This window comes from Sciurus carolinensis, chromosome 1 (genome assembly GCF_902686445.1).
Source record: "Sciurus carolinensis chromosome 1, mSciCar1.2, whole genome shotgun sequence".
Taxonomy (NCBI): Eukaryota; Metazoa; Chordata; class Mammalia; order Rodentia; family Sciuridae; genus Sciurus; species Sciurus carolinensis.
Window position 1 is genome coordinate 1,481,771 of NC_062213.1, and position 135,272 is coordinate 1,617,042.

The window sequence follows — 135,272 nt, forward strand, 5'->3', positions numbered from 1 at the left end:
AAAAAAACCAAAACAACAAAAAACAGATTCTGGAGCAAGGGCTGTAGCTCAGTAGTAGCACACTTGCCTAGCATGTTCAGTTCTCAGCACTGAAAACAAAACCTGTTTTTTTTTTTTTTTTCAGTTTGCATCATTTTATTTTTACTTATAAAATACCCTTTTAACAAGTAGAAAAATGCCTCAATTGTTTTCATGATTTTATGAGGCCCTGCCACATCTCTCCAACTGATGGAGCTAATTAAAACAAGCTCAGTGATGTGAATTGTCAAGATTTTAAAATCAACCTGAGTTATCAATACAAATCTTCACTCAAGTGTGATTGTACTAAACCCTGTTGCTCATAAACTTGCATTCCGAGGATCTTTGAATCTGCCCATTCCCAGGAAATTGGACAAACCTGAGCAGACCTTCCACTGCATGAGGCGGGACACAGGTGGTGGTACCAGCACACTCTCCCCAGGCTCTAAGGGGATGGGAAGCTGGGTGCTGGCAATTTCCCAGGGCTCCTCCAAGCACAGAAGCGCCCCTCACATTTTCTAGTTAAGATCGAATCAAGTAATGATGGTGTTTCCAGAGTCAATGGCAAACAGTGGAGCAGCCTAACCATCCCCAGTGTATCCTTTATACCTTCCAGGAAGGGAAGCTGAGGGGTGCAGACCCAGGAGATGAGTTTGTAGGTGCCCTGCGGTGGGTTTAGGACTCCCTGAGAGAAGCAGATTGGCCATCTGTCTACAGGGGACAGCATCTGAATGGACTAACACCTCCCGGTGGCCCCACTCCCATGCATGCGGGCCTCAAAGGCAAGGGTTCCCTGAGAGATGAAAAGCTGCTCTGTCCTGGAGGCAGAGAGGCCCAGGTGGGAAGAGCTTGCTCCAGGCTGCAGGGAGGGAACCTGGAGGAAGAGCCCAGTGGTGCACAGAGGCTGAAGTTCCTGGCACGTGCGGTGGGTCCTGAAGCCGAACTCCTGCCTGTCTAAACCTCTTCCACTTCTACTTCTATCCCTACCTCTGCTCCAGCCTCTGCTGGGCACAGGCTGTCACGCAGCGACTTAGGAGAGGGAGCTGCGGGGAATCAGAGTCCAGCTGTTGCCCAAGCAACGAGCGGGATGGGGAGGGCGGCTGAATTCTGTCTCCATAGAGATTGCCGGCTGAATATCAACATTACTAACGTTGGACCCACGCCCACAGACAACCAAGGACCGAGGGAGCCCACGAGTACCGGATGGCAATGCTGCTGTGACCCCGATTCTGCCTCCTCGAACTTCATGACCCTAGGAGGCATTCCATCCATGGACCAGGGGCCTAGAATTTTCCGGGTTGGGAAAGAGAGGGACTGAGCTGCGGGAGCGAGTACTGCCCTCAAGAGTCCTTCTGCTCCAGGCCCTAACCCATGGCGCCCAAGAAGAAGCGCGGGCTGAGCTTCGGGCGCCGGCAGGGTGCCGCAAGTGAGAGTGCAGAGCCGCAGCTGTCGGAACGCGCGCAGTACCTGCAACGCGAATACACTTTGCTCTCAGAACAGCTGGAGGCCTGTGAGGTGCGGGTCGACCAGGTGCTACAGGAAAACACCTTTCTGGACCGCGACGCAGGGCGCTTGCGCGAAGAGAACCGATTTTACGCCAGTTATGTGAACGCACGTGCTCAGCGCTGCGCCAACGCCGTGCTGCGGCTAGACCAACAGAACCGCGTGGATCTGGCGCAGATCCACTGGCAGCGGGCAGGGCTGGCGTCGCTCTACAGAGGGCGCGAGGATGGGGTGCGCGCGCAGCTGCTGGAGATGCAGGCGCGTGCAGCGCAGATGGCGCGGCAGGTGCAGGAGCTGCAGCCTTACAAGGCCAGTACGTGTGCGCCAGCGGACGGGACGTGGGGCGGGGCTACTGCTGGTCGGGGCGGGCGCGTTACGCGCCCCTGTTCTGACCTGCGCTCCTGCCACAGGAGCTGCAGCTGGAGCAGCTGGCACGGATCCGGATGCTGGAACGCGAGCTGCTGCATATGCGCGTGGAGCACACGCAGCTGCTCCACCGCGTGAAGCGGCGCTTTCTGGAGGACAAGGCAGCCTTTGAGCGTGAGGCTCGCCAACGTGTGCAGTCTCTGACGCGGCGCGCGGAGAGGGAGGCGGCGCGCGCGCTCATCACGCACACGCAGGCCATCAAAGCCGATAATGGGCGCCTGAGGCAGGAGCTGTTACGGCTTCTCAGCAGGGCCCAGCTGCTGCACGACATGCGGCACCAGCTGCTGCAGCAGCGTGAGCAGCTGCGTCGTGAGCACGAGGATACGCGGGACCTGGCACGCGTGCACGGCTGGCTGCGCAGGGGCGCCGCCGGCCCGCCGCTCTGGCAGCCGCCCATCTCATCCCAAACCACCCCGCGCCCGGAATCAAACGCCGTCACCCCCGTGGGCCCGGCGCGCGGGGCTTCCCGGACCTCCACGGTCCGGTCGCGCACTGCCTCCCAGGCCCCATCGGTGGGCTCGTCACGCGTAGCCTCCCGGCCGCAGTCTGTAACGTCTCGTGCGCCTTCCCGGGTACCTTCTGTGGTCCCTTCCCTGGCCACTTCGAAGGCGGGGTTAGGGGCCTTTTCCCTGACCCCGTCCCGCCCGGGCTCCCGGGCCCGGTCCCTGACCCCGTCCCGCCCGGGTTCCCGGGTCTCCTCTCTGATTCCGTCGCGACCCGGTTCCCGGGTCGCATCTCTGACCCTGTCGTCAGCGAGCTCCAGGACCTTGTCGCTGGCGAGGTCACGTGAGGGGTCTCGGATCTCTACGCACTCCTTGCCTGCGGCCTCACAGGACACTCTCCCCTCTGCAAAGTTCAACCCCAAGCTTCCCTCGAGTCCCTTTCGGGATCCCGCTCCTCTCACCCCACAGTCGGACGTGAACGCCGACGCTGCTGCAGAAGGCGCTGGGTGAGACTGACCCCCCCACCCCGAGAAAGGACATTGAGGTCCCAGGGAGGGGGAGGCACAGCAGGACGCCTACTCGCTGCGTGCAGGTATTAATAAACGTGTGACCCCCACACACTGGCATCTGCCTGTTCCACTGCTCTAGCGTTTGCGGCGGGCACAGGGGCTACTCATGCGTGTCTGATTTTCAAGCTACAAGGGAGCTTGATGCCTTCTCCCCCTGTGTGTCCACTGGAATTCAGAGTCCCTCTACAGACCGCGGACCTCCGCCAAGAACCCGAAAGGGTAGAGGACGTCAATGACCAGTAGCTCTGGCGTGGACAGTTGCTCAGGGGAAGCTGAGTAGTGGTGACTCGACTGGCCAGGTCTGTGGTGGGAGAGCCTGGGAAAGAGAAAGGGCTTTCTTCTCGACCCCCGGGGGAGGTTTTCGGGTCCCCCCACCATATAATTTCCAAGTTGGAGAAATTTGCAAGAATAGTACCAGGAACTCCCATATGCCATGCATTCAGACACAGCGTGCATTTCGCGGGGTTTTGTGTCTCTGTGCGCCTGTTTTTTTCAGAGCCATCTGGGATTAGGTTGGGGACATCGTGCCCCTGGACCCCTAAATACGTTACTGTGTTTCCTGGACATAAGGACACTCTTCTACCTTACTGCAGAACAATGATCAAAAGCAGGAAATTCTGGCGTGTTGGCTCTTGCCTGTAAACACAGCGACCCACCGGGGGGCTGAGCCAGCAGGACCTCAAGTTCGAGGCCAGCCTGAGCAAGTTAGGGAGATCCTGCCTCAAAATTAAGAAGGGCTGAGGATGTGATTCAGTGGTTGAGCACTTCTGAGTTCAGTTCCCGGTACCACAGCCTCACACCTCCCCCCCCACGGGCGGGGGAGGAAAAGCAAGTTCACTATGGAGAAAACACAATCGTCTAAGTCGTAGCTCGCAGATTTTGCCATTTGTCCCAACCGTGTCCCTCCCTAGCTATGCCTTTCTCCGCATGCATTTCGTTGTCATGTTTCAATGTGCAAGGCCAGTTACTAAAATGTCCCTTGCCTGAGGTTCGAGTTTGCCCATCCTGCCTCGGGGCGCCAGGGCTCCAGCGGCTCCCTGGCTCCAGCGACTCCCCGCAGGACTGGTCAGTGAGGGCAGGAGGCTAGAGCGGCCGCTGCGCTTCCGGGGTGGTGCGCGTTCCCGGCGGGCGGCACCGAGGCTCGTCCGTGCCTTCTCCAAACCTGGGCGGCTGGGCTGGCTGCTTCCGCCCCCTGGACGGGAGGAAGCCGGGGCACCGAGCCCCAGGCCGCTGAGGCCAGTCGGTGCACACCGACGCCACCGCAGACCCAGAGGGTGTGAGCCGCGGGGACGTTCATCACACTGGTGGGAATCCCAGTGGCGCGGCCAGCCCGAGCTCACAAGCTGTGGCCCGCTGCTGGGGAGACTGAGGCGGAAGGATCGCGAGTTCGAGGCCAGCCTGGGCAGCTTAGTGAGCCCCTGTCTGAAGATAAAAAAAAAAAAAAAAAAAAAAAAAAAAAAAGAGCAGAGCGGGGGATGTGGCTGGGGGTAGAGCATTTGCCTGGCTTGTGAGGACCCGGTTCCCTCCCCGGCGCCTCCCCGTATGGGTGGGGTGAATGGCCAGCCCTTTGGAAGACAGTGTGAGGGTTTTTCGCGGAAACCAGACGTGCATGCTTGTCTGCGGTGCTGGAGACCGAGCCCAGGGCGTCGTGCTGTAGGTGAATGTCCTACCACCGAGCCACATCCCTAGCCCACGGCTGAACACTGGCCAGAAGCTCTGGCACCAAAAGAGTGGAAAACTTATGTCCACACTGACACCCACAGAGATGTCTAGCAGCTCCACTCTTAATTCTCAGTGTCTACACCACCAGAATGTCCTCCATTCAGTGAATGGATAAACCCTGGACCATCCAGACCATGGACTGTTACCAGTGAAAAAAGAAAGGAGCTACTGAGCCATGAAAGGACACGGGAAAAGAAGCGATGTTGCCAAGTGAAAAAGCCAGTCAGAAGAGCTCAGGCTGATTCCAGCTCTGGCACTCAAGAAAGGCAGAACGACAGAGATGGCGGGAAGGTCGGGGTCGCCAGTGGGGCGGGATGGGTAAGCAGGCAGAGCATAGCCTCCTCCATGTAGCGCCGTGTGGACACGTGTGCGGGGTCCGCGTCCCCAGGCCACACACGGAGAGCCAGCCTGCGCACCCATGTGAGGAAGGCTTTAACAACACCGGGAAAGATGTACTTCCTGACCAGTTTTCCAGTTAACCTGAACTGCTGTAAAAGCATACGATGTATTACAAACATTGAAGTATTTAAAGTAAAAACGTCCAAGTATTAGAAGCAAGTGCAGAAGCCATCTATAATTTTGAAGAGTGGAAGGCATGTTTTAACAAGAAAACCAAAGGCATAAGAGATTTTCTGTGACGACAGAAAACAATGTGAAAAAATTTACACCATAAATTAGAAACATATGACAATCTTGGAGGAAAAAAAATATATATATACATATACATATATATGGTACCAGGGATTTCATCCAGGGGCACTTAACCACTAAGCCACATCCCACAGCCCTTTTTATTTTTTATTTTGACACAGGGTCTTGCTAAGTTGCTTAGGACCTCACAAAGTTGCTGAGGCTGGCTTTGAACTTGTGATCCTCCTGCCTCAGCCTCCTGAGCCATAGGAATTACAGGCATGCCCCCTGTGTCTGGAGCAAAAACATTTACAACAAATAAAACAGACAAAGGATAACTTTCCTGTGCTGGGCTGCAGCTCAGTGGTAGAGCACTTGCCTAGCATGTGTGAGGCACTGGGTTCGATCCCTAGCACCACATAAATAAATAAAATAAGGTCCATCAACAACTAAAAAATATTTTTTTTAGATTTAAGAAAGGATAACGTTTCTTAAAATGGGCTATAAAGAAAAATAGAGTCAACAGCTTGCCCAAAAAGGCAGGTAAACCTGTGAATGCAGAAGTTTGAATGTCCCTGCACACCTGAAAAGACCAGTGCTGCCTCAGCAGCAAGGAAAGCCCAGGATAAAGCAGGGCCACAGCAAGGAAGGCCTTGCCCCTAACTCTTGCTGGGCCTGGCCTAAGGTAGTGCCCACATTGCAGGCCGGCAGCTTCTCCTGAACCTGTTCCACCCCAGGAATCTGTGACATCTGTGTCCTGGGTGGAGTCACTGTGTTCAAGCCTCCGAATTTTGCCTCCGAATGTGCTTGTACTTGGGGGTTGTTAGAGTAGGCCCAATCCAGCGTGATTGGTGACCTTGTTACCGAACTCTGGTTCTTGGATCCAGAGCTGTAGAAACCAACACTGCATCCAGAAAGAATCTGGAGAGTTAAGACCTTACAGGGGCGGGGGGGGGGGGATCCCACCAAGCCAGAGGGACACACCACATGGGGGACCAGTATCCCACACTTTATGTCTTATTTTTTTAAGTTTACATTTTGAAATAATCTTCCTATTTTTTAAAATTTAGACAGAACTACTTTTTTCTCAGAATACTTCCTGCCTTTTTATAATTAAGAATAAAAACACAGGTGAGGGGTTGTGGCACAGTGGTGGCACGCTTGCCTCGCACGCACGTGTGAGGCACTGGGTTTGAGTCTCAGCACTGCGTATAAATAAGTAAGAACAAAGGTCCGTCGACAACTAAAAAGATTTTTTTAAAGTATGAGAACAATTCTTTTTAAAAAAGAATGAAAACACAGCTTACTTTCTTTGCATGTGTGATCACACATGAACTAGCCCCGACTCTCAGTAACCTAGTTAGGAAACCGGAGTTTGGAGAGGAGCCAGATTCTCCGCTCCTGCTGGCAGTTGGGGTCTGCAGGCTGCAGGCCTCACCAGTTTCCTTCTGGGATCTTGTCTTGTCAGTTTGAAGAATAAAATTCACAGGCATAACAAAAGGGAAGCGTGAATGAAGTAGGATTTACTTAAGTGAGGAGAGAGAACTCCCAATGTGGGCCGGGACCTTCTGGGAAATGGAGGCAGCATGAACCACCCTGTCAAACCCCGATTCTCACAATCAAGGATTTCAGAAGTGTCCTTCAGAGTAGCAGTCATCCCTTATTGAAGGGATCAGAAAGGGGAAAGGGGACACTCTCAGGGAGAGAGTGAGAGGAGAGGGATAGCATGCCTCTCCTGCACTCCAGTTTTATTGGGGTCCCAGGGAAGTTTCCAGAGTCCTGCTCAAGTCAGTCTCTTGACTGTTCACTGAGAGTAGGTGATAGACTTTCAAATCTTCACTGCCATGGCAACTCTAGGTCTCTTTGTCCCATGCTGACAGTTCTAACTGGATTCTTTTAACCAGATTCTTAGAGATTTTATGGTTAGGAGGAATTATCCTTATCTCCCCGAGTTTCTTTGGAATCTGGTCTGTGAGAAGGGTCACAAAGATCTCCCCCTTCAGAGTAACTTGGGTTCCTCTTAATATTCTTTTGGACCTGCATTTCTCCAGGAGATCACAGGTAGTTTGCTGAGGAATGTGACCTATCCTGTCCACGTAGGCCAGGCAAGGCTGCACGTAAATTGCTCCTTGGAAAGAGAGTGTGTGGGGTCAGCACAGTGCGCCCATGCTATGGAATCACCCCTGAACCTGTTCCCCCCACTCGCATCTGCCTGTCCCTATCAGTTACAGGTGTTAACTGACCTCTCCAAACTTAGTAACCTATTACAGGTGTTAACTAGCACCTCTGACTCTCAGTAACACTGTTTTTTAGTGAAGACCCAGGAAGAAAACTATCTTGAACTGTTTTTTTTTATATACCAACAATTTATGCAAACACATTTAATAGACCAGAATGTTATTTTTGTAAATTTTAAGAAGCCAAGAGTACATGGATGTATGTTTAGCAACTGATGTTTAGTATTTTAGACTACTTACAAATGAGTCAGATGTCTTATCTCTATCTTATAGTTTTTAGACTTAATATAGAGAGCATTCTTATAAGCATTTATCTTATTTACACTTACCTAATTTGTTTTAACAGTTAATTTTAGAATACCCATAAAAATCAAGATATCAGACAAATGTAGTCACCTTTTTAAGTTGTTTCTGTCAAAACCCATGCTGTGCCTGAAACCCAGCAAGAGATACTGCATCGTAGTGCAGGCCATATAGCCCACCTCGTAGAGTGCCTGCCTCTCATGCTGGAAGCCCGGGTTTGAGTCCCCAGCACTCTGGGATTGTGGAAATAACAAACAAACGAGATACTGCATCGTAAATACCTGACAGAGGCAAATATACTCCTGGCTGGCCAAACGCTGGGCAGAAAGGTGGCAGGCCATTCTGAGGACATCCTTAGCATCACTATTAGCAAACTGAAATTAACTTACTTGTATCAGATTTACTTGGATTGTGTGAACTTAAAGTTATCTAGGTCAATTTCACACTTTTGATTTATGCAAGTGCTCACCTATTTACCAGCCAATTTAAACAGAACTTATGAGGATTTTGTCACATAAACACATCATGTATGCCCATGTAGCACATGGAAACAGACACACACACCGGATCATATAATCTTTATGTCTAAATTTAACTCCTAAGACAGAGCAACACAGTAATATAGACCTATCAGATTTGTAAACTGCTAGTCTAAATCAGAGATTTTTACTTGTATGTCTTTAACCAAATACTTCAGGTGAAGAACTTTTAAAAGCCAGTCCCTGTTACTTTTTTTTTTAAATGTATTTTTTTTTAAATGTAGTTTCAAAATTTTTTAAAAAATGAGCTGGAGAGCTGATCTTGGAACACCTGCTTCTCCATTGGACTGGCTGGGTTAACCCTTGAGTAACTGCTTTTTGAGTGAAGATAATAAGGAAAAAACTGACAGTGGCCTCCAATTAGACTAAACAAAACAGACAAAAATGTGTCAACTTACGCATGTAAACCCAAAGCAGATTCACCAAAAAGCACGAGCTCAAAAGCCAGAGGTTTCTGACAAAAATGCAGTGGACATTATTCTAGAAGAGACACACAGGGCAGAGCCAGGTCAGCTTGACCAGGCAGACGGGTCCCAGAGCGAGGCCTTGAGGCCAGGCGGCGCCTTCAGCCCACACACCTACGGTGGGCTGGTCCACGATGGCCCCCAGACCACTCTCTCACTCCCCCTTCTTTAGAGAGCGGCTACGACAGAAGCCCTAGACTCTACCCGCTGGCTGCCCAGAGTGAGAGCAAACAGAAAAAGGCATTCCTAGCCCTCTGCCCAGGGTGAGAGGAAGAGTCTTCAGGCCAATCAAATGTGGCACTGCAGCTGTATGGGTGGGTGTGTAACTGGACAGGTGGATCAAGCCCAGACCCCAACCCTGGCACAGCTCCAGGAAGGGCCTGGAATCGCTGCTCCCAAGTCCCCACCAGGAACTCTCACCAGAACAGTGAGGGGGTAGTCAGGCTTGGCCAGGAGTCGACCACCAAAGGGAGCCCGCCCTTCTCCAGAGGAAGCAGAGGACAGAATGGAAGAGGAGAATGCAGGGGAGTTCAGGGGACTGAGGCTGCCAGCTTCTCCAGGCTCAGTCCTGCTTTCTCCTGGGCTGCTTCCAGGGTAGTCAGCCCTGGGGGGCCTCCTGTAAGTAAGTTACCCTAGAAAAGACAGAGAGGGGAGGGAGAGCAGGGCAGCAGAGTGGCCGCATGAGAACCACGTCACAGGTGTTCGCCAGCAACACCAAAACATGTTTTACCCCACTGCTGGAACCAAGCTTAGGTACCAGGGAGGAGCGAGAAGAGAGCAGCCCTGAAAGTCAGAGGAGCTGCCAAGCACACCCCTGTTTGTGTGGGTTTCGAGAACAGGATCCAAATCTGTGGACTGACGGTGAGACAGGTCAGGAGTGGGACATCTCAGACACGAGGAGCACGGTCTCCTACGAGTGAGCAGACAGCAGCTGTGAGGTCTCTGGGGCCCGAGGGCCAGCAGCAGGAGGGAAGGACCACCTAGCCAGAGGCTACTTCCAAACAGAGAGAAAGCAGCGAGACCTGGGACAAAAGGACAAAGGGAGAGACGAGCATTTTCCCCAGGACAGGACCACAGCCAGGACAGCCCAGCCCAGACCTGTGAAAACCAAGACTCCAGACAAGGGCTCAGGCCGCTCTCCTCCATCGCCTGGCAGGGCCACGAAAAGTGTCTGTAAGGTAGGAGCCCAGGGACACCAAGATGGTGGAGCAGGGTAGAAGAAAGATGTGGCTGGAGGGCAAGACAGGAAGACAAGTCATGTCACGTGGAGGATAAGTCCATCACCATGGCAACTCCCACCACTGAGGCCTTACCACCATGACAACTTCCACCACAGGTTCAGCATTTTAACATGACCAATGGGTGTAGAGTGGATCGTATTCTAATTGGGTATCTGATGGGGTGAAATTGGACAATATTCCAGTCAGATATCATTAGGTAATATGAGAAATAGAAGGAATGGTGGTCCATTTCCAGAACATAGCCTTAATTAGATCCAATCATAGGCATTTTATTTATGGCCCTTCCCATTTGCTGTCCCCAATTTTAAAATTAGCTAATTGCATAGATTGTATCACCAGCTCCTCAATCAGGGTGAAGGGCGGGCTGTGCTAGGGACAGAGGAGGTGACTGTCGCCCAGGTGTTTGCTAGCCGGGTTTTTGCTGCAGCTCGGTATTTCTAACAGGTAACCAGTGGGAGCCAGTGAGGTGAGGTCTTCGGTATGGTTCACACAGGAGAGAAAGTCTGATTTCCAGACATTGGGGCCTTAAGCCTCTCTCTCAACCCATTTTGCTCCGCCTAATGGGGTGCCACATCACCTCCATTTCAATAAAATCTGAACTTTGCCTGTTACTTGGTGTGTCTTGCTCAGTTCTTTGTTTGGAACACCAAGGACCTGGACCCTAACTGGCACCCCAACAATGACACTTCAACGAGCCAGCAGGAGGGCAGCCGCTTATCAGGGACTCCCCCCACTGCACCATCCTAAGGCTACTTCTCTTTTCTATCAGGCTCTTTGGCAGGACCAGGTGCAGACTGAAGAGCACCTGCAGTCCCCCACTCTGCTCAGAACACTGACAAGTCCATAGCCCGGAAGCGAGGAGGCCCTGAGAATTCACTGGACTCTGGTGATGCTCAGCCCCCGCCACTGCTCGACCTGGCTTGCTGGGATTTTTGGCTTCGATCTCCTCATGAGCCTGTGTGCTCTCCCCCCACTTCTCAACTTTACATGCTCATAATGTTCCATCAGAGCTCCTGGTTCTCTGCCACACTCTCAGCGTGCAAATTCAGGCAGTTGAGAAAGCCACTAGGGTGTCATGGGGTGAAGACTCCCATGGCAGGATGACCCAGTAGTGAGCCACAGTTAGACTGGTCTGTGCCAGACACAAGACAGGGCTCACCAACGCAGGCACAATGTACAGCCAGACAGCTACTCCAACCCTGTGGCTTCTCAAAAGGAGAGTAGTGGTCACAGCTCAACCTGGCGCTCTCTGCCTCTACTCCCTTTCAGCCTTCTTGTGCCTCCTGTGCACTCCGCTCCTTCTCTGTCAATCACTTCTCTCTGGTCGTGGTCATCACCTCCTCCAAAATACCTCTTCTCTTTTCTATAAATGTTTATCCTCAATTCCCCATGAGGGATGGGGGCTATTAGTTGTGGGTGTTACAGAGCAATCAGTTGTGGTTGATCTTTATCAAAAGAAAACAGGCAAGATAAAACTGTCTCTTTTTCTGGGCTTAATAAAACTACAAAGGTAAGATAGGGACAACAGGGATACTATTTAGTGACCCTGCATAAATAGGACCATGTGGGTTTTTTTGATCCTGTGAGTAGGGAGACTAAACACCACTGTTAAAAGAATAATAATTTTAAAAAGGAAAAGAAAAATCACAAAGATGCTAGGAGCAAAAGAAAACATCAGAGAGTTACATGGCCAAACCAAAAGATTGTCTGTATTCAAAAGGAAAAGAGGAAAATTGTGTCCCCAAATTGGTAAACAGGAAGCTCATGGTCCTGGTCGTAGGAACTCAAAGGGGGTGATGTTCACCTAACGTCAGGGCCAGAGACATCTGGCTGCAAAGGTTATTGTGGTATTTATATGGCGATGACTGGGAAACACCCAACCTCAAGGTCCCTGATTCCCCAGAGGGATGCCTTGGGTGGAATTCAGGGCCCTAGTTACAGGACCTGAAAACTAGGGACCACCTCCATTCCACAGTACTCCATGCCTGGATATATCCTCCATCTCTGGAAACATTGCAACCCTGACAATTTGGAAAAAAAAAAAAAAAAAAAAAAAAAACTAAACTTATTTTTTATTGTAATAATGCTTGGTCCCAATATGAGCTAGGATATTCAGAGAAATGACCTCTGAATGGAAGCCAAAATTATAATACCATCCTGCAACTAGACTTCTTCTGCAGGAGATAAAGTGGTCAGAAGTCTGCTATGTCCAAGCCTGCATGGCCCTTGTCCAAATCCCAGTCCCATGTGATGATAAGATCCCATGAGAGACCCCTATGAAAACTGCCCCAAATCCCAACATCCTGGATGACCCATTGTTACACTGCTCTCCTCTCAGGGGGAACAGCTATGGCAACCCCTCCATACGATCCTTCCAGGGAGGAACCCACAGGCTGCCTCCTTCCCCCGAGTTTCTGAGCCCTTCTCATACCAGCAGGGGGACTCACTGTGGTCCCCAGGGCCCTGCTGCCCTCATGCACCACTCAGGGAGGTGGCTGGAGCAGGAGGCACGGGAAGCAGCGAGTCCCCTTGAATGTGGTGGATATCCAACAGTGCAGGAAAGACTAGGTAAACGCCCTGAAGAACCAGGCAGACTTGCCGGGGGGCTTCAGACCCTACTCATGGCTTTTGGTTTGTGCTGGAGACACTTTCAGTTTATCCTGACAGCATGCTGCACCCACTGGCGAGGGAATGGATCACTGAGGCAGCCACAGGAAGCTGATGAAATCTTGGCCTGAACTCCAGAGGGAAACCACCCCAGGCAGAGACAGTCCCAACAAATGAGCCCCGCAGGAACGAGGAGGAGAACCCAGAGGACGGGCACCCTCTTGGCAGGGATAAGAAAGGGCATGCAAAACCAATGAACCATGATAGATCAAGAGCCACTACACAGGGAAACAAGGGAAACCTTGCCTCGTTCTGTGGCAGGCTAGAGCCTTCCGTGTACGTCCCAGGACCAGCCCCTCCTCCACAGAGGGCACTGTCCTCCTGGCAGCATTTTCTTAGCCACTCAGCCCCAGACATCAGGAGACAGTCACAGAAACTCCAGATGGGGCCACTGGCAAGCAAGACCGATTACTAGACTCTGCCTTCAGAGTGGTCCACAAGAGGGACGTGGAGAAAGTAGACAGGAGTGGGAATAGACAGACACGATGGCAGCACCCTGAGACCCAGCCACCAGCCAGAGGAAATGTCAGAGGACCTCAGGAAAAGACGTCCTACTTCCAATGCCAAAGCACAGGGCCCTGGGCAAGAGACTGCCAAAGGCCACCACTGGATCCCTTCAAATGGGGAGGGACCATTTGCCAGAGGACCCCTGGCACTGGGGAATTGACTGCCCCTGTTCCAAAGGAGGGGCTCGTCAGTCAAGACCATAGTGGCCAGGCACTCCTGGATGAGAAATGCAAAGGGTGCCCAGGGTGGCCCCAGAAGCCCCGTGACATCACCACCTCTCTTGAGGAGCCCTGGGTAGCCTGGGATGTTACGGGTAAGCAAATCCAGTTCCTGGTTGAAACAGGAGCTACTTGCTCTTTTCTGCCTGCTTATGTGGGAAGGCTTCTTCCAGGTCCGCTTTTGTGGTAGGCCTTGAAGGGAGAAACAAAAAGAGACTCTGCCCCTCTCATACCTTGCCAGTTTGATAATTTGCTTTTTACTCATGAATTTCTAATAATACCCTGCTCTCTTCTTCCACTGCTAGGACAAGACATAATGGCAAAACTAGGAGCATTCCTTCACTGGGATACAAACCCCAGACATGACACTCCTTGTGGCCATTTGTGATCCTGTACTTGAGGACATTAATTCTCAAGTATATCCTTTGGCTTGGTTTGCTGCAAGGCCAGGGAAAGCTATTTACACTCACCCAGTACATATGACCCTGAAGGATCCTGAGCATCACCCAAATAGAAAACGATATTCTTTAAAAGAAGAGGCAAAAGGAATTATAACCTGTTATAGATAAGCTAGTTCAATATGGACTTCTTAAATCTTGTCAGTCTCCCCTGTAATACCCCAATGTTCCGGTCCTAAAACCTGGCAGGGAATACTGCTAGTACAAGACCCAAACTTGTTAACTAAGTTGCAACCCCTGAACACCCAATAGGTGCAGACCCTTATATCTTGCTCTCCAAATGCCAGGAAGTGCTACTTGGTTTATGGTGCTGGATCTCAAGGATACATTCTTTCCAATCCCTCAGCATCTGTCCATCTTCCCAGTATCTCTGTTTGTGAATGGGAAAATTCTGTCCTCCCCCAGGGGTTTAGGGATAGACCTCATTTCTTTGCTTGGGCCCTGGCAAAGGACTTGAGGGATCTCAAACTCAAGTGGGAATGGAGCCTTCAACATATGGATTACCTGCTTATGTGTAGTCAACCAAGGAGGTCTCCAAGCAACACACCACACACTCAATTTCTTGGCAGAAAGAAGATACAAGGCACCTAAAAAGAAGGTCCAGATCTCCCAACAGAAGATGTAATGTTAGAGATATATACTGATTCTAGGTACCAAGGAAATCTCCCTGGACATGATAGGGCCTTTTTGTGAACTGGGTCCACTGTCTGTCTCATCAGCACAGCTCTGCTCCTTTTGGGGAATGGCAGGTGTTACAGTTTGGCTGTGAGGTGTCCCCCAAAAGCTCACATGTGAAACAATGCAAGAAGGTTTAGAGGAGAAATGAGTGGGTTATGAGACCTTAACCCAATCAGTGAATTAATCACCAGATGGGATTGAGTGGTGACTGAAGGCAGGTAGGGTGTGGCTGGAGGAGGGTCACTGGAGGCATGGCTTGGGGTACATATTTGTATCTGGCAAGTGGAGTTTCTCTGCCTCCTGATCATCACGTGAGCGACCTCTCCCTACCACACTATTCCTGTGTGGTGTTTTGCCTCACCTTGAGCCCTGAGGAATGGAGCCAGCCTTCTATGGACTGAGTCTGAAATGGTAAGCCCCTAAATAAACGTTTCCTCTACAATTGTGGTTGGGCCTAGATGCCCTTCAATTGACGAATGGATAAAGAAACTGTGGTATATATACATGATGGACTATTACTCAGCCGTAAAGAATAATAAAATTATGGCATTTGCTGGTAAATAGATGAAGTTGGAAAATATCATGCTAAGTGAAATAGGCTAAGTCCAAAAAACCAAAGGCCGAATGTTTTCTCTGATAAGTGCATGACAATATATAATGAGGGGGCGGTGGCAGGGGGAAGAGAAGAATGAAGGAACTTTGGATGGTATAGAGGAAAAAGGGGTGGGAGGGGGTGGGGTAGAAACACAGTAGAATGAAACAGTATTACCCTATATATACACGGATGATTGCATGAATGGTGTGAATCTATATTGTGCACAACCATAGAAATGAAAAGTTGTACCCCATTTGTGTACAATGAATCAAAATGTGTCTGTAAAAAAAAAAAACCAATTGTGCTGGTTGGGTCTTTTAGTCACAGTGGTGAAAAAGTTGACTAAAACAGCAGACTTCTGTATAATCTGGGTCTTCAACTGTGATCTTACTGCAAAACCCCTCTATGAGAGCCAGGAGGGCTAGACTCAAGAGCCTCCAGAATGGAGTGAAGAAAAAGAAGTGGACTTGTGGGTGTGAAAGCAGGCCCTCGGCCAGGCCCCAGCTCAGGGACACCCACCTAACCACACCACTCACCTGTTGTGTGGCATGAAAACAGCCACAGGGGTCCTAACCCAAGACCCGGGGGACAACCCAGGAAAACAGTCGGGGTAATTGCAGGGTGGCCAGGATGTGTGCGAGTGGTGGCAGCTGTAGCCCTGGTGGTGAGGTGACAGAGGCCACTAACATGACTTCAGACGACCTCCTGAGGTTCTCGCCCTCACCAGTGAAAGCCACGCTGAAAATGAAAGGGCGTTTATGGACGACGAGGCTCACAAATGCCAGGCAGTTCTCATGGATGATCCTGAAGTCAGTACCAGGACATGCGATACTCTCCATGAGCCTCTGATGCCCACTGACCTCCCAGCTGAACATTCATGTGAGGATGTGACCTTCCAGACCTGTGCCAGCTGCCCAGACCTATCTGCTCAACCCCTGCCTAACCTCGAGGAAGAGTGATTCAGACAGTAGTCGTGTCTGCCAGCGTCAGAGGACGGCTGGGCATGTAGTAGTTAGCCTAGGGAAAACGACAGCTCACCCTTGCCCTGGGGACTTCACCTCTGAAGGCTGAGCTAACCACTCTAATTAGAGCACTAATGAAAGGGCAAGGTCAAGTGCTCAGTATAGACAGACTCCAGGTGTGCGGGTGGAGCACAGGGCACCTCCTCCTCCAAACCGTGTCAAGGACACCTCCGGGTCTGACTATGGGACCTGGTAATCTCCATGCTGCCACTCATGGCAGACACCACCAGGACAAGCCTGTCAGAAAGCTCTCCTAAAATCCCAGTGCTGGGTCAGGCCTGAGCATGTGAGGAGGTTGGCTTGCTGACCTATGCTTGGACTGAGCTGTGGCGTTATCCTGTGTGCTGCAACTGAGGAAAGCATCACATCTAACAAGTGTGCACCTGGAAGGGGGCGTGGGGAGGAGGGGCTTGACAAGCTTAGGTATGGAGTGGCTCCAGCCTGCATGTCCCGAGTTGCAACCGACTGGATCCCCAGCTTCCGTGCCATCTCTGTTCTGACCAGGTGGCTGGCATGGTGAGAGAGATGGTTCCTCAAGTTTAAATCCAGTATGGCTCCACCATGGGGAGCTAGCTTTTTAATGTTGTTTTAAAAACCTACACATTTCAAATTCCCAAAGCATTTCATTTGGTGGGCCCACAATTCAGGTCCCAGATACAAACGCTGCAAAGCGAACAGTTGGGGCTAGACTCGCACTCAGAAAAGCAGCTGTCCACTCTTGCCGGGTTCCCATGGATTTGAGAACCCCTGGGACTGGCATGCGGCAGGCTCCCCGGCCCCCAGAACCACTGAGTTTAGGATGCACTGCAAGAGCAGTAAGCCTAGACACCAATCTACCTGCTTCCAACCCCCACAGCCTCGGAGCACACGGAGAGCCAGCAGTGGTGGGACGCAGTCCTCTCCCCACCTGAGTCACGGCCACCAGGGAATGCCACATGGTCCTTGCCACCCTGGAGCTCTTGGTGTACCTCAGGTGGGCACATGTGTGGAATGTGGCACGTAGACAGGTGAGCCAGAGTGGCCCATGGATAGGATGCCTGGCATGGTGGTCACAGGCATGGCTCTGCCACCTGTTGGCCCCACTGGGACATGATTCCTGGCCACAAAGTGGCCTCACACATTCCCCATTCCCAGTAAATGAAAAGACACGGAAGGCTGCGGGGATGTGTGCTGGCCAGGGATTCCTGCCTGGAGGCCAGCACGCCACCCAGGATGCCCAGCCTGTGGGAGTGGGTTGAGATCCAAGACAGACCACCCCACCGAACTGTTCGCCACTTCGCAGCCACCAGTCTACCCAGGGCTGCCTGCCCAAGCAACTGGACAGCTCCAGAAACATCTCATGGCAGTGACCTTAAGTCAGTTGGGGATAGTGTTCCTCAACCATCTGCCATTACTGTACAGGAGAAGTGCTAGAAGGAAACAGCGGCCTGCACGGGAGCCTGCCAGGCAGGACAGAAGACGCTGTCGTGGCACACTGCCCGCCAACTAGACTGTCAGCAAGTGCCCAAGTGGCCTCAGAGGGAATGCAGCTCTCTGCCAAGCCCTCCACTGCTCGCATGTAACCCTCGCAACTGCATCACACTACTTTGGCACCTGGCAGTGACCTGAACACAGCCAGCGGGCCCCATAGGACAACGGAACCCACGGATCAGGGTCAGTCTCAGCGTCCACTGCCTGCCCACAGACAAGTCTCTCCACTCCTGAACAGACCTTCACCTACTCACCATCCCAAGGCCTTCAACTCAGGAGGGAGCAGCCAGGGTGCCTGCCTAGCAGCCCTCAAGGGGCAAAGCCTTTTTTACCAGCGTGCCCCTTGGGATGTGCTCACACCCCAAGGGGTGGGCTCTAACCCCTTCTGCACACTGAGCTGTGCCTCCCCCCACATTTGCCCCTTGGGGCTCTAGGCCCACAGCTTTGTTAGGAGGTAGGGTCTTGGGAGGGAGGCAACTGAGTTGAGCTGAGGCTGTCTGAGTGGTCCTCACCAGGGTCACTGGGGTTGTGCCTATGTGAGGAGACACCTGGGTCTCTGGCTCCTTCTCCATGTGTGCACACACTCTGCAGGGAGGAGGCCACCAGGCAGGGTCACCCCTTATTTTCTGTGGTCTGCACTGTTTTCTCCTGGCCCACGGTACAAAGAGTCAGCAGGTTCACGGCTGTTTAAAACAAGATCCAGTGTGCATTAATGAACTTAAACTTTCAAACACACCTCCTAGCTTCAACTCACCAACATTTACCAGGTTTTCCCCCTTTATTAGAACTTTAAGGCAAATCCTTGACACCAAGTCATTTCTCCCACCAGTGTCAGAATTCATCTCCACACCATGTCATCACAGCAAATTCCTTTTAATACCACCAAATGCCCAGCCTGTTCATTCCACGATTGTCTCAAAAGCAGCTTCTTATAACTGTTTTGTTCCAGCACTCCAGCCGCACCGCTGCTGTGCCCCTGGCTGCTTGGTGAAGGCGCCATCTGACAGCAACCCTCAGGGGTCTGGTGCCGTGCTTCCTCCCGGTGGGCTGTGCTGGTCCTCTTCACCCTGCTCCCTGTGACCTCATTTCCAAGTCCAGGAGCAACTGTTACCTGGGAATTTTTTTAGGGTACCAGGGATCAGGCACAAGAGCTCCACCATTAAGGTGCACCCCCTGCCTTTTAATTTTTTCAGACTCGGACTCACCAAGTTGCTGAGGTTAGGATGTGCACCACTGCACCTGGCTGTTAACTGGAATCTTAAAAAGCAAAACCCCTCATCAGACATTAGGATAACCTGAGATACAGCAGGGACAAGTGCTTGGTCCCCACTCAGCCCTGGCAGTAGGGAGCTGCCCAGACTGTTTCTGCCTAAGTAAGCAGAGGCACCCCAAGCTGAGGACCAACTGAGAAGACGGTCTGCAGCAAGCATGGCCACCACATGCTGCTCTTAAAACAGCCACACTTGCCAGCTCCAGGGGCATGACCAGCTCCAAGCCACTGGCCAACGGAGAGGGTATGGGCAGAGGGACCTCCTGTTGCCCACCAGGCAGGCAGCCCCAACACAGCCAGCTCCTGGGCACCTGCACAGAGCTGCCAACAGCCAAAGCCCATGACACAGGGCAGTGCAGTCAGGTCATTAAGGAGCCTGAAAGCCAAGGGCCAGAGCTGAGCAGCACAGTCCAGGTTGGCAGCATCTCTGTGACTTGTGGTCCCAACATGTGGATGCAGGGCTGGGGAGATATGTCCAGTTCTCCTTCACATGCCCAGGGCAGAGGCCCCCACGTGACCCTGGGAATGGCCTTCCTGGTCACATCCTATGAACTCAAATAAATAGAAGCAAGACAGTGCTACTCTGCCCAAACCCCAACGTCCAAGTAAAGAAGCCACAAAAGGGGAAGAGTTGAGGATGTGGCTCTGACTGACGCAGGACGGCCCACCAGTCCTGTGCTGCCACTGGGCAGACAGCCCCACATGTGCTCTGCCAACCACACCCTGGCTTTGAATACAGGTCTGGCCTTTTAACTGTCTCCCACTGCAACAAAGGTGCTCATTTCTACGTCACGTGGTGAGGTTGCAAAAGAGGCTTCGCTTCTCTATAAAATGTAAAACTGTCTTGCAGAGATGGAAGACAGTTGAGCAAATAGTAAAGGAGAGAAAGGTTAAAGTGCACATGAGTGACAGTGGGGGCAGGGATTGAATTCCCAGGCTGAGAGCCGTGGGTGCCTCTCCAGGGTCTGGATATGGGGTGCTCCGTGGTGTACTCTGGAGCCCCTTCTTCCAATGGCATTTCCTGGTGGTACTTCTCGGGGGCTCTGTGGAGCCCCAAACAGTTGTTTGGAGAATCAAGAAGGCTTCCTTCCAGGCTCAAGAGTGCCTGAAAGAGTACAGGTCTTCCCCAGCAAAGGTGGAGCATCCAGGCCAGGGCCTCTACACCTGGCCCCGCCGGTGAGTCCTCTGATGCCGAGTGAAGAAGCCCAGGTGGCGGAAGCCCTTCCCACAGCGGTCACACTCATAGGACCTCTTGGTCAGGTGCAGCTTCTGGTGGATGCTGAACCCCTTGGGCCACCGGAAGGCCTTCCCACACTCAGCACAGGTGTACGGCTTCTCCCCACTGTGAATGCGCTGGTGGTGGCTAAGGTTCTCCTTGGTCCGGAAGGCCTTGCCACAGTCGGTGCAGAAGAAAGGCCTCTCCCCAGTGTGCACCAGCTGGTGCCGGAGGAGGTTGGACTTCTGTTTGAAGGCCTTCCCGCAGTCACCACACACATAGGGCCGGTGCTCTGTGTGGACTTTGCGATGCTGCGCCAGACGGTCCTTCAAGCTAAAGGCCTGTCCACACAGCTCGCAGCTGAAGGGCTTCTCACTTGTGTGGTTCCTCTGGTGGCGCAGGAGGTTGGAACACCACCGGAAGGTCTGGCCACACTGGAAGCACTCAAAGGACCTGGTTCCTGTGTGTACTGTCTGGTGAGCAGCCAGCCGGCTGTGACAGCTCAGCGCCTTCCCGCATGTACCACAGATGAATGCAGATTCCTCCGTGCGGCTCCTGTGTGGCTCCCCAAGGCCTGGCCACTGCCCGCAGGCCTTCCCACAGGTGGGGCCGTGGAGAGTGGCAGGCTTGTCAGCTTTCCTCCCTGGAGAAGTCCTGGGAAGCCGCACATCACCCGCCCCCGGGAGGAAGCTCTTCCCCAAGCCAGCCCCTTTCTGGAGTCTTCCCCGCAGGCGGGTTTTCTCATGAGCCCAGGCTGGCTGATCACAGGGTCTCTTGTGGTCAACAGGCTTCCTTGACCCTATGGAGGAAGACCAACACATTTACAGGACTGGTGGCTCCAGGGAGAGGTCAGGTCATGCAGTGGCCATCCCTTTTTTTTTTTTAAGTTTATTTTCATTGTGAACAAATGGGATACTTGTTGTTTCTGTTTGTACATGGACTAATGGCATACCATTTGCGTAATCATACATTCACATAGGGTAATGAGGCTTGATTCATTCTGTTATTTCCCCTCCACCCCTCCCACCCTCTTTTCCCTCTGTACAGTCCCTCCTTCCTCCATTATTGCCCCCCTCCCAACCCCCATTACGTGTCATCATCCGCTTATCGGTGAGACCATTCGTCTTTTGGATTTTTGAGATTGGCTTGTCTCACTTAGCATGATATTTGGCCATCCTTTAAGTGTGAAGGAAAGCTACCAAATGTGTCAAGTCTACTAATTTCAAGCAAAACAGGGAGGCACTCCTAAAAAGTCACTCCTTGCAGCACAAGCTATAAAGAAAACATGCCAAAAGCACCGAGCTGAGCTAAACCCACTGACACTGGCCTACATAAAGTGAACTCAGCTCACCCCAACCCCGTGGTGGGCAGGTGAAGCCCGGCATCACGGCCCTGTGAGCTGTCTGAGCAGCACAACGATGCACACTGGCACTGGTGTCCCCAAGCCAGGAGGGGCTCAGTGGGGCACCACCATTGCCCTGCTGAGGTACCACTGGGGCCTGGGCAGAGGCTAGGGACTCCACATATTCAGGATCTCCCACCTTCCCCAGCCTATGGCTCCAACAGATCCAGAAGCCTCCCAGGCTGCCTCGGGTTTGCACGACTGCTCAATCTGAATTGAACAACAACCCCAGGGCTGGGATGTGGTCGGTGGTAAAGCGCTTGCCTAGCACATGTGAGAGACCTTGGTCCATCCCCAGCACCACCACAGGGAGAAACAAGATACCCCCATGACCACCGCCAAGGCCACCACTCCTTTAAGGAAAGGAGGTGGTGCTGTTGACCAGCTTTACAAATGGGCAGACAGAATAAAAAGCTACCTAAGGTCACCCAGAGACCGTGACCCGCAGTAGGCCCAGTGGCAGGAGTGCGGCTGCCACCGGTGCCCCACTCAGAAGCAGCTTTGTGCCCATCTCCCCTGGAAGGGAAGGTGCTGGAGGGTGCTGTGTGCCGGGCACTCAACCGGGAGCTCTGAGACAGAGGAAGAGGCCAACTGGGCCCAGTCCAGAGTGCTGCGCTCACCTGGGTGGGAACCCCGCCGTGCTTCCCGAAACTCAGATCTCTTCCAATTGTCAACCCACGGCTCATCCCACTGTTCCAGGTGAGAGACAAGATCTGGTCTGGGGCCGCAAAATCCTTCTCAAAAGGGAAAAAAGTTGTTTTATTTGTGCAGAGGACAGTGAGGGTCAGGGCTCAGGTCAGTTTTGGATCAGTACAAGGTGACCCAGCAGCCGGGACAGCCCTTAAGGACCCCCTGGAGAATCTGCCTGAAGCAGAGATGAAAGAGGAGACATCCCCAATCCCACTGACCCACACAGGGTCCTGGAGGCCTGAGCACACAAGACAAGCTGCCTCCAGGGAAGTCAAGAGAGCCCCTGGACCAGAACGTCAGAGGGTGGGCTGGGCCCTCTGTCCACACAGGCTGAGAACTCTACTTTCAAGTCCTTGGCTGGAACCAATGTGGCCCTTACCCAAAGCAACCAAGCTCCTGAAGTTGTCCAGCATGACATCCCAATACAAGGCCCTCTGCCCAGGGCCCAGACACTCCCACTCCTCCCTGGAGAAGCACACTGCCACGTCCTCAAAGGTCACTGGCACCTGACACACGCAGGGCTCCAGGACTCGCTGCTCCTGAAAAAGAATGAGAGAGAGAGGGCAGTAAGTCCCACAACTGCAGGAAGGGGTGAGGCCTCCGACAGGAGGAACCCCGAGAGGCCCACAGCCACGCCCAGGAAGGTACCTGTGTGGATGCGACTCTTATGCTAGACCCTGACCCCCATGTGGCTGCACTTGGAGATGGGGGCCTCTGAAAAGCAAGTAAGGTTAAATGAGGTCAACGGGTAGGATCCTGAACAACAGGACTGGGGTTCTGATAAAAAAGGCAGAAAGCCAGGCATGGTGGTGCATGCCTGTAATCCCAGAGACTTGGGAGACTGAAAGTCAGGAGAATCACAAGCTTGAGGCCAGCCTCAACAACTCAGTGAGGCCCTAAGCAACTTAACAAGACCCTGTCTCAAAAAAATGGGCTAGGGATGTGGTTCAGTGGTAAAGCACCCTGGGTTTAGTCCCCAGGATGGGGAAAAAAAGGAAAAAGGAAAAAAGGCAGAGAGCTCCCTGGCTCTCCCTGACAGGAGGCCATTCACAAAGGCAGCGTCTACAGCCAGGAAGAAGCCCAGGCCAGGACTGCACATGCCAGCACCGATGCTGGACTCCGCAGGACAGAGAAGTTGATGGCTATAGCTTAAACTGCCCACCTGGTATTTTGCTTGCAACTGCACTGGACTAAGCACCTAAAAGAACCAAGCACATTTTCCAAGTTGGTTATGACATCTACTAGGCTCTTATGTAAGTGAACTGGGCTCTTTTCTTTTTCCCAGGCCCAAGAAAGAACCAGCAGAAAGGCAAGCCTGGCAGGTAGCCTCCCTGCTGAGGCCACGCCTGGGGGCCGTAGCCAACAACAGAGCTCACCTGGGGCACATCCATGGGAACCGCAGTGGCCATGCTCTGGGGAAACACAGGTATAACGGAGCAGACAGTCTGGGGAGACAAAGCGGGGTGAGCAGGAGCAGCTGGCACGAAGCCCCACCTGACTCCAAGAGCCAACCCCCACCCTTGCAAGCCCAGGGAGCCCAGGAAAAGCCAGCAGTGCCCATGCCCTGGCACTGAGAGACCAGGGAGAGCAGTGCTGTATCCCCTCTCAAGTGACAGAACTCCAGAACACCAGGAAGCAGGCAGATCTGTCTCCATAGGAGGTTGTGACCAGCCAATTGTGGCTGAACGTCACCAGCCTGACGGCAGATGTGGCACTGGAGAGTGAGACTACAACCCCAACCAAGGCCCCTGGATCCGGCGAGGCCAGGCCATTCCATAGGGCAGAGCACACAAACTGTCCTCATGTGCTTTCCCACGAACATACAGGCCACATCCCAGCCACCTCCCCCTAATTCAGAATGTGAGCTGGCCCCAGGAAACCCCACTGGCCTTCACTGCCAGGTGCTCCCCACAGTAAGCTGCATCTGTGGCTTCTGCCATGGGCCTGCCAAGAACCACCCTCCCCAGGATCCGGAAGCCTCTGCTGTGAAGCCCAGCCTCAGACACTGTGGGAGAAGACATCCCAGGGGCAGGAAGAGAGAACACGTCTCCTTCCCCTGCCAGCGAGAAGGGGGCCTCGCTGCAGACCCTACCTCAGGAGTGCCCTTTGGACCATCATGAGCCCCGTTACACCAAATCCAGCAACTTACAGAAAGTGAACAAATTCCCTGAAAAAGACTGGAACTGAGCCAGCCAAGTGGAGGCCCAGCCTGCTGAACTAATGAAACCAGGATGGCGCACTCCATGGGAGGGACAACAGGTTGGTGAGACTGGCGCGAACTCACCCGCCCCATAGAGGGACCACACAAACTCACAAGTTTTTATGAGAAGACCAGTTTCTCTTAATTAGGCAACATGACCCTTAAACCCAAACCATATAACACACTGTCAGAGGAAAATTACAGGCCAATCTCTCATTACCAGACACGGACGTTTTTTAAATCGTAGGAGGCCAAATCCAGCATTTACAAACAGAAGCCTGTCATGACTGAGGGCGTGCATCCCAAGGACACAGTCACTGTGGTCTGACCTCCTGGGGACAGGAGGGCGCTGTCTTTGCATCACCTCTGCCTCACAGTCCTTCCCCAATTCTTCTGACATCATTCAGTATGTCTCAGCTCTAAATGGATGTCAGTCACGTGTAACTCAGCTTTTGTGTTTTCCAACTTGAGACTTGCAGAGACCAAGCCTGTCATGACCACAGCCCATTTTGGCCGTAACTGCCCGACCGCCCACCAGGTAACCCTGACACAGTCTCAAGTCCTACAGGGCAGAGTCAGGCTATGTGTGTTGTGCTGGTCATCGATGCCCAACTGCTTCTTAATGGACATTTGACATGTTAATCACCTTTTTCAAAATATTTTTTTTAGTTGCAGATGGACACAATACCCTTATTTTATTTATTTACTTTTATGTGGTGCTGAGGATCAAATCCTATGCCTCATAGACAAATGCTCTACCACTGAGCCACAACCCCAGCTCTGTTAACCATTTTTGAGAAAGGCCAGGTCTGCTCTGGCTGGCCAGAGCCCAACTATGTCCAGATGGCCACATGAACCTCCCCGAGCCCTGTGCAGAGTCCTGTGCGGCTTCTTCTGGTAAGTGACTGGCCTGCTACGTTGCAGAGCCCTGGATCTGCCTGCCTTCTCTGGTTTCAGTCCCTTCCACCTTCTGCAGACATCTCTCACAAACGGGGGCCCAGGTTTTTCCATAACGAGATCACCTCTTCCCTTTTTTTTCTTTAAATATATATTTTCAGGGCTGGGTTGTGGTTCAGTGATAGAGCGCTTGCCTTAGCATGTGGGAGGCACTGGGTTAAATTCTTAGCACCTCATATAAATAAATAAAATAAAGGTCAATCAACAACTAAAGCAAAAAAATCTTTTAAATATGTATTTTCAATGACTTTATTTATTTATTTTTGGTGTTAAGGATTGAACCCAGTGCCCCACGCATGCTAGGCAAGCACGCTATCATGATACAACCCCGGTTCCTCACCTCTTCCTTTTATTTATTTATTTATTTTAAAAATTTTTTTTAGTTGTACAGGAGCACAATACCTTTATTTATTTTATGAGGTGCTGAGGATGGAACCCAGTGCCTCACGTGTGCTAGGCAAGCGCTCACCACTGAGCCACAACACTGGCCCAACACCTCTTCCTTATAAAGCATGGCAGCAACTTTAGTCACAATGACTTTCCTAAATTTTCCTTTATCATTTGGAAATGAACCAACATAATTAATCACATTAACAACACAAAGGAGAAAATGCAGTGCCAAGTCCATGATTATCTCAAAAGATTTAGTGATATGATTTAAATGTCCTTTCCAAAACTCATGCTAAAATCTGTCTCCATGCAAGTAGGGGGACCAATACCACTGTTAGGACATTGTGTGGTATTTCCATGACGGGTTCTGGGTGCTCTGCCCCACTGTGACACAGCGGGAAGGGCCCTGCCAGACAGTGCTGCTGCACTCATGGACTTCCTGGCCTCCAGCTGTACAAAATAACTTTTCTCTATAAATTGCCAGTCTGTGGTATTCCATTATACAATCAGAAAAGGCACTGTTAAAATCCAGCACCCAGCAAGCACGGGCAGATAGAACCCCACAACCACAGGCCTGCAGTGCACACCTCATGAAGGAGCCCATACTGCCTCTCCTGCTGGGCCCAGGACCAGGTGAGGCTGTCTGCTCTAACTGCTTCTCCTTACCATCTTATCGGTGGCCCAAGTCCATGCAAGGAGGCAGAAAAAGAAAGAGAGCCATAAAAATTAGGAAGAAGCAAAACTATCATTATTCAAGGATGACAAGCTTATGCTTGAGGAAAGTCAGGAGGAATTTTCAAAAAGCAGCTAGTAAGTCCACAGGATATAGAAATCAACTGATTCTACTGGCTATGAATACAGGGGATAGGAAACAACATTAAGGGCAACTTTTACAGTAACATGAAAAAAATCAAACACCTAGTAATACATTTAGGATACTCCAGCCCTAAAAGCTACAAAACACTGGGGAAAACTGAAGACAAAGATAAACTGGGAGAAATCCTATGTGGGAAACATGCAAACTCAGGTCTCCTGAACTCAATCAGTCTCTGACACCAGGTCACCAGGTGTGTGGGACCTCCCCAACCTGCACAGTAAGCAAGCAATCCTGCAGCGCACAGGCCTCCTCAACCCCACCCAATCCAATCCTGACACCACCCACACCTGGAGACAGTGTCAATTCCTCAGACTCGGGGCTCAGCCCCAAGACAGCCCCACCGATGGTGCCAATCCCAAACCCCTGGCTGTCCCACCTGCACTTCTGACAAATACTTATAAACCAAGGTTCCCAAAAGTCCCTCCTGAGGTCGGGTCATTTTGCTCGAGTGGCTCCTAGAACTCAGAAAGCCTACTCGTACCTCCTGCCTTACAGAGGTCACAGATGAAGAGATGCACAGGGTGAGGCATGTGGGAAGGGCTGAGCAGTCCACTGGGTTATTCCAAGGTTCCCCCAGCTCTGAGTCCTTTGGGGTTTTAGGGAGGTTTCATTATTAGGTTTGGATCTTATCACTGGCCACCGGTGATCAACTCAACCTTCTTCAGCCTCCCTTCCCTAGAGTATCAGGTGGGGCTGCAAGAACTGTCCCATCTATCCAGAAGTTCCTATAGTGACCATTAGCATACAAAGGCACCTTCACTACAAAGATCCCAATAACTCAGGAGTCAGGAAATGTGTTGAAGATCATGTTCAGTTCAGTTTTCCCTAAACTGCCCCACGGATTCTACACAACTCCTCCCTAAATACCAGCAGGTTTTCTGAAGAAATTAAGATGCTGATTATAAAATTTATGTGAGAATACAAAAGCCCTTGAACAATTATCCTGCAGAACAAATTAGAAGATTCTGCCACCTGGTCCTAAGACTGTGTGTAACTAGGCTTGGCAGAATTACTCCTTTGGCCACTTGCAAGGCTCTCACCCTTCTCTAATCCTTTTATGACCTCTCTCTAAATTCTGGAGAAAAACCCCATCTAAATGGTTGTTTTCTATTAATCTGTCTTTAGATTTACAGAACACAGAACATCTAATGACTTTTGCAATGCCCTCCTTAATCTTTAGATCAGAATATCATCTGACACAAAGTGTATAAAAGGATTTTTTTTTTTTTTTTTTTTGGTACTGGCGATTGAGCCCAGGGGCGCTCTACTACTGAGCTACATCCTCAGCCCTTTTTATTTTCTAATTTTGAGACAGGGTCATGTTACTGTTCATGATAGCCTTGAACTTGTGATTCTCCTGCCTCAGCCTCGTGAATTGCTGGGATTACAGGAGTGTGCCACCAAGCCTGGATGATGTGAGGTTTAACTTGCATTACATTAAAAGTAATGTCTAAAAAGCCCCACCGGTGCTAACCCTAGTGTAGGAAAACAGACTGGCAAGAAATCAAGCAGCAGCTGGAGAAATAGGAGAGCTTGGGTTTATTTATGCTGGCGAACCCAGACAAGCTCACACTCAAAATTCTGGGCCCCAAGCCGTGGGGTTACAGGGGTTTTATAGTGCAGTGCAGGAGACCAGGTTACAAGGGCAGTACTGGCTACTAATAGGTGGGTTTGAAATGGGGGCTGCTCAAGCAGGAACAGAGTCAAGACAGGGTGGAAAGCCTGTGGCAGGAAGCCTGGTTACAGAAGCAGAACCAGCCAGTTATCTCTGGGTGGGGACTTCCACATCTCTGGGGATGTAGGCCCACTTCTGGCTTAACTAATAACTTGTCTTCTCCTGTTACCTATTGGCCTGAATCTGTTTTAGGTCATTTTCCTGTTCACTAGGAGGTCCAGGTCCATCAGGATGTTCTGGAGAAGAAAGGGAGATCTAACCCTGGACCACTAATGAAGACAGTTCAGCAGAAGCCTTCCTGCCTGATCCTCTTTTCCCTACCTGCAAAAAACCCATCTGCATTCCTGAGCCCCACGAGGTGGACCTTTGAGGAGATGTGCCTCCACACCATCTTCTTCAGGGCCTGTCCTGAATAAACCAAACTCTTCCCGAGGACTCATCTCCTGAGTGGTGGCCTTTGCACTCCAAACAGCCCTGACTCAATCCTGGTAACCTAATGCTCTGTGATCAAGAGTGTGAAGCTGACATGAAGATAAACACACAGATCAAGAAAAACAGGACAGTCCAAACAGGACCACATATGCAGTTACATGCACCAATACAAGTCCAAGATTTTAAAAAGGCACCTTTTCAATTAATCAAGCTGAAACTGGGAAAAATTAACCTTTAAGCCCTGTACCTCACAGGCCCTAAATAACTCAAGAAGGACCACAGACCTAAGGCAAAAGTTGAAACTAAGAGTTTCTACAAGAAAAACAAAAAGACATTTACATTTACCTTTATAATCTTGAGGGAGGCAAAGATACTAAAAGTACTCACCTTAAAAAAATTATAAATGGGACTGTACCAGAATTTTAAACTTCTGCTTCTAAGTGGACAGTTAGTTAAGAGCCAGGTGCAATGGCACAGGCATGTGACTCCAGTGATTTAGGAAGCTGAGGGAGGAAGACTGCAAGTTCAAGACCAGTCTGGGCAACTTAGCAAAACCCTATCTCAAAATAAATAAAAAAGGGTTGGGGGTGTAGCTCAGCGGTAGAGTGCCCCTGGGTTCGATCCTCAGCACAAAAAAAGGAAGAGAGAAAAGTTCAAAGAAAATGAAAGGGCAAGCCACAGACTGAGAGAAAATAGACTCATTCAGAACTGTAACTTCTACAAGTCGATGATGAAAAGAAAAAAGCTTAAAACAAGCAAAATGTCTGAATGGCCACTCTAGAAAAGTCATAGAATGGTCCATGAAAAGGCGCACTGAGCACAGGGTTTACTGTAATGACAAAATGTGACAGCTCCCCTCCTCTGAGCACCGCCGCTGGCCCAAGGGCTGGACTTCGACGGGAGAGCCAAGCTGCAGTGCATCCAGGGGCGGGACGGAGCCCAGGGGAGCAGGAGGGGCACCGCGGCAGCCGCCACGCAGGAACACGGGGAGAGCCACTGTCTGCCAAGCCCCCGGGAAGGTCCCGGCGAGGGTGGGGACAGGCGGGCTCACTCCGCCGTCGCAGGTGGGGACCCGGCGGGGCGGCTCACCTGGGGGCCTTGCGGCGGACGGCGGCGCGGGCGCGGCGTCCCCTCTGCAGCCGGGCTCGCGCGGCGGCCCTCCGGGCCTGGGCTCCGGCGTGTCTGAAGGCGCAGGGGGTTCGGAGCGCGGCTCGGGAAGATCGGACCGCGTCACACAAGCCTGGAGCGCGGGTGGCGGCGAGCAACCAAGACCGCAGGACCGCCGCGCCACACTGACTTCAACTTCCCAGCGGAAGTGCGCTGCGACCGGAGCAGCTTCCGGCCCTTCTAGGAACCGAATCTCGGTGTATCTCAGGAGGACTGAGGCGATCCCGGAGCCTGCGCGTGGCGGAGCCCATCTGCCGAGGCCCCGCCTTCGGGGGGGGGGCCCGTCCGGGCGCGCGCCCCGCCCCGCCCCAGAACTTGAGCAGGCCTTTCGGCCAGGCCCCGCCCCCAGAGGCCCCGCCCCGGCGCGCATACTTCCGGTCCTGGAGCGGGTCCCTACAGTTGGGAGCATGCCCGGCCTCAGGACGTCTTTCCTCTGGACAGTGAGGTGCCAGGCGGCGTGCACCTGCCCGCGGACCCCTTCTACCCGCCGTGTGGACTGGCTGTGGCGCTCCCCTGAGCCTGCCGGGAGATTTTTTTTTCCTCCTACGGCAAAATAAGTGAAGTGCGGTAGTGTTCAGTACCTTCACACTGTAGTCTGTTAAGTCTTAAAACTTCCTCCTGCAAAACAGAAGGCCTGGGCCGCACGGTGTGCAGAAGGGTCGCAAGTTTGAGGCCTGCCTAGACAACTTAACAAGACCCTGTCTCAAAATAAAAAGGGCTGGGGATGTAGCGCAGTCGTACGTAGAGTACCTTTGGGTTCAATCCCCAGTACCCCACAAGAGAGGGACCCTGTGAATGCAACAATGGGTGTTCAGAGGACCTGCGCAGAAGCGGATGGGAACACACACAATGGGAACACCGCAGTCAGAGCTGGACCTCAGAGGCCATCCAGATGGAAACCAGGGGGATGTAGTCACAGTGGGAAGTGGGTTTGTGTTTTGTTTTGCTCTGATTGTTTTGGTATTGGTGATTTTAATTCAGGGACAATTCACCACTGAGCTACAACCCCAGCCCTTTGTATTTTATTTTCGGACAGAGTCTTGGCTTGCTAAGGGCCTTGCTAAATTGCTGAGGCTAACCTTGAAATTGTGATCCTCCTATCAGCCTCCTGAGTCCCTGGATTTACAGGTGTGTGCCAGCCTGCCAGACTGCAAAATGCTTTGACAGATTTCAGACCTTATACAGCACTAGAGAATTCATGCAGGAGACTCTACCTGTGTAATGAATGTGGGAAAGCCATAATTCTATCTCCGTCATTACCAGATAGATGTGAATCTTTGCTGGTAAGAAACCACAGGAATGTGCTGACTGGGGCTGCTGTACCAGGGCTCCAGGTTCCCCAGTGCCAGAGGACAGGCTCGGACTGTGGCCTCCTTTGCAGACCACACCTTGGTGAGCATGGAGTTCACAAGGGACAGGAGCTGTACATGCAGTGCTGCAGGCAGAGCCCTGGCCACATTCCCACAGGAGAATTTGTGGGTGGAGGCCCCACGTGGCAGTGCTTGCACACTCTGGCTGTGGATAGCAGCCATCAGCAAGCATGTGATACCTCACACCAAAGAGAAATTCAGTTCCACTGACAGTTCAAAGAAGAGCAAATTCAAACTGAAGAAATAAGAAGGCGATAAACAGAAATCAATCTTCAGACAGGATTCATAGCTATTGGGCCGAGAGTTCCTGCTAGAGAAAATTGCCTTAGATAATAAATTTATAAAAACAGTTGTCAACTAACACCTTCTATGTTGATGCTGCCTGTGGACACAAGAAGGCTGGCACATTGAGCACACTTGTAATTCCAGCAGCTCAGGAAACATAGGAAGGAGGACTGCAAGTTCAAGGTCAGCCTCAGCAACTTAGCAAGACCCTAAGCAATTTAGTGAGACCCTGTCTCAAAATAAAAAAAAAAAAAAAAATTTAAAGGCTGGGGACATGGCTTAGTGGTAAAGCACCCCTGGGGTTCAATCCCTAGTGCAAAAAAAAAAGAAAAAGAAAAAAAAAAAAAAAAGAAAAAAGAAAAGAAAGAAGAAAAAGAAGAAATGAAGAAGTTGAAACCTGTAGAAGTATTAACTGTTTATGTGAGAAGTGTACGCATTTAATTTATAGAGATGTTTCAGCACAACGGTGGTTCTGCCTCTTGTTTGCATGTCAGGTTAACCATTAAACATCTCTTGAGGCTGGGGATGACTGGTGGAATATAATCTCACCTCACATCTGGCATGCACAAGGGCCTGGGCTCAATCCCGAGTACCAAAATAAGCAAGCAGATGGAAGAACTAGTTGAACTTTACAGAGCTTTTTATTACCTTCCAGTTGAAAGTTGTAGGTGAGGATGTGTGTTTGTATGATACAGGCATGTATTTGTATGCATGTGTGTACATGTGCATGTACATACATCAGAGTTTAACTGAGGAAATGAACCACTAAAGCAGCATGTTAAAGAATATTCAACTGCGGGGATAATTTTTTTATTAAAATGCCCAATTATATTGCACAACTAACACATTACTAAAATATAAATTGTTGAAACAGGAAAGTCTCCCTGTACTGGTGCCCCTGTGGGTGCTGATGCAGGATGGGTGACTCTGTAGGCCAGGCCTCGTCCTGGCTGGGGGACGAGGGCTGAAGTGGTGCTGCTGGGAAGTGCCCACAGCAAGCCACTCCATGCAGAACGACAGGAGGTCGTGTCGGCAGATGTACAGAATGCTGTGACCGGCAGAGACTCAACAGGTGACATTTACGCTCCAGAAGATAAGCCAGCCCAGTGGCATACACCTGTCATCTCCGCTACTCAGGAGGCTGAGGCAGGAGAAGCACTTGAGGCTCTTACAGGAATTAGAGGTCAGTGTGGGCAACACAGCAAGATCCCATTTTTTTTTTTTTTTTTGATGGTACTGAGGATTGACCCCAGGGCCTTGTGCTTATGAGGCAAGCACTCTACCAACTGAGCTATCTCCCCAGCCCAAGACCCCATCTTGATCAAGTAAAAGAATAAAAATAAACTTCTAGAAGATACAAGAAGATACTTTTCAGGTTACTAAGATGATGGCTTTTAATTGTGAGATTGAGAATGGTATTTAAACAGAGTGGGATTTAATGCTTGCAAACTTGTTAGAATGACTGGAGAATGCAGGAGGCTAACACTAGAACTGAGTTCAAAAGCCTAGTGCCACACTGTGACCCAAGGTAAAACATGGTATTAGGAAGCCCCAGCTGAACACCACTACTGAAACTGCATCCTGATGTCCCTGAAGCTGGGGCCTAGAACACATGGGGTCTCATCCCAGTGAACCTGTGTTCCAGGAGAAGCAGCACAGGGGTTGGCCATGCCTCACGTAGAAAACAGGTGTCCGTGGGAAAGACCCCTATTCTCTCCAAGGCCCTGGTTGCTACAGTCTCATGGTTTTGTGTGCAGGTCCAATCGGGAGACAGAAATAAGAAGGAAAGCCTAACATAATAATTATCAGCTCTAATGTAATTGTAGAGTTCAAGAAAATCACAAAGGCACAAGGGCTGAGAATTGTGAGGAAGGACATGTGGAAGTCAAACAGGGTCAGGCTCAGATGCCAGCCAGAATAGGTGGCTACAAGTTGTGCTGCTCAGTAGATGCAGAGATTGCTTGCTGGGCTGGCCCAGTGAGGGTCGGTCAGCAGTTGATGAGCAATGCCCCAGGTGCAGGTGGGTCATGGAAGGTGGGTAGGGATCCATGCCGGGACTGGCAAGCAGGAAGCACCCTCTGGGGTGCCGGCAGATGGGGCGCCGGCAGCTGGGGCTGGCACTGAGGGAGTGCCTGTGGTGGCACAGCTGAGATTCAGGCATGAGGCCTGCTGGCTGCCCTCCACAGCTGCAAGGTCAGGGAGCAGACAGAAGGAAGCACAGAACCAGGGAGAGAGGAGGCTTCCCCTGCCGTGGTGCGGTGGCCCTCCCGTGCCTCTGCTGGCCACGGTTAGCATTGTCCAGATCCAAAGGAGCAACACAGGGGCAGAAAGAAGGGGCAGGCCAGGCAGAAGGCGTCGGGCTGAGGCTCCAGCACCCTCAGCAGCACCGTGCCTGGCCCCTGTCGCTGTGCTGGTGCTCTACGTAGCTCTCAGCACTCCTCAAACGCTCGACACCATCTTCCCTCTCGCTCAGAAGATCACGTGAGTCTCTTACTTTACACAGAATATAGATGACAACTGGTGCTTGAATAAAACTGAATGACACAGACTTTGGGAGACCTGCCCGTCACAGGCTGAACTGTATTCCTTCCTAACCGTGTTGAGGTCTGCACCTCAGCTGTCTCAGCGCAATTTGTGTTTGTAATTGGAGATGAAGAATTGACAGAGGTGACGAGTAAAATGGCTGTTAGGATGGGCCCTAAGCAGTGTGGTTATGACCTGGCACAAGGGAGGTGTGGGTGCAGAGAGGAATGCCTGTGTAGACACAGCAGGTGCCGCCTGCAAGCCAGGAGATGGGCCTCAGGAGAAAACAAGCCTGCTGCCATTCGACCTCAGGCTACTGGCTTCCAGAACTGCAAGAAGATGTCTGTTGTTTGTCCCTGCAGTCTGTGGTGTTATTTATGGCATCCTGAGCTGATGCAGTGCCAGTACTGGGCTGCCGAGTGACTGTGGAGTCCTGGAAACAGATACAGCTGTGACCTGGTGGGTTCTCCCTAAAGGAACGTCACCACCCAGTCACAGGAGAAAAGCTCATCCTAGAGCAAGAAGAGGCAGCCAAGGATTGAAAGGAAATGGGAATAGCGTCCTCCCCTCTGAGGCTGGAGAGGGGTGAACAGATACTCAGGGTAGCGTGAGGCTGGTCATCACAGCCACAGTGGACCAAGGTTTTGCTGGCAGCACATGACCAGGGCCCAGTGTGGGTCTGAGTAGCTGCAAGCAAGCACTGATTGCTGTACCAGGTCCAACAGAGGCCACCAAATCAGACTGGGAGTAGATCCCAGAGCCAGTAAATGCGACATGAACTCTGCCTGTTGGCCGCAGCAGAAAGTGTAGGGGTAGTGGCAGTAGCACGGGGGTGTTCCTGGAGGTGTCGGCCCTGGGCCTCAGTGAAGCCCATGGCTTGTACTGCAGCCCTCCTGGGAGCAGTGCAGGCCACCAGACTGACCATACAAAGGGAAGTCCCACGTCTTCCATGAGCTGGAGGGCTGCCTTGGGAAGGAATACCCTCCCGCCCATCTGAAGGACAGTAGGACTGCTGGCTGAGGGTGCCGGGAGAAGGGGCTTTGCTTCCTCTACATTTGGACCACCTCCCACCACAGCATCCTGCCCCACACTGTCTGGAACCTGCCTGGGCCAGGTGATCACCACTCTCACTGATCAAGAGGCCAGGGTGAGACTGGGGCTGTAGCTCAGTGGTAGAGCATTTGCCTAGCATGTGTGAGGCACTGGGTTCGATCCTCAGCACCACGTAAAGATATACAAATAAAAAAAAAAGGAAGAAGCCAGAGCAATGGCCACTCTTCTGTGTAGAGCCACCTGGCAGCTTTCAAAGCCTTCCTCCCACTGCCACTGTGGCCTCTGGGGCCACAGCCCTCCTGTAATCAGCCCATCAGCCCTGGGAGCTCCCGCCTCCGCCTTTCCTGCCTCTGCTGTCCTGTCTGCCAGGTGCCCTCCTCCCGACCTCTGGGCTGCCTTTCAGCTTCTCCAGGTCTGCACAACAGAGTTCCGCTTGCCGTTGGCATGTTTAGTAGTAAAAGTACAGGCTGCCCAACTGAACTTGGAAATCGGGGAAACCACCTATTGTTTAAGTTTGTGCCAGGCGGCATTTTCTCACTCCACCCGATGTCCCCCCACCTCTTGCTCCCCTCGCATGTAGAAGAGACCACCAGTGTCCTGTGGAGCCTCCCACACTCACGCTCTCTGGGGGGCAGTGGCCCAGTGGAAGCCACGGTCGTCAGGCTTGGACCTGGTGTGGCCCACTCGGTTCCAAGAGGATGAGAGTAGGAGTGTCCTGTGTCCTCTAGGCTAGGACACAGCACAGCAGTGGGCTGGTCATATGCCCGTCTTCCCACAGGCCGAGAAAGCAGCCAGTGGTGCAGACTTGCCCATGACTCTCATAAGAGACATGAACGCTAAAAGCAACTGTACGCCAGGGGCTGCTTTTATTTTGTTGTTGGATAACTGGGTCCTCCTATGTCCAGGTTGGCCTTGAACCCCTGGGCTCTGCACACTAACAGGGTTAGCAGTTTCTGCCATCAGCAGGAAGCTGGGGACAGATATCTGGTGGCCTGATATCACTGTTTGTATAACACAGACTTGCAGGAAGACTGAAGTATTTTTGAACCTGAAATTTTAATTTTTTTTTTTTTTGGCAGTGCTGGGGATTGAACCCAGGACCTTGCCATTGACAGGCAAGCACTCTTCGAATTGAGCTATATCCCCAGCTCTGAAATTCCAATTTATTTGGGTTCCTTTTGACATGTGTTCTACTCACCTGAGCCTCCTGAGTAGCTGGGGTTACTGTATTCCCCATCAGCTGGGAGGGGATTTTTTTTCTTTTTTTGGTAACAGGGATTGAACCCAGAGGTGCTTAACCACTGAGCCATATTCCCAATCCTTTTTTTTTGTAGATGGACACAATACTTTTATTTTCTTTATTTATTTATGTGGTGCTGAGGATTGAACCCAGTGCCTCACACATGCCAGGCAAGTGCTCTACCGCTGAGCCACAACCCCAGCCCCCCATTCTTTTTTATTTTTAAATTTGAGATAGTGTATCACTAAATTGCTTAGGGTCTTGCTAAATTGCTAAGGCTGGCCTCGAACTTGCAACCCTCCTGCCTTAGCCTCCCAAGCAGGTATGCACCATCACACCCAGCAGCTGAGAGAAAACTTTTAAATGAGAAAAGCGTCATCAAGAAAGCTGGGGTTGTGGCTCAGTGGTAGAAAGCTTGCCTAGCATGTGAGACGCACTGGGTTCAATTCTCAGCACCTCATGTAAATAAAGGTCCACTGACAACTAAAAAAAAGAAAAGAAAACAAAACAATCTGCCAGATGCGAATAATCCCAGAAACTCAGGAGGCTGAGACAGGAATATCAGAAATGTAAGGCCTGTTTCAGGAACTTAGTGAGACCCTGTCTCAAAATAAAAATAAAAGAGATGGGGATGTGGCTCAGTGGTAGAGCACACCAGATGCAATCCTGAGGGAGGGAGGAAACAAGGAATCGATGATTCCAAGAGTTCACACACCCAGAATCAGAGCTGGAAAACATGAAGTGAAAGCTGACAAAACCAAGTCATAACCGATGAAGCCAGCTCTCATACTGTTGCTGGGAGGAGTGCCAAGTTGAGTGGCCACAGCGGGCTGGGAAGAAAATGCGAAAGGACACAGGAAACCTGAATTAGACTAGCAAACGTGACCTGACCAACATTTATAAAATACCAGCAGGCAAACAACAGCAGAATGCATATGCCATCAAAGGTACATCCACGTAAACCATGTTCCTGGCCATAAAAGAAGCCTCAAACCTAAAAGAAATGAGCTGGGTACAGTGGTGCACACCTGTAATCCCCGTGACTTGGAAGGCTGAGGCAGGAGGATCTCAAGTAGGAGGCCAGCCTCAGCAACTCACCAAGACCCTGTCTCAAAATTAAAAAGTGCTGGAGATGTAGCTCAGTGGCACAGTGCCCCTGGGAGGGACATAATGGGAGAACTTTGGTCTACATAGCTCAAAAACTGGAAAAGTTAGGGTTGTTAAAACGCCAGTTATCCCTGCCTTGACCTATACAACACAGAAATCGACAGACTGACACGGAATTTCATAGGAAAACACAAAGCACCTAGAATAGACACAACAGTTCTTGGAAAAGAATGAAACTGAAGCACTTTCAATACCTGACTTCAATACATATTTTAAAACTACATTGAGGGCTGGGGAGATAGCTCAGCTGGTAGAGTGCTTGCCTTGCAAGCACAAGGCCCTGAGTTCGATCCCCAGTACTGCAAAAAAAAAAAAAAAACAAAACTACATTAAGTCAGTACCACATTGAAGTAAAGCAGCAGCCACTCACACATGACACTAAAGCTTTGCAAAGGTACAGAAGTTCATTCACTGGAAAAGAACAATCTCCCAACAAACAGTACAGACACAACAAGCCACCCATGTGGGCAAAAAGCCTAGCACACTGAAAATGAAAATGACTCCAAGAGGGTCATGACATAACTGCAAAAACCAAAATGATCAAAGTTCCACATAAAAAATCAGAAAAAGCCAGGGCCTTAAGTAAGCAAACATTTTTCTTTTTTTGGTCCTAGGAATTAAACCCGGGGTGCTGTATCACTGACTTGTCCAACACCCCCAGTCCTTTTTATTTTTTCTTTAAATATTTTTTAGTTGTCAATGGACCTTTACTGTGTTTGCTCATATGCGGTGCTGAGGATCAAACCCAGGACCTCACACGTCAGGCAAGCACTCTACCACTAAGCCACAATACCAGCCCCTTATTTTTATTTTGGACCAGGATTTCACTAAGGTGCCAAGGCTGGCCTTGAATTTGTGATTCTCCAGCCTCAGCCACCATGTCCAACAGCAAATATTTCTTAAAACTTAAAAATCATTAGCTAGCAAAGATTCTGATAGGGCTGGGCCGTATCTCAGTGGTAGAGTGCTTGCCTAGCATGTGTGAGGCACTGGGTTCACTTCCCAGCACTGCATATAAATAAATAAAGGTCCATCCACAACTTAAAAAATATTTTTAAAAAAGATTCTGATAAATTAGGTTTAATACAATTTTTTTTTTTTTTTTTAAATCTGGCCAGGCATAGTGGTGCACACCTGTAATCCCTGCTACTTGGGAGTTTGAGGCAGGAGAAGTATAAAGTTCAAGGCCAGCCTCAGCAACTTAGGAGACCCTGTCTCAAAACAAAATATAAAAAGAGGTGGAGGTGCAGCTCCGTGGTGAAGCACCCTGGGTTCAATCCCCAGAGACAATCCAACTTAAAAATGAGCAAAAACATGGAGACACATCACGGAAGATGATGCGGAATGGCAGTGATCACATGACAAGATGCTGGGCAAACACAAACTGGAAACCCAGAGTAGCACGGCAACGGCACCCAGTGCTGGGCCATCTCCCATCAAGAACACTGTCATGGCAACAGACTGGATGCTTACACACACCCCAAATCCGCGCTGGAATCCTGACCCAAGGTGGGGGTGTGAGGTGAGGTCTTTGAGGTGATTATATCTCCAGGGCAGAGCCTTCATGAATGAACTTACGCCCCTATATAAGGCCAGAGGAAGTGTCCTGTTCCTTCTACCACAGGGGGTTACATGGCATCCATCTACAGAGGAGGACCCTCAACAGACACCAAATCTGCCTGCACCTTGACCTTGTACTTCCCAGTGTCCAGAGCCCCAAGAAATGAATTCCTATTGTTTACAAGCCTCCCAGTTCAGGTTGTTACAGCTGCCTGAATGGACTAAGATTATCTTAAAACTCAGCAATAGAAGCTGTAGGTAGTCACCCAAAAGAAAACCCCATGTGCAGATAAATACACTTACACAAATGTTCACAGCAGTTTTATTCTCCCTCTGGCTGCCCTGGTACTAGGATGATCCCAGGGCCTTGAGCATGCTAGGCAAGCACTCTACCATCAAGCTACATTCCCACATTCATACCAATTTTATTCTTAAGAGTCCAAAGAGGAAACTCAAATTTCCAGAAATAGACAGATGAATAAACAAATGACAAACTTCCCATACATCACTTGGCAAACAGCACTACTAAAACACAAACAACGTGTTGAGTCTAAGACACAAGAGTATGTACTTAGAAGTGAAGATGTCACTCACTGCACTTATGTAGGTGGGGCTCTATGACAAGCAGCCCTCGTCCTCACTGACAGGAAGAGGTCAGCGGGGCTGGGGTTGAGCTGATTGGGGGTGTGATTGGGAACTTCGTGGATGAATGTTACTTTGAATTGTGGGTGGTTACACGTGTGGGGATTTCCCAAAACTCTGTACACTTAAAGTAGGTGTCCTGGCTAAAGTGGCCGGGAATGCCTCCTTCTCGACCATTTGCAACCCAGGTGATGGCGTCTCCCAGGAAGCGGACTCCACATGTCTGCTGAGAATGATCTGCCCCTTATAGGCTTCCAGGGCTGCTGAACACGTTAAGAACTCAAAACACGTCCTTAAGGGCAGACGTTGTTTTGTACCATCTCAAAGCTAGCTGTTCACCACATACTGAACTTGCCAGCTTTGACAGCTCAACTACAAGGCAATTCATCTGTCTGCCTGTCCGCTGGATTCTCTTTCCCGGGTCACTCTTTCTCCGCTAGCTGACAAGCACCCCCTGCCCTCTTTGGAGCAGCTAAAACGCCCCCTTCCGTGAAGGCTTCTCAGATCCCAATGGCACTGGCCGTCCCCTCCTCACTAATGTCCTACAAGACCTAGAACACACTTACTTCAGCACACCACTCACTGCACCAGGAGGTCCTCCCCACCGCACTCAACAGCTTCAGGATGCACGGGGCCTTACTCTTTTTCCAGTATTTAGAATCATTCTCTACAGACCTCAACATGTTTTCAAACAAATGACAATGTGAGCAAGAAAATGACAAAAGTGGAGTTAATCATGGAGCTGCTAAAATAGAAAAAGGTTGCAGGGTGCACTGGGGTTGTGTGCTCTGGAACGTCTGAGACCAAGTGAGGGACAACTCCAAGGTGAGGCTGCAGAAGGCAGCAGGACACCAAGTAGACAGAGTGACTGCGGGCAAGTCTTAAGGAGGAGCAGCAGGTGGTGCAGGGCTAGTGACAAGAGAAGACACCTCCGGCAGAACAGACCACACTGCTGCAAAGTGAACAAAGAACACCCTAACATTCAGAAGTAGCAATGAGATAATGGCTATTACACCCAGATTTGGGGGTGCTTTTTATTGCCATGTGCTAGACGCTGGGGACACATGAAGAAACAGCACAAGGGAAGATAATTCGTAATGCTGCTGTCAGAGCAAGCACAGTAGCAGAGGGAGCACTGAGCAACAGAAGATGGAGCCTGCCTTCCTAAGCCCCGGGGAAACCTTCCCAGATGCGACGCTGAGAGGAGCCTTTGCAGCGAGCGGGAATCGGCATGCCAGGGAAGACCCTTCAAAGAGGCAGAAACAACCTGGAGAATGTGGGAAGTAGAATGTGCCACCCGCCTGGCCAGGAGCTGAGGGGTCAATGAAGCAAAAGCTCTAGGACAGAGGCAGGGGCTCTGCCCAGGACCACAGGGAACCAACTCTTGGTTCTGCACGAGCCTCTCTCTTCAGTCTTTCTGGTAGGTAACCCTCTCGAGTAACAGGATTAAGCACTCCGTTCTACACTTAGAGGATTTAACTCAAGTGTGGGTTGACTGTGAAGACCTTCCCACCCCTATCCCCAGTCCAGCCCAAGGCCAGCCAGCCTCCAGGTCCTTCATTCTTCTGCCCTGGTGGCAGTCCACTCCAAAAGCAGGCTGTCTGGATTAAGGGAACTGACATGTCCAAACCTCATAAGTCACATGAATGTTAATTCCACCCACTGCCAAACACCACTCCCAGAGCCAGAGTGATCTTCTACACATTATCTGCACAGTCCCCCTGTCCTGTGGCCCTCCTAGCCAAGTGCGTGGGGGCCTCACCCAGGGAAAGGCCCTCTGGGTGCACAAAGCCTGGGGGTGGGGCGCAGCCCTTGCCATGCTGACTGTACTGGTAGAGCCTCTCTTCAGTGTGCATCTTCTGGTGCTGAAGGAAGTTGGACCTCTGGATGAAGCCTTTCCCACAGAAGCTGCACACATAGGGCTTCTCTCCAGTGTGGACAATCTGGTGCAGCAGCAGCTTGGAGCTCTGGATGAAGGCCTTCCCACAGTCTTTGCACTCAAAAGGTCTGTCCCCAGTGTGGATCTTCTGATGTTCAGTGAGGTGGGCTTTCTGCAGAAAAGCCTTCCCGCACTCTTTACATTCATATACCCGCTCACCAGTGTGGATTTTCTGGTGTCGAATAAGGTATGAACTCAGAAAAAAGGCCTTCCCACATTCATTACACTCATAGAGTTTCTCCCCTGTATGGATTCTCTGATGCTGAGTAAAGTTGGATGTCTGGCTGAAGCGCTTCCCACACTCATTGCATACATACGGCCGTTCTCCAGTATGAATTCTCTGATGCTGAATAAGCTTCGAACTCCGAATAAAGGCTTTCCCACACTCATTACACTCAAAGGGTCTCTCTCCAGTGTGGATCCTCTGATGCTCAATGAGGTCCGAGCGATGGCGGAAGGCCTTCCCACAGTCTTTGCACTCGTACTGTTTCACCTCAGTGTGGACCTGGTAATGCCGAATAAGGCTCGAGCTCCTGATGAAGGACTTCCCACACTCATTGCACTCATAGGGTCTCTCTCCTGTGTGGATTCTCTGGTGGCGAATGAGTAAGGAGCTCTGACTGAAGCCTTTCCCACACTCTTTGCATTCAAAGGGCCTCTCTCTGGTGTGGACCCTTTGGTGTCGAAGTAGGTCTGAGCTGTGACAGAAGGCTTTCCCACACTGAGCACATTTGAATGGCTTTTCTCCCACATGTACTTGCTGATGCTCAATTAGGTTTGCATAGTGGATGAAGTCTTTCCCACACACGTTGCACACACAGAGTCTATCTCCAGTGTGGACTTTCTGATGCTCAGTGAGGTGTGAGGTCTGACCAAAGCCTTTCCCATGATGATCACATGTGTAAGACTTCTCTCCAGTATGAGAAATCTGATGTCTAAGTAGGTCTGAATCAAAAGGGAAGCTTTTGCCACAAATACCACAAGGATGTGCCTCCCCTTCTATGAGCTCCCTCTGAAGTATAAGAAGGTTTGAGTTCAGTACAGTGTCTCTTCCTGACTTACTGCACACCTGGGCTGTCTCTCCTGTTTGGATTTTCCAGTGGGTCACTGTCACCTGCCTGAAGTCCCCCTCTTGAGAGGGAGGACTCTCCAGGCTCTGCCCTTCTGGGTTTCTCAACAGCTGCCCTAATCTGGCTTCATGGACTTCCCCAGACTTGGGGGCAGGGGGTTCCATCAGTATGAGTTTGTCTGACATCATATTATGTGAATTTTCATCCTCAGGAATTCCAGTTTCAAAGTCAGCTTCTTGTTACCAGCTCCTATGGAGAATCTGAAATGAGAAAAAAAAAAGATCATCTTTCCTATTGGTTAATAGGAAACTGCTGAAGCAGGTGTAAAACTCAGCTCAGATGCTCCAAGTAGGAAAGGAAGCGTTTCCTCTGCCCACACTCCCAGCCCTTCTCTGCTACAGGCTCTCCTCTCACCCCACCAGCCATCTCCATGTAGAAGGGCTTCTTTGTGGCTCCCCCTCTGACACATCCAACTCCAGAACAGGGGGTTGTCTGTGGTACAGATCCCTACTGACCCTTGGTGTGCTCTGGGTGGATGGCAGAGGGGTAGGGATATGGCTGGAACTCCAGTCAGAAGTCAAGATGGATATTCCCTTGGGCTGGGGCTCAGTGGTAGAGCGCTTGCCTGAATGTGTGAGGCACTGGGTTTGATTCTCAGCACCACATACAAACAAACAAAACAAACAAACAAAAAGGCACATCAACAACAACAAAAAAGATGTATATTCCTGAATCATTAAATTTATCAATCCTATCATCTCTTCACTGTCCCTCAGTCCTTCATGTCCTGTCTTCTGTCCTCACCTAGTAAGAATCCAAAGTTCATGGTACTGCATCCACTTGAGGCTCCACCCTAACACAGTGACTGTATTAGCAACCACTGCAGCTCCTCTGATCTGTGGTGACTGACTTTAAAGTCAGGAGTCCAGTTAGGATCTCCTCACTTCCAGTCCTGCACCTGCGGTGATTTCATCACCTAGGTCTGTAGCGTTGAATCCGTGGCAGCTGAAACAGTTTCTGCTTCCTGCCCTGATCTACCTGACCGTCCTCATCACTCCACACAGTGTCCTCAGCATCCTTAGATGTGCATCCACCGCATGTCAAATATACCAAATATACTTGGAAAGTAAAACTGCATGTTCTAAACATGTGCAGACATTCTTCTTACATTATTCCTTCAAAAGATTTGGCATAACAACTATTTACATGTATTAGGTATAAGTAACCTGAGATAATTCAAACGATTTGGAGCTTGTGCACAGGCTACAAGCAAATAAGACATAATTTTCTCCCACATGTACTCGCTGATGCTCAATTAGGTTTGCATAGTGGATGAAGTCTTTCCCACACGTTGCACACAGAGTCTGCCTCCAGCATGGACTTTCTGATGCTCGGTGAGGTGTGAGGTCTGACCAAAGCCTTTCCCAGGGTGATCACATGTGCAAGACTTCTTCCCAGGACTTAAGTATATCCTCCCATCTGGCATCTGCAGAACCTTGGGATACCTGCATAATCCTCCTCTTCATATGATCCCAAACCCCTGCTCTTCTAAACCTGCCAGCTTGTGTGGAACCCAGCTTGGTTACATTTAGCTTGCCCTGCTGATCTGTCTGTGCTCTTGCTGACTGAGGGCTCCATGTCTACAGCCCACCTGGCAGCCTGAGAGCTGCCAAAATGCTCTATACTCCCTTAACTCTCCTGAGTTTCCTCTTTTTAAATATCCCTCACTCCCTTCTGCCCTTCAGCTGAAAACCTTGCTTCTCATTTCCAATCAGAAAGGAGAAGCAGTGAGACAGAATGTCCACTCTCCCCACCTACCTCTTGCTCTGTGAAGTTGTCCTTGATCCCACTAAAGTTCCCCCAGTCTCCTCAAGCCATAATTCAAGCTGTAACTCTCTACAATCCTAAGCCCCCCTGATGCTCCCAGCCCACCATTCCCACCAGCAACACCAGTGTTTCCACCCATCTAAAAACCTTGGTCATGAGCCTATAGTCTCACCCACTGGGAAGGCTGAGGCAGGAGGATCACTTGAGCCCAGGAGTCTGAGACCAGCCTGGGCAGCACAGTAAGACCCTGAATCAAAAGAATGAAAACAAGTGAGATGTGGTGGTACACAGCTATAATCCTAGCTACTCAGGAGTTTGAGACAAGAGGGTCTCAAGTTTGAGGTCACCCCAGGTCACTCAGTGAGACCCTGTCACAAAATAAAAAGTAAAACATGTCTGGGATGTAGCTCAGTGGTGAAGGACATATGGGTTCCATCCACAGTACACAAAAACAACCACCAAGAAGCCCCCCAACTTCCTAAGCCCCACTCCCCTCCAGCTACTACCCCATTACTCTCCCTTCAGCAGCACTAGAAGGGTCACTGTGTCCATTTCTCCACGTCTTCTTCTTCACTGAACTCGCCCCTACAGACTCTCACCCTGAGTCCATCATGTCAATAAAGTGGCCCAGTCATGGCTGCTCACCCAACTCAACCACTGGCAGTGGCTGACAGCCAGTGCCTTGCCCCCTTGGAGGCCACCCTGTCAGTGGGCTTCTGGACAACCCCTCCTGGCTGTCCCACTTTCTTACCACCACTCCTTCCTGGTGTCCTGACGATCCCCAACCCCCATACACCAAGCTCAGCGCGCAGGCCTCCTCTCCACCTCCCCTCACTCCAGAGGCCAGCATAGAACCTGAGAAGATGCCGTCCCCTGAGTGACAGGCACTTCCGCCTGCAGCTGGCTTTCCACCGGACTGACAGGCTCTCAACCCGATGCCTGTGCCTGGATGTCCTCAGCTCTTCAAACTCACGCGTCAATTTAAGTAGAGACGTTGCTCTTTCCGTCTGTAGTGAGGGCACATCACTTCATTTTCTCAGGCCACAGTCTGCAACACGGGCTCCCTGTTCTTTTGTGGACATCCCAAGTCCAATCCATCAGCAGACCTGCAGGCCAGGTCTTCACCTGACCATGTCTCCATGTCAGACACCATCCCCCATCACCATTTCTCCACACAAGTGTAACAGCCTCCTAACTCCATATTCCCCTTTCCTGTCGCTTCTACATAGCAGAATGACCCCTTAAAGCAGGAATCAGCTGTCATTCTACTCAAAAGCTTTCAAAGCCCTCTACCCTCCGCTATGTCAAAGCCGCATTCTTCCCCAGTAGGCAAGATAAGCTCGCAAAATGAAATGGGGGCTGGGCTGTAGCCCAGTGGCGGAGCGCTCGCCTAGTGTGTGAGGCACTGGGTCCCATTCTCAGCACACCTATAAACAGGTAAAATAAAGGTCCCTTGACTAAAAAAATATTTTAAAAAAATGAAAAAGGGACAATAACCAGGCATTCAAGCTCACCCTTTTCCACCCTTCTTGTGCCAGCTGTTTCCAGGGCATGTGTTCTGCTCCTTCATGTCACAAGTTTAAAGCAGGAAGTCTGGCAACAGATCTAACTGGCATTCAGTCTAGAGAAAGCCAATGTCACTCCAACCTTGCCACTGTCCAGTAAGGTGACCTCCTGTGCGTTGTGTGCCTCACTCTTGTGCCTCAGCTGCTTCAGGACCCAGGGAAGGCAGGCTGTATGCACTGTGCCCTCATGCCCTAGCTGCGCAGTGCTGAGCACTGGACTGGCATCAGCTCATGCACTCCCCGGGGCAGACATTTACTCTACTATTTACAGAGGAAACAGACTAAGAACAAAGTAAACGACCCAAGGTACTAAGCCAGTAAAGGCAGAGCTAAGGTTCAAATTCCAGTCTGTCTGCCTTCAGCACCCATTTCCTCAGGAAGACTTTTTTCCTTCCCAAGCATGATGTCACTTTTACAGATATTTTGCTGAGTGACCAGCTAGGATTAGTATTACCAAAGTAAATGTATATTTTAACATTGTTAAATTTTCTTAATTAGAAAAAGGGGTTGAGGCAGGAAGTGGTGGCACATGCCTGTAATCCCTGTGACTCCAGAGGCCGAAGCAGAAGGTGCTGTGAGGCTATCCTCATCAATGTAGCAAGACTCTGTCTCAAAAGATAAAATAAATAGGGGCTGAGGGTATAGTTGAGTGGTGGAGCACCCCTGGGTTCTGTCCCCCATATCACAAAAATAAGTGAATGAATTAATTACATTTTGAAGGGGGGTGAGAGTAGGAATGTGGTTTCTTGACTGTTTTAGCCAATAATACATTCCAATTATTTTCCTGGCACTGGGGATTGAAGACAGGGCACTCTACCACTGAGCTACATCCCCAACCTTTTTTGTTTGCTTAATTTTAATTTTGAGACAGGGTCTTGCTAAGCTGGCTGAGGCTGGCCTCAAATTTATGATCCTCCTGCCTCTGCGTCCTGAGTTGTTGAAATTATAGACATGCTGCCATTACGCCTGGTATTTTAAAATAACATCTGGAAACAAGTGTGTGTGTCTACAAGAATACACCATGTGCATGACACTTAAATATTTTCATGATTTTCTTAACTTCATAGGAAGTTCTTAAATAGATTATACCTTGTTTTCAACATACATTTAAAAATCAATGATCTTAAATTTCTACTTAGCTCCTTTTTCTTCTGTGAATATAAGTAAAATTAAATCAATATGTTTTCTTTAAAGGAAACTTGAATGAAATAATAGTAAAACTATGCCAGGTTTCTGGGCCAACAGCACCACCTTTTCCTATTACAAAACATGGAATCTACTGGAAGAAGCACCACATAGACTAAATGCATACTGGTGTTGTGTACCAGAAGCAGTGACAGTGACGCTGGGGTGTGCTGGGGTGCCCCTGACGGCACTAGAAGCTCAGCTTTCACATCTGCACTGGTAAAGGGACATTCGGGCTTTGGTTCAGTCATTTATTGCTCCAGGCCCACAGAAAAAGAACAGAAAGACTTGCTAAGCTCCAGCCCTGGCAGTAACAAGGGCAGAGCCTGAGGGTCCTGAGGGACCAGGGGCCTGTGTACAAGATGCAGCAATTCAGGAGGGAGCAGAGTGTGTGCCAGTCGCAGGCAAGGGGCATTTGTTTTCTCATGTTCTCCTCACAACCTTCCAAGGAGTTCCAGGAGCTGACTTGTTCAAGGTCAAAGAGAAGAGGAAGCAGCCGCTAGCTGCTCTCTACAGCTCTTCTTCTCCCTCTGCACCCTAAGGTCCCTGGGCTTCTGTCCACAGCAGGTGCTCTCAGGGTTTTCCCAAGGAAACAGACAAGAGTCTCCCTTTCCTGACAAGCCTAGTGTCCTTTCACCAGCATGGTCCACCAGCCTAGGCAGCACTCAGTCCCCTGAATTGCTTCAATGGCACCACCCTGTTCTGTGTCTGCTACGTCCCTGACCTCCCTGTCTTCTTATTCCATTGGGCTAAGTGTCCTAGGGATTTCCCAGCTCAGCCCTCTCTCTTTATCACCTGCCAGGTTGTTCCAGAACCAGAAATCCATCCCAAAACTCCAGGGGAGGCCAACCACAGGTGAAGACTTGTGAAATCTCTCCCGGTACCTTCTATTATTTGGATGCCCTGGTTATGACAAGTGTGAAAGCACTGATGTAATGTCGCATGTATGACAGGGACAAAGGCCCCTCTCTGTGAATAGGGAGGGCACGGTATTGCCTGAAGACTCATTTCTCAAGTCCTAGGTGGGCAGAAGACATTAACACTCTGGGAAACCGCTGGCACACACCCAGGTCCTTCGAACCCCTTGATCATGGTGCAGCCAGTATGTAAAGGGGATAAAATGTCCCTGGCATCAGCAGAGACGCCACTGGGGCTCACAGACTTCTAGAGAAAAAGAAGTTTCAGGAAAATGGGGACAGCATAGCCGACCACCTGTCCCCATGTGGGATTTCTCCTTCAGGTCCAGCCGTGCAGCTGACTCTGGTCACGCTTTCATCTCCGCCTCTAACCCAAGCAGCACAGAGGTGCTGGCGCTGCATCTCCTGCGGAGGCCGCAAGACCGCAGAGAGCAGATAGGGTCAGAGCCACAAAGCAGCGACGCTCGCACCTGCGCCCCCAACGCCTGAGCAACCAACCTCGGAGCGGCTCAGAAGCGGGGAGCGCAACCCGGGCGGGCCCCGTGGAGCGCGGGGAACGCGCCCGGCATTTACGCAGGAAGCTTGGTGGGGACAAGACGGCAGGCTCGGGCCCCGCCGCCGCGGCCCCGGGAGACCGGCTCGCCGCGGCTGGGCCGGACCCCGCCCGGCCGCGAGCCCGCAACACGCCACTCACCCGGCGCCCGGCGGCGAGAGGACCGCGCGCGCCCGACGCCGCAGCCAGGCCGCCCGGCGCTGGACCCCGCAAGCCACCGACAAAGCCCGCACAGCAGCCCGCACGCCGCGGCCGGAAGTCGCCCGAGGCCCCGCCCTGAGGACTTCCGAGGCCGCTCTAGGAGCGCCAGGAGCCGGCTCCCTCTCGGTGGTGCGGACTTCCGGCCGGTGGGCCGGGCGGGGTCTTGGATCGCGTCGCAGCGCAGGGCGACGAGAGGCGGGAGGCAGGCCGGCGCGGGAGGCAAGCCTGCCCGCCCCCTGCAAGTCACAGGCGGTGTGGCCTTCAGACTTCGGTCGTCGGCCCCCTGAGGAAAGGGGGAGCGGCATGCTCCAGCGAGCGGCTCCCCGAAGGTCCAGTGACTGCAGGTCGGCTCGCAGGGCCCCGTGGGCTGCCCGGCCCTGGAGGTGACCGACACCAGGCCCAGGACAACCCTGGACATTTAGTTCCAGCCGAAAAGGCCCCTGAGCTCTCTTTTCTAGAGCATTTTCTAAAAAGGGCTTGCCGTTGTGAATGGGCTCTTTTACAGCCCAGCAGGGTCTCTGAGAGCCGTTCCTTTGAAATATAATCAACAAAATCCTACCTTCATGATTGCCGGCCAGGGACAGAGGCCCACCGCATTTACACTGACCAACCCTTTGTGGCTTTACATTTCCTTCTCCCCATCTTCCCTTTAAAAAGCCAATCACCGCTGCACAAATCAGAATGGAGCTCAAGCTCTTTCCCCTCCAGCCAGTAATTGTAAAACCTGCTTTCACAGCTTGAATGAAGTTCAGCTGTAGCTGTGACACTCCTTAAAATGTATCAGATGGGGGCTTGGGAGATAGCTCAGTCGGGCAAGCACAAGGCCCTGGGTTCGATCCCCAGCACCAAAAAAAAAAAATGTATCAGATGGGACTGGGGAGAGCTCAGTGGCAAAGCACTTGCCTAGCCTGCTTAAGGCCCTGGGTTCAGTCCCCATCACCACATAAAAAAGCAACAGCAAATGCTTCCATTAATGGAAAAAAAAAAAAAAAAAAAAAAAACCGAATCAGATGGAATCTAAATGCCTTTGAAAATAAAGGATTATTAGGGACAGGGGTGCACACCTATAGTCCCAGTCACTGAGGTGGGAAGATTGCAAGCTCAAGGCCAGTCTCAAACTTAGCAAGACCCTGTTTCAAAATAAAAAATAAAAAGGGCTGGGGTTAGCTCCGTAGTTTCCAGTACCAGATGCCCTGTTTGTGTGGATGTGAGGTATAGGCTGTTTCCTCCACTCTGTGTTTTGACTTGTTCACCACAGTATCCCTCTCCCCAAAACAGCGCCTTACTCTGTGAACAGGGATGACCACTATTTTCTAACTAGGCTCCACCTCCTGCCCTGGCCTCTCTCCTTCCCAGTGCATCTCTTCTCCTCCAGGTTTGCGGGGGTGACCATCCCCCAAAGCATGCTGGTGACTCTGCTCCACATTCCTTCCTGTGGCTGGCAGAATAGTATACAAAGTCTGCCTTTTGGAGTTTCCATTTTGTGTTCCCTGGTATTATAGCTCATGGCTCCTGCCTTCCCACCCTGTCCTGCTAGACTGAGCCCTGCAATTCTATGAGCATCTTGCTCCCTCTTGGTTACAGGTTGTGAGATATGCTGTGCCTTCCCTTCTGCCTGACCAACTCCCACAAGAAAAAATTATTGTCTTTAGTTTGGGGATAAGCAAACATGGGTCTCCATTCCTTAATGACTACTGTAGACTAGAGTCTCCAGAACTGTAAGCTAAATATACCTTTTCTCTTACAAATCAACTGTCTCTAGTATTTCATTATAGTAACAGAAAACTGACTAACAAAATTCCTATTGAGAAATAGGACTTAAATTGTAACTACACCTGATGATGTGGAGTTGGTTGGTAGGAGGAATTTGGGAGAGATTGGGGGACAGGCTAGAAGAAGCCTGGAAATGCTATAAGCAGTGTTTAAGGGGCAATTCTGGTGGGGGCTCAGAAGATCAGAATGCTGATAGAAATGTGGACAGCAATGCCATGCCAAAGAGGTTTCAGGGAAGTGAGCACTCCATTGGCATTGGACTAGAGGCTACCCTTGTCAGAAAATCAGGAAGCACCTTCTCCATGCTCTGATGCTTTGTGGGAGGCCAAGCATAAAGGCCATGGATTGGTTTATCTGGTGGAGGACATTTCAAGGTCACATAGCATTCAGGCTGTGGCATGGATATGACTCACTTCTTTTAGCCAAATTTACAGTGAGAATGAGGAGCGAAGGAGATCAGGGCTGAAAGATAAGAAAAAGAAATTTCCACTGGGCCATAAAAGAAGCATATGTAAAGGTGCAACCAAAGAGGGTAACAGTCATCAGAGCAGACCAAAGGAGCCAAGTTCTTTGTACCAGGACAACAGGAGCCTTGACGGTATCTCAGAAATCAGTAGGGTCATCCCACCCACAATAGGCTCAAAGGTGTAGAAATGCAAATTTGTTTGATTAAGTTTCTAGGACAGAAGTTTCAGAAAAGAGTCTTGGGGACTGGGGTTGTGGCTCAGTGGTGGAGGGCTTGCCTAGCATGTGTGAGACACTGGGTTATAAATGAGTGAATAAAATAAAAGTCCATTAGCAACTGAAATATATAAAAATAATTTTAAAAAAAGAAAGAAAAGAGTCTTGGGCACCTGCATCCAGGGGATCATCTGTATTCAGTCTGCACAATAAAAGACCACTGCAGCCATGCATACTGGCAACAGACCTTGACATCCACCCTGCAATGCTGGGTCTATAGGCAGACAGAATGCAAGAGTCATAGGTCGACCAGGCTCCATGGCCCACACCTGTGATCCCAGTAACTCAGGAGACTGAGGGAGGAGGGTTGCAAGTTCAAGGCCAGCACTCAGCAACTTAGTGAGGTAGGGGTCATAGCAACTTTCATGAGATTTCTGAGGAAAGCCGGGAGGCCAGGCAGTGTGCTGCAGCCCTTGTAAGCAGCCCCTGACAGGGCAGTGGGTGATGCTGAGGGTGATGCCAAAGTTGCCGTGGAAATCCCAGAAGTTGAGGTGCCAGGAAAAGGAAATAGCTGCTGAGGGAAGCTGCCACCCTGTGCACTTTTCATATTCTCTACAAAGTTAAAAAAGAAAAGCCTGCTGGGCATGGTGGCACACGCCTGTAATCCCAGCATCAGTGGCTTGGGAGGCTGAGTCAGGAGGGTGCAAGTTCAAGGCCAACCTCAGCAACTTAGCAAGGCCCTGTTTCAAAATAAAAAAGGATGGGGATGTAGCTCAGTGGTTGAGCCCCTCTGGGTTCAGGCTTAAGTACCAAAAAAAAAAAAGCCTGAGACCCACACCTCACTCTCACGTGACCACACTCTGTCCCTTTGAGTATGTACTGCTTGCTTTCCCGAATAAACCTCCGTGCCCCTTTCTGACACACCCTGGAATCCCCTTTCTGCAGTGTACATCAGGGACCTGCAAGGTTGTATTGAGGTCCCTTGTCTCTGCAGGGGACCTCCTGGGACCTGCAGCCAGCAAAGCTTGGGAGCCCACATCCTGCCACAGAGTTTTAGGGTTGAATGTTTGCCCTGCAGGGTTTCAATGTTACTTTAGTCCAATTCTTTCTATTTTCTTGATCCTCCCTTTTGGAATATGAATAATCACCCTATGCCTGTCTCACCATTGTGTCTTGGAAGTATATATTTTTTTATTTTTACAGGGACTTACAGTTGAGTTTACCTTGAGGGTTTTTTTTTTGTTTTATTTTGTTTTGTTTTTGCGGTGCTGGGGATTGAACCCAGGGCCTTGTGCTTGCGAGGCAAGCACTCTACCAACTGAGCTATCTCCCCTGCCTTGAGTCTTAGAGGAGATATTGGACCTGAATGTCTGAGCAGTGCTGAAGCAGTTAAGACTTTCAAGACTTCTGGGGAAAGACTGATGCCTTTTGCACTGTGAGAGGGCCATGAGCCTTTGGAAGGCTGTAGTTTGGATGAATGTCCCCCAAAGTTCCACGTGTTAAGACTTTGTCCCCATTATTTGGCATTATTTGAAGGCAGGGAGACCTTTGAAAGATACAGCCGAGTGCAAGGTCCTTAGTCACCGAGGCATGCTCCTGAAAGGAATCTCGGGGTCCTGGCCCCTTCCTCTTGCTCTCTTTTGCTTTCTGGTCATGAGGTAAGCAGTTTGCTCTACTTTTCACTTCTACCTTGATATCTGCCTCATCAGAGGCCCAAAGCATACCCCCATCTTGAACAGAAACCTTCAAAATGGTAAACCAAAATAAATGTCTAATACTTTTTGTTATTGTAACATAAACTGAGTGATACAACAAATTCTCTCACAACCACTGGACAACCCAGGTGCTATGCAGGGGCACAGGGAGTGCAAGGGCTTTTAAAGCATGTTTGCTCCTGGTGGGACCCAATACCCAGAGCCTTGCCTGGTTTGGATGAGTGCCCAGAAAGTCCAGGACCTCCCAAGAACTTCCGAATGGGAGACTCAGGGAGTCACCCTAACTCCTAGAGTGCCAACTTTCTAAACATTCCAATGAAAAGGAGTACTTGACTAGATAGATATAAAAACATGCCCCAACTATAGGTAGTTTAAAAGACGTTTGCTCAAGTTGCTGAGGCTGACCTCAAAGCTGCCATCTTCCTGCTTCAGCCTCCCAAGCTGCTGTGATTAGAGGCTTGTAGGCTCATTCCCAGCCATGTTTAAACTACATAAGGCCGAGGGGAAGCATTGCTGGAGATCTATGATGTCGCCTGTTAACTAGACAGTGCCAGGTAGAGCAGAAGGGTGGTGCCAGGCATTCCAGTTCTGCTGCGCTGTAGTATCCATGGCACATGCTGCCATTTTTGCTTTAGTCAGTTACCTTTTAAAGATTCTGGAGGGCTGGGATTGTAGCTCAGTGGTAGAGCGCTTGCCTAGCATGTGTGAGGCACTGGGTTTGATTCTTGGCACTGCATACATATAAATAAGTCTCATCATCAACTAACAAAAATATTTTTAAAAAATTCTTGACAATGAACTGAGCGTGGTGGTGCACACCGGTAATCCCAGTGACTTGGGAGGCGGAAGCAGGAGGATTTTAAGTTCGAGGCCAGCCTCCGCAACTTAGTGAGACCCTAAGAAATTCAGCAAGACTCTACCTCAAAAATCAAGGGGGGAGGGTGGAGAGAAAAACCCGAGCACAGCCACTTTCGGCCCCTGCGAGGCGACCTTGACCTCCGCCGGGGGAGCCCACCCTGAGGCGTGCCCGACTGGGGAGCAGGCTTCGAGGGGTCCCCAGCCCGCTGGTGGCCCGGGTGTCCGAGCCGGACGTGGGGGTGGGGGGCTCCCGCTGAAATGTTCGCACTGCCAGGAGGCCGGCGCCAATTGCTACGACAAAGGCTGCTCCTTCCGAGAGCATGACCGTGTGCCCTCGATGCAGACTGTTGCAGGAGGAGGACCTCTCGGTGAGGTGGCCCAGCACAGGCTGGACTGCGGAGTCGACAGGTGGTGGACACCGGGTGGATGGGAAGCTCCCCACCGTGCCTGCCCGCTCCTCCTTCCCAAGTTCTGTCCTCGCCCAAACCAGTGACTCCACAGGAAAGAAAGACCCGAGGTGTTGGAATGACTGTTTCCATGGACACAAGCTCCATGGTGACAATGGGGGGGGGGGGGGGGCTGATGGGGAAAGGGGGACAATAAAGGGGAGGGATAAAAAATATATACATAAGAATTTATGTTTAGTCTGGACTGTTTAAACCAAAGGTGCGCTGTCCCTTATGATTCTATTTTTAAATTATCTAGTTAACTCCAAATTTGTTCCAATGACAGTGAAATTTAAATGTGAAATTGAACTGAACAAACTCATCTCATAAAGGACAGGGGTGTGGCTTTGATCTTTAGCTGTCTCACACCAGTTCAGAGAACACTGGACCCCAGGCAAACAGAAAGAGCTGGAGCCACAGCCAAACCGCCCTTTTGTCCCTAGTCAAAGTGGGAAGGTTTGGGGTGGGAGGTGGGGATGGTCCCTGTTTCCAAGAGTGGGGGAATGATGTCTGAACACAAATACATTTATTTCTCCTTTCCAGAAATAAAAATTTAAAAAATAAAAAGGGCTGATGGTGCCACACACTCAATCCCAGCATCTTGGGAGGCTGAGGCAGGAGGATCACAAATTCAAAGTCAGCCTCAGCAACTTAGCAAGGCCCTGTCCCAAAATAAAAAATAAAAAGGTTTTAGGATGTGGTTCAATGGTTTAGCACCCTTCGGTTCAATACCTGGTATCCCTCCCTCCAAAAAAAATCTTAAAAATGAGAAAAAAAAATTCTTTTCACTCCTGCATTTGTCATTTCCAGTGTTTGTCACCTCTTTCTTTCTACATGTTGATCTCAGTTGTTGTCTGGTATCATTTCCATTCAGACTAAAAAACACCCTTGAAGATTTCTTATAGTGCAGTTCTGCTGGGGACAATTTCTCTTGGGTTTGTTTACCTGAGGACGTCTTTATGTTGCCTTTGAGTATTATTTTCATTAGGTTTTTCACTGTTTTGTTTTGTTGGTGGTGATGGGCATTGGACTCAGGCCTTGTCCATGCTGGGCCCTCTTCCCTGATCACACCCCAGCCTCTGTGGCAACATTACCCTCTGCCCCACTGTGAGCAGGCTGGCATGAAAGCCAGGTACTCCATCTCTGTCCCTGCCTTGAGGTGGGCCCTCGACTTGGTACACCCCTGCCACAGCCAAACCCGAACCAGTGTCCTCTCCCTGCCCCCGAACCCCTGCCAGAGATCTCCCTTGCTGTCCACAGTGTGAGTACTAGACCTTTTGAAACCCTCTTGGGGTGCTTGTGGTTACTTGCGGGGGGGTGGGGAGGGTCTAACCTGTCCCTGCAGGATAATCAAAAAAGGAAAGAAGCAAGAAGCAGGGCATAGTGCCACACACCTGTAATCCCAGCGACCTGGGACGCTGAGACAGGAGGATTCCAACCTGAGCGACTTAGACCCTGTCTCAAAATAAAAAATAAAAAGGGACGGGGGTTTAACTCAAACCCAGTATGGGGTCGGGGTGAGGGAGAAGCAAGAAAATGCTACTGGGTGAACGGGTTGCACTGAGAGGAGCTGACCTCCTCCTGTTGGCCTCCTATTGGCAGATGCCACATCAGCTGTGAACACCGCAAACCTTCCAGACATCTGGACCCGTTGCCTCTCTCTTTTTTCTTTCCTCCCTCCTTCCCTTTCTTTTCCTCTCGTTCTTCTCTCTCCCCCTCTTCTTTCTTTTGGCAGAGCTATGACAGCGCCAGACCCAGGTGCTTGTTTGTTCTTTAGAGGAGCACGTGACTCGCAGGCCCTCTGAAGTAACAAGAACGTGTTCAATAGAGTCCCGAGAAGGATTTACTAAAATTGATTCCTGAGTTCACTGCAGACCCACTGAACCCAGATCCCCACGGAATAGGGTCTCTATTTGTGCCTTTGATGAGCATCCCAAGTGATCGAGGGCCAGTAACCGAGGGAGGTGGACCGAGGGAGTGCAGGGCGGAACCTAGGGCACTGCGGGTGGGCCTGAGAGCGCACAAGGAGGCGGGGCCTGAGAGCGCGCACTGGGAGGGGGCGGGGCCGACGCGCTGCGGGGGCGACCCGGGGAGCCGGCCCAGGGAAGGGCGGGGCGCCAGCGAAGGGGCGGAGTCTCGGGGACGGAGGCGGGGCAGGCCTGGGCCCTGCCCACCGCGCCGCCGGCTGGGCCCTGCCAGAGGCTCCTGGGCTGCGTTGTGCACCGCCTCCTGGGTCTGTGCTCCTCCGCCCCACAGGGCTGCAGGGCAGCCAAGTAGGTGGGGCCGAGCCTGGGGATCCCGCCGCGCGTCCTGCCCCGCCGTCGCCCCTTACTGCAGTCGCCAGCTTAGTCCGCCACCTGCGGGCAGCCGGGATAGGCCGGCGCAGCCAGCCCAGCACCAGCTCCTTGCATTATTATTTATGGGTTCGTGCAGCTGGCGGGAGGCCAGTCCCCGCCACGCCGCTCCTGCCGTGGAAGGGCGGGCCGCGTCCGGGGCACCAAGGGTTCAGAGTCGCACGCGGGCGCGCTTTCTGTACACAGCCCGCCTTTTCGCGCGTCGTTGTCCTCACTTAGGAGAACTGGAGCCGGGAATCGGGACCAGCCACCCCTCTCCCTGAGACCAAGAGAGCGCTCCTGCCCAGGACTGGAGCTGTGCCATTGGATCCCTTACCCACAAAGGGACTTTTGATTCTGGCCTGACCCTCCCGGGGCCCTGTGTTCCAGGTCCTCTCCAAGGCGAGGGAACTCACAGGGCGAGGGAACTGTTCTCCTTCCTGAAGGATTCTCAGATTCCCCAACTGGAACCATGGCTGGTTGGAGCGTGGAGTGACAAGGTCAGCTGGACATGTTGGGTGGAGTGCAGACTCCTCTTCTCGGAGGTCCTCTGGCCGTTAAGGTATCTGGGACAGCCTCCAGAGGTCCCACTACCCCACAGCCCCCCCCACACCTGCTGACAAGTCTGCTGTGAGCCCCATGAGTCATGTGCTCCCCCTCCTCTCCTGAGTGTGTTGTTTCAGGACCTGCCGACCTTCGGGGATGTGGCAGTGCACTTCATCCAGGAAGAGGGGCATGGCTGTACCCTTGGCAGAGAGTCCTGTGTAGGAACCTGGCTTCGCTGGATGAGGGCCTTAGGCCACATCTTTCCTCTTCCCCACCTCCACCCCCATTCAGAGTTCACTCAAGCCGCTGTTCTCTTTGCCCTGGTTCTGCACCCTGCCCTGGTCCGCAGTGCCTCAACTCCTGGAGAGATGATTTCTGAGCCTCTGTTCTGGGCCTGATACCCTCCTAGTCCTGGGTAGGCAGGAGCCGCGGTATGCCATAGCCCCTCAGTGCACCCACTTCCTCTTAAGCAGGATTATCAGGATCCAGACCAGTTCTGATCTCCTCACTGGAGCAAAGAAAGGAGTCGTGGGGCTTGGACACGCTGGGGGCTGAGAGACTGCAGTCGAGCTCAGTGTGTGAGTGAGGGAGCCTGGGGACGTCCAGTGTGTGCAGCCAGCCAGAATGGGCATGAGGAACAGCGCAATGGCACAGAGCCACAGGTGAGCTCTTGTTGACGTGCACCTCAGGGTCTTGACCCAGGCATGTGGATGCCTATCAAAACGAAAATCAGACAGACATAGTGGCGCGCACCTGTAGTCCCAGCTACTTAGGAGGCTAAGTTTCAAGCTCAGCCTGAACAACTGAGATTCTGTCCAAAATAAAAAAATAAAAAGGAGCAGGGATGTAGCTCAGTAGTAGAGCACTCCCCTGGCATGCATGAGGCCCTGGGTTCGATCTCCAGCTTGGCAGACAAAATGAAAACCTGAAAAGTCAGTCAGTAAGTAGGCAGGGGGTGAAGTCTCAGGTTGCTGTTGCCCTCCCCTCCTGTGTGACTGGTTCAGGTTGTGGAAAACTTTGAGAAGCTCAGCTCTGGGCCAGGTGTTTTAGAAATCATCCTCACCTCCTCACCTCCCCACCAACCCCACAGGACAATCTGTCAGTTAGAGCCCTCAGTTTTAAGGATCAGAAAACCCAAACCAAGTTGGTCAAATCAAGATAAGACAACTCTTGGGCAAGTCATGAAATGTTGGAGGTAGGGCTGCTTCCCAGCTCTGCAGGGTCCCAGACTCCAGTGATGTCATCAGCACTGGGATGATGACATATTCAACCCTAGTCTGTCCCTGGCATGCAGCTCACTGGCCATACATGCTGTGTCCCACTGGCTGACCATCATCCAACAAGTATGTCCCCTCTTTGCTGTTCTCTCTGTCACCCTAGGGAGCTCCTGCTTGGGTGAAGTTGGCAGCTCTGGGCTCAGATCCAGTTCTGCCACTTCCTTACTAGCTGGGTGGCTGAGCATATTTCTTAGCCCCTGTGCCTCAGTTTCCCATCCTAAATGCATCCCCAGGGCTGCTATGAGGACCAACCACGTTATCTGCTGAAGAGCCTGGCCCCAGTGTCTGCTTCCACCCATCACAGCGCGTCTAGGGAAGACAGAGGCCTCCTGTGCCAGCACTGCGTGCTTGTCCCAAGTCAGTTTCCTGAATAGGCTTCCTGCTTGTGTAAAACTAGAAGGGTGGCATGTGTCCATTGCTAAGTCTCCCAAGTTGGGGGCCATTACCAAAAGACAGGGATATGGAAGCTGAGCAAGAAAATTCATAGCTGTCTAGCTAGTGGGGTTTGGACTTGGGCAGCCGAGAACTGAGCTAACCCCTGGGCCTTTCTGGTCCTTCTAGTGACTGTGGGCACACAGCAGTGGTCAGTGTCAAATGCTCATGAGGCAAGGAGCCTGGGGACAGGTGGTAGGCCAGCATCCACACTGCTGCCTGGTAGGCCTCCTGCCTGCCTGTGGCCCTCAGTGCTGAGGGTGTGATGGCTGCCCTTGCTCTGGGACTGGTCTGCAAAGCAGAACTTCACGATGTCAGGCCTTCCCCAGAGCATGTGTGTCCACTGGTCACACACCCCCAGAGCTGTTTTCTCTCATGGTACTGAAGTCTCTGCTCCAGCCTCTCCACCCACAGTGTGCTGACACACTTGCCATTCTCCTTTCCAAGGGCCTGTGGCACAGAAGAAGGGACCCAGGAGGTCTACAGGCTGCAGGAGCTGTCGTTTCCCTTACCAGAGCCACTGGCCACTTGGGGCTATGTACATCAAGTCCATCAAGTGAAACTGAAGTTCCCCTCTGGGCTTACCCCAGCCATGTGGCGCCCTGCTATTGCTTCAGCCACAGGTTCTGAACGTTTGTTCAGCACCAGAAGTCCTATTGGACAGTACCCATCTTCAGATCCCCACAATATGGCAGACCCCTGACCCTGCTAGGGCTTATACTCCCCGTCCCCCTGTGCCTATAGCAGCTGCCACTGCATTTGTCAGAAGAGCCAATTAGCATGAAGTCATCAATAGAGTTTCAGCCACATCCTGCGTGAATGAGGAAAGGGTACCTGCCATGGCTCCTGCAGTCGGGCTCTGAGCTGTCCCTCTGAGCTGTGCCATCATAGAACCTGCCTCTGGTGGTTGAGCACCTGTCTTGCCCTGCAGCTTTGCCATTCAAAACCCCTGTCATTCCCTTTGACAGCAGGAAAGCCTGTGCCACGACAGTAGTGCACCTGCGTCCTGGCACTCAGGGGCCTCTGGGAGATGCCGTGCCGTATAACCTGTGCACACCCTGGCACCATCTGACCTCACATCGTAGCACTCTCAATCCCTCCCTCCCTGAAACATCTACCTTTTCCTCAGTATTCCACACATTATTGACCATGTCCGTATGCAGACTTCAAAATGTCAGCCCAGTGCTGTGTTGGGACCAGTACAGGGGTCCAGGCCTCAGGTGGTTCTCCTGTTCTGTCTCCCTCCTTCTGGGGTAACTCCCACTGAACATTCCTGGGCCTCTCCCCAGGTCCCCAGTCCTTGCTGGAGACATGTTCAGCCCTGCCATCTTTCAGTGCCCCTTTTGGCTGAGACAGGGCTTTCCCCAATCAGGCTGAGCTTAGGTACAGTGCGCAGGCTGTCAGGGAAGGCAAAGGTGTATTTGAGGACAAGCCTCACCTGGCTAGGCACCTGCACCAGGCAGTCTTTAGTCTTCAGGTGAGGGGAAGCGGCTCTGCCACATGGAGAGTTTGGGACAGTGACAGGGCTCAGGGTTTCAAGCACATGGACCCCAGGTCCCACCCCAGCTCTGAAGTCCTACCCTTCCCTGTCAGCATCGGGACCTGAGCGGAGGCGACTCCAGCCTGTTTCACAGAGCCCTTGCTTACAGGCTTGCTTACAGTTCAGCCGGAGACATCTGGGTAAGCCCACTATGGACAAAGGGTGTCCATGGCAGGAGCTCACAGTTCTAATGCAGTTGTGGAGTCCTCTCCTGGGGACAGCTGGATGTCCTGTCTCTCCAGCAGTGACGTACAGGACATTTACAGGGGCCCGCCAACCCGTGGCCCTAAAGACTGTCCTGCACAGGCTGAGCACGGTGGGTGCAGATGGTGAATTTGGAAGGTGGCATGTTAGGGCGGGGAAAGCAGGAAACCAGGTAAGTATGGCGGCTGCCAGAGGGAGTGGCAGAGGCTTGCTGAGGGGCGCACTGTCGCCAGGAGGAGGGCGTTCACAAAGAAAGGGAGGCTGAGGTGCTTATCCTCTACTCATGCCCCGTGACTGATGGCACAGGCCCCTGGAGGAGGCCCAGGGACAAGGCAGAGGGGCTTTTATGTGCTCCTGGGGATGCAGGCAGCAGGAGTGTTTTAGTCAGCTTTTTTGCTGCTGTGACCAAAAGACCTGACAAGAACAATTATAGGAGGAAAATTTTATTTGGGAGCTCAGTTTCAGAGGTCTAAGTCCATAGATGACTGACATCATTGCTGGAAGATCAAGGCAGAAGGGTGTGGTGGAGGAAAGCAGCTCAGAACATGGCATCAGGAAGCAGAGAGAGATCCCCTCACCATGGACAAAACATGAACCCCAAAGGAGCGCCCCCAGTGACCACCTCTTCCAGCCACACCCTACCTGCTTGTAGTTACCACCTATCAGGGAACTAGCACACTGATTAGGTTAAGCCTCTCTTAACCCATTCGTGACAGGGCCCACTTTTGGCTTGGAACACAGCCCTGGCTGCTCGCCACTGCCACTCATTTTTAGATGGACATGCTTCTTTCTCTTCCTCTCCCCCTGCTCCTCCCTAATCTCTCCCCCTCCCTAACCTCAGGGGAACAGGCTTACCTTTCTTCCCCGTGGAGGCAGATTTATCTGTCCCTGAATGCACACCCACCATAGGAAGGAAGGAATCCAGCCTTTGAGGATGGCAGCAGAAGACCTTAGAAATGCCTGTCTCCTGAGTTAACGAGTGAATACTACTCCAACAGAGAGCACGGGAATGTGGCCTTTGATAGCCCCTATTTCCACTGATGGGCAGAATCACAGCCTTTGGGACAGGAAGCCCCTGAGTTTCTTCTTATTAGCAAAGCAATAAAACTTCTTTTTCCTTTTTCTCATAACCATGCCCTTGTTATTTGTCATCAGGGACAAGGACCACTGAGCTTTCAGCACCACAATTTCTGATAGAGTCCTCCTTCTACTCTGAGACCTCGTGACCCCATTTAGTGTTTATGGTCCTATTGCCATTCTGGTCTTCTGAACTCCCACCAGTATCACCCATTAATTTCCTCTTACAATAATCTAAAGCTTTCCCAGCTTGCATCTCTAAATGTTTCAAAATTCTTCCCACAAATTCCAAAAAGCTCCAAAAGCCTTTACACCACATGATCAGGTTAGTCACAGCAATGACCCTACTTCTTGCTACCAATTTCTGTTTTAGTCACCTTTTTCACTGCTATGACTGAAAAACCAGACATGAACAATTAGAGGAAGAACGTTTATTTCAGGGTCATGGTTCAGAGGTTTAAGTCTAAAGATAGCTGACTGCGTTGCTGTGGGCCTGAGGTATGGCATCATAGTGGAAGGGTGTGTCAAAGGAGAGCAGCTCAGGACATGGCACCAGGAACAAAGAGAGACTTTGCTCAACACATACAAAATATGAACCCCAAAGGCACACCCTCAGTGACCCATCTCCTCCGGCCACACCCCACCTGCCTACAGTTACCCCCAGTTAGTTCCTATCAGGGATCAATGTACTGATTAGGTTAAGGCTCTCATAACCCAATCACTTTACATCTAAGCTTTCTTGCATTGTATCACACAAGAGCTTTTGGGAGACACTTCATATCTAACCATAACAGGGGGATTTGTACTCACAACTTTCTTTTTAATCCATTCTGCCAGTCTATGTCTTTTGATTGATGAGCTTAGGCCATTAACATTCAGGGTTATTATTGACATATGATTTGTATTCCCAGTCATTTGGGTTTATTTTTGGTTTTCAACTTGACTTGGTTTCTCCTTTGATTGGTTTTTCCTTGAAGGTAGTTCCTCCCTTTGCTGACCTCCATTGTTGTTTTTCATTTCCTCCTCATGGGATATTTTGTTGGGAACATTCTGTAGTGCAGGCTTTCTATTTGTAAATTCTTTTAACTTTTGTTTATCATGGAAGGATTTTATTCGTCTTCAAATCTGAAGGTTAATTTTGCTGGGTGTAGGATCTTGGTTGGCAAACATGTTCTTTCAGAGCTTGAAATACATTGTTCCAGGCCCTCCTGGCTTTTAGGGTCTGGACTGAGAAATCTGCTGATATCTGTATTGGTTTCCCCCTATATATAATCTGATGCTTTTCTCTTGCAGCCTTCAAAATTCTATCTTTAATTTGTATGTTAGGCATTTTCATTGTAATGTGCCTTGGTGGTGGGGACCATTTCTGCAATGCTGCTTGACAAGGTCTGAGCATGGGCACGGGCTTGGCGAGGCCACCATTCCAGGAAACTGCCGCCATCATCTCTCCTAGGAGTTGGGTGACTTCTTGTAAATATCATAGTTATAACTATGCAACTGCAAATCACAGTCCCTGGATGGTTGTGATAAGAATTTAACCTCAATGAGTGTGCGGAGCTTGGGGAAGGATGAGGAATGCTTTAAAAATATGCACCAATATCACACATGTCTGAAGGTACCAAGTGTGAGGCGTTCTTCAGAAAACTACAGTTACAGGAATCGCTTGCTCCTATGCTGACCACACCTGCCCTGACAAAACAGGAGCCTTCTTGTCCCCACAGTGCAAGGACCGCCCTACTTAGCTTACAGGATTGGGGGACATGTGTGGAATCCACCTAGAGGGAAACAAGCAAACAAGGATAGGGACCCACCTCCCACAGATCCACCTCTTCCCTAAACAGGAGTGCACAATGAAAATGGTGAATGAATAATTAATATTAATGGTAAATAGACAAATGTCCAATATTTGTCCTTCCTTCAAGGGCTTGGATGTCAAGGGCCACCCTGGAAATGTAGGACTAAAGAACAAAGAAACAGCATAGGCAAACAACTAGAAAAATATTATCTTGAGATCAAATGCCCTCATTGCATGTTAACTGGTTATGAGTAGTTTATGCTGGTTGAGGCCTCACATGTGTACTACAATAGGAAGAGGACAAATCAATAACATGAAGAAAATTAGGATAAAAATTAAGTACTCACACTGATTGTTTGACAGTAAATAACCTGACTTAGTTTTAACTGAGCTTCTTTAGGTAACAGAGTAGACCTTTAAGGTTAAATTTAAAACATAATCATATGAGCTAAAGATTAAGTGCATATTTTGCTTAGCAGTTCAGTAAAATTAGCTTAAAATAGAGTCACTCTGCTGACAAAGGCCAGTAGGATGAAAAGAGGAAAAAATCTTTCACTGTAATTTGCTTATGTGAGTAACTTAAGTGAATATAGAAAGTTGGCCTTAATGTACCCGCTCCATGTTAGACACCCGCTGGAGAGTGTGGTTAATGACAAATCTTGTGGTGATTTCTCTACAACTTGTATCGTGTTTAATCCTGCTTTACTTAATACTATAAAAGAAGAGCTAAAATAAATCTGAGCAGCACTTGCCTTAAATTGTTCCAGGGGTTCCTGTCGTTCCTCTGTACTGACTCCACCCATCCTTCAGGGAAGCCACGAGATGCTGGGGCTGCTCCCAGCAACTTTGTGGGGATCTGTTGTGATTTTGTGCATTTGGTGTTCTGTAAGCCTCTTGTATTTGGTTTTCCATTTCATTCTTCAGGTTTGGGAAATTTTCTGATATTATTTCATTGAATAGGTTGTTCATTCCTTTGGTTTGTATCTCTGTGCCTTCCTCAATCCCAATAATTCTTAAATTTTGTCTTTTCATGATGTCCCATAGTTCTTGGAGGTTCTGTTCATGATTTCTTACCATCTTCTCTGTTTGGGCAACTTTATTTTCAAGATTAAATATTTTGTCTTCATTGTCTGAGGTTCTTTCTTACAAGTGATCTAGTCTGTTGGTGATTATTTCCATTGAGTTTTTTATTTGGTTTATTGTTTCCTTCATTTCAAGGATTTCCATTTGTTTTTTTATGAGAATCTCTATCTCTTTGTTGAAATGATCTTTTGCTTCCTGCAGTTGCGCTTTCACCTGCTTATTAGAGTGATCATTCATTGCCTGCATGTGCTCTCTTACCTCATCCTTTGCTTCACAAATCATTTTAATTATGTATATTCTCAACTCCTTTTCTGACATTTCTTCTACCATGCTGTCACTGGCTTCTATTAGTATAGACTCTAGGTTTGTTTGGATCACTTTCTTCCCTTGTTTTTTCATGTTGCTCGCGTATTTTCACCTCTAGCAGTGCAGATCTGGAGTATTGCAGTTTCCCCCTATAGGCTTATAGTGGCCCTATAGGTTTCCAAAACCTTTTATGTAAGGGGGAGATCAATATTAGTAGTACCCAGTACAGACAATATGTAGCCCTAAACCAACTAGTCCCTATGTGGACATTAACAATATTGTCATAATAAACAGAATGAGTTCAATTATTATCTACAGTATAACAAATAGATTTGCAATAAGGTCTGCAGTTTTTAATGGAGGACAAAGAGGATAAGGAAAGAGTATATAGAAGTTCTAGATCATAGAACGTGTGAAAGTGTAATCAAAAGAAATTGGTTTTTAGTCTGAGAAAAGGGAGAAAGAGACTCTGAGGAAACAGGTAAACAAAAGAAAAATAGAGCAAGAAAAGTAAAGAAATAAAGACTTAAAAATTTTCAAAAAGGAGAAAAAAAAAGAAAAAAGAAAAAAAAATCTAGACTATAACAGTCATATAGTATTCAAATCTCCCAGTCTTTTTTTTTTTTTTTTTTGCGGTACTGGGGATCGAACTCAGGGCCTTGTGCTTACGAGGTAAGCACTCTACCAGCTGAGCTATCTCCCCAGCCCCCTCAAATCTCCCAGTCTTCAGTAGCCTGATTCATGAGAGGCACCTGACAATGAGCTTCCAGTCTCCAGCAGGTGTCTCAGGATGGGATTTGCCCCACCTAAAAATGGGAGATACGGCTTCCAGGATTATCCAAGATGGCCGCTCTGGCTTCCAAAGTGTTGGCAAATGGGGAGCTGCAGCTCGGGGTGGGGGCGTGGTCGACCTGGGGTCCTGGAGGTGGGGTGTGGTTAGTCTGGCTGAGGGGTCCTGGAGGCAGAGTATGGTCAGTCCAACCCGGTGTCCTACAGGTCCTGGTTGTTGTCTCAACCTGGCAGCAGCCACATGTAACCAAACCTGCAGGTACTATGACAGTGGACTTCCAGGCAATAGTAGGCAGCTGGTGATCCACTGGCGGTCTTCACTGTGCTGGCTACTGGTAGACGATCACCAGGTGAAAGGTAGGCGATGGACAGGCAAGAGGCAGGCAAATGGTGGATGGTAGGCGCCAGACAGTGAGCAATCTGCACTCAAAAAGTAGTCAATAAGGGCTGGGGATATAGCTCAGTTGGTAGAGGGCTTGCCTTGCATGCACAAGGCCCTGGGTTCAATCCCCAGTACCGCCAAAAAAAAAAAAAAAAAAGTAGTCAATATGCTGGCAGACTGCAGGTGATTGCAGTGAACAATGGGGTAAACAGCAAGGGATGGATAAGCAGCAAATGGGGTAAACAGCAAGGGATGGATAAGTAGCAAAATCTGCCTCACCAAGAAACAGATATCCTCTGCTTGAAACCGGAGTTACCAAGTTACGGCGTTTCAAGGAACACAGTCTCCCGCTCATCTGCCATCTTGAATCTCTGGTTTTTTTCTTTATTTAAAAATATTTTGAAACTGATCGCCGACCACCACTGGAGCACCAGCTGCCTGCTGTCGCCTGGAAGTTCACTGTCACAGTACCTGCAGGTTTGATTACACGTGGCTGCCACCATTTTGAGACAACAGCCAGGCCCCGTAGGACCCCTAGTCAGATTGACTGAGCCCCATCTCCAGGATCCCTCAGCCTGACCTATCACTCCCTGCCTCCGGGGCCCTCACATCGACTGACTGCTCCCTGCCACCAGGACCCCCAGACCAACTGACTGCACCCTATCACCGGGACCCCAGACTGACTGATTGCACCCGGCCTCCAGGATCCCACAACCACACCAAACACACCTGACCTCCAGGACCCCTGCCGGATCAACTGCATCCCGTCTCCAGGACCTCCAGCTGACCACATCCACCCCTGAACTGCAGCTCCCCATTTGCCAACACATTTAGAAGTCAGAGCAGCCATCTTGGATAATCCTGGAAGCCATAGCTCCGATCTTTGGGTGGGGCAAATCCCATCCTGCAACGCCTGCTGGAGGCTTGAAGCTCATTGTCAGGTGCCTCTCATGCATCAGGCTATTGAACACTGGGAGGTTTCATTACTATATGACTGTTATACTGTAGATTTTCTTTTTTCTCCTTTTTAAAAAATTTAGGTTTTTATTTCTTTACTTTTCTTGCTCTCTTTTCCTTTTGTTTACCTGTTCCCTCAGAGTCTCTTTTTCCCTTTTTTGCATGCTAACATTCAATTTCTTTTGATTACACACTCACCCTTTCTATTTTCTAGAACTTCTATATATTCTTTTCTTATCCCATTAATGGCCACATTCTACATCCCTCTGCATCCTCTTCATCCTCCATTAGAAACTGCAGACCTTATTGCAAATCTGTTTGTTTTACCGAAGATAATATTGAAGCCAGAATTAAGGACAGGTAGTTAGTGTAGAAATAGGAAATCGGGTCAATTCAAGGAAATGAAGCCATGAAGCCATCTGCCTTTGGAAGTTGGAGACTGCCCCTGGAAGAATGGTATATCAAGGATCTCTGGAGCCCATTGATTACCAAATTTACCTCCCTTTATCAAGGACTGCAAGCATGCAGCTGCTAATTAATGCCCCCTGGGCCCTTGCCTGCCTGAATCACCTTGGCCCTCCCCCTGCCCATGTCTTCTCACTTAATGCAAAATCAGGCCTAGTCACATAGGCAGGAAGGAGAGAGAGATAAGGGGGGAGAAAACTGGAGAACAAAAGAGACTTTAACCTATAAAAGATGTAGGGTGCACTCACTTCTTGGGACTTTTAGAACATCAGCCATGGCCCCCTTCTTCCTGCCAGGGAGAAGTCTGTATTATTACCTTTAAATAAAACCCGCTTAATATGCTTGCCTTGGCTGCTTCTCTAGTGTTCAATCTTCAACATTAGAAGGAGCAGAACTCGTTACCGGTAAACGGCGGTATCAGATTTGGAGGTCCCACCGAGATTTACGCCAAGGTAAGTAAGCTTCTCTCTCCACACACCCCACATCTGTTTGAGGTGCATCTTTCTTTCTGTCTCTTTATTTTTGGAGGGCAAAATGGGCACCCATCGGCTACTTAAATGCAGTTAGTGCAGCCGCCATTCTTAAGACTCGGGTGAGAGGTTTCCCGGCCCAGGCAAGTTTCCAATCACCTGCTCTGTAGGCATGTTGGACTGTGCTGAAGCCGTTTCCTACTTTTCTGTCCAGGCCCGGAGCGCAATTGCCGCAAGTACACAGTGTCCCTAGTCCTGGATGCTCCCCTTCCCTTGCCGGTCAGACATTAGGAATTCAAGCTGTAGGATTAAGGCCTGGGATGATTAGTATGAAAATGCCCAGGTTCCCTTTGTTCGCACAGTTAGCCTTCACTAGTCTAGACACTAGAGTCTCTCCATTACTGTTCCCGTGCTTAAATGTGTTCACGGTGTTCTCTTTAAGCTGCAAGAGGGAAGCATTTAAGAACCCCTCCCGTGAGACCCTCCAAGCAAAGGGCGTTATACGCCTAACAACCAATAGATGTCCCCTCACCCTCCGGAGATTCCTTTAGTCTACAGGGCAAAAAGATAGGCAAAAGGCACACTTTTTACTTTTGTCATCGCTTTTCATAATTAGGGGTTTATAGTGGCAGGAGGAAAGCAGTAATGCCCTTAAGTCTGAATCCTCCCAGGGTCTCTAGCACAGGGCAAACTAGGACCCTAGCACTTTGCTGAAGAAGGCCAGAAAAAACTTTGGCAAAGCCAGGTAGTGAGAGACAGGTTTTTCTGGACTGTAAGGAAGCTCAAAGTTAGGGAGACATCCCTAAAACTTCTAACTCAGAAGGGAGCTTCTCTCTCAACAGTATTGCCAGGTTCACCACTAGCCTGCATACTGCTAAATTGCAAATGAAAAGTGCCTTTCATATGTTACCATGCTTGACAGCAATAATTTCTACCATGAGAGGAGAAAAGCCTTGAGGAATTGCCCACTAGGGGAGGAAAATCGAGGGAACCCTCCCAACTTAAGACAGACAAAAATAAATTTAAGGAGGCTTTTGGAGGATCCTAATAAATATTGAGAAGTTTCAAAACTTATGCCAGGTATTTGACTTCACCTGGAAAATTATGCTATTAACCACCTAGAGAACAGGCAGTTCCCAGAAACCATCCTAACTGGTATTTGAATAATGAGTAGGATGCCTAAAAAAAACTATTATGCAGCCTTCAGGAAAGTCCTGCTATTTTCATGAAGAGACTTAGGAAAGCAATAAGAAAACACACCACTCTGAATCCTGAATCCATAAAGGGCCACCTACTTTTAAAGTATAAATTTATCATTTAGTCAGCCCCATATATTTAGAAGAAATTACAAAATTGGCACGTGGCCCTGATCAATCCTCAGATGAACTTCTCCAGCTTGCATCTTCTGTTTTTAATAGACATCAAAAAGAAAGAAAAGGGAACATATAGGCAAGAAAAGGGACTTATTAAAGATCATTCAAACTGATAGAAACTTTTAATGCCTTGCAATAGTCCATGTGATTTGCCCATTTTAGGAGTTAAAAAGCAAACTGCCTAGTCCAAGACCTTAGAATAATGAAGCAGTAATTTCCCCCACCCTGTAGTTCTTCTTCTTCTTTTTTTTTTTTTGGGTGCTGGGGATCGAACTCAGGGCCTTGTGCTTGCAAGGCAAGCCCTCTACCAACTGAGCTATCTCCCCAGCCCCCACCCTGTAGTTCTTAATCCATACACTTTTATCTTGGATTCCAACTGCTGCTTGATTTACTAAGTTAGATTTAAAAGATGACTTTTCCTGTTTATGCTAGACTCTGAATAGCAATTTCTGTTTGCCTTTGAGGAACCAGATACTGTATCTCAACTTACCTAGACAGTATTGCCTCAGGATTTAGATGGCCCTCACCTGTTCTGGACAAACCTTAGCTAAGGACTTAACAAAATTCAGAGATAAAACATCTGCGATTGTTCAGTAAGTAAATGACATCGTTTATGTGCCTCCACCCAGGAGGAAAATCAAAAGGCCATTGCAGAACTCCTAAACTTCTTAGCTAATAGGAATTATAAGATCTCAAAAAATAAAGCTTAATTATGTCATCAACAGGTTCAATACTACAGGAAATAGTCACCATAGGACAATATTCTGCCCCAGGAAGGGGCCTTACTTCAAGCTCCTGTCCTCAGCTTACCTATGAAGCAAGATTTAACCTGTTTGTCACAAAGGGGAAAATAAATCCTGGATAAGCAGCCATAGGCAGCTCAATAACCAATGGCATATCTCAGTGAGGAACTTAGCAAAGTGGCTTCATTCTCAAAAGAAATGGAAAATAAGGTCTCATAATTTTCTTTGACATCCAACCTGTCCTGATGAGATGGCTAAAGTGCCTTAGGCACAAGGTTTCTATTAAAACCTGTTAGATCCTTCCAGATCTCAGTCAAGGCTTACATTGAAATGTAAATAGGAAGCCTAAAGGCTCTGTAGGAGACCGGTCTCAAACCCAAGGAAAAAAAAAGGTAAAAAAGAGCTTTACCTAAACTCCAGCAAAAGTGAATTTTATGGTGCTTTACTGAAGTAATTAACGGCCGTATCATTTTTCCAGGACTTTTGTTTTCTTTTAATTCTATATATATTTTTTGAGCTCATGATTTTTTTGATCAGTTCTATTTTTTATTCAACTAGAGATTTTGAACATCTGTTACATTGCAATGGAGATTCACCTATAAAGTTACAAGGCCTTTGATTTTGTGTTATTTGTATGTCGTGCTGTCTGATGTCATGTTTTGTCTGTATCAAAACTGAGCGCTCCTAAAATTAAAATTTAAAAATGGATCCAGATACTTTTAATTCACGTGATTTAAAGGTTCAATTCAAATTGGGTAAACTAATGAAAGTAAAATGACTTTGAAAATAACTCACAAGTCTCTAGGTGGTCAAGCTAATAAAATATTGATGTTAATAAAATGTCTAATATCATCGCTGGCCATATAGCCCAACTTGCAGAGTGCCTGCCTTGCATGCTCCAGACCTGGGTTCGAGTCCCCAGCACTTTGGAATTGCGGAAGTAAAATGTCTAATATCAATTGTTTCTAAGACTTTTCTTCAACAGGAAAGAGACAGCAGATACTGTTCAGGACACTTGTCTTATTTCTTGGTTTTTACAGAATAAGTGAATTAGAGTTAACATGTATGGGATTACTCAAATGTGTTTGTAGAGACATCTGATTAATTTACAAAGTAAAATGCTAATTGTTAAATAACATCGAGTATTTTTAACTCCTTAAATTACATGGGGTAACATACTTAACATTATTGGTGTTTTCATAGATTGGTAAATAAAAAGTGTTTACAATTACTTTGTGTCCTCACTAAACTAAAAACAAGGTTACTAAGAGTTATGTCCTAACAAGTGGAATTCTATATACAAAGGGTCCCAAAAGTTTCAACTGTGTTTCAATTAGAGTACTATAAACAACAAAATATTTATTAAAATATTTATTAAAATATTTATTAAAATCTTATTAAAATAGAGTAATTTATCTAAATTCAGAAATTTCATAAGAGTTGTTTCAGAATGTGAACAAAAAGGGGTCAACAGATAGGAAAGAGAAAATAAAAGGTTCTGGGTATGGAAATATATTTAGTAAAAGGGAAAAGGAAATGTTTCTGGGTAAGAAAGTGCTTGTGTGATGAAATACATGAGGGTCTAAGTAAGTGCTAAGAAAGTCTATGTGTAAGTAAAGGGGAAGTTTCAACAAGCTTGTGTGTAACTAAGTCGGTTGTATGTATGTGAGACAGCTAAAGCTATTTAAGGTTTTCCCTAAGGTGAAATACTAATGTTCTGATATAAACTAAAGTTTAATCTATATGGTAAAATGACATGGTAAAATGACAAGGATTTAAAACACTAATTTACTCTTAACTTTGTGTCTATTAAGTTTTATTCTTTAGAACAATTAGTCTTAAAAATTGGGGTTTATACAATTATGGTTAAACAACTGTTAGAGTATTGTTCTATGTTACAGAGTCTACATTTTTCTTTAAAAACTAAATTTGGTAAGATAAAAGTGTCAAGGTAATTGTGAAATGGTCACTAGTTATATATTAAATGTGTTCATATTTTCCAGGTATACAAGTTTTTAAAGCAGGGAATTTATCAAGCTCTGCTATTCTCCAGATTAAACTTGCCTGTAATGGTAATCTTAAACTTATAAAGAGTAAATTTTAATTGGGGATTTATTTCTATCATTTAATGTTCTATTATAGGATCTGCTATCAATAGGGTATATGTAAAATTTGTTACTTTATACACTGAGATAAAGAATTTCAAATATAAATGTATTTATAAAAGTTAGAACCTGACTTGTTTAAAGGTTAATACTGTGAAACATGAAAACATTTTGCCACTTTGACATACAAAAGGAAAGTTAAAAGCTCTTTCAGTCTTTCTTTGATTCATGTTTTAGATACAATGTTAAATTGTGTTAATTATAAAGTTTATATAGACTCAGGAAACAGTATATGTAAACTACTTAATGATATTTAAGGAAGAAGCAAAGATCAATATCAGAATTAGAACACTTAAGATCTGTAAGGAGCCACGCCTTACCTGAGATAAGGCTCTGCCTCCCACCTTACTGCATGTTAGAGTGACTCCAAAATAAGTCAGACTTCAGCTTATTTAAAGTTATAATCAAAAGATTGGTTTTTTGTTGTAAAATTACTATGATCTCAAATAGGGAATATAATGTGGTTCTCAGTCAAAATTCAAGATAGCTATTATACAAGCAGAATATATTTTTACTCTTGCTAATTTCATTTTGTAAAACTGTTACCTGTTAATGTTTTGCAGAAGTAGCTGCTTCAAGAACACACAACCTAGGTAACTTGTGATAATAAGCCATCACCTAACAGTGGTAACAGATACCAGAACAGATAGTGGTAACTTCCAGTACTAATGCAGACTCCAGTTAGATAAAAGGGTAAATAACTGTAAAGTTATGGATATTGAAGTTAAAGCCCAGGACTCTTACTTTATGACTGGTGAGACTGGCTTGCTGGATGATTAAGATCAAACTTAGAGATTGGAATTAAATACAGAAGGCAAGATAGACCAGTATTTGGAACTTTTGCCCTCAGTCAGCCTGAACCCACGAACAAGAGAACTTCTCTAAGGAGCTTTGCAACTCCGGGTCACACAACCTCCTGATCAAGGAAATTGTTGAGACTAGAGTATGAAAAATCACTCAGTGCATCTGCTGCAGAGGAGGGTCATGGAAAAAGGGAGACATCCCTTAATGCTTCCAAAGGAAGTCACCTCATCAAGGAGACCCTGCCTAACCAATGGCACTGGTGGAGCTAAGAAGCTGCTCTTAAGTTCTCTATGAGTGACCCCTGTGGGAACTCAGCTGACTCTTTAACAAGAAAGGAACCAGGTCAATTTGACCAGCTTGACCTTAGACACCCAGCAAAACAGTTAAAACCAAAATATAGCCATTCTTGGGCATTTAAAAGAAATAATAGTTAAATGTAACTCAAGATGTACACTTGTATTAGCCCACTAGAATAAAGACTGGAAGTTACAAATGAAAGAAAGATTCTTCAGCAAATGTGCCTGATAACTATCAAGAGAAACTGCCAGAGTCAGAAGTTTTTAGTCAGTTTAAGGCCTGCAGACCTTCCTAAGCTACACAGGTAGACTTAACCTATGTTTGCTCGTATGATTATCTAGCCGTAAGTAACAGAAGTATAGAGATCTCTACTAAACACAGGTTACACCAATAAAGGGATATTTTACAAAAATCAGATGACATTAAGTAGCTTAACTATAGTTTTTTGGGACATCTATGACATTAAGAGTTAAATGTTGTGTTTACATTCCTGATAACCTGGACAATGTTAAAGTCCCCAAATAAAGGCCTTGTCCTCTCCAGCCTTTGCTAGGCCTAGTTATGGGAACAATTTCTCAGTTCTTCCACCACCTGGTGAGAGATTGAATTCTGTCATTTTCATGATACTCAGTGGCATGTTCCAGATGCTGCAACATTTACTTTGTACTAATCTCATTTCAGTACTCATGTCTTTTTGTTCTTCTCTCATAGAAGCACCCACCCCCAGATGACTTTACAACCTGCTCTTCCCCAACCAGACTTCTACCTTGGACCCCTCGATTGACCCGATTTTTAAAAAAAGGAACTCCAAACTGCTTGCCCCTCGCTGCCCCCTTTCAGCTTCGAAGCAGCCAGAACGATCGATGCCTCCTTTCTTTTCTTTACAGCAGTTAGGAGTTCCTAAAGATAAAGGGGGAATGAAGCCAGAATTAAGGACAGGTAGTTAGTGTAGAAATAGGAAATCGGGTCAATTCAAGAAAATGAAGCCATGAAGCCATCTGTCTTTGGAAGTTGGAGACTGCCCCTGGAAGAATGGAATGTCAAGGATCTCTGGAGCCTATTGATGACCAAATTTACCTGCCTTTATCAAGGACTGCAAACAAGGAGCTGCTAATTAATGCCCCCTGGGCCCTTATCTGCCTGAATCACCTTGGCCCTCCCCCTGCCCATGTCTTCTCACTTAATGCAAAACCAGGCCTAGTCACATAGGCAGGAAGGAGAGAGAGATAAGGGGGGAGAAAACTGGAGAACAAAAGAGACTTTAACCTATAAAAGATGTAGGGTGCACTCACTTCTTGGGACTTTAGGACATCAGCCATGGCCCCCTTCTTCCTGCCAGGGAGAAGTCTGTATTATTACCTTTAAATAAAACCCGCTTAATATGCTTGCCTTGGCGTGCTTCTCTAGTGTTCAATCTTCAACATTAGAAGGAGCAGAACTCGTTACCGGTAAACGGCAGTATCAATATTTGAACTCATTTTGTTTACTATGACAATTTTGTTACTGTTCCCATAGGGGCTATTTGGTCTAGGATTGCATAGTGTCTGATTTGGGCACTGCTAATATTGATCTCCCCTTAAAGAAACGGTTTTGGAAACCTATAGGGCCACTATAAGCCTATAGGGGGAAATCTGCAATACCCCAGATCTGCACTGCTAGAGGGGAAGATACATGAACAACATGAAAAAAACATGGGAAGAAAATGATCCAAACAAATCTAGATTCTATATTAATAGAATGTGAGAAGAAATGTCAGAAAAGGACTTCAAATTATACATGATTAAGATGATTCGCGAAGCAAAGGATGAGATAAGAGAGCAAATGCAGGCAATGAATGATAATACCAATAAGCTGAAAGAGCACCTGAAGGAAGCAAAAGATCATTTCAACAAAGAGATAGAGATTCTCAAAAAAAACCAAACGGAAATCCTTGAAATGAAGGAAACAATAAACCAAATAAAAAACTCAATGGAAAGCATCACCAAAAGACTAGACCACTTGGAAGACATAACCTCAGACAATGAAGACAAAATATTTAATCTTGAAAATAAAGTTGCTCAAACAGAGAAGATGGTAAGAAATCATGAACAGAACCTCCAAGAACTATGGGACATCATGAAAAAACCAAATTTAAGAATTATTGGGATTGAGGAAGGCACAGAGATACAAATCAAAGGAATGAACAACCTATTCAATGAAATAATATCTGAAAATTTCCCAAACCTGAAAAATGAAATGGAAAATCAAATACAAGAGGCTTGCAGAACACCAAATGCACAGAATCACAACAGATCCACACCAAGGCACATTATAATGAAAATGGCTAACATTCAAAATAAAGATAGCATTTTGAAGGCTGCGAGAGAAAAGCATCAGATTACATATAGGGGGAGACCAATATGCATAGCAGCTGACTTCTCAACCCAGACTCTAAAAGCTAGAAGGGCCTGGAACAACATATTTCAAGCTCTGAAAGAACATGGTTGCCGACCAAGAATCCTATACCCAGCAAAACTAACTTTCAGATTTGAAGATGAAATAAAATCCTTCCACAATAAACAAAAGTTAAAAGAATTTACAAATAGAAAGCCTGCGCTACAGAATATTCTCAACAAAATATTCCATGAGGAGGAAATGAAAACCAACAATGTAGGTCAGCAAAGGGAGGAACTACCTTAGAGAAAAACCACTCAAAGGAGAAATCAAACCAACTTAAAAACCAAAAATAAGCCAAATGACTGGGAATACAATCATATCTCAATAATAACCCTGAACATTAATGGCCTAAACTCATCAATCAAAAGACATAGACTGGCAGAATGGATTGAAAAGAAAGACCCAACAATATGCTGCCTGCAAGAGAATCATCTCATAGAAAAAGACATCCACAGACTAAAGGTGAAAGGATGGGAAAAAACCTACCACGCACATGGACTCAGTAAAAAAGTGGGGGTTTCCATCCTTATTTCAGATAAAGTGGACTTCAAGCCAAAGTTAGTCAGAAGGGATAAAGAAGGACATTTCATACTGCTTAAGGGAACCATAAATCAGGAAGACATAATGATAGTAATATGCCCCAAACAATGGTGCATCCCTGTACATCAAAAAAATCCTTCTCAATTCCAGGAATCACATAGACCACAACACAAAAATTCTGGGTGACTTTAACGCACCGCTGTCACCACTAGATAGATCTTCCAAACAAAATCCAACCAAAGAAACCATAGAACTCAATAACACAATCAATAACCTAGACTTAATAGACATATATAGAATATTCCATCCATCAACGAGCAGATTCACTTTCTTCTCAGGAGCACATCGAAACTTCTCGAAAATAGACCATATGTTATGCCACAAAGCAGCCCTTAGGAAATGCAAAAAAACAGAGATACTACCTTGTGTTCTATCAGATCATAATGGACTGAGAGTAGAAATCAATCACAAAATAAAAAAGAGAAATTACTCCAACACCTGGGGACTAAATAATATGCTATTGAATGAAACATGGATAACAAAAAACATCAGGGAGGAGATTAAAAAATTCTTAGAGGTCAATGAGAATGACGATACAACATATCAAAATTATGGGACACCATGAAAGTGGTACTAAGAGGAAAATTCATTGCATGGAGTGCATTCAAAAAAAGAATAAAAATGACAGACACCACTGAGATACAGAACATAATGAGAAGCTACTTTGAAAATCTGTATTCCAACAAAATAGAAACTACTGAAGACATTGACAAATTTCTAGAGACATATGCTCCTCCTAAACTGAACCAGGAGGACATACGCAATTTAAACAGATCAATATCAAGCAATGAAATAGAAGAAGCCATTAAAAATCTACCATCCAAGAAAAGCCCAGGACCATACGGATTCTCGGCCAAGTTCGACAAGACCTTCAAAGAGAACTCATTCCAATACTTCTCAAAGTATTCCAGGAAATAGAAAAGGAGTGTACCCTACCGAACTCATTCTATGAAGCTAATATCACCCTCATACCCAAACCAGGAAAAGACACATCAAGGAAAGAAAATTTTAGACCGATATCCTTGATGAATATAGATGCAAAGATCCTTAACAAAATATTGACAAATCATATCCAAAAACATATTAAGAAAACTGTGCACCATGATCAAGTGGGGTTCATCCCTGGAATGCAAGGATGGTTCAACATTCGTAAATCAATAAACGTAATCCATCATGTCAATAGACTTAAGGATAAGAATCATATGGTTATTTCAATTGATGCAGAAAAAAGCGTTCGACAAAATACAACACCCCTTCATGCTCAAAACGCTAGAAAAAATATGAATAATAGGAACATACCTGAACATTGTAAAGGCTATTTATGCTAAGCCCATGGCCAATATCATTCTTAATAGAGAAAAACTAAAAGCATTCCCTTTAAAAATGGGAACAAGACAGGGATGTCCTCTTTCACCACTTCTATTCAACATTGTCCTAGAAACTCTAGTCAGAGCAATTAGGCAGACTGAAGAAATTAAAGGGATAGGAATAGGAAATGAGGAACTTAAGCTGTCACTATTTGCTGATTCTATATTTAGAGGATCCAAAAACCTCCTCCAGAAAACTTCTAGACCTCATCAATGAATTCAGCAAAATAGCAGGCTATAAAATCAACACGCATAAATCTAAAGCATTTTTATACACAAGTGACGAAACAACTGAAAGGGAAATGAGGAAAACAACCCATTTGCAATAGCCTCAAAAAAAATAAAATACTTGGGAATCAATCTAACCAAAGAGGTAAAAGATCCCTACAATGAAAACTACAAAACATTGAAGAAAGAAATTGAGGAAGACCTTAGAAGATGGAAAGATCTCCCATGTTCTTGGATAGGCAGAATTAATATTGTCAAAATGGCCATACTAACAAAAGTGCTATACACATTCAATGCAATTCCAATTAAAATCCCAATGATGTACCTTACAGAAATAGAGCAAGCAATCATGAAATTCATCTGGAAGAATAAGAAACCCAGAATAGCTAAAGCAATCCTTAGCAGGAAGAATGAAACAGGGGGTATCACAATACCAGAACTTCAACTATACTACAAAGCAATAGTAACAAAAACAGCATGGTATTGGCACCAAAATAGAAAGGTAGATCAATGGTACAGAATAGAGGACACGGACACAAACCCAAATAAATACAATTTTCTCATATTAGACAAAGGTGCCAAAAATATGCAAGGGAGAAAAGATAGCCTCTTCAACAAATGGTGCTGGGAAAACTGCAAATCCATATGCAACAGAATGAAACTAAACCCCTATCTCTCACCCTGCACAAAACTCAACTCACAATGGATCAAGGACCTTGAAATCAGACCAGAGACCCTGCATCTTATAGAAGAAAAAGTAGGTTCAAATCTTCAACTTGTTGGCTTAGGATCAGACTTCCTTAACAGGACTCCCATAGCACAAGAAATAAAAGCAAGAATCAATAACTGGGATAGATTCAAACTAAATAGCTTTCTCTCAGCAAAGGAAACTATCAGCAATGTGAAGAGAGAGCCTGCAGAGTGGGAGAATATCTTTGCCACTCATACTTCAGATAGAGCACTAATTTCCAGAATCTATAAAGAACTCAAAAACTACACGAAGAATACAAATAACCCAATCAACAAATGGGCTAGGGATATGAACAGACACTTCACAGAAGAAGATCTATAAGCAATCAACAAACATATGAAAAAATGTTCACCATCTTATTTATAAGAGAAATGCAAATCAAAACTACCCTAAGATTCCATCTCACCCCAATTAGAGTGGTGATTATCAAGAATACAAGCAACAATAGGTGTTGGAGAGGATGTGGGGAAAAAGGTACACTCATACATTGCTGGTGGGGCTGCAAATTAGTGCAGCCACTCTGGAAAGCAGTGTGGAGATTCCTTAGAAAACTTGGAATGGACCTACCATTTGACCCAGCTGTCCCACTCCTCGGCCTATACCCAAAAGACTTAAAGTCAGCATACTACAGAAATACAGCCACATCAATGTTCACAGCTGCTCAATTCACAATAGCCAGACTGTGGAACCAACCTAGATGCTCTTCAATTGATGAATGGATAAAGAAACCATGGTATATATATACAATGGAATATTACTCAGCCATAAAGAATAATAAAAGTATGACATTTGCAGGCAAATGGATGAAATGGGAGAATATCATGTTAAGTGAGATAAGCCAATCTCAAAAATCCAAAAGACAAATGATCTCACTGATAAATGGATGATGACACGTAATGGAGGGTGGGAGCAGGGCAAGAATGGAGGAAGGAGGAACTGTTAGAGGGAAAAGAGAGGTGGGAAGGGTGGGGGGGGAAGGAAAAAAATAACGGAATGAATCAAACATCATTATCCTATGTAAATGTATGAATATGCAAATGGTATGCTGTTACTCCATGTACAAACAGAAACAACATGTATCCCATTTGTTTACAATAAAAATAAATTTAAAAAAGTATTTTTATTAGTCACTCATGGACCTTTATTTTACTTATTTATTTACATGTCGTGCTGAGAATTGAACCCACACATGCTGGGCAAGTGCTCTGCCACTGAGGCACATCCCCAGTCCTGGGTCAAGCTTTTTATTTTCTGATGTTAAAATTTGTTGGAACTGAGTGTGAATTGTGTCTTCTTGACAGGCTCAGCCCCCACTGTTTTTAGACTCCAGAGTCTTTAGCTGCTTATACTGCCTTTCACGAATGCTGCCCTTTGGCTGGAGTCAGATGGTGTGAAAACTCTGGTTGTACATTTCTCTTAAGTCTTTTATTGGCAGTTGTTCCATGAAGTTTGCAGAGTGTGAATGTTTTCCACAAGGTAATGTGAAAACTCTTGTACGACATGATGAAATACCAGCAAGGTGTATGAGACAAGCCAGAGACCAGGAAAAATACCCAATGACCATGAGAGTCAGTTTCTTGGCAAAGTTAGTTGCCTGCATGTCCAAGAGCAGAGGGGATGGCCATACCTTTGCGGGCTGATCCGGAAGCGTTCATATTATCACTCAAAGGATTACCGCCTATGGTGAAACCTGGGGCAGATGTGCTCAGCCTTCCGCACTTCATCGCAGCACTTAATCTCAGAAGCAGTAGGTGCCCCCTGGGGGACTGCAGGAAAGGAGAGATGCGCCTCTGAGCTGAAGGTCCCTCTCTGCAGGAAGCCTCACCCTCCCCTCCCCACACAGCCCACCTCCTGCCCCTCTTTCCCTCGGGAGGCTCTCCAATCTAACCCTCCTCTCTGATGCTGTTCCCGTGCTCAGCTGGCCTTTTGTTCCCTCAGGCCATGAACCTGACACCAGGCTCAGGGCGCCCGTTCCTCAGGCTGTGCAACACCACCACCACCAGTCCCTAACCACTTGTGTGCCCATCCGGCAGTCGCTCCAGTCTGCTGCCGCCCCCCAGCCCTGGTAGCCGCCCATCTACTTCCTGTCCCTGCAGGTTTGCCCACCTGGACAGCTCAGGTAAGTGCACTCCGCGACCGGGGTCGATGGCTTCACCACTTTGTGTGACATGCTGTGCACCCACGCTGCAGCATGTGCCAGGGCTTTGCTCCTGTGACCAGGAGAGGCCATCGGCTGAGTGCCACGTTTTGAGCTCCGTCCACCCATCCCTGTGGGCTCCACCTTTGGGCATGATGCGTGATGCTGCTGGAAACAGTCGTGTGAACGTGACTCTGCATGGACGAGCCTCATTTCTCCAGGCACACGCTGGGCCAGTTCTGGGTTGTGTGACAGTTCTGCACCTACCTGTCTGAGGAGCCACCAACTGTTTTCCACCGCAGCTACCCTGGTTCACATTACACAGCCATGCGCAGAGCCGGGGTTCTAACTTTATAGCTCAGCATTTGCGATTTCCTTTGCTGTTATTACAGCCAGCCTAGTGGGTGTGCAGTGGTATTTCACTGTAGTTGTGATCTATGTTGCCCTAATGACTAATGATGTCAACATCTTTGGTCATTTATCTATCTTCTCTGGTGTGTGTGTGTGTGTGTGTGTGTGTGTGTGTGCGCGCGCACAAGGAACTGAACCCAGGGACGCTCTACCACTGAGCTACATCCTTAGCCCTTTTTATGTTTTATTTTGAGACAGGGTCTAAGTAGCCCAGCTGACCTGGAACTTGCAAATTTCCCTACTTCAGGCTCCTAAGGAGCTGGGATGATAGGCATGTACCATGTTTGTCCAATTTCTTATTTGGTGTGTTTGTTTGTGACTGTTGGGGTGCGAGAGGCCTTTATGTGTTCTGGATATGGGTGCTTACCACCCATCATGCTTATTTCTGCACCTTCAGTTCTATTTCATTGTCCCCGCACCTATCCTCAGGCAGTGCTGCATTGTCTTGATTACTGAAGCTTTATCTTGTGTTTTGAAATCTGAGACAGGTGATTATCCATGTTTCTTCCTAAGTGATTCGTTTATGCTGTAAATTCAGATGAACTTGGGCGTGGGCTTTTTCAACAGAGGGCCATTGGCATTTTGATGTGGGTCATATTTAATCCATAGGTTGCTTTGAATAGCGTTGCCATCTGGAGAAACTATTCCTCTACTCACAATACCTGTGACTCCCACCAGTTCCCAGTGATACCAGCTGTGTCCAATGATGTCATTCCATTTTGACACCTCCAGTGCTAGTGCAGCCCCACAGGCCAAGGGGTCGGTTGCACAACTGCAGGCTTCCTGTGCTTTACTCTTTAGCCATAGGTTAGGGTCCTCTTGACACCTTCCTGGGTTTCTACACTTTGCTACAATGACTCACAGAATTCGGTGCTAATGGCTCAGGTAAATGTCTCCAAAAGGCCCAGGTCTTAAAGGGTGGGTGTGGGGCGTTACCCAGGGCCTGCAAATAAAACCAGGCTTGGTTGAGCCATTAGACAGGGAAATCTGGCTCTCAGGGACTGACAATTACCAAACACTGTTCCAGATCGCCTGCAGTATGTGCTTTCCCTTCAGGTGCGTTCGCTGCTGGAGTTTGCAGGCCATGGATGTGGAAATGACGGCTAGAGTCAAATGGCTTGCTTAACTCCACCCCATCCTGGTCTCCAACTGGTCCCCCTTTGATCTGCACCGCTATGAATACACCAAGCGCTGGTGTCTCCATTTTGTCCTTTTTGGATGGCTCAATGGGTCATGTCCCTGATTCAAAAGATGATTGTATCCTTTTTTTTTATTTTAAAATTTTAAAAATAGGAGTTTTATTGAATTCCTCAAATTTCTACTCCATGTTTTACTTCCTGGTGGAAGTTTTTAAACAATCATTTGTAATTTGACCCAAAAAAGATATTTTGGAAATGTGTCAAAAACACATGGGAAAGAACCCTACTTTTTGTAGAGGACTTAAATCTGAGGAAAGTCATGAGTTTTTCAGTAAATCTCCACTGGGTTTTCTGGTGAGTTTACAAAAATAAGCCCATCAATGTCCGTGAAAAATAGGTCAGATAGAGAGATGGTTTTTCGGTTTACCCAGGATCACACTCATCGGCCGTCTGGAATCATGGCGCACCATCACCGCCCGCCTCCCAGGCACCGCTGCCCACCTGCGCCGGGTGTTGGACTTTGGACTGCCTTCTCACAGAAAACCGCCTCCTCTGCGTTTGCAAACACTGGTTTGTCCTTCTGGTCGCTCTATCTCCTTTTGGAATTGGCTTTTCCTGCTGCACAAATGTCTTGCTCTCCCCACACGGCTTGTTAGTTTTGTGTTCCATCCGCAGCAGCTGGTGCGTGGACAGAGCAATCCGAGGAGGGACGTTGGTGAATCCTTCACTCAGAGAAAGCCCAGAGGCTTGGTGGTGTCATTTAAAAGCTTGTCCGCTGTCCCACCACACTCTTCTCACAGTTCTTCTCACAGAAGCTTAGAACCAACTCTTTAACTTGGTCAGCACCCTGGGTACCCTTTCTTTCAGTTAAATTAAAAGGCTTATGAAACCAAAAATTTCATCATCATCCACATCATCATCACTGTCTTCTGAGACATTTGTTTGCTTAATCACACTCCCAATGTGGTTCTGTTCAATTAAGAGATCTGTTAGATCTGCAGTCTCCACAGGAGCCTTTAGACAAAGCTGCTGCAGTGATTTCTTAATCCCATCGTGAACATTATCTGGTTGGACTGAGCTTCAAATTCACTTCCTCATCAATGACCAGGTCATCTCTGTCCTCTTCTTTGTCACTATCCTCATTGTCTTCATCTTCATCCTCGACTTCGTTTTCCTCTTCTTCCTTGTGCCCAACAGGGTCTTTGGGAGGCCACGGGGCCCAGCTCCCCACCGCCCACCATTTGACCAGGGACCTCTCCTGTCTTTCTTTATGGTGAATAATTCAGCTCTTATTCCACAGCCAGCCCATCCCTCCCACCTCGCCCATGCAGAATGTGCAGCGAGAGGTGGGTCCCCATCTGGCACTATTGGGAGGTAGGTCCTGGCAAGAGTCAGGGCCATCAGGGATATGTCCTTGAAGGGGTTGTTGGGACTCCTACCCCTTCCTTTTTCTCTCTGCTTCCTAGCTGCCATGATACCAGCAGATTGCTCCACTGCGTGCTCCCGCCATGACACACTGCTTCCTCACAGGCCGAAAGCAAGAGGGTCAACTGATCATGGACTGGAAGCTCTGAAAATGTGAGACAAAATATACCTCTTCTCTTTTTAAATTGATCATCTCAGGTATTTGTTGTAGTAATGGAAAGTTGGCTAACACTTTCAGGAAGGCATTTTACTGACACTCACTGGTTTATTGTAAAGGATACAACTCAAGAACAACTGAGTTGAAGAGATGCATAGGGCAGGATGGTGGTGAGTGATGCAGGTGGCGGTGCACGAAGTTCCGTGCCCTCTCCAGGGATCCACCCTCCCAAGCATTTGACGTGTTCACCAACCTCGAAAACCCAGTGTTTCTTGTTCAAGAGTTTTTATACAGCTTCATCTCCAGTCCCCTGCCACCAGCTTCCTGGAGGTCCCTGGGTGGTGCCGAAAGTGCAGACCTCTAAGACAGCCTCATCCTGGGCTGTCCACGGGGCCTGAGCCTGTCCTAAGTTGCCTCATTAGCATGAACTCAGGTGTGATCCAAAGGGAACTTTTTATGACTAGCAAAGGAGATTTTTGGCAGTCAGGGAACTTCAAGGGCTGTGGGGAACTTGTGCCAGGAACCTGGGAGAAATATCCATCCTATTATACCATTCCATGTTAGCAAGGTTAAGTCTTCCAATCCATGAACACAGAATAGCTTTCCACTTAAATGTCTTTCAACAATGTTTATGGTTTTCGGTGTACAAAAATTGCACCTCCTTGATTAAAGTTATCCTTTTTGATGCTATCGTAAATTGTTTTCTAATTTCCTTTTTAAAGATTGTTCTTGCCAGTATGTAGGAATACACTGATTTAAAAAAAAAAAATTGTACTAATGTTATGCATGACAGAATGCACTTGTGCACTTTGACACATCATATATAAATGGAGTGTCATTTCTCACCGTTCTGGTTGTACATGATGTAGAATCCCACTGGTCTTGCAACAACTGATTTTCATGTATTATCTTGTACCCTGCAACTTTGATGAATTTGTTGTTTAGCTGTGATAATCTTTTGTGAATCCTGGGGTTTTCTACTTGTTATATGTCATCTGTGAATAGAGATGGCTTTACTTCTTCCTTTCCAATTTGGAGGCTTTTCAACACTTTTTCTTGCTAAGTTTCTCTGGCTAGAACTTCTAGAACAGTGTTGAACAGATGTGGGAAAGGTGGGAATCCTTATTCCCAGTCTTTTTAAAAAAAATACCTTTATTTTTACTTATTTGTTTGTGGTGCTAAGGATCAAACCCAGTGCCTCACACATGTGAGGCAAGTGCTCCACCACTGAGCCACAACGCCAGCCCCTTAGTCCCAGTCTTTGGGGAAGGTTTTGGTCTTCCTCCATTAGGTATAATGTTCACTGTGGGCTTTTCATAAGGCTGAGAGGGTTTCCTCTATTTCTAACTTGTTGATTGTCCTTATCCTGAAAATGTGTTGGAGTTTGCCTTTTCTGCATCAGTCAAAATGATCATATATTGCTATAAGAGATGGTGCTTGGTCTGAATATTTGTGTCCTTCATTTCTATACTGAATTCCTAACCCCAAAGGTGCTGATGGTGAAGCCAGAATTAAGGACAGGTAGTTAGTGTAGAAATAGGAAATCGGGTCAATTCGAGGAAATGAAGCTATGAAGCCATCTGCCTCTGGAAGTTGGAGACTGCCCCTGGAATAATGGAATGTCAAGGATCTCCGGAGCCCATTGATGACCAAATTTACCTGCCTTTATCAAGGACTGCAAGCAAGGAGCTGCTAATTAATGCCCCCTGGGCCCTTATCTGCCTGAATCACCTTGGCCCTCCCCCTGCCCATGGTTTCTCACTTAATGCAAAACCAGGCCTAGTCACGTAGGCAGGAAGGAGAGATAAAGGAGGAGAGAACTGGAGAACAAAAGGGACTTTAACCTATAAAAGATGTAGGGTGCGCTCACTTCTTGGGACTTTTAGAACATCAGCCATGGCCCCCTTCTTCCTGCCGGGAGAAGTCTGTATTATTCCCTTTAAATAAACCTGCTTAATCTGCTTGCCTTGGCTGCTTCTCTAGTGTTCAATCTTCAACATTAGAAGGAGCAGAACTCGTCACCGGTAAACGGTGGTATCAATAGGAGGTGGAGCCTTTGGCAGGTCATTAAGGGCTCTGCCCTTATGAAGGTGAGGGTAGGACCCCTATAATGGAGATCTGAGAAACTGGGCAGGCTTGTGTTACCCTAGCTACTTGGGAGCCTGAGCATTTGAGACCAGTCTGGGCAACGTAGGAGTCTGTCTTTAAAAGTTTTAAAATGGAAAAGAGCGAGAGAGAGAGAGAGAGAGAGAGAGAGAGAGAGAGAGAGAATGTGTTGAGGGATACCCCATAGTCCCTTTCACTATATGAGGACACAGTGAGAAGGTGCCATTTATGAACTCAGAATTGAATCTGCTGGCCCCTTGTTCTTGGACTTGCCAACCTCCAGAACTGTGAGAAATTTCTGTTGCTTTTAAGCCAGCCAGTCTATGGTATTTTTGTTAATAGCAGCCCAAACAGACTAAGGTGGATGGCGTTTATTTTTACAGACACATTTTGATTCATTGTCCACAAATGGGGTACAACTTTTCATTTCTATGGTTGTACACAACATAGATTCACACCATTCATGTAATCATACATAAACAAAGAGTAATACTGTCTCATTCTACTATCTTTTCCTCCTCCACCCCCTCCCTCCCCATTTTCCTCTACACCATCCCAAGTTCCTTCATTCTTCCCTCCCACCTCATTATATATCATCATCCACTTATCAGAGAAAACATCCGGTCATTGGTTTTTGGGGCTTGGCCTATTTCACTTAGTAAGATATTTCACAACTTTATCCATTTACCAGCAAATGCCATACTTTTATTCTTCTTTATGGCTGACTAATATTCCATTGTGCATATATACCACAGTTTCTTTATCCACTCATCAATTGAAGGGCATCTTGGTTAGTTCTACAATCTAGCTATTGTGAATTCAGCTGCTATGAACATTGATGTGGCTGCATCACTGTAGTATGCTGATTTTAAGTCCTTCGGGTATAAACCGAAGAGTGGGATAGCTGGGTCAAATGGTGGGTCCATTCCAAGTTTTCTGAGGAATCTCCATACTGCTTTCCAGAGTGGTTGCACCAATTTGCAACTCCACCAGTAATGTACAAGTATGCCTTTTTCCCCACATCCACACCAACACTTATTATTGCTTGTGTTCTTGGTAATAGCCATTCTAATCGGAGTTAGATGAAATCTTAGGGTGGTTTTAATTTGCATTTCTCTAATTATTAGGGATGATGAGAGCACTTTTTCCTGTATTTATTGATCACCTGTATATCTTCTGTGAAGTGTCTGCCTAGTTACTTAGCCCATTTATCGATTGGGGTCTTTGTATTTTGGGTGTAAAGTTTTTTAAGTTCTTTATAAACTTTGGAGATGGGTGCTGTCTGAAGTGTGTGTGGAAAAGATTTTTTCCTACTCTGTAGGCTCTCTTTTCACATTATTGTTTCCTGTGCTGAGAAAAAAAAAACTTTTTAGTTTGAATCTATCCCATTTATTGATTCTTGCTTTTATTTCTTGTGCTATGGGGGTCTTGTTAAGGAAGTCTGGTCCTAAGTCAACGTGGTGGAGATTTGGGCCTACTTTTTCTTCTGTTTGGTGGAGGGTCTCGGGCCTAATTCCTAGGTCCTTGATTCATTTTGAGTTGAGTTTTGTACAGGGGTTTAATTTCATTTTACTACATATGGATTTCCAGTTTTGCCAGCACTATTTATTGAAGAGACTATATTTTCTCTATTGTAAGTTTTTGGCACCTTTGTCTAGTGTGAGATAACTACTTCTGTGGGTTTGTCTCTGTGTCTTCTATCCTGTACCATTGGTCTGTCTATTTTGGTGCCAATACCATGCCATTTTTGTTTTAAAGGTCTGGTATTGCGATACCTCCTGTAGGAAGCAGTGATTTTTAATAGAAATGGAAATGTTTGGTATGGCTTCTGCAATCCTGATAAATGATCATATGTGAACTATTACAATCTGAGAATATGATATATATAAATCAATGGCACCTTTCAAAATCAAAGTACTTTATGGATTTTATTGACAATTCCAAATGATACTGCCTCGATAGAGCAAACTTCTACAAACTGAACCAAATTTTTAAAATAAAAAAAAAGAAAAAGAAGTACAGTGACTTAAGAAAGACTGTCTAGCCTGGCACAGTGGTGCATGCCTGAAATTCCAGCAACTTGGGAGGCTGAGGCAGGAGGATTGCAAATTTGAGGCCAGCCTGGGCAACTTAGGAGACCCTGTTTTGAGAACTAGAAAGTCCAGTGGTCCATTTTCAGAATATAGTGTTTAGCCTTAATGATTGGGACATAAAATCCAATTGTAGCCATTGTAACTACAGCCCTTCCCCTTGCAGGCCCCAAATTTAAAATAAGCCAACGCAAGGGGCAGTGCTCTGTTAGGACTAAGAAGAGGGGGTCTGCCCCCACCCTCAAGTGCGCTTTCCTGCCAGACTTTGCACATTCTTCTGCAGAAGTAGTTTGCCCTCCTGAGCTACTTCAGAGCACCATTTGATTCCTTGTGGCACCTTAGTATTTCAAACACTGTCCCAAAACAATAAATAAAAGGGCTGAGGATGATCCTCAGTAGTGGAACACCCCTGGGTTCAATCCCCAGTACCAGAAAGAAAAAACAACAGCAAAAACTAACTATTGTTTTGTTCAGAATATAAATGATGTGACTTTTTACTATAACAACAATTAGTAATTTTGCCGAAACATAGACTAAAACACTAAAATTTTCTGGACTGGATACAAATCAAGATGTCTTTATTTTCCTTCAACTATAAAGGACAAGTTCTCCACTTCGCTTGAGGCTGACAGCAGTCTCCAGAACCCCCGGAAGTTTGGATGGGCTGGGACCTGCCAGGGCCTCAGCGACTTCTGTATTAACCAGCACTGCCAACCTCTCACTAGGGCACCCTGACATGTCAGTGCAAACAAAACTCTACCACCTCTGCTGTTCGGTGGGCCTCCAGTCAAATGGAAACCTCATTTGAGGGTTGTCATTAGGAAACACACTTTCATAATAAGATGTCAGGGTAGGAGGGCAGGGTGCATTTTATTTACCGGTTGGCTCCACTGGTTGCTTTCAACTCCTGTGAGCTCCTGCCCAGGAACGTGGGGGACAGGCCTGTCACCAGCACCCCAGGTTAGGGCAACGCTGTGGCACAGCCAAGGCTGCTGGCCCAGTCGCGCGAAGACGCGTGGCCCTTCGCAGAAGGGGCGATCGGAAACGGTCCGCACGGAAGGCGCAGGCCGCAGCGAAGGGCGCGCTGTCCTTTCGCAGACAACCAGGGGCTCCCGGCGCGGCCGCATCGGGACGCGGGGCAGGCGCGCGCCGAGGTCGGGCTGGCGGCGGGGCGGCGGGGAGCCCAGGGAGGGCCGGGCCGGCAGCGCGGCTGGGGTCGGGGCCGGGCACCGCCAGGGCCCCTCCGCGCGGGCGGGCGCAGCCCCAGCCGAGCCGGCGGGACCCGGGCCCGGCGGACGCGCCCGGGACTCGCACTCCCGCGCGGCGCGCGCCCGACCCGCTTCCCGGAAGCGCCCGAAGGCGCCGGCGCAGCCGGACGGGGCTCCCCGCGCGCCGGAAGCGGCCTGCGGCGGGGGGCCGGGCGCAGGTGAGACGGCGCGGGCGGCCAGCCGGGTGAGGGCCGCCGGCTGTGCGGCGGGGTGGCCGTGGGGCCCCGCGGCCGGAGCAGATTTCCAGCTCCGGGTTTGGGTCCTCCAGGGCGGCAGCGCCATCCAGCCGGCGGCCTGCGGGGAGGAACCCGACTCCCGAGGGCCTCCAGGGACCAGGCGGCGTGGTGGGCACGGGGCTGCAGACAGTGACACGCCCTTCGCCTGACTGGCCTGCGGGCTTTGGCTGAGAGCAGCCCCACGGTTTGCCCCAGGAGCCCCAGCTCCGAGGTTGTCGGCCCAGACTCTGGTCGTCGAGTAGGTACAATGTGTCCTTTCTCGGCCCAGCTGCTGTGGTTTGAATGGTAGCCTGCAGGTCTCCATGGACCCTAGGCAGGGCCATGAGGTGGTCTGATTCAGTCCAGCAGGGCCTGTCAGACCGCCTGTGGCCGCTCTCTGGGAATCTGCCCCTGTGTCCATTGCCCAGGAGAGGACCCAAGGGGAGAGGACATGGAAGGATTGGAGTGGGAGGGCCTTGGCCTCACCCCATTCGGCCCTCCAGGTACAACCAACATGGGTGAGCCCCAGAGGTCCATGCGGATCCTGGTGACAGGGGGCTCTGGACTGGTGGGCAGAGCCATCCAAAAGGTGGTGGAAGATGGGGCTGCCCTGCCTGGAGAGGAATGGGTGTTTGTCTCCTCCAAAGATGCCGATCTCACGTGAGTGGAGCCCATCCCAGAAGCACGCCCCTCCTCCCACCCCCTCTCCAGATGGAAAAGCCTGGGGCTGAGTCTGCCCCTGAACGTGGCAGGAGCCACAAGTCTGGCCTCTTTGCCGGCGCCTGGCCTGGGTGTGCTGGCTCTGAGCAGACATCCTCCATTCCTTCCTGGAAGCCATTCCTTCAAGCTAGGCACGGAACTTGCCACTGTTCTTTTGGCTGCTCCTCCTGCGACGGTCCCACCCATCTCCTGCCCCCATTCCCCAACACTGGGTTGCTAGTTCCCTCAGGCCTCCAGGGGTCCCCTGACAACCTGGCTTCCTCCAGGGACGCAGCCCAGACCCAAGCCCTGTTCCAGAAGGTCCAGCCCACACACGTCATCCATCTTGCTGCAATGGTAGGGGGCCTGTTCCGGAATATCAAATACAATTTGGACTTCTGGGTAAGTTGGGGGAGAGACAGCAAGTACTGGAAGGCAGGGTCCAGGTTCTGAGAACTTTCTGGAGGGCTTCCACTCTCAGGTTCCTCTTCCCACCCCATGGAGTCCCTGAGATTGGGGCTTGGCATAGTCTGATGGGGGTGGCTCCTGAGGCACTCCCAGTGAACCACATTTGGTGCTGCAGGAAGAGGGCATGGAGGTGGGCCTGGGGGCATTTGTATCAGTAAAAAAGTCAGTCTGCAGTGTTGGGGATCTGAAAGAAGCCATCATTCACTATGTGTCTTGAGACTGGGTCCTGCTTCCTGAACCAGGCCCATCATGCTCTCTGGGGTACAGGGGTGTCTGTGCCCTGGGAGGAGGGGGCATAATGTAAGGGCTCTACCCCTGCTGATTGGCCCATCTGCCTGTGGGCAGCAGCCTTGACCTGGCTGGCCTGTGCCAGCACTGAGATCAGAGGTTCCCACCAGATACTGCCCAGGACCACTGTCACCCAGGGCCCTCCTTGTCTATCTCAGCCTCCCCAACAGGTTGCCTGGCCACCAACCTCTTCCCTGTTCTGAGACCAGTCTGAATGCTGTGGCCGTCTCATGTCAACTTAGGAAAAGAAATTGGGAGCCATGGGGGGCCAGGGGGCCACAGGGAAGGAGAGTTGGATGTGAGCTCCTCTGAGAGTGGAGGGACTTTCCACCAGGCTGGGTTAGGCTTCCTGAGCTCCTTCCCCTTCTACCACCTCCCCGGCCTTCAGCAACCCCAGGCAGGCAGAACAGAACCAGACCCTTCTGTGGCTATGGTGGGGATAGTGGCTTCAGTAAGGTCTGTGCTGAGAGGCTTGGTCTTGTCCCAGGAGGAGTTAGGAGGAACAGGCACAGGTACTGTCTTGAGGGGCCAGAATATGTCCCCACCTCTGTCCCTGAAGGAGTGGAAAGGGACTGGGTTCCTGCCTGGGCAGCCTGACCTGCCCTGCTCCACCCCTGCAGAGGAGGAACGTGCACATCAACGACAATGTCCTGCATTCTGCCTTTGAGGTGGGCGCCTGCAAGGTGGTCTCCTGCCTGTCCACCTGTATCTTCCCTGACAAGACCACCTACCCTATTGATGAGACCATGGTGAGGGGGCCCTTGGGGGCGGAACTTGGTGTGTGGGTGGAGCCTGGAAGTGGGAACCTCAGTGCATCTTCTGCTCCCACAGATCCACAATGGGCCACCCCACAACAGCAATTTTGGGTACTCCTACGCCAAGAGGATGATTGACGTGCAGAACAGGTCCTCCTCGCTGTCTTGGCCAGGGCTTCCTGGGAGAGGGGAAAGAGGGCTCAAGCTCTGGTGGGTGGGATAGCTGGGTGGGCTGCCTTCTTGAGTCTGGTGTTTTCATCTGTAAGAGGCCCACTGTGGGTGGGGTGGGGTTTGTCCTGGGATGAGGCAGGAGACACTGGGCCTCTGCAGGGCCTATTTTCAGCAGCATGGCTGCACGTTCACTGCTGTCATCCCCACCAACGTCTTTGGACCCCACGACAACTTCAACATTGAGGATGGCCACGTGCTGCCCGGCCTCATCCACAAGGTGCACCTGGCAAAGAGTGAGTGCAGCTGCCCAGCACGTGTCCTCCTAGGGTTCCGGCCTGATGGGTCCCTGGCTCATCTAGAGAGGAGCTCACGGTGGCTGGAGTGCTTATGACAGTTGCTCTTGCCCCGCATCTGCAGGCAGCGGCTCCGCCCTGACGGTGTGGGGTACAGGGAAGCCACGGAGGCAGTTCATATACTCACTGGTGTGTATAAGGAGGAGCAGCACCCCAAGGCTGGCCCGCTGGACTGATGGGGAGGCAGTGGTGTGAGGGGCCTGGGAAGGAAGGGGAGGGGAGTAGTTCCTAGTTTTGGCAGAGTCCCCGTGGGCGCCTGGGAGTCCCTGGTCCAGCTGTGCACTCAGCAAGAGAAAGGGTTGCCTGGAGGAGGAGCCCCATACCCTCCTGGGTGTGCCCCCATGAGCAGAGATAGTGTGGCCATCTCAGCTCCCCCCTGGCTGTCACTTGGGTCTGATCTGCCCGCCTGACCTGCAGGACTTGGCCCGGCTCTTCGTCTGGGTCCTGCGGGAGTACAGTGAGGTGGAACCCATCATCCTCTCAGGTGGGCACCTGCAACCCCACACCCATCCCTACAGTGGGGTAGGACTTGTCTGTCTTGGAGGGCTGGCAAAGGGGTGGGGGCAGAAATACCCATGAGGGGCTGGACAGGAGACTGACAGGCCCTTGCCCATTGCTCCCACAGTGGGTGAGGAAGATGAGGTCTCCATCAAGGAGGCAGCTGAGGCTGTGATGGAGGCCATGGGCTTCCATGGGGAAGTCACTGTATCCTTTGCCTCCAGAGATCAGGCTATTGGTGGGGCCCTCTAGAATGGAACTGCAGCCCCCGTGTGGGACAGTGGCACCTAACATCATTTTGTTCTCTGGTGGTACTTGCCCTGGCAGCTGGAGGGAGTCTGCTATCTCTGCCAGGCTCCCCACTTCCCAGAAAGGCAGAGATTTAAGGCAGGGTAGAGGTGGGGTGTACCTTCTGCTGCAGCCTTGACCAAGGTGCCCAGTATGATACAACCAAGTCAGACGGGCAGTTTAAGAAGACAGCCAGCAACAGCAAGCTTCGGGGCTACCTACCTGACTTCCGGTTCACACCTTTCAAGCAGGGTGAGCCTCTCCCTGTCCTGTGTCCTCCCCTTGGCAACCTCCCACGCCTTGCGCCCTCCTTGGCTTTGGAGCCCCACTGCTCCTCCCTTCTTCTCCCTGCTGTGGCTTCTGCTTTCCTACTGTGATGCAGGGGCGGGGTGCCCTGCAGATTTGGTCACCAGACCTCAGAACCCTGTACCACCTGGGAGGCAGGGCACTGTATCTCAGAGGAAGTGACTTCCTTGTGTCCCTAGGGCCTCCACCCTCCCTGTGTCCTGCAGGTCACTGCGGTCTTAGCCCTCACCTGCTCACCAGCCCTCGCTTGTCCACCCACAGCTGTAGAGGAGACCTGTGCCTGGTTCACTGACAACTATGAGCAGGCCCGGAAGTAGAACTGTGCAGAGGAGCAGGCACTGCTGGCAAAGCCTGGTGCCCACCACCTTCAGACCTTGCCAGGAGCCAAGGACGCTGCCCAGCCACCCAGGCCACACCCCACCACCTCTGCCAGGGGGTTCCAGGCAGCTGTCCAGCAGGGACCCACTTATGCCCGTCCTCAGGGAAATAAAGGCCTGCACCAGCACCTCACTCCCCCACTGCCCCAGCCACTCACTCTGGGCCTGCTGTCCTTCCTCTGGGAGCCAATAAAGTACATCTACACAGGCCTGTTTTCAGCAGCTCTGTGCTCAGCCATCCTGCACACCCAGCACTTCCTCCTGTCCGGCCAGTCCTGGGACCCATTTTTCCTTTGGGATCCTCAGCCCCTGAGAGCTTCTGGATCTGGGGAGGCTGGAGCCATGGGCAGCAGGAGGCTGCAGAACACAGGCTGTCAATGGGCTGAGGTGCAGGCAGAGAGCCTCTGCAGCAGTCCAGTTGCATCCTAGTCAAACCTCACCCTTTTGGGGCTGGGGATATAGCTCAGTCGGTAGAGTGCTTGCCTTGTAAGCATAAGGCCCTGGGTTCAATCCCCAGCACTCCCCCGCCCCCCCCCCCCAAAAAAAAAAAAAAAACATAAAACAAAAAAACAAAACCTCACCCCTGGGCCTGCCCACCAGGGTCTTCTCACTTGAACCTTCAGATCTCAGGGTAAGAGGCAGGCTCTGGATTTGGGCAGGCTCAATGGGCTCTCTGGTATCATGAGGAAGGCCTGCGGCTGGTGATTGGTAGCTGACTTCCCTGGGACTCTAGAAGAGCTGGGCCAAAATTGGCCCTTCATCTCATTAGCCCTTTGCAGGAGCTGGGTGTGTGGGGTGGGTCTGGCCTGGCTTTTTGATAGGTCAGCTCCAACCACCAGAGGGTTGGATATCATTGGCGTCCGCATTTTCAGTGGACAGACAGCAAAGTCTTAGGAGCTAAGTGATATGCCCCCATCCAGTCAGGGAAAAACAAGGCCAGGTCCCAGCTGGGTCCAGAGCCCCCAGCACAGCTCCCTGTTGCAGCACCGCCTGGTGCACTCGCGCGCCCCGCCCACCGACTTCCCCGCAAAAGGCGGTGAGGAGCCCCGTAGCTCCTCCAGCCAATGAGCCGCGAGGGGCCGGGCTCATCGCCCGGGCCTCGCAGGCAGTGATCCCGGAGCGTGATGGAGGCTGCTGCAGGGCCGAGCCGCCTGCGCGTGGGTTTCGTGGGCGCGGGCCGCATGGCGGAGGCCATTGCACAGGGCCTCATCCGAGCAGGTGGGGCAACCGGGACTAGTTGGGGGCTCCCCTGTGGGAAGAGGTCACCTCGCCGGGTGAGAAGGGCGCGCCCTGGAGGGTGCTGTGTACTGAGGGCTCCTGGGCAGCAAGCTCCCGGGGCTGCCATGGCCCCCACGCCCCCAAGATCTCGGGGGCTGGCCGAGCTGCCTGACCACCAGCTGCGGCTGTGCCCGGCGTGGCGCGGACCCTCTCTAGACCTGGCTCCTACTCTGGCGGCCAGAGCTGCGGCCCGACCGTGGCCTTGAGCCACGTGTGAAACCGGCCGCTGGACTCGGGTCGAGAATGAGCAGAATAAAGAACGTTCCGGTGTGGAGAGGGTCAGAACGGGAAAGTAACACGCGTAGGGCTGTATGTGGTTTTGTGTTTTAGGACAGATACCACGTTGTATACTTTGTGAAGAATGCAGTGAACTTCACCTGTTTCTTCTTACTGTCTTTAAGTGGCTGCTAGGGAATTTACAGTAACATATGTGATTCAAACCATATTTCATTTGGACAGCGTTGACTTACCCTGGCATCTATGGCCAACTTCCTGGACTCATGGCCTTGGTCCAGTTGGCCTTCCTGAGCTTCTGATTCTGTTTTCTATTTGTGTGCCGGCTCCACTCCCAATGGTGGACAGCACGTGGACATTTAGACCACATAGTTTCTCCTGTGCATCCAAGGGCGTTTGGCGTTGTGGGCCTCTCCTCCCTAGATGCAGCAGTACCTTTGAGTTGTGACAGCCAGTCTCCAGACACTACCAAGTGTCTCCTGGGCGGGGGATATATCCCAGCTGAGGATTGCTAGTATATAGAAGGGGCATTACTGCTACCTTAATCATGTACTGCACAACGTTTAGAAACCTTTACATGTAAACTACGGGAGCTGGTGACTTTTGGCTTTCTGCCTTCGGCCATACTTCAAAGTCCAGAGGGGTCACAATCAGAAAATATGTTACCACATGTCTCAGGCAAAACTGATGGTTCTCCTGAATCTCAGGGCCGTGGTATGCATTTCTGTCTTCCTGTCCACCTTACAGAAATCTGGCTCAATCTCCCCGCCCCCATATCCCACAAAAGCAGATGATTTTTGCCAATGGGCGTTTATCTTCCTCTTGGACTTCCTCGCAACACTCCTCTTCCAAGGAAGCCCAGCTTTCTGAACCTTCTGTTGGCTCCTTTTGTACCCACTCCCCACCCCCATCCCTAGGCCTGGTACTCCCTCTGAGGTCTGTTCCTAGGCCAACAATCTAAGTGCTCCAGGCAGCCATCCCTTCCCTGGAGGCTGGGGCCCCTGGCACCTGTGTCCTCACAGGACCAGGCAAACTCATGGCCCCTGTGTCCAGTAGCTAGCGGGTGGCAGTGAATGCCAAGTGGAATTGGATGGATCTGATGACTTGACCTCTGGTCTCCAAGCCATTCCCTCTCCTCCTTTTCATCACTGGCCCTCCACCTTTGCCTTTTCTCCAGGCAAGGTGGAAGCTAAGCAGGTGCTGGCCAGTGCACCAACAGACAGGAACCTCTGCCACTTCCGGGTGAGTAGGGCCCAGATGATTTGTCCCTCTGAGACAGTCATTAGGTTCAAAAGTGTAGCTTATTTAGTGGTTTGAGACTGTCTGGGTGGCTGGGGAAGGGGAGGTCAAAGGCCAGGAGTAAAGTCAAGGTTGTAGAGGGAGGTGCTGTGTTAGGGGTAGGCAAGGCTGGGCATGGGCATTTATTGGGTTGGAAGGTTCAGGAAGGTGCAGGCTCCTGTCTTTGAAGAACAGGGCCAGGTGGGTGAGTCTTGGCCATTGAGAGCAGGGCTGATGCAGATACTTAAAGTGAAAGAGGTCTGTGGGGGATTCATGGGCTGCAGAGCAGCTTGTGGTGTGGAAGGTGCCCACTCATGCAGCCCTGGTCCTGGTCTTGGTGTCTCTGTGCAGGCTCTGGGTTGCCAGACCACTCACTCCAACCAGGAGGTTCTGCAGAGCTGCTCACTGGTCATCTTCGCCACCAAGCCTCAAGTCCTGCCAGCTGTCCTGAAAGAGGTGGCCCCTGTGGTCACTGCTGAGCATGTCTTGGTTTCTGTGGCTGCTGGGGTCTCCCTGAGCACCCTGGAGGAGGTGAGCAACACTTGGGGGTGACCTTGACCACAGCATAGGCTCTGCTGGTCGGACTGGGCTGCAGACAGCTTCCTAGCGAGCCTGCAGAAGTAGCCAGGCAGTCTGCCTGGCTTAGGTGGCCGGAGTGAAGGCTCACTCCTAATACTGCCTGGGACGTGGGGACTGGAACCTGCAGCTGCCTAAGACATGTCTGCCAAGCAGGGCCCAGTCCCACAGGCTGCCTGATTCTGATCTCTCTCTGACCAGCTGCTGCCCCCAAACACACGAGTGCTACGGGTCTCACCCAACCTGCCCTGCATAGTCCAGGAGGGGGCCATGGTGATGGCCCGGGGCCGCCATGCTGGGAGCAACGAGGCCAAACTCTTGCAGAACCTGCTGGAGGCCTGTGGGCAGTGTGAGGAAGTGCCTGAGGCTTATGTGGACATCCACACTGGCCTCAGTGGCAGTGGCGTGGCCTTTGTGAGTATTGAGTTGCCCACTTGGAGCTTCAAGTGCTGGGGCCAGGCCTCCTGGGAGCCCTCCTCCCCCTCAGAACTTCATGCTTTGGTGATCTTTGAGACTGACCTTGGCCCTGGGCATCCATGGTCACGATCTGGGCCTTGCTTCTGAGGTTCTGAGCCTTCTCAAGGCTGGGAGCTCTGTTTGGTGGTGGAGGGGGGATCAGCATTGATCAGCATTGATGCCACCTCTCCACCACGCTGCTGCCACAGGTGTGCACTTTCTCTGAGGCCCTGGCTGAAGGCGCCATCAAGATGGGCATGCCCAGTGCTCTGGCTCACCGCATTGCTGCCCAAACCCTGCTGGTGAGTGAGGGTCTTCCCAGAGGGATGTTGGAAAGGTCCCACCTGTACCATGTCCAGTGGGCAGGGAGGCAGGCCTGCAATCCTAGACCAAGGTTGGGGAAACATGGAGCTACCCCACCTCCCCTGAGTGACCACCCTAATATCTTTCTCCCCAGGGGACAGCCAAGCTGCTGCAGCAGGAGGGACAGCACCCTGCCCAGCTACGGACAGATGTGCTCACACCAGCTGGCACTACCATCTATGGGCTCCATGCCTTGGAGCAAGGTGGGCTGCGAGCAGCTACCATGAGTGCTGTGGAAGCTGCCACCTGCCGGGCCAAGGAGCTCAGCAGGAAGTGAGGCCCAGGTTCCAGATGAGGCCATGGGTCCTTCCACCCACAGCCCGAGTGCCAAGAACAGCCCTTCTTGGCACACTGGCCTCCTTGCCAGCCCAGGCCTGCCCCACCTAGTCCTCTCCTTCCCCTTCCCCTAAGGACCACAGTTCTTCTCCATCCCACACAAGTGTCTCACCCTCTCTCCGCTTGCCCAGATAAATGCAGTCCCCACCCATGTGGACCTCCCACTCATCAGAGTGGTAACCTTACCCTAATGAGCCCGCCATAATGGGTGATGTTTTTCCTCAAGGGCCTGCATTCTGGGACGGTTGGAGGTCAGGAGCAGAGCTGCTGGCAGCAGGAGCAGCTGGGCCTGGCCTGGAGCGCTGGCCCTTCCTCAGGTATCTTGCAGCTCCATAGCACTGGCCAGCTCTCTCGTCACAGCTCCAGGACAGGCATAGGACTACATGGAGTCTGCACAAGATGCACCCTTCCCTCCATAAAGCCAGTAGGTTTGGCCTGCTGCAGTTGAGAGGGCTTTGTGCCTGCTGGGTCCACCTGTGTTTGGGCAGCACCAGGTGGGCAGTGGACAAGCAGAGGGGCTGCTCAAGATCTGGGAGATGAGATCCCAGCCTCCAGCCAGGCAGCCTCCCCATCTCCCTCCTGTGGACCCTAAGCTCCTGACACATGGTCAGGTGGAGCCAGGCCCTCGGATGGCCTCCTGGGTCAGAATTCTTAGAGGTCCTGTGGCTGGGCATCATTGCACTGACCTGTGCGGGATTGGACTCTTAAGCCACAGGTCAGAAAAACTAGGACCAGGAGAGGAGCGAGGCCATGAGATCGAGGACTGGGGCTCTGAGGCCACTGAGTAGGGAGGGCCTGGCCTGCTGCCTGCAGGTCTGCTCGTTCTACTGGACACCACCTGTCCTTCTGCCACTCTCTCCTGGGCCTGGCCTGCCAGACTCCAGGGTGCTGCACCCTCCCTTGCTTCCACCCCCAGCCTCCTGATCCTGGGCAACAAGCACCTAGGTGTGTGACTGGGGGGCTCCTGCAGTGCCACCTGCTAGCTGGGTGATAGCAGGTACATTATGAAGCAGGGCTAGTGGCACCTGTGCAGCAGGAGCAGGACGTTTCATCCATCTGTAATTCTCGGCCATGCTTCCTGCTCTACACCGCCCCACTCACTCTCCCCCAGCCCCTTTCCTGGCCAGCAGATGGCTGCTCTCAGCCAGTGAGTGCTTGGTGCTTTCACCTGTCAGAAGGGCAAGCCTGCTTTCCTCATCTGTGAAGTAGGAATAAAGAATATCTCAGAGCTCTGGGTAAACTTTTCTGATTATAGGCTGAGGAAACTAAGTTGCCAGTGCCTGGAATGCCCTCTCCTGGATCTTTGAGCTTGAAGACGTACCTCAGAGTAGGAGCAGGTGTAGGCAATGAGGATGGCAGAGGGTCCGTTCTGGCTGCAGGTCACTGTCTTGTGCATTGTACATAGGATCACCCACTTCCCTGTATTCTGACCCTGCTCAGGCCATGCCAAGCTTGGGTTGGCTGGGGTTCCAAGGTCCTCCGTAGGCTGCACCAAGGAGGAACTCCTTGGGCAGCCCACCTAAGAACCACCTGCCAAGCAAGAGAATCCTTGTAATGAGCCACCTGGGAGCCAGGTGGGCTCATCTTGGGAGGTGGAAAACACCTCTCTAGTGCCCACTCCTGAACTTTTGCAGGCCGTGATGAAGTCCCAGACCCAGGTGTGGCCCAAGACAAAGACACATTCGTTATTCAAGAAGGGCAACTTGGATGGGAGACAGGGCTTTGTGATCATGCCATCCAAACCTCTTCTGCTGTATGCTGCCAGGCTAAAATGACTGCTTTTCAAGATGGAAACCAATGGCTGTGACTAGGGTGCCGTCTTCAGTCACTACTGCTCCACTTTCATGCCCCGCAATCTATGCAGTGTTCCAGATTTAAGCACTGGACCAAGAGTTTACAAAAACAAGACTGAAAAGGGTGCTCACAAAGTTGACATGTTCCACATTTATTACACAAGTGCCATTGGGCTGTGTGGCCATGAGAACTCAGCTGTGAGCAGACTGAGTGCTAGAGGAAGGGTCCCTGGACATTGCATGAACCTCACATGCCTAAGGTCTTGAGGATACACTGCTGGGGTCAAGTGTCACCCTTGGGCACAGCCAGTGAGGGCCAGATTGCCAGGCCCTGCTGGATTCACCACAGGCAATTCCAACCAAGTAGTGTAAGTGGATCAGGTCCCTGGAGGACCATCCACCCAGCTTAGGGAGCGCCCCCTCCTCTCCCTCTCATCCACAGCCCAACTGATGTTCAGGCAGTCACCCCAAGTATGCAGACCCCTGGGGTAAGGCTGCCTGTGACTGCTGCAAGCTATCTCCTTCCCCTGGGAACAGTGGCTTGGTGGTGACTTCAATGACCTGCATTTGCCTCTTCTCTGGTCAAGCCCAGGAGCTCTGGTAATGACCCAGAAGCAGGGGGCACTACCTGCAAGAGCAGCCACACTAGCACTGCTGCAGCCCAGGAGGAAACTGCAGCTTCAGCCCCCTCGCTGACTTGCCATATCTCAAGCCAGGGGTGGCAAACTCACATGCTCACAGGGAACAGCAGTGGGGCACAGGCCAGGTGGGTATGCAGCCATGAGAGCATGCAACCCTCTAAAGGGACCCACAGACCCTGGGGTGTCCCCACGAGAGAGCTGAACCCAGAGATGGGGTGGCTGTGAGCCAGTGGCAGAGCTGACTGGGGCTAAGATTCCTCCTCAACATCTTTGTTCCACTGCGAGCCCCCAGGAGTCCTTGAGGTCCATGGCTGGGGGTGCCCACAAGGCTGGGCAACAGAGCAGAGCAGCTTCTCCACAAGCAGGGGTCAACCATCTGAAACTGCCCATGGCCCCACAGTGCATCCCAACACTTTTTTTTTTTTTTTTTTTTTTTTTGTGGTGCCCAGGATCCATCCCAGGGTTCACGAATGCTCTACCACTGGGCAACATCCCCAGCCCAAGACCACCCTTCTGAGCCCTCTTGGGGTGGTTCCATGGACCAGCAAAAGCCAGTACACAAACCCACAACCCCACCAGCCTGCACCTGCCTTGTTTACAGAGGTCAGCTGGTGCCAAAGGGACAAACCTGGACCCCATTAGACCTTGAGTGTCCTTGTGAGATGCATGGTACAGATGGCAAACAAGAGGTCTCACCCCTGGTTTCTTAGACACCAACTCTGGCCAAAGGGCTGCTACTAGAGGCCACCTAGTCTGCATGCACACCAGGGCCTGGGTGCAGTCCTGACCATGCTCCTTGTCCAAGGTCCACTTCTCCCCAGAGCCCTGAAGGCAGACCTGAGGCGCAGTGACAGCTCCCAGCCTGGGTGCTGCATGGTACGAAGGCTGCTGGTGTAAAGGCATCAGGTCTCCCGAGGCCCAGGCCCAGCTACGTGGGCGGGGGCTCCTCAGTCAGCCCTGACCACTGAAGACTCTAGGTCTGCAGGCTCAGGGAGGCTGGACATGTAGGTGGCCACATGAGTTCCAGCAGGCATAGATGGAGGCTGCTACCTAAACCTGGACAACTGAACTTTGATTCTTTCTCCCAGAGTCTCTGATTCGGAAAATGTACAATACACATGTGTATGTGTGCCACACAAACACAAACACGTTTTTGTTTTTTTCCCTGGGTCTGGGCAGTTCCAAGGAGCTGTTTGTTCACAGACCTGGTGGAACTCACTTTGGGGGGTGCTTTCTCCAGCCGCTCCATTGCCAGTGAACAGCCCTTCTGGTCCATGAACATTGTCTGTGCACAGGCCCCTGCACTCACCGTTCTTGCGTTCAAGGCTTAGACCACTAGGACATCAGGTAAGGACATGCAGTCCTCCTCAGCCCTGGCCCCTGACCCCTCACGAAGGTTCAGGGCAGCCTCCCTGCCAAAGCAGCAAAAGGCATGGACACCTCTTGGTCACAGACCACTGGGAGATTTCTGAATCTAGAACTGGACAAAGCAACAGAATGGCATGGTGCTGGACAGTCACCTGGCCCTTTCTATCCTCTCTCAAACTGGGCTTCCGGAAGCAGCTCCTCTGCCACACTCTGGCAGTGTCAAGAGGTGAAAAAGTTTGGTGGTGGCTGGGGCAAAAAGAGCCCAAGGGGGCTGCACTAAGGCACTGTGGATTGTCCCCAGGTGGCTGCCACTGCCAGGCCTGCTCCGAGGTAGGTTATGTGGATCCCAGCCCTGGGTTAGACAGTGTTCTGGGGCCAATGGGGAAATCAATCAGGGTCCAAATCTCAACACTTGCCAAACCAATGGAATAAAAGATCTATTCAGAATGGAATCTTCTTAAGGACTTAAAATCCAAGTGGAACAGAAATCTACAATCCCCGCTGCATCTGGAACCTCAGTACTGGGTCCATCCTCCCCTTACCACTCCATTGTGATCAATCGGCCTGATCCAGCACCACGGGAGCCTGTAGTCTCTAGAGCAAGGGCAGAAGTAACACAGAGACCATCTTACATTGCCCTTGTTCTCATGGCCCCCTCTGAAGAGCACCTTTAAAAACAGATTTAATGTGTTTAGGACAAAAAAAAAAAAAAAAAAAAAAGAGCAAACGAGTGGTTTACTTCCCCACTGAGATGACAGGACCGAGTAGCACCAGGGCTGCAGACTGGAGCGAAGCTCTCATCCAGTCAAACACCACCTGCTGGGGGAGCGGAGAATGCAAGCCCCACAGGGGCCAGAGCAAAAGCACAGTCGGCTGCTCTCAGGTGCTGTGCCTGTGTGTCCTGTATGTTCAGGGGAACCCCATGTGTGTGCCTGCTCAGGGAAGAGTGTGAGCCACGGCCTCTCTCTTGGCTCTCCCCGCAGAAGACTGCAGACCATGGGGCAGGACAACACTTCTCCAAAAGAGTCCCTCCAAGCTGGGCTGGGCTTGGACCCAGTGACCCCTGAGCCCATGGGGTGGGTCACCTCAGGGGGAGGAGAGGGAGATGTGAGATAGTGCATGTCTCTCCCTCCAAATGTAGGAAAAAGGCTGTTGGGCCAGGGTGGTCACACACTGTCATCTGCAACTGCTGGGGACGGTCCAATGCCCCCCAACCTCCGGGCCATGCTGATGAGTGAGCGCAGCTGTACCAGCCTCAATGGTCCCACCTCACTGGGGTCCTGGCTCTCTAGCCACCGCAGAGCGGTCTCCAGCCCCCAGACAGCCTCCCCTGCGGTGGGTGCCAACCCTCCACCACGCTCAGTGGCCTCCTCCTCCTCCTCCTCCCCACCCCCCATGCTAGAGGGCAGGCTGGCTGGGGATAGAGGGGCAGGAGGGGCCAAGGCAGGGGGCCAGGCAGGGCTCACTTCCTCTCTGCAGACCTCAGGGAGGCCCCCATCATCGTCCAGGTGCAGCCACTCGGCCACCTCTTCTGGTGCCAGGCGCTTGTGGGCCAGAGCAGCCAAATGTGTGAGGTCGATGAGCGCCCTACTGTGCTCTGCAGCCTCCTCGGCTTGGTGCGCTGACTGCTGCCCAGGCTCGAAGGCGGCCCTCAGGCCCAGCAGCCAGCAGCGCTCAATGCTACCTGCCTGCACCAGGTCCCAGGAGAGGCCAGTCAGGTACAGCATGTCCTTAAGCATGAAGCTGCGCATGAAGTCCAGTGGGGAGCCGCTAGCACAGGACACTGCCAGCCGCAGCAGCTCCCGCTTGTACAGATGCTTGAAGGCAGCCACCACACCCTGCTCCAGAGGTGCAGGAATGTGTGCCCTGCTGCTGCCCTTGGACAGGAAGAGAACCCGTACAGCACCATCTGGTGTTTGCAGCTCCTCCGGGGGGCCTAGGGGCTCTGGCCCGCACCGCCTACGGGTCTCCTCGCTTTCTTCCAGGGCGTGCATCCTGGTGGCCCAGTTGGGGCAGGGCGGGTGGGCGACCAGCAGCACCGCCTTCTGCTGCAGGCAGCTTCGACGCAGGTAGCGCTTGACGCCGGGAACAAATTCTTCAAAGAACCAGCCTCGTAGCAGCGGGCGGCTGAGCCAAGCATTGGGGCTGTAGCGGTAAGAGGCTGGGAACTTGTCCTGGTTGTGGTGGCGCAGGCTGGGGGGGTCGGGCAGCTGCCCGATGACCAGAGGCTTCAACTTGTGGCTGCCCGTCAAGTTGGCGGCCAGCAGCACTGTCACCCTGTCGGCGCGCCAACCGCAGACCCTCGCCCCAGGGTCCCCTGCGCCCGGAGGGGCGGTCTGCTCCGGAAGCAGCCTCCAGTAGAGGCCAGTGACGTTGGCGTTGTAGATCTGCTCATCACCATAGCCGCCTTCGGCGGGGGGCGGCGCGCCCGGCGCCCGGTCGGGTAGGGGGGCGCCGCTTGGAGGCTGCGCGGGCTCTTCCTTGACTGGTGGGCCGGGCGCTGGTCCAATAAGCGGGGGCTCGGCCTCGCCGTAGATGCGCTGGCTGGAGATGCCATGGCGCTTCTGCCATCGCCAGAACCAGCCATGACTAGCCTTGAAGGTGCACTCGGGACCGTAGATCTGGCGCGCGAAGGCCTCGGCCTGCGCCTGGATGACCGGCCCCGACAGCGGCACGCCGTGCTGGCGCAGCGTGAGGAACCACGAGTAGACGGCGCGGTCGATCTCCTCCTCGTTGGCCAGCCTCATCTTCTTGCGCTGCGTGCCCACCTCGCCGCCCAGCTGGTCCAGGAACCAGCGCAGCTTGGGCTCGTCCTTTAGCCAGCCGCGCAGCGTGCCGCCGGGCACGCCGAAGTCTCGGCACACGCTGGCCTGACGCTCGCCGCCCTTGACGCGCTCGATGGCTTGCAGCTTGTCCTTGATGGAGTAGGCCTTGCGGAAGGCCATCTTCACTGCCACGCGGGGCCGCGGCCCGGGCGCGGCGTGCGGCGGGCGCGCGACGGAGTCCGAGGAGGCCAAGGGGGTCCGCGGTGGCTCCACGAGGCGCCCGGGCGGGGGACAGCGGTCGCAGTGCTGGGCCAAGTGAGGGGCCGGGCCGGCCGGAGGGCTCGCGGGGTACATAGCGGCGGCGGCGCAGACCGCCGGGGCGCGGGAGCCTGACGCCGGCCCGCGGGCCGCTCGGGGCGGGGCGCTCGGGGGCGGGGCCGCTCGGGTTCCTCCCTTTTGTCTCGCCAGCCCGGCCGGCGCAGGCGCGCTGGCCCCGCCCCGCGCGGCTCAGCCCCGCCCCCCGCCGCTCTGCGCCTGCGCGATGGCCGCTTTGCTCGCGTCCCCCAGCGCGTGCGCCGGACTTGCCAGGCCCCACGGGCGGTTCCACTCGGTGGAGAGCGGAGGGGAGTCGAACTGGCTGCCGTTCTTTTCCTGGCACTTTGAGCCAATTTATCCCGTGGAGAACGCCTGTGGGGTCAAGCCCCACCTGCTTGTGCCTGGGTAGCTAAGGGGCGCATAGCTTCCAGAGCCCCGACCGCGAGGCGGCGCAAGCTCAGCACCGCGTCCCCCGCGGCGCCGATCGTGGTACGTCCCGCTCCATTTCCTGTGCGCTGCGCGGACGGCCCGCCCTTTCCACAGCAGTCCCGCGCTGCAGTTCCCTCCTCTTGGTGGTGTTGGTGGCTAGCGTGTGAGTACCGCGACCCAGTCGTAAGGAGCGCACGCGCCGGAGAGGCCCTAGGGGCCAGCGCGAGTGGGCCAGCGTGGACCGCCACATGGCCCAAGGCGGCGGCCGGCTGGGTCGCAGAGCCCGCGCGCTTCTTGCTGAGCGCGTGGTCGGGCGCACTGCGTGGCCCGGCGGCCCATCCTGGGACCCGCCCTGAGATTGGTCTGGCCGCTAGGGTGGGCCCCAGATGTTGTTCGTGCTTGTACTCCTCGCGTTCGTCCAGCACGTGTTAAACACTTACAGCACACGGAGCTCTCGTCATAGAGGGGAGGGCACAGGTGCAACCTTCGTGAGACTTAGATGGTTCCCAAACGCGAGAGTAAGGAGTAACGTATGGTTCTGAGTGGTTCGAAAGAAACAGTTCTCCTGGTGTAGCTAAGTGGTCTGGGTGGAGAGGGGACGTAGAGGGGGTCTGTTATGCTATTCCTAGGAAATGAACGCTTTCAGAGGCTGTAAGCAGAAGAGACGGCAGAGACTTAGCAGAGCCCCGGGGACTTCGGGTTGGTCACTGGAATGAATGAAGGGCCCCTCTTAGCAAAAGAACCGTGTAGCTAAACTTTGGGGTGGTTCCTGCCACATTGGGAGGGATGCTTCTTGATGTTGTCAGAGGCAGATGGAAATGAGATCTCCAGCAGCTGATTTCCCCCTCCTGAAACTCTGTGCCCAGGTAGGAAGATAGGCAAAGGACAGATGTGCCAGGAGCCCCCAAGTGTCCCCTGAGAAATGCTTTCTCATTACATCCCTGGCGCATACACTCAGACCTTGCTGGGCTCCTAGGCCTTCCTGTGCAGGGGTCCTAAGCTAATCCTATGTGGCAGCAGAATCCAGTATCTACCTGGAAGAGAAAGGACCTTAAAGGAGGGCAGGTCCCCTTCTAGGCTGCATGGTGACCAGTTCAGGCTTCCGTTTCCTCATCTTGGAGTTAAGGGATGGCAGCGCCTTCCCATGGGCTGCTAGGGTGGTGTTTGTGGCAGCGAGTGGTGTGTGTGTGTGTGTTTGTAGAAAGACCACTGATGCCTTTTTGTCTATGGTTACTCTGAATGACTTCCTTTGGGTAAGGTTTCAGGGCTTAGCACAGGTGGACAGCTGTGCTTGATGAGAACTTGGTGGCCAAAGAGAGTATCTCTGGAATGTTGCCTGTCCTTGTTAACGTTCCTGGGGCTGAGGACAGGAAATGCAGCAGTAAGCATTTGTAGGACCCTTGTCTTGTGCCAGGATTCCAAGATGACGTGTGCATGTTGGAAATTGGAAGAAATGAGGCATTTGTGTGAAGTGCAGGTATTTATTGAGCATGCCACGACTCTCTAACCCCTCACCTCACTGACTTGGCAGCATTCAGTGACCATAGTACTTGGAGCCTGAATTTTCCCACAGTGTAAGATGTCACACTAGACATCACACCTAGTCCCCAGCTAGGTGTCCTCAGTCCTGTGTGAGACATCTCATACCTGTCCTAAGTTGGGTGTATGGAGAAGAGTTGAGAAAGCAGGAGACATCTAACAGACCCATGGCTGTGCTGGGCTCATGGGTCAGCCCAGGGTGCTGTGGACTGGGACAGAAATAGAAATGATAGAGATGGCATTTGAGGCAAGAAAGCTCTTGCGGGTGGCTTGGGTAGTTCCATTGTGCAGGGAAGCAGCTGAGTAGAAACTTGGTGCTGTGGAGTTTGCATTCTGTGAGAAAAGGTCAAGGGATCATTCCCATGCACAGATCTGCTCTTTCCAATGTGACCGCACACCTGTCCTGACTAAAAAACCCCTTCCTCTGGCGTCCTTGCCCCATTTCAAGTGCTAGCAGCTGCCCTTTTGGAAACGGAACATATCGAACATTCTCTTGGGCAGCACTGAACCAGAGACTCAAGTCAGGCCAGCCTAGAAAGATAGAGGGGCTTCTGGGGTATAGCTGAACCAGCTGACCCCATCCCCTGCTGATTGTTGGAGGTGGAGTCTGGGAGCCCATCAGTGCCTGGGGGATGGGGTAACTTGGGCACAGTGGAGGCACACCCAGAGGATGAAAGGTGTGGGGGCAGGGCCTGGGAGTCAGCTCTTCCTCTTCCATCTGCCCTGGTGCAGGGAGATCTCCAGGCCCTTCCACTGTGGTGAGTGTAGCTGTGTCATGCCCTCATCTTCCTCAGGGCCTAATCCTTCAGGAGTGTCCTTCACAGGGCTTGCTAATCAGGGTACAGGCTAGCAAATGCCACAGGGGTCCCAATCCCACATCTTCCCCTCAGCAGAATAGATGTGGCCTGGCCCCAGGACCCTGCACATACTTCAGAAGCTGCATCGCCTTGGCCAGTGAGCTCATTCAGTAAGTTTCTTGTGAGATTTGCTTGTATGGTGTTGGACACTCCTGCAGGGCTGATGGGTACGTCTAACTAGGACCAAGGGCCCATTAGGCCTGGTGTGCTACATCAACTGTCTGCATCCTGGAACCCCCCCAGAGATTGGACCCCTTCCACCTCTCACAGGAGAGACCTTGGCAGGAGTCCAGCCTGCATCCCCAAGTGGGTGGGGGCCCTTATTCTGCTGTGTCTGAGCCCACTTATCTGGTAGCTGGCTTCCCTGTGCTACAGTCTCTTGGCACGCTGCCACTGCCTGGATCAGCCTCAGAAGGGCCGTCTTACGTAGGGATGCAGCTGGTGTTCAAGAACCTCATTGCTTCCTGTTTCTGGCTGGCCTTCCTGGATAGCCATGGTCTTGTACGGGTGTGTACTCCAGGGAATGGCTGATCTCAGATATTTGCAGCCTGGACCCAAATATGCTGAAAGTTCCATCCCTTTATGCAGCTGTGGGAGAGAGCAAGTATGGAATGACCCTGTCCCTTGAGAGCTGTTGCTGCTTATGCTTCACCCAAAGTGGCATCCTTGCCTGGGCCTGGCCTCTTACCCACCCCGGTGGTGGCACCTGCTGAGTAGAGGCCCCAGTGCCAGTATGGATGTGGTTATGGTGGTACCAGAGCCCATGGCTCAGTGGCTGGGCTTGGGCCACCTGGACCCTTGGAGGGTCTTCATCTTCTAGGCCCCTCTGGCAGTCCAGACCCAGTGCCAGTGCAGGGGAGGGGCTTGGCTCCTCAGCAACCTCAAGGGGTAACTGTGAGTGCTGGTTTGTCTTATCCCAGTTTGCCTTTGGGCTCAGGTGAGGAAAAGGTGGGAAAGGATGACTCCAGTGGTGGTCCCTGTGTGTCCCTTGGGGCCTGCCTAAGCTCCACTCCAGGAGCTACATTTCAAGGGATGATGGGGCAAGGCTGCCTCCAGGATTGGGGTGGTACAGGTCTGTCCCGTGCTCACCTTCTGTCACCACACCACCTCCAAGCAGCTTCCGAAGGCCGTCCAGCCTGCTTGGGCTGCCCCACTGCTGTCTGGCCCAGCTGGCTGTCCCACTGTCTAACCTTGATGCTTTTCCTTCATGCTGTCCTAGGAGGCCAAGCAGAAGTAAGTACACCTGCCCAGTGCTCCGTCTCTTTCCTCTTGAGCCAGGGAGCCCCCCAGCCATCCCCTTGCTACCTGTGAGGAGTTGGGCTTGCTGGGGGGCAGCAGTGTGGCACTGGTGCAGGCAGGTCAGCATGTAGCCCCCTGCAGGGAAGTGATAGCCACATGTGAAGTTGTGGCCCCAGGAAGTATTCCTTGTTGGCAGATGCCTTGGAGGTGACTTCCCCTCCTTGAGCTGCAGCTCCTGCCTCTAGTCCTGGTTTTAGGTCATTAAGACCAATAAGGTATGGCAGGGTATAAGTTCTGGGGCCAGCTTAGTGGGCATTGTTGAAGGGACAGGGATCAGCCCAGATCTGTACTGCTCCATGGGCACTGAGCAGCTAGTAAGCCTTGGGGGCTTGATGCTGGAGGAGTTAGAGATCAGACAAGTCCCTGCTGTGTTGATATACTCTCTCAAGGTCAACCTGCTGCCTCTTGGCAACAGTGGATGATGTCACAGTGCCCTGCCTCCTGGGCTCCAGGCCGCACACTCACCCCTGCCTCTGCCCCAGCAGCCTGGCCTTGGTGAGTGAGGGGCGGCCCAGGGACTTCCTGCCTGAGCCTCTGTGGCTCCTGACCTGCTCCTTGTGGTGGAGGGAGCCTGGTGGGCTTAAGGATACAACAGGGAGATCTTTCTGAAGTCCACTGCATAGGTGGAATTTAGACAACTGAGCACACCTGGAACCAGTGGGCGCAGACTGTGATTTTGTTGTGGATGCTAGGAAAGGGTCCTGGTCCAGAGGCACTCAGCCTGGCAGGTCCATCTTCCCATAGAAGCAGTGGGACAGCGTTGGCCCCCTGCTCCAAGTTAGTTCCTGTGGGTTGTTAGCTTAGGCTTGGAAGTAATCCAGCCAGAGCTGGCCATGGGGCAAGGCAGCTGAACACATGGTGTTGCTTATTTGTGTCCCCTGAGCCACTCGCCCCCTGGCCTTTGGGGCTGGCTGCCAGAGTCTTTGTGGCCTCCCCTTCCCCGGCACTGTATCTGGGAGCAAACTGTGGATTTCTGTGCTACTGGCAGGATGCAGGAGCAGCAGGGGCATGACCTCCCTGTGGCTGCTGGTGAATGCCTAAGACCCAGGCCCTTGTCTTGCACAGGGCAGCAGATGCCTGAGTTACACAGCTTGAGGGGTAACCCAGGCCAGTAAGGAGGTTGGGTCCCCCAGGGAAGAATCGTGTCCTTCATTGGCCGCAGTAGCAACTGAGGAGAGGTGGTGACAGCTGACTGAGTAGCCTGGGCCCTGGTTCCTTTCCTTTAGGACAGTTGTCCACATCTTCCCTGGCGTGTCCTATTGATGTGATCCACTTGACCTCTGCTCCCAGTCACCCCCCACCCCTTTGCTAAGATTCCTGCCCCTGCACTGGACAGGCTGCTGCCCTGGGTGGGGCAGTGGTGAGGCTGTGGCATTGCAGGTGGCATGGTGATGGACAGCCACAGTTGTCTTTCTGTGAAGTGCAACACCAGCTATCCAGAGGGGCAGCCAGATTTAGCACATGCAGAAGCACAGGAAGTATAACTGGAGTTAAGTTCAGATAAACAATGAGCAGCTAATTAGTTTGTCTCAAATACTTATGGGATATACTTGTACTCAAAAACTACTGGTGGTTCACAAAGTCAAGTCTAATTGAGCACAGCTGTTGCGACTTTATCCGCAACCCTACCTGGAGGCTCCATGAGAAGAGGTTTCTGTGGCAGGTTTGGAAGTGGTGTTCTCTAGATTCCTTTCATTGGGCTGTGAGGCCCGTGGGGTTGCAAAGGCAACTTTTGCAGTAAAAACATGTAAATATACATAGATGTATATGTTTGTTTCTTCTTGATTTACCAAAGCTCCCCATGAGTCTGGCTTCCCAGCCTGGGCATGTCATCTCATGGAGCCCCTGGGGAGGCGCCCCGCCCCTCCTTGCCCCAGGTCTCCTGCCACCCCTGCCAGCAGGCTGAGGAGGGCCCGGGAGGCAGGTGCCTCTGCTGTGTTGCAACTGCCTTCTTGTGCTTGCTTTTTAATGCTGCGCCCGAAGATGAGGAGCGGGAAGGCCTCTTGTGCCCTGGAGACCGTCTGGGAGGACAAGCACAAGTATGAGGAGGCCGAGCGGCGCTTCCACGAGCAGGAGGCCACGCAGGCCGCCGCCTCTGCCCAGCAGCTCCTGACACAGGTGCCAGCCGAGAACGGGCCCGGTCAGGAGGACACCGAGGCCGCCAGCCAGGCAGGGGCCCCTGACACCAGCAGCAGGAGTGAGCCCAGGAAGAGCCGTGACAGCAAGAAGCCCCTGCAAAAGAAGAGGAAGCGCTCCCCTAAGAGCTGGCTCGGCCAGGTGGACCTGGCCCTCGTGGGCCTCTCGGCTGACCACGTATGGCTGGACAAGCCACTCTTCGACCAGGCGGAAAGCTCCTACCGCCAGAGGCTGGCAGATGTGGCCGCCCAGGCAGCCCAGCTGCCTGCCCTGGCTCCTTGGGGTCCCTGCACGCATGGGAACCAGGTGGCCTGTCACCACGTGACCTGGGGAGTCTGGGTCAACAAGTCTTCCTTTGACCAGGCTGAGCGGGCTTTTGTGGAGCAGTCTCAGACCCTGTTGCTGTCTGCAGAGGGGAGCTGCAGGCAGGGGGCTCCTGATACAGGCCAGCTGGTGGCCACCCCCAGCCTGGCCCTGGTCCACCAGCCCAGCCCACCAGCCAATGGCCAGCCCCCCCTGGGCAGCCTGCAGGCACTGGTGCGGGAGGTGTGGCTGGAGAAGCCCCGGTACGATGCTGCCGAGAGGGGCTTTTATGAAGCCCTGTTTGACGGCCATCCTCCTGGGAAGGTGCGCCTGCAGGAGCGAGCTGGTCAGGCAGAGGGTGCCCGGCGGGGCCGCAGAGACCGGCGGGGCCGCAACCCCATAGGAAGCAAGAGGGCCGGGCCGCGGCGGGCCGATGGGGAGGCCCCTTCTGCCTTGCCTTACTGGTATTTCCTGCACAAGGACGCTGAGGCCCCCTGGCTCAGCAAGCCCACCTACGACAGCGCCGAGTGCCGCCACCATGCTGCCGAGGCCCTGCGCATGGCCTGGCGCCTTGAGGCCGCCTCCCTGGTTCACCGACCTGGGCCCCGCTCTGGCCCATCCATGTCCAGCCTGAGACCCAAGTAGGAGACCTGTGCTCGCGGGCACCCAGCCTGGCCTGGGCTACAGGCACAGGACTGCTGTTCCCAGCCTGGGCCCCTCGCGCTCCCCCCTGTCCCCCCCCCCCCGGGTGGGTGCGCTCCCGTGACCTGAGGAGGACCCGGCCAAGTGGAATGTGAGGGCAGGTTGGGCAAGGCTAGTGTATTCTGTCCTTGGGGAGTCACAGAGTTCTGACCTGTTGAGGTTGTAGGGGACGACATCAGCATTAGGGCAGATGGCCTGGGGTGAGGTGTGGGAGCCGTGGCCACAAGCCTAGCCACTGCGTGTGCCTGCCTCTGAGGTAAGGTGGGTATCAGATTGAGACCTGGTGACGGGTCAGGCAGCCTCTGTCTAGAGAACTCCTTAGGGAGGAAGACCTGCCTTCAGCCTAGGGTCCACGTGGCCTTCCTCCAGGACAGGTGAACACAGGCCTAGCAGTGGTTTCTGGAGGCCAGGGGCCTGGGGAAGGGGGTCAGTGCCTGGTCGTGGACTACACCTCTGCAGCTGCTGGGCCTGGGCAGAAGTGGGTGGGGTGGGTGGACATGGAGGGAAATTGGAAGGTCCCAAACAGTTGCCTGGACCTTGTGGGAAGTGATACCCATTGGCCCCTGGATACCAAGGGAGGGGTAGCACCCCACAATGGGCTGCCACTTCCTGCTTGTATCTGCTGTCCCTGTGACCTGGTTCCATGCCAGGTTGTCCTGGGTGAGGGGAGTGGAGGAGAGGCAGGGTCGTTTCTCTTTGAAAGGGCACTCGTTGAGGCCTGGTGATGGCATGGGGTGTCCCTGGCACAGAGAATTGGTGGCAGAGCTGCATGGGTCTGTAGTACTTGGCAGGACCACTGGAGAACAGAGTAGGCAGACTGAGGGGAGACAGTGAGGCCTCATGTGCAGAAATGGGACTGGATATGGCCTGTGGGCTATGGTCTGCTGGACTTGCCCAGAGCAGCAGTTCTCAAACTTCAGGTCTTGGGACCCTGCAGAGCTTTTGTTACATGTTTACCATCTTGGCTCTTAAAACAAAGTACTGAAAATACATATTGACTGAAGAAGAAAAAACTTTTGCTTTGCTTTTTGCACATTAGTTCCCCAAACAGGTTATTGTCAAAAACACCTTTCCTGTAACAGGACAATGCAGAGAGCACAGTGGCCTGTTTTACATTGTAGCAAATCTCCCTTGGTCTGTCTCTTCTGGGTCTGAGGCCTGTATTAGTATTCTCACAGCAGCAGCTGCTTCTGCCCTCAAGCTGCTGGTACCTGTTTGTGGTTGAAAAGGGAGCACCTTAGGGCTGGAGATGTAGCTCAGGGGTAGAGCACTTGCCTGGCATTCATGATACCCTGAATTTAATTTCCAGAATTGCAAAAGAAAGGAGAAAGGGAGGAACTTTGGGGACCCCCAGAGGTTCTTGGACCAACTTTGAGAACCACTGGTCAGAGGACAAGCCTGTGGACCCCATCGAGGCCCTGGAGGAAGCCTTGTTGGGGGTGGGAGGAGAGACTGGTGTGTTGCTGTGGCAACTGTGTGCAGAGGGGCCTTGTGGGCTTCTTGTCAGCTGAGGGTCGCTCGTGTTCTCCCCGGGACTGTGGTGTGGTGTCGCAGCCCCCCTGGCACCCACTCTTCAGGCAGGATGGGTCAGGCCTGGGGCCAGGGACTGAGTGGGACTCCCTTCTCCAGTCATTCTGACCTAAACTCTCCTCCTGCTCCCAGCAGAAAAATGGCTACCAACTTCCTAGTGCATGAGAAGATCTGGTTTGACAAGTTCAAATATGATGATGCAGAAAGGAAGTTCTATGAACAGATGAATGGGCCTGCGGCCGGCGCCTCCCGCCAGGTGAGGGAACGCGCGGGGCCCGCGGGCGGCTGCAAGAGAGGGCTGGCCAGGTCGGGTGGGCAGGGCACATCGGACCAAGTGTCCAGTGTGCTAGGAGTGGTGTTTGTCCGTCTCCTGTCCCACACGTGGGGCAGCGCGCTCCTGTGCTCCCGGCAGCGGGGGCCAGCCTTGGTGTGGAGTCCACCTGCAGACCCTGTCCTCAAACACCCCCTGCTTGTCACCTCTGCTGGAACTTTCTCTGCAGTTCTTTCTTGCTTTCTGAGTGAGGGTTCTTGGGATTGTGTGTGTGTGTGTGTGTTTTTGTTTTTGTTTTTTTTTTTTTTTTTTTTTAAACAAAAAGAGAGAGAGACGGTTCTTTCTGCACTGTTGTCTGCAGGAGAATGGTGCCAGCGTGATCCTCCGCGACATTGCGAGAGCCAGAGAAAACATCCAGAAGTCCCTGGCCGGAGTGAGTACCCACAGCCTACGTGTATGTGGGCTCGTGCTCGGCCAAACAGCATGTCTGGTTTTTTTTGTTGTTGTTGTTGTTTTGTTTTGTTTTGTTTTTTTCCGTCTTGGTACTGCTAACAATTTTGACCCTGTGGATCAAAGTTTGGGTACCATGTGCTGCACTGTTCTTGCAGGACACAGCAGTGAGGCCTGCAGAACTGAAACTTCCAAAAGATGATCTTTTGCTCTCGACCTTTCCACGCCCTTCTCACCTGTTTGTTCGTGGTTGCCCTGGCCATTCCCTTGGTATCAGCCTGGGCTGCTGGGCTGAGTGGTTCAAGGCACACACTGGGAACATTCGGAGGCCTGTGTCCTCCTGCTTGCTCCCTGCTGAAGGAGTGTGTGTGTGTGTGTGTCAGGCCTTCCTTCCCTCGTAGGCCATGCCCTCCCACAGAGAGTGGTGGTTTCACAGGGTCTGTTGCTTTTCAGATCATAGAGTTGGCACCCGTTTGGCCTCCAAGTCCCAGACTGAGAGTAGGAATGGAGAGCAGTGTTTTGTCCAGCTCTGACCTGACGGGCTATCTGGGGAAGGTGTGTCCTTTAGATGGAGGACAGACTGCTGCTCTGGCTTCCCTACTCTAGGGAAGTCAAGACCTCATTCTCAAATGGGGGTGATGTCCTGGCCTGGAGGGCCGGGTACCATTTTCCTGTTGACTGTTGTAATGGCTTACTGCAAGCTTTGTGCTCAGAACACAGACTTACCATCTTATAGTCCTGAGGTCCATACGTCCAAGATGGATCTCAGCGCCAAAGCCCTGGTGCCAGCAGAGTTGTTTCCCTTCTGAGGCTCTGAGCACATCCCTGCCTTTTCCAGATTCCAGAGCTTGCCCACATTCCTGGCTGATGGCCCCGGCTCTCACTTTGACTCTCCATCTCTGCTTCTGCTTTCATTCTCTCTGACACGGGATTCTGGTGATTGCTTTGGGCCTGTCCAGATGATCAGGATACTTTTTTTTTTTTTTTTTTTGGTACTAGGGATTTAACTCAGGGGTACTTAACCCCTGAGCCATGTCTCCAGCCCTTTTTATATTTTATTTAGAGATAGGGCCTAGCTAAGTTGCTGAGGCTGACTTTGAACTCTCAATTCTCCTGCCTCAGCCTCCTGAGCCACTGTGATCATAGGCATGTACCACTATGTCTGGCCCTTCCTGTCTTAAAAACATGAACTTAGTCATGTTTGCTAATTCCTTTTACACGTGAAGTAACAGATTCACAGACTCTGGGGATTGGGAAATGGCATCTTTGGGGGGCCATCACTCTGCCTATCCATAGTCCACCATCCAGTTCCCAGAGTCACGTTGTGCCACATTTATCCCACACAATTTCCTTAGGTGTCTCAGTACTGTTGGGCTCAGTGGTGCACACTGGTGATCCCAGCTACTGAGGAGGCTGAGGCAGGAGGATCAAAAGTTTGAGGCCAGGCTGGGCAACTTAGTAAGACTCTGTCTCAAAATAAAAAATAAAGAGGACCTTTTTTAAAGTGCTACCCCCAAAAAAGTTTCATCTCCCCCACATTATCATCTCAGAATCTCATCTGAGTCAGACTTGGGGTGTTGTGCTGCGGTCCATCTTAAGAGGTTCTATCTAGGTGTGAACAGTGAAACTAGGGCACAAGTTACCTGCTCCCCAAGTACAGTTGTGGGACAGGTATAGGGTAGTAGTTCCCATTCAGAAAAAGTGGAAGGGAAAATGGGCCATTTGTCCCAAGCAGGCTCAGAATCAGGCAGGCAGTTGCATGAGGTGAAGACTTGGGAGCACCCTGAGGCTCCCAGCGTCTGCTGAGCCCATCCTGCCACAGAGCACTTGTGACAGCCTTCCTGCCCTGAGGCTCCCAGCGTCTGCTGAGCCCGTCCTGCCACAGAGCACTTGTGACAGCCTTGCCCGTGGAATGCTGGGGTCCTGCGGCCTCTGACTTCATCTTGTTTCTGTCTCTTTTTCCAAGTTGGCAGGGTTTCTGCTGACATGAACTTCTTGAGAGCTTTTTGGGTCCCCTTTTTGTGTCACAGGGTCTGTGCCGTGACAGTCCTCTGTAGGTCTGCAGTGGGCGGTCTCATCCCATTCTTTGGCTCCTGTTGGCTGGCTTAGGAGGTCCCTAAGTCAAGCACCTGACTCTGGGTGGCCATGTAAATCCTTTGGCCTTTGGGTCTTTCCTGGGCACCAGCCACCACTGGCTCTCTCTAGCCCATGCTTTCCTCACTCGTGTCTTGGAGTCTGGAGGGTCTGAGAGTGCCCCACACCATCAAGTCCTGGTTCCTTTTTGCTTACTTCCTCTGTCTCCTTTTTCTCATCTCACTGTAAAGGTCACAGAGCCAACCTGTGCCTTCTAGGCTAGGCTAGGAATCTCAGGGGAGGTCATGTTCCTTTGCTTAGGAGTCTAAGCACCCTGCCTGATACATTGAGTCACCCTATCCTCCAGTGCCCGTCCCCTCCCTGGAGGTTCCTACTTCTGACTCCCACCTGAGCCCACACCGGCAGCACCTGCCATAAGTGTCCTCCAAGGTGCTATCTCCTGCTGCTCCTCGCCTCCTCCCTGGCCTTTGCCTCCACAGCCTGCCTAAGGGAGCCAGGACTTTTCTGCGGGGCTCCACAGAGGCCTTCTAGCCTTAGCACTGCCCAGTTCCACAGCTGCCTCCGCATCTCTAGGGACTTTTAGCAGCACCCCACTTGCAGGGGCCAAGGCCTCTTGTGTTTCCAGTTGCTGGCACTGTAACATTGCCACAGTCTAGTGACTTAAAATGGTGTGCATTTATCATTTTATGGTTCTGGAGGTCAGAAGTCTGAAATGTCTCTTACGGGGCAGAATGGAGGTGTCCGCAGGTTCCTTCTGAAATCTCTAAGAGAGTTATTCCGTGTCTGCCTCAGTGCAGACTCTTCTCAGCTGTCCATCACTCCAGCCTCCATTCTGGCTCCTGTCTCTTGCATAAAGTCTTGTGATGACCTTAGGCCTATGCCCACCTCTAGGTCCTTAGTCCTCTCTACAGAGTCCACTTTGCCACATGAGCCAGGGTAGTACAGGTGTTGGACATTTGTATGGCATTTGTATGTGGACGTCTTGGGGCCACTGTTCTGTCTGGCACAACTGGTGTATGGGCTCCTGGGAAGCAGTGCCACCACTGTGTGATGGGTCCTGCTTCATGCTTGGCTTCCCCACCCCCATATACACAAACACACACAATTTTTTCTCCCCCCCCCCCATAGTACTGAGGATGGAACCCAGGACCTTAGACTTGCTGGGCATGCACTTTACCATTGAGCTACATCTTTGGCCCTTTTTAAATTTTGAGATGAGTTTTGCTAAGTTGCCTGGGCAGTCCTTGAACTTGTGATCCTCCTGCCTGAGCCTTCCAAGCAGCTGGGATTACAGACCTGGCTACCACACCTGGCCTTGGCACTCTCTTGTCCCTGCCTTGCCTTCTACCTGTTCTAACCCCACCAGGCCCAAATCCCAGTACTTCACCCCTGTCAGGCCAGGCAGAACCCCCACAAACTGCTGCACTGGAACCACACATATTGAGCTCCAGCAGCCAGAAGGCCAGGGCAGACTCTGGCTCTAGGGCTGCAGGAAGTCTTCCTGCTGTGCCTGTTAGGCCGTCCCCGGAGCGAGCCCCAGCTGTGTGGAGACAGAACTGAGACCATCCCCACATCCCATGCTAACTTGTGCCTCTTGCAGAGGGACCTTTTCCTTTTCCTCAGGCCTACTTTGTTGGGTGGGTGAGGCCCTAGGCACCCAGGCCCTGCCACTTGCAGACTATGGCTCTGGGGCAGACACCAATCCCCAGAACACAGCCCCACTCCCTGCCCTGGAGACAGCCTTGGCACTCCAGCTAGCCTCCACTCAGGTGGATCTCCTGGGCCTCACTGCCTGCCATTCCTGCCAAATCCTCTGTGTTGCTCAGCTCCCACGAGGCTGTGGTATCATTGACTGTGATAGAACCCAGGGGTGCTCGTGCTGTGCAATTGGGCAGAGGCCTGTTTGCTGCCTCCTGCTTTGAGGAGTAGGTTCTGCTGTGGAGCAGATGCTGAGAAAGACCCTCCTACCCTTCAGGGGAATCCCATCCCATCTGCAGGGACCACTGGGCTAGGACTCATGTGCCCAGGTGTACCCCCACACCTCAGAGCCAAATGACCCCCCCAATCTGTGGTGTAGGCCCCCCACCTAAGGACATCTCGGGACAGGCGTCTAGAAGCTAAGGTAGGCCCTATGGGAGGAGCCTGCCCTGTAGTTACCTGGAACCTTCCAAGGCCAGCTCTGGCCTGAGATGGTGCATGCCTGTAATCCCAGCAGTTTGGGAGACTGAGGCAGAAGGAACAAAAGTTAGAGGCCAGGCTGGGCAACTTAACGAGGCCCTGTCTCAAAAATAGAAAGGACCGGGAATATAGCTCAGTGGTAGAGTGTCCTAGGTTCAGTCCCCAGTTGAGGAGGGAGGGCAAGGGGTTGGACTGGTGGCTCCTGCAAGCTTGCTCCTTCCCTACTGGCCCCTCAACTGCTTTCCCCTCCCATTTCCAGCTCAAGGCGGTGCTGCCCGGCCCCCCTGAAGCCCTGAGCCAGGCTGCCCCTGGGACTGTAAGTCCTGCTGCCACCTGCCAGCTACTGAGCAGTGACAACTCTGAGCTGCTGCCGCCTGTGTTTCAGCTGCCCCAGGCCCCTGCTTCTCATCCTATGCTCTCTGCTTGACTGAGAATGTTACTGTGGCTGTGCAGCCACCCTCTCTGAGATTAACAGGTCTTTACACCCTCGAGGGTGGGTCTCCGCAGGGAGAACTGTCATGCTGTTCCTGAGCCTCCTGCCCAGGATGGGGCTCTGCTTCTGAATGCCTGAGTGAGGGACCCCAGGAGCAGGCTGGGGCACTGAGCCCCACCTTCCCTTGCCTTGCAGAGCTCAGGCCCTGGAGCCTCTGGTGGGCCTGGTGGAGATCACAGTGAGTTGGCTGTCCGGATCGCCAGCCTGGAAGTAGAGAACCAGAACCTGCGAAGCGGTGAGGCCCCGGGACTGATAGTTGGGCCCCTCCCCACCCCAGACCCTGCCATCTGACCCCTGTCCCCTTGTACCTGCAGTGGTGCAGGACCTGCAACAGGCCATTTCCAGGCTGGAGGCCCGGCTGAGCACCCTGGAGAAGAGCTCACCCACCCACCGAGCCACAGCCCCACAGACCCAGGTGAGCACCCCTCCTGGTTTACACCTCTCGCTGTGGTCAGCAGTGAGGCGGTAGAGCCCAGGAGGGTTCATCCACTCCACATCAGGGTGGACAACACTTGTCCTTACCTGTGCACCTATAGCCCAGGCACTCGGGGATGTCTAGGGTCAGCAGAGAGGAGAGGAATGAGTGGGTCTCATCTTCTCACCTGTGGCAGCACGTGTCTCCCATGCGCCAAGTGGAGCCCCCAGCCAAGAAGGTCGCCACACCTGCAGAGGACGATGAGGACAATGACATTGACCTGTTTGGCAGCGGTGACGAGGAGGAGGACAAGGAGGCTGCCCGGCTGCGGGAGGAAAGACTGCGGCAGTATGCAGAGAAGAAGGCCAAGAAGCCCTTGCTGGTGGCCAAGTCCTCCATCCTCCTGGATGTCAAACCCGTGAGTTGGGGCAGGGTGGGACTCGGGGAGGGTAGAGGTCCCTCAACTGCAGGGTGTTGTGGCCTGTCCAGTCTCAGCCTCTGATTCCCCACACTCCTGGTCCTGGTGGAAGTCAGGGTTAGAAATCTTGGGATAAGAACAGAAACGTGGGACAGGGCAGGTGTAAATTTGGACTGTTTCCAGCGGCCCTTCAGAGAAAGTAGAACTGTGTCCTCACTGGTCAGAGGCCAAGGAGGGGTGGGGACTCCCGTGGTGTTCTGGAGGTTTCTGAGGTGGCTCATCTGGCCTTCCCTCCATTTTCCCACAGTGGGATGATGAGACAGACATGGCCCAACTGGAGGCCTGCGTGCGCTCTATCCAGCTGGACGGGCTGGTCTGGGGTGGCTCCCAGCTGGTGCCTGTGGGCTATGGCATCCGCAAGCTGCGGATCCAGTGTGTGGTGGAGGATGACAAGGTGGGCACCGACCTGCTGGAGGAGCAGATCACCAAGTTTGAGGAACACGTGAGTAAGGGGCAAGCGGGGAGAGCAACCAAGCTGGCCTGGGCCCCTCTCCCACACTTGCTGCCCCGTCAGTGAGGAGTGGTCCCTGAGGGAGCTCCACTGCAGAACAGGCTCCTGCCAGGCAGGCCCTGGAGTGGGTGGGCCTTGGGGAAACCAGCCCCTGACACCCGCGCCCCCTGCTTCCACAGGTGCAGAGTGTGGACATCGCAGCTTTCAACAAGATCTGAGCCAAGCACAGGTCCAGTCGTCTGAGGCCCTAGGAGATTAAAGACTGAGACTCAGCACTCTTGGCTCCCGTCCTGTCATTTGGTCGGCCGTGCTCTACCAGACCCCTGGCCCACACTTGTCCCTGCTGGTCTCTGGCCCACTTCTTTCCACCTCTGTACAAGTGACACACCTGAAGCTGTTGAAGCCAGAACCCAGTCTGTTGGCTCATTACCTTAAGAGCCCCTCCCTTTCCTTTCCCCTCTCTGCTCTTGTCCCTGCTCCCAGCAGGTGTCCTGGCCCTGCCGCTCTAACAAGGGGGACCCTTGTCTTTCCCCCAGACAACCCTTGGCTCTGTGGGGCCTTTCCCCTGCCTGCTGGAGACTTGGCCCTGGCCCAGTCCCATTATGTTCTGGGATGGCCAGAGTGTGGCCAGTCGTGTCTGGAGTCGTGTACCACTGGGCTGTAGGCCAGCATGTCCAGGCACCCTGGGTTTTGGGTGACGTGGTGTTGGGCGTGCTTACTTAATATTGGAGCTGTCATCCTGGGGTTCTTGGCCACAGGGTAATGTGATACCCCTTCAGAGAGTTTTGAGAGTTTCTCATGGAGCCTGGAGTGCAGAAACCCACAGAAACTAATACCCCACACATGGGCAGACAGCCCCCTCCCCCTTTCCTAGGCACCCCTCACTTGTGAAGGACAGACTTGGGGCCTATCTGGGTTAGCCCTGTCCCAGCCGAGCTGCTGCAAGGTCCCCAGCTACCCACAGCCCTTCAGTCCCAGCTTGTCCTGGCCCTCCCTGCACCTGGGGCAGAGGCCAGGGTGACACGCCCTCCTGGCGAGTCCTGCAGCTGCAGCCTGCCACGGGGAGGAGATGACCGCTAGGAGGCCCGCCCCTTAGCCGAGGCTGGCCCTGGATTGGGTTCCGAGAGGGGCGGGCGAGCAAGTCCCCGCCCCGTCCAGGATCCGCAGGCCTGTGGCCTTCCTGCCTTCCTTGGCGGGTGGGGTTGGGTGGGGTTGTCGACCTCTCCCAGCAGCCAGGCCTGTGTCACCCCCAGTCGCCGGGTGGGGCGGGGCGGCGGAGCGGGATGGCGGCGGAGCGGGACGCCGAGGGCGAGGCGGCGGCGCGGCCGCTGCTCACCGACTTCTACCAGGCCACCATGGCGCTGGGCTACTGGCGGGCGGGCCGCGCGCAGGACCCCGCCGAGTTCGAGCTCTTCTTCCGCCGCTGCCCGTTCGGCGGTGCCTTCGCCCTGGCCGCGGGCTTGCGCGACTGCCTGCGCTTCCTGCGCACTTTCCGTCTGCTGGACGCAGGTAGCCGCGCGCCCAGCGAGGCCTTCGCGACCCTGATGAGACTCCCGACCCCGCGAGGCCCGCTCTTGCCCCCGAGCACGAGCGCCTGTGTCGCCCGTAGACGTGCAGTTCCTGGCCTCGATGCTGCCACCGGACACGGAGCCCGCGTTCTTGGCGCACCTTCGGGCCCTTGACTGCTCCGCGGTGACAGTGCGGGCCCTGCCCGAGGGCTCCCTCGCTTTCCCAGGCGTGAGTGTGCGTCGGAGGGGCTGAGGAGCGGCCTGAGGTGGGTGGGCCGCATGAAGCTGACTGTCCTCCCCGCAGGTTCCGCTGCTGCAGGTGTCAGGGCCGCTCCTGCTGGTGCAGCTGCTAGAGACGCCACTCCTCTGCCTGGTCAGCTATGCCAGGTGGGACGGGAGCTCTGTAGGGTCACTCCAGCGAGCTTGGCCCCTTGAGTGGAGCGCTGGACTGGGGTCCTTGGAGGGCTGGCCTCCAGGAGGGACTGTGGGAAGGCTGAGGTGGACCCCTGGGACTGGAACTCCAAGCCTCAAGTAACAGCCCATTGGGTAGCTCCTGACTGTCACTTGGGTTCCCTGGCCTGTCACTTGCCACAGCTTGGTCGCCACCAATGCAGCTCGACTTCGCCTGATCGCAGGGCCCAATAAGCGACTGCTGGAGCTTGGCCTGCGTCGTGCTCAGGGCCCAGACGGGGGTCTCACGGCCTCCACCTACTGCTACCTGGGCGGTGAGAGTGGAGGGAGCCAAGGGCTGGGAAGGAGGAAGCCCCGCCACAGCCCACAGCCCCACACGCCTGCCTGATTTCTCTGCCCAGGGTTTGACAGCAGCAGCAACGTACTTGCTGGGCAGCTTCGGGGTGTGCCGGTGGCTGGAACCCTGGCCCACTCCTTCATCACTTCATTTTCAGGCAGTGAGGTGCCCCCCGACCCGGTCAGTATCTCTTCTCAACCCTGTTGTACTTCAGAGGGCAAACCTCAAGACCAACGCTTGTCCCTGTAGGGGTAGGCTGGGCCCAGCTGCACATATACAGGTGCCACCCCAGGAAGCTGGCACGCTGGTGGCATTACCTTTGCCCTCAGGCCAGGGGTATATCGGCCACTCCCAGACCTTGCACCACCCCCCAGGCCTATCTGTCTCTGCAGATGTTGGCTCCAGCTTCTGGCAAGGGCCCCCGGGTGGACCTGGTTGCCAGCGTCAAGTTGTGGCTGGAGCGAGTGTGTGCCCATCTGGGGCTGGGGCTGCAGGACCCACACCGGGGGGAGCAGGCAGCTTTTGTGGCCTATGCACTTGCCTTTCCCCGGGCCTTCCAGGGCCTCTTAGACACATACAGTGTGTGGAGGTAAGCTGCAGGCTTTCCCCAGGGTGGGCGGCTGGCAGAGCAGCTGCAGCCCCTGACCCTTTGTCCATGCCTGCAGGAGTGGTCTTCCTAATTTCCTGGCAGTAGCCCTGGCACTGGGGGAGATGGGCTACAGAGCAGTGGGTGTGAGGCTGGACAGTGGTGACCTACTTCAGCAGGCCCAGGAGATCCGCAGGGCCTTCCAGACCACTGCTGCCCAGTGAGTCCCCCATAAGGGGGCATGCCTAGTAGGAGGCCCTGTGGGAAGCCAGAAGATGGGGTGTAGGGGCATGGGGAACAGTGTTCCCACGGTGAGGGGCATCAGGGCAGGCTCTGGAAGGGGAGGTGAGGGAGGGGGCTTCCAGGGGGTCTCCTAAGGGAAGAGCCTGACTGGGGGTGGGAGTCCCTCAGCGCCTCAGCCTGGGTGAATCGGGAGTCTGCGGGGCATCCCTGAGCGCCGTCACACACAGGTTCCAGGCGCCCTGGCTGGAGGCTGTCCCCATCGCTGTCAGCAACAACATTGATGAGGAAGAGCTGGCCAGACTGGCCCAGGAGGTGGGGTGGAGGTGGGTGGACCAGGGTGGCGGAAGGACCCCGGAGCCCACAGGTCCCTGGCTGGGCTCAGTCCTTCCTCCCCTGCTCCACAGGGCAGTGAGGTGAACATCATTGGCATTGGCACTAGTGTGGTCACCTGTCCCCAACAGCCTTCCCTTGGCTGCGTCTACAAGGTGGGGACAATGTCTGGGCCAAGGTTGGGTGGCTCCAAGGAACTGGCAGGTGGAAGACAAGGGTCCAGCCACCCAACGTGTCTCTCTGCAGCTGGTGTCAGTGGGAGGTCAACCTCGAATGAAGCTGACCGAGGACCCCGAGAAGCAGACGCTGCCAGGGAGCAAGGCTGCTTTCCGGCTCCTTGGCTCTGATGGTGAGCCCCTCCTATCCCTGCTGCTCTTCAAGCCCAAGAACCCCAGACATGTGTTACTCTTGCCCCCACCCACACAGGGTCTCCGTTGTTGGACCTGCTTCAGTTGGCAGAAGAGCCACCGCCTCGGGCTGGGCAGGAACTGAGGGTCTGGCCTCGAGGGGCCCAGGAGCCCTGCACTGTGAGGCCAGCCCAGGTGGAGCCCCTGCTGCGACTCTGGCTGCAACAGGGAAAGGTGACTGCTGCCCTTCCTTTCTGCTTCCGCTGAGCCCCTGCCCCCAGCCATCCTCAAGACCTGCTTCTGCCCATCTTGTGCAGCTGTGTGAGCCGCTGCCATCCCTGGCAGAGTCCAGAGCCTTTGCCCAGCAGTCCCTCAGCCGCCTCAGCCCTGCCCACAGGCGGCTGCAGAGCCCTGCAATGTACCAGGTGGGCAGAAGGCCTGTGGGTGGGCAGCTCTGTGTGCCCTACACTCCTCTGCCATCTGCCTACCAGCCCCCTCCTCTGCTCCCTGCAGGTTGCACTGTCTGAAAAGCTTCGGGCCCTGGTGGACAGTCTGAGTGCTGGCAGCCTCCCGTGAGAATCCCAGGGGTGGAGGGTTTCTTGGAAACAACACGAGCCACTCCCTGTCCCTACAACTTGTCTTGTGTCATTTATTCATTCACTGCTTCTCTCTTGGCCTGGGGGCTGGGCTGGAACAGAAATGTGGAGGTAGCCTGGAGCACCCAGGCTCAGGGGCTGGACCAGATCCGAGTTTGGAGTCCGAGGGCCACAGAGAAAGAGGGTTTTGGTGTCTCCCTCAAAGTTGGGGGAGCTACCATGAAAGAGCTCTCCTGCTCGAGGCAGTCGGGGAGGGAGTAGAGGGATTTCAGACAATCCAAGTGTGGTCCGGCTCCGACACCTGCTGAGGGCACTGCCCCTGGCTCAGAAGTGGTAGGGCCACCTCAAGCCTCCCAAGCCAGGGAGAGCCCAGGCATTCCCCTGCCATTGCTGCTACCAGCCCTGTGTGATCCTTGCATCTGTCACAGGCCAGCCAGGGTCTGACCTTGGGACCTCAGGTCCTGACTCAGCAGCTGGGAAGCGGGGAGGAGGAGAGGTGAAGCTGGGGCTCAGTGGGGGCTACCCTTGCCTCTGCTTAGCAGGTTGGTGACCTCAAAACTGTTTGGGAGGGTGCTCTAGGCTTGATAGCAGGGCACGGGACCTGGGCCTCTCCCATCCGGGCAGCTTGAGGTACACAGAGCAGTGAGGGAATGGGGAGAACGCTCACCATCTAGGGTTCTTCCGGGAGCACTGCCACCAGCCCAGCACTCTGCCAGACCAGCTTATCCGGCTCCCCTGGCTCCAGGCTGGGCAGCACCCACGTGGTTGGGTAAGGGCAGCGGCCTTATCAGACCAGTCCCGAGGAGCATGAGCCTGGAGAGAAACATGTCTCACACACAGGGCAGCACAATACAGGCACCCAAAGGACAAATGAACCCAGCCCTGTAGTCCTGGGGGCCAGCCCTGGGGATCACTGTCTCAAAACAGGCCAGGACCCAGAAGGTCCTATCCCAACAACGGTAGGCAAGAGGCTGCAACTTCTGCCTCCTCTACTCCACAGCCAGGATCCCAAGCTCAGGCGGTGACAGTATCTATCAGTGCCTATCCCCGGATGTCTGACTAGAGTGGAATGTAGGGGACCAGCCCAGCCCCGAACCTGCTGGGAACTCCTACGGGATGTACACAGCTACCCTGTGTATCCAGGCAAGAGGGGTTGGAAGTTGAGGTTAAGGGTCCTTCTCTCCTCTTTCTGGATCCATAGTCTCCCAGGGCCCTGGTGGGCAGAGCCAGAGCACAGACCCCAGGCTTCAGGCCGACTGCTCACCTCCAGCAGCCTGGCGAGCCCTGCCCAAGCCAGACAACTCCATTCACCAGTCACCCCTAGCACAAGCTCATTCATGCACGCACGCACGCACGCACGCACGCACGCACGCACGCGTGGGCCCGCCCGGCGCCTGCTTCTAGGTCAGGCTTGGGCAGGATTTCCTGGGAGGAGCAGTGGCAGGTGCGGCTAGTCGGGTACTACAACTGGGGGCATGTGGGGACTTGGCCGGGGGCCCCCTACGGGGGCCCTAACCCTGACAGCTCTAGCTGAAGGAATCCGGTCCAGTCAGGGGCCGCCCCTAGGACCCTCTTCCACGGGTCCTCAGTCTGAGGCCCAGGAGCCAGGAGCTGAGACGGAGCTACAGGCCCAGATACTCACTGACCCTGAAGCCGAACCTGGAGACGGGACCACTGACGCCACAGCTAGCAGTGGGCCCCGCCCTCCGCACAGGGCCCCGCAGCCCGCCCCAGAGGGGCCCCGCCAGGTGCGTGTTGAGGGGTGTGGCACTGTGGGGACCATGGGGAGCACAGCTCCTCTTGAAGACCACCTGGACACTGGACGGAGAAGAGGTGTTGGAGCTGGGGAGGTACTGTAGATAAAATAGGCTGAAGAGCAATACAGGGGCACGGGGTTCGCAGCAAGCCTGGAGCCTGGGGAGGAGCTGGTGGAGGCTTGGGAACTTCATACACCCCACCCACCCTGCCCTTCGCCCCCCAGAGTTCCTGGGAGGAGGGGGCCCTCTCTGACCTCGCGCTCTACACGGCTGCCTGCTTGGAGGAGGCTGGCTTTGCAGGGACCCAGGCAACAGCGGTCACCCTGTCGTCAGCCCTGGAGGCCCACGGGGCACGGCTAGAAGACCAGGTCAGCCCCCACCCTCTCCCTGCCCCAGGTGGGGTATTGGAGCCTGTACCCTGGTGCATATGCCCCCTTCAGGCTGTTTCTGCTGGGTGGGGGTGGGGTGCTTGCGAGAGGGTCACGGTGAAGAGTCAAGGAGTTCTGACCACTGACACCTGCCCCCTCCACCCAGGTGCATACCCTGGTGCGTGGGCTGCTGGCACAGGTGCCCAGCTTGGCTGAGGGGAGGCCCCGGCGGGCGGCCCTGCGGGTGCTGAGTGCACTGGCCCTGGAGCACGCACAGGATGTGGTGTGGGCACTGCTGCCGCGGTCGCTGCCCCCAGATGGGTAACCCAACCGGCCTGCTCTCCCGCGGCCCCACGCGGCTTCCTTCCTGCTTCCCACTTGGCCATCTGGTTCTGGGATGGGCACACTGTGAGAGAGCAGAGCCTGGAATTCCCTCCCGTCCACTGCTGCCCTCACATCCATGCCCCCTTATCGTCCGCAAAATCCCTCTGCCCTTCTGCCTTGGGATCCTGGAGGATGGTGGTCCTGCCTTGGGGTTGCCTTCTCTCTCCCCAGCGTGGTGTCAGTGGGTGACTACCCGGGGTTTTGCTCTGGGGCAGTGAGCAAGCAGAGTGACTTCCACACTGGAAGGCCTCTAGCTTTTGGTTTAATTTGCTCCAGAAGAAATTATCTTTGATTTTATTCTCTATGAGCTATTGTACACACACACACACACACACACACACACACACACACAGTGTGAAAGCATCAGGTCGGGTTCACTGTCTCTGAACCAACAGGGCTCTGAAGTGGACCCCAACCCGCAGCTGGTCTCACACACTGGGCTCCAGTGGGGCTTCTTCTGCTCCTCTGGGAGGGCAAGGGGTGGTCTACTTTCTCCTCCCCAGCTGGAGCCCTAGTGTCTGTCTCTAGTAGCAGCCCCTCACCACCCAGCCCTGCACCTGATTTTTGTCTCACATCTGATCACCCTGTACTCCCAGGGCAGCGGCAGAACTGTGGCGCAGCCTAAGCCGGAACCAGCGCGTGAATGGACAGGTGCTGGTGCAACTGCTGTGGGCGCTGAAAGGAGCAGCAGGAACGGAGGCTGAGGCGCTGGCGGTAAGAGGCTGCACCTGCACTGCCCAGGGGCCTGCTGCCCTGGGGTGAGTCAGCCTCCTGGGAGCAGACAGGGCCGTGCCTGAGTCTCCCTCATGCGGAATATCACGTGCATGTCCAAGGCTTTATCCTCATCCTGGCTGTGGAGTGCCCTCCTCTCTGGTGCCTGAGGTGGCCCTGGGCACTGCTCAAGCCTGAGTGGACCACTTGCGCCACAGGCCACACGGGCTCTCGGTGAGATGCTGGCGGTGTCGGGCTGCGTGGGAGCCACGCGGGGATTTTACCCGCACCTGCTGCTGGCGCTGGTCACGCAGTTACATGAGCTGGCTCGTGGGGTGCACTCTCCTGACAGCCCTAAGGCTTGGGCCCCATCCCACCGAGGGCCACCACACAGCCATGCCAGGTGAGGAGAGACACTGAGGTAAGTGGGTGGCCAGCACCTCCTTGGCCCTTACTGTCCACTAGACCACTGCCCCTATCTGCAGCTGCACGGTGGAGGCCTTGAAGGCCCTGCTCACTGGGGATGGTGGCCGCATGGTGGTGACATGCATGGAGCAGGCTGGAGGCTGGAGGAGACTGGTAGGAGCCCACACACACCTGGAGGGTGTCCTACTGCTGGCCAGGTGAGGAGGGGCCCCAGGACTGCGCGCCAGGAGGTGTCCTGCTGGCCAGGTTTCAGACAGGGGTATACGGAGGGCGAGGTGGGGCTTCTCCAGGGGCCAGGCCCCAGTCCAGGGAGAGCTCCCATTTACCCCACCCTTAGTGCCATGGTGGCACACGCCGACCACCACCTGCGAGGCCTCTTCGCAGATTTGCTTCCCCGGCTACGCAGTGCCAACACCCCGCAGCGCCTCACCGCTATGGCCTTTTTCACCGGGGTGAGTCCTTTTCTGGAAGGGCGGTAAGGGATGGCAGTGCACTTGGACCCTAAGGAGCGCTGACCTGCGGGGACTGAGAAGCCCGCCGACTCCGCGTTCCTTCCTAGCTGTTGCAAAGCCGGCCCACCGCGCAGCTACTGCGGGAGGAGGTCATCCTAGAGCGGCTTCGAACGTGGCAGGGCGACTCCGAGCCCACTGTGCGTTGGCTGGGCCTGCTAGGCCTCGGCCACCTTGCACTGAATCAAGGGAAGGTGAGGACCGGGTCAGGACAGGGCCCGGACTGGGCCTGCCAGGGGTTGGCCACTAGTCCCTGTCTCCGCAGGTGCGGCACGTGGGCACGCTGCTGCCGGCACTCTTGGGCGCCCTGGGCGAGGGCGACGCGCGGCTCGTGGGTGCAGCGCTGGGTGCACTGCGCGGGCTGCTGCTGCAACGGCGAGCTCCTGTTAGGCTGCTGAGCCGCGAGCTCCGGCCACGCCTCCCGCCCCTGCTGGACGATGTGAGCAAAACCCCGCCTCCATGGCCGTCCCGCCCCTCCAGGCCTCTCAGGCCTGCAGTCTCAGCCCCTCCCCTCCAGGCTCTGCACCCCCTCGCACCAGGCCTGCTCCCCATTCTGACCCCAAACGCGCCCCAGTCAGCGGCCCTCCTCAGACCATCTCCTTCCTTGCTCCACCCTGGCCGCCCCCTCACTCTTGAACCCCTCTCCCTCTCCATTCGCCTGTGCCTCCCATGCAGGCCCGGGACTCAGTCCGCGCCTCGGCAGTAGGGCTCCTGGGGACTTTGGTACGACGGGGCCGAAGTGGGCTCCGGGTGGGGCTCCGCGGTCCCCTGCGGAAGCTCATACTACAGAGTCTCGTGCCGCTGTTGTTACGCCTTCATGACCCCAGTCGGGACACTGCTGAGGTCAGCTGTCCCTCTCACTCCATCCCTATCTCATCCAACTGCCTCTCCCTACTCCTGTCCTGCTGCCCCCAGGGACACCCACAGTGACCTCAAGGGCTTCCAGGGTCTTAGTCTCCCTTGGGCTGCTGTTCTGCACCCCCTGCTCCGGGCTCTTCTAAAGCTCCTGGCCACACCCCCTCCCCTCCACCTTGTGTCACTCCCTGGATCCCTAACCCTGCTCCCTTCCCCTATGCCAGAGCTCGGAGTGGACCCTGGCCCGCTGTGATCAGGCTCTTCGCTGGGGCCTGCTGGAGGAGATGGTCACTGTGGCCCACTATGACAGTCCTGAAGCTCTAAGCCGTGTCTGCCAACGCCTGGTCAGTAGAGGAAGAACGGTGATGGCGAGGGGGTATGGTCAGCTACCTCCAAAGCAAGTCTCTACCCCACCCAAAACTGACCATCAAGCTCCCAGTGGGGCAGGTCCATGACCTTGCACCACACTGTCCTGCCCTGGGGCTCCTTCGGGACTCAACCCCTAGGTTCCCCTCTGCAGCCTCCTCCCTGTGCAGGATCGGCCCTCCTCCTACAATGAACCCTTCTGTTCCCAGGTTCAGCGATACCCCAACCACATGCCCCGCTTCCTGAGCCAGACCCAGGGCTACCTGCGGAGCCCGCAGGACCCACTGCGCTGGGCGGCCACTGTGCTCATAGGTAAGGTAGTCTTGGGGTAACGCAGACTATCCTACCCAGGGCTCTACGAACTGGCATGCAGCTGGAGCTTACCGGTTTGCTTTGGTCCAGGCTTCCTGATCTATCACGTGAGTCCCAAGGGTGTCAACCAGGAGCTGCTGGAGTCCCTGTTCCAGGGTGAGGACTCAACCTGTCAGAGCCTGAGGTCCTGAAGGGGTGGTGGATGCTAGGACCTAGTGGATGCTGGAGGGCCGGGTCTTGGATGCCGGCATCCTGAGTGACCCTCCCTCCCTGTGTGCACAGACCTAGGGCAACTGCAGAGCGACCCTGAGCCAGCGGTGGCCGCGGCGGCGCACGTGTCTGCCCAGCAGGTGGCGCTGCTGACCCTTGCACAGGGCCGACGGCGCGGTCCCCGCCTCCTGCGCCTCCCTCGGCGTCCCGCCCGCTCTGTTCGGCCCGCACCTCTTTACACAGACAGCCCGTTCCAGCGCAGGAGCCTCGCCGGCCGCTGGGGCTGCTCGGGAACCCACTGAAAGTGGCCTTGTGCCCAGCGTCAGACCCCGGACTAGGGTCTGAGGACCAGTGTCTGACTCTGGCACAGACCCACACAATCGTCAGTCCCCATGATGGCAGATCTACAAAAGAGGCCCCTCCCAAGGGGTGTCCAGGGCCTGAAGCTGGATGCCATGCTCCTTGCCCTGGGATCTCTCTCTAGAGATCCACCACGTGATAGAGAAAGACAGCTGGCACCGTTTCACGCTGAGCCCCTCCTCTCTTGCACCCCTGGGTCCATCTGTCCCTGCCAGACCTCCTGCTTTCTAGGCCCCTGGAGTGTGCCCTCTTCTAACTTGGGCCTGGCAACTGACCTGGAGAGCACCTAGCCTCTTAAGTGGGGTCTGCACCGCACACAGGAAACCATGCCTCTACAGGCTCTCCTGTCCCCTTCCTGGCCCCCTGCCTCCTTCTGCCTGCCACAGCAGACCACCCTGCTAGGCCTGCCAACAGCTGGCACCCCCTTTCCTTATCCTGTCCCCTGTTCCTTACTGCTTTGCTAGTTTATGTCCTCTCTGCTCAAGAGGCATTGAGCTGCCCTCCTACCCACACCTGCTGTCCTCTCTGCACTGGCTATCCATCCCTGCCCCACCTGACCATGGGCTTCTCTAGAAGGTTCCCCTAAGGACCCTTCCTGAGGACAGCACAGGCTGGGATTACCCTTATGGGCCGAGGTGTGGCTCAGGCACCCATGCCACCAAACAGGGTGAATGTGGGTTGTGTGACTGGACAGACAGGAGAGGCCCTTCCAGAGGCCATCAGAGCTGTAACCTCTGGGCACTTGTCTGAGCGGGTTCCTCCACCTAGAATACCGGCCTTAAAATGTGCTCTTGCCCTTTGAGGCCTCTGTAAAGCTCCCTCCTTGGGGCCTCACACTGCAGGTGCCGTCCCTCAGGGACAGGGATGGGTCCTGCCCTCCCCGCCCCTCACATCACACCACCTGCAGGACAGTGTTCACAATAAACGTACACAGCGTGCAGGGGCTGGATCTGTCTGAGAATGCCAGTGTGACAAGCCAGGGGGACAGGGGAGAGGAGTGCAGCCAGACGAGGCACTCCACTGTGACCCAACCCACTGAAGCCTGGCGGAGCTGTTGGGACTGGCCTCAGGCTCTCTTGGTAGGGGAATCTCGGCATCCTAGGGTGAGGCCAAGGGCACAAGTCTTTGTGGAGCCAGGGGCCAGGATCAGCGCATCAATTTGGCTCTTCTACAGCAGATGCCAAAAAGGATTGAACAAATAAGAAACATATCAAGGAAATGCCAGAGAGGCCAAGAGGCTGCCAGATCCTAGTGACAGAGAGGGAGGAGGAGGGGGAGCTTGTGTGGAAGCACTGTGGACTTCCATTCTGGCCAGCCACGTGCAGAGCTGAGTATCAGAACATAACCCAAATACCCAAATGGATCTCCTCAGAACAGCCGCCCCCCCCAAAAAAAAAAAACAAAAAACAAAACAAGCCTGGCTTCACCTTCCTTGCAATCCAGGAGCTGACCCCAGGATGAGCATGTGATACCCACTCTCCCTCCAAGTACAGGCTTATCTGCACCCCAGAGAACAGACGGAGTGTCCAGGGCAAACCCTGTGATACTGCAGAGCCCACTCTTGGAGGGGGACTCCGGTGGGAGGAGCTGCGATGAGCAGAGAGCACCCACCACCCCACCTCTGGTACTTGGAGAGCCCATACCCCTTTGAGGCTGCTTGGGGCTAGGCTGTCTTGCCCATGCATCTGTCTGTTATGGACAGGTGTCAACCTTGCGTGCCTGGGCCCAGGCCCAGTAGCTGGCAACCATGCTGTGCTCCCTGCTGCGGCGAGGTTCAAGTGAAGCCTCTGGGACAGGGACTCTGCCCCGGGACTCTTGCAGTTCCAGGGAAGCTGCAGGTGGCCAGGTAGCTGGGCCCCTCTGTGGGGATGCCTCAGCTCCAGCCCCAGGGGCCTCATCCCCTTCACCCACAGAAAGTCCACTCATGGTTAGTCTTCCCACAGGGAACAGCTGCACCCTGACACACGTACGCCCTTTCCAAATGAGGCCCTGCCATAGGCTAGCCAGGCTTCTGTTTGTTTGTTTCATAAGTACTGGAGATTGAACTGAGGGGTACTTAAACACTAAGTCACAGGCCCAGTTACTTAGGGCCTCATTAAGTTGCTGAGGCTGGCCTGGAACTTTCTTTTTTAAAAAAATATTCTTTTAGTTGTCAGTGGACCTTCACTTTGTTTCTGTGTGGTGCTGAGACTCGAACCCAGTGCCTCAACCCGTGCTAGGCAATTACTCTACCACTGAGCCACAACCCCAGCCCCTAGCCTGGGCCTTTCAATCCTGTCTCAGCCTCAAGTTGCTGGGATTACAGGCCTGTGCCACTGTGCCTGGCTGGCTAGCCAGTCTTACTCTAGTGTTCAAATACTCTCACGTGGGCCTTGTTGCTGGGGACACAGGTCCCATACCCAAAGGCCAACTGTTCTCCAAATGGGGCTTGGGTAGGTGGCAGGACCTGCCTGCCACCTGGTTCAGGGTCTCGGGGCCCCAGAAGCAGTGCTGCAATGCCTGCTTATTCAGTGCTTTCTAAGGCCTGGGATGTTCCCATCCAATTCACTCGGGTTTTGCTTTCAAGTTCCCCCAAACAGGGTTTCCAAAGGGGGACTGTGGGCCCAAGAGTAACTGAGCTGCTTTGCCGTGTGGAGGCTGACTTTTAGGTTTCTGTAACCTAGGTATGAGACATTAGAGGTGCTCTGGAGAGCACACACCAGTGGGCTCTGGGTTTTCTTGGGTGTTTAATGTCCTAACCGTAGCGGAACCTATTCTTTCCTCCTTAGCAAGACGTGCAAGTGCACGTCAATATGCGTGCCAGGACACAGCGGGTGCTGCAGTCTCCTCTTCTCCCACCAAGGTGAGGGAGCCTGGGCTGTGCAAGTGGACTGTGGACCCACCAAATAAAGACACTTCGCCTGGCATCTAAGCTCCCAGGCGCAACCCTAATGCCCTGGCCACATCAGTCACACACATCTCACTGTAGATATGGAGCCTGTGGGCTGCTGAGCCTGTGCAAAGAATGGACTGCCTGCGCTCTGAGACCTGTTGAATTCCTAGGGATCTGAATGTGGGGACAAGGAGGCCTCCAATCTCCAGAGATTCCTACCTACAAGCAAAGATGTTCCTGCAGGACAGGTCACCCCTTACTTCTCCAGGAACCTCCTGTGGTCCCTTGAGTTCTGGGTTTCTTGGCCTTTAACCACAGCTGCATCCCTACAGCCCAGCCTGTGGGCTGAGAAGGGGCCTGCTCCTGTCAGCCATGTGCCCCAAGTACCCTAAAGCAAGGGAGCAGTTCCCTGTGCCTCTGGAACAGACCCATCCTGGTGGAACTGACTCCCCCAAACTGCTCTGCTTGCCTTTCACAGGCAACCAAGCATGCAGGGAAGGCTGGGGATGTGACCACGTCCAAACACAGGATGGGCCCCCTTGCAGGAGCAAGACCATGGGGGATACTTGCTTCTGGCCCAGATGTGTCTCCTGGTCCTGTGTGGGCACAGTCCCCACCCCGACCTATCC

General features: G+C 51.9%; 9 protein-coding genes and 1 long non-coding RNA gene across 27 annotated transcripts; 7 read left to right on the plus strand and 3 right to left on the minus strand.

Annotated features, from left to right (window-relative positions):
* The first annotated feature begins 1,389 nt into the window (after nucleotides 1-1,389).
* Nucleotides 1,390-3,202, plus strand: Ccdc166 (coiled-coil domain containing 166). The gene is made up of 4 exons (XM_047565463.1): nucleotides 1,390-1,830; nucleotides 1,932-2,390; nucleotides 2,493-2,896; nucleotides 3,136-3,202. Exons 1-4 carry the CDS (start codon nucleotides 1,390-1,392, stop codon nucleotides 3,200-3,202), a joined length of 1,371 nt encoding a protein of 456 aa, XP_047421419.1.
* A 14,598-nt stretch (nucleotides 3,203-17,800) lies between these two features.
* Nucleotides 17,801-30,136, minus strand: Znf707 (zinc finger protein 707). Of its 3 annotated transcripts, XR_007105378.1 has the most exons (6): nucleotides 29,909-30,136; nucleotides 23,665-23,733; nucleotides 22,668-22,827; nucleotides 22,219-22,335; nucleotides 18,916-20,995; nucleotides 17,801-18,821 (listed from the first exon to the last, which is right to left on the minus strand). XR_007105378.1 is itself a non-coding variant. In XM_047528182.1 (5 exons), the coding sequence occupies exons 2-5, from the start codon at nucleotides 23,695-23,697 to the stop codon at nucleotides 20,139-20,141; spliced, it is 1,164 nt and encodes a 387-aa protein (XP_047384138.1). In that variant the 5' UTR covers nucleotides 23,698-23,733; nucleotides 29,909-30,136; the 3' UTR covers nucleotides 17,805-20,138. The 3 variants fall into 3 exon arrangements, 2 of the variants coding, with proteins under 2 accessions (XP_047384145.1, XP_047384138.1); XM_047528182.1 differs by having other exon boundaries at nucleotides 17,805-20,995; nucleotides 22,219-22,332; XM_047528189.1 differs by lacking the exon at nucleotides 22,219-22,335 and having other exon boundaries at nucleotides 17,803-20,995.
* Nucleotides 30,137-38,840: 8,704 nt separating this feature from the next.
* Znf623 (zinc finger protein 623) lies at nucleotides 38,841-49,155 on the minus strand. Of its 2 annotated transcripts, none has more exons than XM_047524042.1 (2): nucleotides 49,024-49,155; nucleotides 38,841-43,095 (listed from the first exon to the last, which is right to left on the minus strand). In XM_047524042.1, exon 2 carries the CDS (start codon nucleotides 43,021-43,023, stop codon nucleotides 41,524-41,526), a length of 1,500 nt encoding a protein of 499 aa, XP_047379998.1. In that variant the 5' UTR covers nucleotides 43,024-43,095; nucleotides 49,024-49,155; the 3' UTR covers nucleotides 38,841-41,523. The 2 variants fall into 2 exon arrangements, with proteins under 2 accessions (XP_047379998.1, XP_047380008.1); XM_047524052.1 differs by lacking the exon at nucleotides 49,024-49,155 and adding an exon at nucleotides 48,828-49,004.
* Nucleotides 49,156-56,914: 7,759 nt separating this feature from the next.
* LOC124959943 (uncharacterized) lies at nucleotides 56,915-68,159 on the plus strand. The gene is made up of 3 exons (XR_007104010.1): nucleotides 56,915-57,451; nucleotides 57,909-58,097; nucleotides 68,106-68,159. It is a non-coding gene; the product is annotated as an uncharacterized LOC124959943 (long non-coding RNA).
* A 21,462-nt stretch (nucleotides 68,160-89,621) lies between these two features.
* Gfus (GDP-L-fucose synthase) lies at nucleotides 89,622-94,335 on the plus strand. 6 transcript variants are annotated; one of them, XM_047521349.1, is made up of 12 exons: nucleotides 89,734-89,867; nucleotides 89,978-90,183; nucleotides 90,286-90,584; nucleotides 90,911-91,025; nucleotides 92,000-92,128; nucleotides 92,211-92,284; nucleotides 92,465-92,598; nucleotides 92,723-92,787; nucleotides 93,076-93,142; nucleotides 93,284-93,363; nucleotides 93,597-93,696; nucleotides 94,012-94,335. In XM_047521349.1, exons 3-12 carry the CDS (start codon nucleotides 90,376-90,378, stop codon nucleotides 94,065-94,067), a joined length of 1,029 nt encoding a protein of 342 aa, XP_047377305.1. In that variant the 5' UTR covers nucleotides 89,734-89,867; nucleotides 89,978-90,183; nucleotides 90,286-90,375; the 3' UTR covers nucleotides 94,068-94,335. The 6 variants fall into 6 exon arrangements, with proteins under 6 accessions (XP_047377325.1, XP_047377305.1, XP_047377317.1 ...); XM_047521369.1 differs by lacking the exon at nucleotides 89,978-90,183 and having other exon boundaries at nucleotides 89,622-89,867; nucleotides 90,428-90,584; XM_047521361.1 differs by lacking the exon at nucleotides 89,734-89,867 and having other exon boundaries at nucleotides 89,874-90,187; nucleotides 90,428-90,584.
* An 852-nt stretch (nucleotides 94,336-95,187) lies between these two features.
* Pycr3 (pyrroline-5-carboxylate reductase 3) lies at nucleotides 95,188-101,472 on the plus strand. Of its 3 annotated transcripts, XM_047516826.1 has the most exons (8): nucleotides 95,188-95,345; nucleotides 96,817-96,881; nucleotides 97,269-97,448; nucleotides 97,695-97,907; nucleotides 98,159-98,251; nucleotides 98,407-98,515; nucleotides 98,875-98,965; nucleotides 100,283-101,472. In XM_047516826.1, exons 1-8 carry the CDS (start codon nucleotides 95,252-95,254, stop codon nucleotides 100,287-100,289), a joined length of 852 nt encoding a protein of 283 aa, XP_047372782.1. In that variant the 5' UTR covers nucleotides 95,188-95,251; the 3' UTR covers nucleotides 100,290-101,472. The 3 variants fall into 3 exon arrangements, with proteins under 3 accessions (XP_047372782.1, XP_047372773.1, XP_047372790.1); XM_047516817.1 differs by lacking the exon at nucleotides 100,283-101,472 and having other exon boundaries at nucleotides 98,875-100,171; XM_047516834.1 differs by lacking the exon at nucleotides 100,283-101,472 and having other exon boundaries at nucleotides 98,407-100,171.
* Nucleotides 100,572-105,657, minus strand: Tigd5 (tigger transposable element derived 5). Its single transcript, XM_047516735.1, has one exon. It carries the CDS (start codon nucleotides 105,567-105,569, stop codon nucleotides 103,617-103,619), a length of 1,953 nt encoding a protein of 650 aa, XP_047372691.1. The 5' UTR covers nucleotides 105,570-105,657; the 3' UTR covers nucleotides 100,572-103,616.
* Nucleotides 105,658-105,973: 316 nt separating this feature from the next.
* Nucleotides 105,974-121,430, plus strand: Eef1d (eukaryotic translation elongation factor 1 delta). Of its 4 annotated transcripts, none has more exons than XM_047516748.1 (8): nucleotides 111,638-112,734; nucleotides 114,458-114,581; nucleotides 114,958-115,029; nucleotides 119,947-120,046; nucleotides 120,126-120,226; nucleotides 120,423-120,644; nucleotides 120,952-121,146; nucleotides 121,335-121,430. In XM_047516748.1, the coding sequence occupies exons 1-8, from the start codon at nucleotides 111,638-111,640 to the stop codon at nucleotides 121,371-121,373; spliced, it is 1,950 nt and encodes a 649-aa protein (XP_047372704.1). In that variant the 3' UTR covers nucleotides 121,374-121,430. The 4 variants fall into 4 exon arrangements, with proteins under 4 accessions (XP_047372725.1, XP_047372735.1, XP_047372704.1 ...); XM_047516759.1 differs by having other exon boundaries at nucleotides 114,461-114,581; XM_047516769.1 differs by lacking the exons at nucleotides 111,638-112,734; nucleotides 114,958-115,029 and adding an exon at nucleotides 105,974-106,122.
* A 943-nt stretch (nucleotides 121,431-122,373) lies between these two features.
* Naprt (nicotinate phosphoribosyltransferase) lies at nucleotides 122,374-125,548 on the plus strand. Of its 2 annotated transcripts, XM_047516803.1 has the most exons (13): nucleotides 122,375-122,664; nucleotides 122,765-122,892; nucleotides 122,968-123,050; nucleotides 123,258-123,388; nucleotides 123,476-123,591; nucleotides 123,804-124,000; nucleotides 124,077-124,217; nucleotides 124,468-124,552; nucleotides 124,645-124,725; nucleotides 124,817-124,919; nucleotides 124,997-125,151; nucleotides 125,235-125,342; nucleotides 125,431-125,548. In XM_047516803.1, the coding sequence occupies exons 1-13, from the start codon at nucleotides 122,439-122,441 to the stop codon at nucleotides 125,491-125,493; spliced, it is 1,617 nt and encodes a 538-aa protein (XP_047372759.1). In that variant the 5' UTR covers nucleotides 122,375-122,438; the 3' UTR covers nucleotides 125,494-125,548. The 2 variants fall into 2 exon arrangements, with proteins under 2 accessions (XP_047372749.1, XP_047372759.1); XM_047516793.1 differs by having other exon boundaries at nucleotides 122,374-122,664; nucleotides 125,235-125,444.
* A 152-nt stretch (nucleotides 125,549-125,700) lies between these two features.
* Nucleotides 125,701-133,183, plus strand: Mroh6 (maestro heat like repeat family member 6). 4 transcript variants are annotated; one of them, XM_047516705.1, is made up of 14 exons: nucleotides 125,701-127,261; nucleotides 127,495-127,638; nucleotides 127,805-127,959; nucleotides 128,619-128,736; nucleotides 128,952-129,136; nucleotides 129,219-129,356; nucleotides 129,497-129,611; nucleotides 129,719-129,862; nucleotides 129,934-130,107; nucleotides 130,344-130,511; nucleotides 130,748-130,867; nucleotides 131,099-131,201; nucleotides 131,292-131,357; nucleotides 131,484-133,183. In XM_047516705.1, exons 1-14 carry the CDS (start codon nucleotides 126,989-126,991, stop codon nucleotides 131,711-131,713), a joined length of 2,133 nt encoding a protein of 710 aa, XP_047372661.1. In that variant the 5' UTR covers nucleotides 125,701-126,988; the 3' UTR covers nucleotides 131,714-133,183. The 4 variants fall into 4 exon arrangements, 3 of the variants coding, with proteins under 3 accessions (XP_047372661.1, XP_047372671.1, XP_047372682.1); XM_047516715.1 differs by having other exon boundaries at nucleotides 131,292-131,308; nucleotides 131,484-131,534; XR_007103912.1 differs by lacking the exon at nucleotides 131,099-131,201 and having other exon boundaries at nucleotides 131,241-131,357; nucleotides 131,484-131,567.
* The last annotated feature ends 2,089 nt before the right edge of the window (nucleotides 133,184-135,272 follow it).

Bases quoted from the DNA above. Each gene is read 5' to 3' on its own strand.
- Mroh6 (XM_047516705.1), top strand. From the start codon at position 126,989: ATGTGGGGACTTGGCCGGGGGCCCCCTACGGGGGCCCTAACCCTGACA. The intron at 129,863-129,933 runs GTGAGGACCGGG...CTGTCTCCGCAG, and splicing joins TTGCACTGAATCAAGGGAAG to GTGCGGCACGTGGGCACGCT. The intron at 130,868-131,098 runs GTCAGTAGAGGA...TTCTGTTCCCAG, and splicing joins GCCGTGTCTGCCAACGCCTG to GTTCAGCGATACCCCAACCA.
- Gfus (XM_047521349.1), top strand. From the start codon at position 90,376: ATGGAAGGATTGGAGTGGGAGGGCCTTGGCCTCACCCCATTCGGCCCT. The intron at 90,585-90,910 runs GTGAGTGGAGCC...GGCTTCCTCCAG, and splicing joins TCCAAAGATGCCGATCTCAC to GGACGCAGCCCAGACCCAAG. The intron at 91,026-91,999 runs GTAAGTTGGGGG...CCACCCCTGCAG, and splicing joins AATACAATTTGGACTTCTGG to AGGAGGAACGTGCACATCAA.
- Pycr3 (XM_047516817.1), top strand. From the start codon at position 95,252: ATGGAGGCTGCTGCAGGGCCGAGCCGCCTGCGCGTGGGTTTCGTGGGC. The intron at 97,908-98,158 runs GTGAGTATTGAG...CTGCTGCCACAG, and splicing joins GTGGCAGTGGCGTGGCCTTT to GTGTGCACTTTCTCTGAGGC. The intron at 98,516-98,874 runs GTGGGCTGCGAG...TTTTTCCTCAAG, and splicing joins GCTCCATGCCTTGGAGCAAG to GGCCTGCATTCTGGGACGGT.
- Tigd5 (XM_047516735.1), bottom strand. From the start codon at position 105,569: ATGTACCCCGCGAGCCCTCCGGCCGGCCCGGCCCCTCACTTGGCCCAG.
- Znf623 (XM_047524042.1), bottom strand. From the start codon at position 43,023: ATGATGTCAGACAAACTCATACTGATGGAACCCCCTGCCCCCAAGTCT.
- Eef1d (XM_047516748.1), top strand. From the start codon at position 111,638: ATGAGGAGCGGGAAGGCCTCTTGTGCCCTGGAGACCGTCTGGGAGGAC. The intron at 120,047-120,125 runs GTGAGGCCCCGG...TTGTACCTGCAG, and splicing joins GAACCAGAACCTGCGAAGCG to TGGTGCAGGACCTGCAACAG. The intron at 120,227-120,422 runs GTGAGCACCCCT...CACCTGTGGCAG, and splicing joins CCACAGCCCCACAGACCCAG to CACGTGTCTCCCATGCGCCA.
- Znf707 (XM_047528182.1), bottom strand. From the start codon at position 23,697: ATGGCCACTGCGGTTCCCATGGATGTGCCCCAG. The intron at 22,333-22,667 runs GTAAGGGCCACA...CCTTTTGAGAAG, and splicing joins CAGGAGCTTGGTTGCTTTGG to GATTTTGCGGCCCCAGACCA. The intron at 20,996-22,218 runs GTGAGCGCAGCA...CTTCCTCCATAG, and splicing joins ACGGCGGGGTTCCCACCCAG to GGTCAAGGAAGCCTGTTGAC.
- Ccdc166 (XM_047565463.1), top strand. From the start codon at position 1,390: ATGGCGCCCAAGAAGAAGCGCGGGCTGAGCTTCGGGCGCCGGCAGGGT. The intron at 1,831-1,931 runs GCCAGTACGTGT...CTCCTGCCACAG, and splicing joins AGGAGCTGCAGCCTTACAAG to GAGCTGCAGCTGGAGCAGCT. The intron at 2,391-2,492 runs GTGGGCCCGGCG...TCCCGGCCGCAG, and splicing joins AATCAAACGCCGTCACCCCC to TCTGTAACGTCTCGTGCGCC.
- Naprt (XM_047516793.1), top strand. From the start codon at position 122,439: ATGGCGGCGGAGCGGGACGCCGAGGGCGAGGCGGCGGCGCGGCCGCTG. The intron at 124,920-124,996 runs GTGAGCCCCTCC...CCACCCACACAG, and splicing joins CCGGCTCCTTGGCTCTGATG to GGTCTCCGTTGTTGGACCTG. The intron at 125,152-125,234 runs GTGACTGCTGCC...CATCTTGTGCAG, and splicing joins TCTGGCTGCAACAGGGAAAG to CTGTGTGAGCCGCTGCCATC.